The sequence below is a fragment of the Dasypus novemcinctus genome, chromosome 27 (genome assembly GCF_030445035.2).
Source record: "Dasypus novemcinctus isolate mDasNov1 chromosome 27, mDasNov1.1.hap2, whole genome shotgun sequence".
Classification (NCBI taxonomy): Eukaryota; Metazoa; Chordata; class Mammalia; order Cingulata; family Dasypodidae; genus Dasypus; species Dasypus novemcinctus.
Genome location: NC_080699.1, coordinates 19,751,207 through 19,877,663, shown reverse-complemented (window position 1 = coordinate 19,877,663; position 126,457 = coordinate 19,751,207). Strand labels below are relative to the sequence as shown.

Below are 126,457 nucleotides of genomic sequence, written 5' to 3'. Positions count from 1 at the left end.
TTTTGATGTAGTGCCCAGACATTATTCCAGGCCGCAGAGTTTAGAGTACAATTTCATTTTCCTAAAAATATATATGGCTTGTACTACATGTTAAGCATGGTTATTTCTGGTAGTAGGATTATGGGCAGGTTTTATTTCCTTGTTTGTGCTTATCTAGGTACTTTACCTTTTTCCTGAACTACCATGTAGTATTTTTGTAGGCAGGAAAAACCACAAATACTGTTAGTTTTTTTAATTAAAAAATTCCACAATTCAAGGACCCAGGCCCAGAATGTACCAAGAGGGACATGCTCTCTGCAGGCCACTGTGGCTGCTGGGACAGCAGTTATAAATAGATGGTCATCATACCAGCTTCCATTCCGGCTGAATGCTGTTGCCAAGAACTGGATTCTGGCAGGAAAGGAAATGATTTGCATTTACTGAGTGCTGCTAAATGCCAGAATTTGGCTGCTTTATCCCTATTTAATTTTCACAGCACCACCACGAAGTACATGTTGGGTAACCTGCCAAAGTCCCCTAGCTGGTCAGCAACAAATCCATGACCTGATATTTTGTGTTCTTGTGCCCACGCTGCAACCGTGATTCCTCCGAGCCTGCTCCTGCACCCAGGTGATATGCATGAGGATTGTCTTTATGGCAAAACACAGAACACCTGGATTTATTATATTGCTATTCGACCCATATGTTCACCCACTTATATCGTAACCCACTGCCTAGCCGGAGGCAGCCTATGAAGTGAAAACCTCAGAGGCATGAGCCATTCCGCGAGGAGGAAGCATGTGAGAAGAGAAAGAATATCTTGATTTTATCTGAATGATGTCTCAACATCTAAGCAGCCTGGTATACCAGGGATTATCAAATAGTGTCAGGGAGGAGGAAGGCAAGCAGAGTCTTCTGGACTGCTTTTCCCTTTTACTTTTTATTACAGAAAATGTCACGCATTACAAAAGCAGAGCAAATGGTATAAAGAAATCTCATGTCCCATCATCCAGCTTCAAAAACTACCTACTCATACTAATCTTGTTTTAGACTTATCCCCCTCTCCCATCCCTGCTTCAGATTGCTTTGAAGCAAATGGGCTGCTCTTTCAAATTGTAGACTTTGTTTGCTGCTTTTACAATAATCACATGTACTAATCAATTCAACAGCAAATATTATGCATCCTTGGAATTGCTGTCTCCTTGTACTATACACATACAGAATTACGTGTTTGATATTTTGCTTCTTGAAAAAGATGTGAGCCATGATAGGCCAGGAGGAATTCTTTCAGACATCGCTCCTTACTTCTTTGCCTTTTCTTCAGAGCCTTTTCCTGATGATTTGTGAAAAATCCGTGAATTGGGAGACATATGAACCGTTAAGTACGAACTGTGAAGGAGGTGGATTTAGTGAATGAGGGAAAGCAGAACCCATTCCTTTCTAAACTTGTTTTTAGTTATTCAAGTATTTCATTCCAGTACGCCTTGACTGTCTATGCGCAGCAATCCCACCTTCTGTGCGCGCTTTCTTCTTCTGCCTCAGCCTAAAGCTGTCTCTTCTCTGTCTTTTCCCTGGTCCTTGAGGAACTGTCTACACCTTATCCAGTCGTTTTTCTGCCCAGGGAGAGACATCCTGAGGGCCTACACAGCTGTGTTTGTGAGATGTGTGGATCCGTTTCCTGGAGGAAGATCCTAAAGCCTCGGTCTCAAAGTGGCTCCTCCTCTCATTCTCAGTTCAGTTTCCTCTTTACTGTTGATGCTTTCCTGACTCAGTCAGACTTAGTGGTCCTCTTCCAGTGCTTTCTCTTTCCTTTGCAGCTTCCTCGGAGGTACATTAAACTTCAGGGCCCTTCAATGCATGAGTCTCTTCCAAGCCTATTCCTAATTTTGTGTTTGTTATTTTATATTAATTCTCGTAAAAAGTCCCCCAAACTCCTGAACCTTTCAAGCTTTAGGCCCACCTGAATCTGGATCCATCTCTCATCTACCTCCAAAGTAGTAATTATCATATTTTCCTGTGATTATTTATTCACATATTTTGGCTCCCCAGCCTTAGCACAGTATCTGCCATGTAGTAGGTGCTCAGTAAATATGTAGTACAATAGTCAGGAATTTAACCTGCAGGCCTGTCTTTCTCACAGGGTATTGGTTATTAGTGGCATTTAGAAGTCAAATCGGGAAGCGGACTTGGCCCAATGGATAGGGCGTCTGCCTACCACATGGGAGGTCCACGGTTCAAGCCCTAGGCCTCCTTGACCCGTGTGGAGCTGGCCCACGAGCAGTGCTGATGCGCGCAAGGAGTGCCCTGCCACGAAGGGGTGTCCCCGCGTAGGGGAGCCCCACGCGCAAGGAGTGCGCCCTGTAAGGAGAGCCACCCAGCGCAAAAGAAAGTGCAGCCTGCCCAGGAATGGCACTGCACACACGGAGAGCTAACACAAGATGATGCAACAAAAAGAAATAGAGATTCCCGGTGCTGCTGATAAGGATAGAAGCAGTCACAAATGGACACAGAGAGTAGACAACTAGGGGCAGGGAGGGGAGAGAAATAAATAAAAAATAAATCTTAAAAAAATAAAAGAGTCAAAGCGAGGCTGACAGGTCTACCAAAGAGAAGCTGATCTGGTTTCTAGGGAGAGATGTTTCCCAGAAGGTTAAGGCTTACTTAATCTCAGTTTCACTTTCTTTACTCATGCCACAGAAAACTGCGCTGACTTCACTAGAACAAGCAGATTTCCCACAGATACCTAAAATTGGCTGGAAACTTAGGGCCCACTAGGACTTGGGATCAAACTTTACATGATACCTTTTTTTAAAGAAAGAAAGATAATGTTCTTTTTTTTTTTAACAAATCAATTTTATTGATACATATTAATAAAGCATACAATTTATCTAAAGTACAATCAATGGTATTTGGTATAATCACATAGTTATGTGTTCATCACTTCAATCATTATTAAAGCATTTTCGTTATTTCAACAATAATAATAATAAAAAAAAAGACTAACAGATAAACAAGAAAATTCCTTGCCTCTCAATCTCTCTGTTTCTTCTGCAGTACATAGCTGCTACTTCTGGCTATTCTTGCACAATTATTTATTTGTTAATTAAGCAGGTTTATCGAGATATATTCACATACCATATGCTCTATCCAAACTGTATAATCAATGGCGTTTATTTTTAGATGTTAAAAAGTCTCTTATAAAATTGTAAATGAAATAGAAAAATAGATTGAAAGAAATTACAAATTTTAAAAGAAAGTGCAAGGGTAGGTTAGCTTTAATATAATCAGTTATAAAAAATAGCATAGCAACAAACATTTATAAATGTAAATAATTCAAATATAATAGAAATTAATTATAACATAATTCTAATTTTTATATTACTGCTCTAACTATTGCACATAATAATCTCTAAGAATGAAATGAATTATTGGTTTTGTTACTTAATTTCCATTTGGGCCATAATTCTTTCTATATAATCAAATTCCTATTTGGGAATTCTTCACATCTTTTTGGAATGAATTACAGCAGATACCAGTTTGCCAACTCATAATTTTATTAGGCAGAAAAACTCAAAATCTTGTTCAATAGTAGTCATGCTAGCTCATTATATTGATCCCGATAGATTATTTTAATTAAAGAGTATGAATAAGAAAGGGTTAAAGAAAAATGAAGTATCAAAAAATATATCTCTTTTCCAGTCCTCCTCAATTAAAAGCAAGTATTTATTTTGTATGAAAAAAAATTACAAAATACTGATCACAGGAACAATTCACCAGTTGCACTGCATAATTTTTGTTCATATACTATAATGTTGTTATTTTACATTTATGTAGTTTACTACAGTTCTTTTTTGGTTACTTTTTGCATGGAATATCTTTTTCCAACCTTTATTATTTAACTTGGTTGTATCCTTACATCTGAGATGGGTCTCTTGTAGATAATATATAGACAGCTCATATATTTTTTATCCATTCTATCAGAGTATGTCTTTCGATTGGGGAGATCAATCCATTAATATTCAGTGTTATTACTGTAAAGACATTACTTCATCTATTTTGTCTTCAGCTCTCTGTTGCCTGCCATATTCTTTCATTTTCTCTCTTCTTATCCTTTAATTTACCCTTCCTAATAATCTTTATGTCTAAATTCTTCTCCAAATCTCTCAAACTGGTTTTTTCCCTTTCAGGCTGCAGCACCCCCTTTAGTATCTCTTGCAAATCTGGTCTTTTGGTAACATATTCTATCATTTTTTGTTTGTCTGTGAAGACTTTGAACTCACCCTCATTTCTGAAGGACAGCTTTCCCAGATACAGAATTCTTGGCTGGCAGTTTTTCTCTTTCAGTACTTTAAATACATCATACCACTTTCTTCTTTCCTCCATGGTTTCTGATGAGAGGTCAGCATTTAATCTTATCAAATTTCCCTTATATGTGATGGTTTGCTTTTCTCTTGCTGCTTTCAGACTCTTTTCTATCTCTGATAGTTGTCAGTCTGAATAGTAGGTGTCTTGGGGTAGGTCTATTCAGATTAATTCTGTTTGTGGTGCATTGTCTTTCTTGGATATTAATATTTATGTCCTTCATAAGGGTTCTGAACTTTTTGGTCTTTATTTCCTCAAATATATTTTCTTCCCCTTTTCCATTCTCTTCTCCTTCTGGGATACCAATAATGCAAATGTTTGTGTGTTTTGCACTGTCACTCAATTCCCTGAGACTCTATTATTTTTTCTGTTCTTCTCTTTCTGTTCTCCTTTCTTTCCTAGTTCAGATGTTTTGTCTTTGAAATCACTAATTCTGTCTTCAATTATGTGCCCCTAATGTATTTTTAATCTCAACCGTTGTATCTTTCATTCCCGTAAGGTATGTTACTTTTCCTTGCAGGCTTTCAAATTGTTCTTTATGCTCTCCCAGTGTCTTCTTAATGTCTTTTTTGTCTTTAGTCATATTTTCTTTAAATTCTTAGAAATGATTTAGGAGAGTTGTGTGATTATCACTGATTAATTATATTAAATCCTGTATCTCTTCAGGATATCTGGTTTATTCTTTTGGCTGGGCCATCTCTTCCTGTTTCCTAGTATGGCTTGTAATTTGTCACTGATGTCTAGGTATCTGAATATGTTGGTGGATTTACTCTGATGGCTAATTTTTCTCCCTTGCCTATTTTTTTTTTTTCCTCACAGCCCTTCTTTGATATTTGGTTCAACTTATTCTCAGTCTTTGAAATTGCCGAGCTTAAGTTTTCAAAATAAGGCCAGAGACTTACTACTAGGGTGCAGATTTTCTTCCAGGGGTTGGATAGGGAGAGTGCAGTTTTTGTCCATGCAATTTCCAGACCAGCCATCAGATAGCACTAGTCAATGCACTTTTCCATGGAAGTGTTTCAGTCTTGGCTTTCCTGTGTTCCAGTGTTGAATCTCCAGATCAGAGATTCACAGTAGGCTCTGCTGGTGGAATTCACTGAAGAAAAGCACCCCTCCCCCCTCCCCCCCCCTCTCTTTTCCCTTGAAACAGCTGACAGGAAAGAAGATGTCTGTTCCCTTCAGTTGGCTACAATGAGCCAGGGGTTTTACCCCAGCTTAATATCTTGAGGGTGTGGGAGGGGAGCCCTTTCCGGCTGCCATGAGGCCTTGGTAACTCACCTTTAGGCTTCTTGGTCTCTCTGTCCCTGACCCTCCTGGAGTTGTGTAGCATTGTCTTGGTCTGCTGACCCCTGAAGCAGGTCCCTGGGACATTTTTGACTCTTTCTCCATTGTTTTTGTGAAAGCATTCAATTCTGCCTGTTAGTCTGTTGCCATCTTCCCACAATCCAAGATAATGTTTTAATTATTACCCAAGCAAATGCATGTTTATTGCAGAAAAATAGAAAATACAGTTTTGGTAAAGAAAAGAAAATTACCACCACCCAGTGAGATAATTTGGTGTATGTACATCCTTTACCTTTATATGCATCTCTACATCTGTTTAAGAAAAGAAATCATACTATATATAGTATTATATTTTTTCTAAATATGATTAGTAAGCTTATGGAATTGAATTATAGAATATTGGTTTCTAGAGACACAATATTGATTAAGAAGGGAGATGATACTGAATATATATAAAATGGTTGATTGTAAACATGTTTTAGTGAATAGAGTTGACTGTAGCACATTATAGGGAACATAACAAACACTGCTGATTTATAAATGGGATTGTGGTTGAAAGGGGTAGTCTAGGGAGGTTGATGTTAATTGAAAGACAGGATAATCTAGGGGCTGTATAACAGTGATTTTCATGATAGTTGAGGATTGTGGTTAATAACACAAAAATAACACAAGAGTGTTCTAATACAAGGTGTAAGAATATGCTGATACATGGGAAAAATTCAACTAATGTTAGGTATAGACTATCATTACCGGTATACCTAGTATATTGTGAACATCTTTTAGTATGGAATGTATTTAAATAATGAAACGATTTTTAAAAGCACTTAATAAATGATGTGGAGACAGTGGCCACAGGAGTTGCTGAAGGCAGGGAGAGGAAAAGAGAGGTGTGATATGGGGACATTTTTGGGACTTGGCGTTGTCCTGAATGATATTGCAGGGAAAGATGCAGGACATTGTATATCCTGCCATAACCCACTGAATGGACTGGGAGAGAGTGTAAACTACAATGTAAACTATAATCCATGCTGTGTAGCAGTACTCCAAAATATATTCATCAAATGCAATGAATGTACCACACAATGAAAGTTGTTGATGTGGGAGGAGTGGGGGTGTGGGGTATATGGGAACCTCTTCTTTTTTTTTTTTTTTAAGATTTATTTATTCCCCCCCCCCCCGCCGCCCCGTCTGTTCTCTGTGTCTATTTTTTTTTTTTTAGATTTATTTTTATTTATTTAATTCCCCTCTCCAACCCCCGGTTGTCTGTTTTCTGTGTCTTTTTGCTGCATCTCGTTTCTTTGCATCTTGTTTCTTTGTCCGCTTCTGTTGTCGTCAGCGGCACGGGAACTGTGGGCAGCGCCATTCCCTCCTTCGCGATGGGCGGCTCTCCTATGAGTACACTCCTTGCGTGTGGGGCTCCCCTACGCGGGGGACACCCCTGTGTAGCAGGGCACTCCTTGCGCGCATCAGCACTGCGCATGGGCCAGCTCCACACGGGTCAAGGAGGCCCGGGGCTTGAACCGCGGACCTTCCATGTGGTAGACGGACGCCCTAACCACTGGGCCAAGTCCGTTTCCCCTCTGTGTCTATTTTGCTGCATCTTCTTTGTCCACTTCTGTTGCTGTCGGCTGCACGGGAATCTGTGTTTCTTTTTGTTGTGTCATCTTGTGTCAGCTCTCCCTGTGTGCAGCGCCATTCCTGGGCAGGCTGCACTTTCTTTCGCGCTGGGCGGCTCTCCTTACGGGGCGCACTCCTTGCGTGTGGGGCTCCCCTTCGCGGGGGACACGCCTGCGTGGCACTGCACTCCTTGCGTGCATCAGCACTGCGCATGGGCCAGCTCCACACGGGTCAAGGAGGCCCTGGGTCTGAACCACGGACCTCCCATGTGGTAGACGGACGCCCTAACCACTGAGCCAAGTCCACCGTCTCTATTTTTTAATATAACATTTTGTGTGATGTATGTATCTTAAAAATAAAAAATATATTTAAAAAAGCATTTAATAAAATTGATGGGAAGTGCTAAGTAGTTTGTTCTCCTTCACACAGCACTAAAGTTATTTATACCTAGGTAATATAAATAATATAAATAAATATATTTATTACTTAAATACAGGTATATATACGTACATAAATGTAATGCTTATAGGTAATTTCTACATCGATGTAATACATTTATATATGTAATATATAAACATAGGTGTATATTAACTATGTAATACAAAAGGAATGCAATTATAGGCAGCCTTTTATTTTTAATGGGTTGACGCCGCTTCCTGCACAACACAAGAGGGCACCATTCATATAGGCTCTAACGGGCACTGCGGCCCAAAAAGTGGGTGAATATTTAACGAAAAAAGATTAAGTTGGGCTGGTTGGGTCCCTGGTTAGATCGTTTCATAGAGAAACACTTTAAAGTTCAGAACACTTCAGTTAGGACTGATTCTTAGATAAAAACATTTCATTTTTTCTAGGGAAAATGGGCGGGAAGCTACAAGCTACGAAAAATGCGCCTCAGCATAGTTTGCCAACTCAGAGACACCGTATAGGCGCACATTCGGCTCGCGCGATGCCTGCTGGGAGTTGTATGCGACTCTTCCCAATCGTGCGGAGAATCTGGGCCCCGCGAGACTCTGTTTCCCGGCAGGCCGTGCGTCAAGGCCGCCGGCGGGACTGCCACTGCAACGCTGGCTCCGGAGAGCAGCCCTGTCAGCGTTAGTGCCTGTGGTAGCGATGGCCTCGTTTGTGACCGAAGTTTTGGCGCACTCGGGAAGATTGGAAAAGGAGGATCTGGGCACCCGGATCAGCCGCCTGACCCGGCGGGTGGAGGAGATCAAGGTGAGGGCGGGACAGCCGCGGGCTGACTAGAAAGGGACACCGCGTCCGTGTGTTCGGGGACTGGAGAGAGGGCCCCAGCAGAGGCGGGCCTGCCGTGGGGATTCGGGTGTGGGGGTTGATTGAGGAGAACGAGGAGGGAGAGGGCTGGGAAGTGTGGCGAATGAGGCGGGACCTTGGAGTGGGAGCCCAGCCACGGGATGGAGTCTGAGGAGGCGAGGAGGCCTGGTAGAGCGGGGAGGAAGGGGCGCTGGCTGGGCGAGGGATGGAATAGAGGAGGAAGAGAGAGACTGAAGAGTCCACCAAGCAGGGGAGGCGGGATGACTAGCACCGAGGTGTCTAGGGAGTGAGCATAGGAGAGGGATAGAAATGAGCACAGGTAAGGGGTGCGGAGTTTTTCTCTTTGCAGTTATGAAATAATTCTAAAACTTTAGATGATGAATGCACAACATTATGGTTATACAGAAAGCTGTTGATTATACACTTTAGAGAGAGGCTATGGTATGTGAATATAGCTGAATAAAACTGCTTAACAAATAAATAATTGTGCAAGAATAGCCAGAAATAGCAGCTATGGACAGCAGGGGAAACAGATTGAGGGGTGAAGAAGTTTCTCGTTTGTTTTTTTGTTTATTATTAATAGTAGTAGTATTGAAATAATGAAAATGCACTACTAATGATTGAAGTGATGAATGCACAACTATGTGATTACACCAAATACCATTTGTTGTACTCTTTGGATGAATTGTGTAATTTATTAATATGTACTAATAACATGAATTTAGAGAAAAGAAATGAGCACAGGACCCTCTCCTCACATCTGAGTGTTTATCTCCTGCACCCACTCCTCTTTGTCTGTTTCTACTGTTTTGCTGATGAATGTAATAACTCTGGAAGGATTGTGTCTTCTCCTCCTGAAATTTTTGAACTCTCTTCTTCATCCCCAGGCCCTTAAAGCTGTGCTGAGTATTTAAAAAAATGTGAGTGGTACTTACATGGACCCTGCTGTCTTGAGTCTGATTAAAAAAACCAAAAGCACATAGCCACATATAGTTTCACTTTGTACTGATAAATTGATATCTTGCCAGTATTTGGCCATGTCTTAGTTGCGTTCATTTAAAATTATGTGTACCCCCGAAGTCTGGAGTAAACCTGGCACCATACCTGGCACCATACCATAAAAACAAAAATATATCTTTTACTGATAACCCTTGATTTTACAAAAGTGGTTTCCTAATTTTAAGTATTCATGTCACTGTCAACTCTCTATCTTAACAGGGCTTTAAAAATTTTCACCACTTTATAATATGGTGGAAAGAGGATAGTATTAGGTACCTTACTTAGCATGGCACTCATGGACACATGTTCTGGACCTAACCTACCTTTCCTTTCAACATTAGTCTCCAGCTAATTGATACTTACTTCCTGTAATAGGCCCCGCTTTTTTTTTTTTTTTAAACCCTTAATGCCCAGATTTTGCTTATGTTGCTCCCCTTTGCCTGAACTGCCCTTTCTCCATTTGTACCTACAGTATTTTTGCCCCATTTTCAAGTTCCACCTCAGATGATTCCTGCATGAAAGATCTCCCCATTTTTCCTTAGGCAGAGGTGATCTTTTTCTCAGTTGTGCTCCTGGAGAACTTTCTAACTCTGTTGCTGTGTTCCATTCCAGCCCTGTATTCTGATTACAAGTGTTTATTAGAATTCCTACCTAAAAGGAATTTATTTTTGGGCAGACATAATTTATTTTTGTATCTTACCAAAGCAACAAATACACATTAAGTATTCAATAATCTGTTTACTAAATTAAGTTGATTTAAGGGAAATGATGAACCTTACAGATGGGAGAAATGTGTGTGAAATAGAATGAGTGTGGGAAACTGGCAAGAAGGCCCCAGTGTGGAAGGTGGAAGGTGCCTATGGAAGATGAGCTGTATATTTCTAACAAGGCTCCCTACTCATCTCACTATAATTCTTTCTTATAGGGTGAGGTGTGCAGTATGATCAGCAAGAAATACAGTGAATTCCTACCTAGCATGCAGAGTGCACAGGACCTGATTGCCCAGGTGGATAAGCTATCTGAGGACATTGACCAGCTGAAATCCAGAATAGAAAGTGAGGTAAAAATAGTTCGTTTTATTGGATAGGTTTGTAGGAAGGCAGTCCAGCTTCCTAAATCCTAAGACAGTTCAGTCCTGTGTAGCTTTTCAAGATCTCAGTTTCCTTATTGGTAAATGTGGAAGGTTGAACTAGATGCTTTTAGGTTGACTTCCAACTTTAAAATACAACTATTTTACAAAACTAAAGTTTACACAACCTCCTTTTTATGATAAGCTTTATTTTAGTTGTCATAATAATGCCTGCTATATAACTAGTACTTATAATTAATATATAATAATCTCAGGATTTTATTGTCTTCATAATACAATTAAAAAATGAAGCTTAGAACTGGCTTATTTGACCTTTTTGCTTGTCTCCTAATTAAAAATGTGTTTGCTTTCTTAATGGCCAACATTCTCTTAGATCTGTTGCTGACCTTACACATTCATGCTACAGCACAGTTTTCTTTGTATTTTGGCCTTCTTCTGAAAAATTGGTTTGGTTTGCCCACCACAACTACTTTTCTTACTGTCATAAAGTCACTTACCCTTACCCTTCTTAGAATGTGCCACTTTGTGGGGGCTAATGCTTGCTATATTTCTTAGGAAGAGTTTGGTGGATTTTAGCAATGTTTACCGTGTTTTGTGGAGTACTGTCATCACAGAAAGAAAGAAGCCAGTCTGGAAGCAGAAATATCCTGTTTGTAATTTTAAAAAACCATTTTTACATATAATCTCACTAGGATTTTCCTTAGGAAAAATAGGTAGTTGAAACAAAGCAAGCTGATATCAGCAGTCATTTTGATAATCAGTCATTTTGAGAAGAGGTTTTAATGAAAATGAGTCTATTACTCTACTACCCCAGCAGTTCAAATAATATTCCTGAAGTGTATTTGTAATTAGTTGATGGTTTGATCGAGTTGGTAGAGCAATCTTAGACTGCTATTAGAAATGAAGTGTCTGGAACAAGAACAATAATGAATTTTCTCTACCTATGCTGGACAGATTATGGCTGGTGAAATTTATGTAGCTCTGTGTGTTGTATTTTGAGAGATAACTGATTTAGAATAGAAGGTCCAGGCCTAAATGATGTACAGTTGAAGGATAATGAAAGAAATCAATGTGTTTAGTCTTGGAAAGAAACAGCCTCAAGATTTGAAGCCTGTCGTATGGGAGAGAGATTAAAATTTATGGTTCAGGAAGGGAAATTAAATTCAATAGGTGGATGTTATAGAGATTTATTAATTCGTTTGGTTTATTTATTGAGTGCCAACTGTGGTAGTTGCTGAATAAGACACAATTTTTTATTTCAAACGATGACACATGGATGATGTAGGTGAGTAAAATGGTGTGACAAAACACTAAATAGAAGTAATCCATCTGGAGAGAGGAGATATTGCTAAGGATGGCTTCCTGTAGGAAGTAATACCAAACTAAGACTGAATTAATAGATAGTCAAAAGGAGAAGGAAAAGTGTTTTAGGTAGGCATAGGAGACAGCATTGCAGAGACATGGAAGTAATAGAAAGATGTCACTTTTGGGGAATTTGAAGTATTCACAAATGGCTGGCATTTAAGGGGTATGCTGGGAAGGGACATGAGGTGAGACTAGAAAGTTAACAACCTCGTTTATCAGGTTATGTAGTATGGACCTTATCTTGATGGCACCTTGGAAGCAAGGGATTTTATCCAAGGGAGGAATGTTCACATATGAAGTTTAGGAATCTTATTCTGTTTGGAGTTTGAAGAAAGGACACAAGGGAAATGAGTTTGGGAAATGAGAAGGCAGTTAAAGTGTTAGGAGGCAGATAAAGTAACCAAGGCAAGAGAGGCTAGAGACATACTCTAAATTAAGTGGCAATGGGGATGAATCCTACTGACATTTAAGAGGATCTTTGGGGTTTGTTGATGTGGGGAGTAAAAGATGGAAGAATCAAGGATAACTGGGGAAGTAATGTGCCATTCCTTGAAATAGAGAATCTGGAGAAGGGAAGCAGGTTATTGGGCGGGAAAATTAGGAGTTTAAATTTGAGTTACCTGTGGGATATCCAAATTGTTGCATTTGCCTATACAATTTCTACAGGGCAGTGCGCATTGGGTTGCAATAGAGAAGAGGGCTCCTGAACTTAGGGAACCTGAATCTTTTATAATTGGTAGTAAGCATACCTGCTCTTTGCTTTGGAGGGAAATACCATCTCTGTCTTCCAAGGCTTTTTACTACATACACATCCTTGAAAAGATAGTGCAGAACATAAGACAGCTACTGTCTTGCAACACAGTGCAGAAATTTGAGAGACCCTTTGGAGACTTGCCTCCCACCAGTCTATAGGGCAGCAAGATGAGTAAGACATGGAAGCTTCTTAGAAATGCAGGATCTCAGGCTCCATCTGAGACCTACTGATTGAGAATCTGCATTTATCAGGCTTCACCAAATGATATGTATGTACATTAAAGTCTGAGAAGCACTCTTCTGAAGCTGGCTTTTCCCCATGTCTGGTTAATAGCTGGAGGTTAAGGGCAAAGAAAGAGCATGGAGGAGGTATATCTATTTTCTTAAGATCCATACTTGGAAATGGTGTACATCACTTCTCACATTTCCTTGGTGAGATCTTAGACACATGGTCACACCCAACTGTAAAAGAGACTGGAAAATGTAGTCTAGATGGGTAGCCATGTGTCATTATTGTGGATGAAAGGGAGCATGGATTTTAGTGGACAACCAAAAGTGACAGCCAAAAGTGTCTCCATACATTGCCAAATGACCCTAGAGTGAGGTGGGAAAAAATTGCCCCTGATTGAGAACCACTGTTGCAGAATAAGAAGAGGACCAGGGAGAAAGGAATATCAATATGTAAGAGTGATCAAATGGAAAATGGAGCTCCCAAAAGAAAGTAAAAAGGAATGGCCAGATGGGAATGGACGTGGCTCATGTGGTTGAGGTCTGACTTCCCACATACAAGGTCCTGGGTTCAATCCCTGGCCCAGGTACCTCAGAAAAAAAAAAAAAAAAAAAAAAGAAAAAGAAAAAAAAAGAATGGCCAGAGACCTACAAGGAAAATCAGTAGATAATAGTGTCAGGGAGCTAAGGAAAAGAATATTTCAGAAGGAAGGAAAAGTGAACTGTTAAATAGTTAAGTGCTGATAATATCTTTGACTTTAGCAACAAAGAGTTCATTGGTGTTTTTGGCAAGAACAGTTTTGGTGGAATATGGGATCTAGAAAACATCTAGTAACGATTATATATGGCAGGAGAAGGATAGAGGGATTGAAACGTGACTGCTAAGGATAGGGGATTTTCCTTTTTGGAGTACCGAAAATACTCTAATATTGATTGTAGTGATGAATGCATAACTCTGTGATTTTACCAAAAGCCATCAAATATACACTTTAGATGGTTGTGTGGTCTGTGAATGTGTTTCAAAATTGCTTTAAAAAAAAAAGAAAAAGAAAACATCACTGTGAGTTGTAGAGTGAGTGAGAGATGAGAAAGTAAAGACTGAGTATGAATCATTCTTTAAAAGAGGTTTTTTTTGTGAAGGGTAGGAGATAAGTACAGTATTGCCAAGAAATAGGGTGGTTACTGAGGTGGAACAAGTATTGTTTTAAAGATGGGGAAAATTTTAATGTATTTCAATGTTGATGGGAGAAGCCATGTACTAGTAGGTGGTCAATCTACATTTATTTTTTGAATGAAATAATTAGGAAGAAGTTAAAGATACAGGAGAGAGGAAATAAATGATGGTACAAAGTCCCTGAAAAGATGGGATGGAGTAGAAGGTAGATTCTGACTCAACATAAAAAATAACTTTTTAGTAGTTAGAGCTGGGAGATGGAGGTGGCTCATTTGACTGAGTTCCCATCTACCATATGGGTGGCCCTAGGTTTGATTCCCAGAGCCTCCTGGTGAAGGCAAGCTTGCCGATGGCCTGCACCGCCACGGAGGACCAGCTGAGAACAGACAGCAAACACAAAAACAAGGCGGAGGGGCGATAAGTAAATGAAGTAAAATAAAATCTAAAAAAATAGTAAGAGCTGAGTTATCACTTGGCAATGGGGAAAATCTAGTAATCCAGGTGGATGAGCTCTTGATGAAAGATCGCTGCTTAAGTTAGAGTAGATGGTGACACAAGGACGTGTGTTGATGGGAGTGGTTATTATTGTATAGGATAAAGTGTTTGGTTTAGGTCTACCTCTAAGGTCTCTTCTACTATATTCTGTGATTTTTTTTCTAGTTTTAACCAGCACTTAAATGTCAATGTGAATCATATTGACCTAATTAAAGCTTAATTACTAGCTTTAAATGTTTTATTTCTTTGTTTTGGTATAGCTTAAAAGTACTTGTCTTTGATGTGTGAATTAGGTCCGCCGGGATCTTCATGTATCAACTGCAGAATTTACAGAATTGAAGAAACAGCTGGAAAGAGACTCAGTAGTCCTAAGTTTGCTTAAACAGCTACAGGAGGTCAGTAAACTCAGCTCAGACTTTAGGGTTTTGGTGATAAGGAAGTTATTGTTTTTTTTTTCCATCTGGTTTAATTATTTAGTGTGTACTCCCTTACTGTATGCTTTTTTTTCATAATTTAAGAACAACTGGACAGGCTTGAAATAACAGGATGTAAGGATGTATAAAGTAAAATACCTAATAACTTATACTTATCTTTTTAGTTTTCAACGGCTATTGAAGACTATAATTGTACATTAGCAGAGAAGAAGTATGTCACTGCTGCTCAGCGTCTGGAAGAGGTACTAAACGCTTTCTCTAAAGCACGAGCAATTAGTACTATTCTTGCTTTTGGTAAATTATGTGTCTGTGTATTCTTTATCATTATACAAATATATTGTACTTACTTGCCTGAGTCCAAATGGAATGTTTAACAGTGATTCTATTTTATTACCAGGCTCAGAAATGCTTAAAGTTATTAAAATCCAGAAAATGCTTTGATTTAAAAATGTTGAAATCTCTCAGCATGGAGCTCACAATACAGAAACAGAACATACTTTATCACCTTGGAGAAGAGTGGCAGAAACTGATTGTGTGGAAGTTCCCATCATCAAAAGGTGCTGCTGACCTCAGGTGGACTGCTTTGCTTAATCTGCCTGAACCAACTTGACCTCTAAATATATTCTAAATATTTTGTGTTGGTAAATTACAAGGTTCATTTATTAATATCCCAAGTTTATATTGTATTCTGACACTAAACCAATGTTTTGTTAGGTCCAACTCATCTGGGTCCCCAAAGTGCCCTCACAATACTTCCTTATGTCTTAACTTAGTTTGTGTGGAGAGGTTGTGGTGGAGTAGGTGTGGTAGCAGTTTAAAGCCATACTGATTTTCCACTGCATTGTAGGGTATACTTGTTCCCAAGAGCCCCAATCCCAACAATTTATCTTGGCTAGAGAGCTTAAAGAAACTGTCCAGTCATTCTCTCTCCTGAGAAAAGAATATAGTGAGTCTGGCCTCTAGATAGCTTATATATGTATGTGTATATATCTGTATCAGGTACTTTGAAGAACGTAATCTAGAAAATTTTATTTTCTATTCCTAAAAAGACTGTAAGATTAAGAGAGAAGATGTGTGTGTTGGGGGGAAGATGGTGGTTGGGTTGAAATTTTTATTATACTACATTCTATCTGTTACATTTGTTTGGCAGTCTGTTCTTATCACACAGAATTAGAGAACATAGAAGAGGAAGTCTTAAGTGAAACTAAGCCTCACTTTTCATTCCTTGATTTCATTCAGTTATTTAGTAACATTTAACATGCATTTATTCTGGGCACATCATCTAGCCTTTGCATTTAGTTTGATTATTTGAGTATACCAAGAGAAATCATTCCCTATTTTAAAGTGATACCAAGGACATGTAAGTCATAATGAATATTTGGTTGCATTAGAATTGTACTGAAATGAAATCACATATTCAGGAATCTTAGTTGAGAATGGACTGAGGAATAGAAATGGGAACATCTTGTATTGCTGAGACAGTTGATTTTTTTTCCCTTTTTCTTAAGATACCAGTAGCTTGGAATCTTGCCTACAAACAGAACTTCATTTATGCACTGAACTGTCTCAGAAAGAAGAGAAGAATCCTGTACCACCTATTAGTTCTGTTCTCTTAGCATTTTCTATTCTTGGGGAGCTACACACCAAACTTAAATCATTTGGTAAGGCATATGACTTCATTTACATGAAATTTCAGAAGGCCCAATGTTAAAATAAGGGTTGACAAAAGAGATTACAAAATATTCTTTGGAGGGTATTGACAGTGGATTATAGCGTTTGGCTTCATCACTTATCAAATGGAATTGTCATAAATATTACCCTTTTTATTAAAGGCTTTGGTCCCTCTCCCCTTTTTAAACTAGATGCTGCTATTTATATTATTATTTACAATTTAAATAAGATTCTGTAGATAGTCTAGGAAACTTCAGTGGGAAAACCTGCAGTACATAATGTGTTGGTATATAATGTCATATAATTGCCATTAATATCCAAATTTTTTTTTAACATGCTTACTTTTTGAAGTTTCTTGTGATTTTCCATGAGTGTTCATATGATTTTTCAGGTCAGATGCTACTGAAATATATTCTGAGACCTTTGGCATCTTGCCCATCCCTTCATGCTGTGATAGAAAGCCAGCCAAACACAGTCCTCTTTCGTTTTGAATCTGTGATGACTGACTTGGAACATCCATCACCATGTGAAGTTTTTGCAAAGATCAGATTGGTACTGGAAGTGCTCCAGAAACAGCTTTTAGGTATGTATCTCTAAGTACAGTGTTTAAATATTTTGGAAAAGTGAATACTGCTTTTAAAAGTAAATATTGTTTTAAAGTACACAATCTGAGTGGAGGATTAAAGGGGAATAAATTCTGTCATGGGGCAAAGTAGTTACGTTCTTATTTCTTGCTCTATTTTCATTCCTCCTCTGCTCTATATTGACAAGTAAGGTCATCAGTGGTACCCCAGATTGTGTATTTGTAATATTATTTTAGTTGAATTCTAGGATGCACTTCTCTCACTGGACTTCTAGTAACACATTTTGGGACTCGTCCTTTAATTATAAGAGAAACAGAAATGAAGCAGGAGTGAGCTAAGTGCTCTTTTAATTTTTCAGTAGGAAAATACCCATTAACCTGAGATAAAGTAGCTTTAACATAGGAAACAAATTATATTCCAAGTCAACTTATTAGTAAGACTTTATATATTCACATAATAAATTTGTGTTGCCTTAATCTTTTTTCTGATTGTCAAACTATTAAAAGTAAGATTTCTAATGGTGTTTGTTTATTTTGAGGTGGTTTCTTTTTTTTAAATATATTTTTATTTTTTTAATTGTTTACATAAACAGTGTTTTATCTTAGTACTGTTGTTTTTTAGTTCAGCTGACTTACCTTCTTTTTGCTTTTCTCATTTGTCTTATTGAATATTTAATAACTTACATATAAATATAAGGAATTCTTTCTATAGTTTTGATTGGAGCAGTGAAAAAAGTTCAGACTTGCATAAATTGTAGAAATCCAAGGTGGTTTTTCTTGTCCCTAGATCTTCCACTTAGGGGAAAAATATAACTTTATTTATATTTAATAAAAATAAAAGAGTATTTGTTTACAATAAAAATATAAACAAAGTATACAAGGCCTGGAAGGAACCAGAGAGGTAATTCAATTCAATCGCTCTCTAATGCTTAAATCTCCTGTAGGATGTTCCCATCAGTTAGACATATAGCCAACTTGAGTGCCTTTGATAGAGAATTCATTTCCTTTTGAGACTTTCCATCCTACCTTCAGACAACTCTGAGTACTAAGAAGCTTTTTTTTGTTTGGTTACTTCTTAAAAATTGTCTTTATTAACTATATTAAAAACTATTACCAAAATAGCAGTTGTTTAGAATGTTTGCTCAAAGTATACTGCCCTTTTAATGACTACTTATTGATATTAGTTTTACTTTGTGGCGCCATACAGAACAAGTGTAATTCTTATTGAACATGATGGACTTCAGATTTCTTTATGATAGTTGTTATTATTTCCTCTAAATCTTATCACCAATACATATATACACATCCTTAGATTTCTTTGTATTACATTGTTTTGAGTTCCCTTTATCGTTATTGTTCTCTTGTAAATATTTTCCATTCCTTCTATAGTCCTTTTAAAATATGTTCACAATAGAACAAAGTAGTTAGTTATAGTCTGAACCATTTCAGAATTGTATGGGAGCATGCATGTCCTCATTCTTACTTCCATATTTCTGATAGTATAATCTAAGGCAGTTATTCATAATTAATTCATTGAGTTTAGTGTACATGAAAATCCTGTGTCATGCTTTCCCATATTAAATGTGTGCTTGATTTTTTGGAACTGACATTAATCTCTTAAATTTTATTAGATAAAATTTATATCCTATCCTAGAAATTTTATGTTGCATGCAAAATTGATAACCATGTCTTGTACTTTAATCTAAGTCAGTGATGCTGTATCTGTTGCTTGGGATAGGGCCATAGTCAGAAGGTGCTCTGGAGTGATCCAGTGGAAACCTCTTCACAGTTTGACATTATTCTCATTATTCAGTATTCAACCTATTTTTTAAAAAATATACTTAAAAATTGTTTTTTAAAGACACTTAGAGTACATAAATGTTACATTAAAAATGTAGGGGAGGCAGTGGGGCATATGGAAACCCCTAGATTTTTTATGTGACATTTGTGTAATCTAAGTATCTTAAAAAAAAAAAACTTACCATAAAGTCATAGAAACATGGACAGTGTGGAATTGGTATCCGGACAGGCATAAAAATCAATGGAAGACAATAAAATGCTGATGTAAAAACACATGAAATAAGTTCGTGAATACATTCCCATTCATTAAAAACATCATTTTAAGAGAACAAATATCAGGAACATCAACCACAAAAAAATATGTAAGGGATTCCCATATGCCCCACTCCCTGCCCCCTCCCACACTTTCCCACATTAACAACATCCTTTATTAGTGTGGTACATTTGTTAAAATCGATGAACATATATTGGAGCATTGTCACTAAGCATGGATTATAGTTTACATTATAGTTTAAACTCTGTCGTGTACAATTTCATGTTATGACAAGATATAAAATGGCCTGTATCTGTCATTGAAACATCATTCAGGACAGTTCCAGTGTCCTGAAAATGCCCCCATATTACACTATTTTTTCTTCTCCCTTACCTCAGAATCTCTGGTGGCCACTGCCTCCACATCAATGATTAAAGTTCTTCCATTGCTAGAATAACAATAAGTCTATAGTAGAATAATCGTCTCCTGTAGTCCATCGTTTATCCCCCAGTCCTGAAGTTTTTGGGATGGTGTTGCCCACTCTGTCTCAAATTGAGAGGGAGCTTAGATCCCATGGGACAGATGGATGGAACTATCTTGCTTGCAGTTGCAGACTCTCTGTTCCTTCTGATGGTCGTTGTCCATCATCATCTTGTTAGTTGTTCTGGGTGAGTCCAATGAACTAGAGAGTAGATATTGCAAGTTTGTTGAGATTCAGGGCCCAACTGGCACATGGACAGCCCAGATTTAAGTCTCTTTACCAAAACCTATCACCTCTAGTACTAACTCTAGGTTCAAATATAAGGGGCAGAAGAGCCATGTATAGGGAAACCACAACTGAGTTCAGTTCTGTCACACTGGGGAACAAAAATTTGAAAGTAGGACCCACTGGCAGGGGCCTGAGCTCTTAGCCCTGCCTGTAATGTCTGGATGTCTCCAGAGCCTTTAGGAGCCCTGCTATTTGAGACAATATTTACTGTGGCAGTCAGTGAGATACTGCCAAGAATGGCGTAAGCGTAACCTCTGGAATGACCTCCCTACTCACTTTGAAGTCTCTTTAGCCATATAAACTCATTTGTCTTTACCCTTTCCCCTTTTGCTCAAAGTCTTTTTCCAGTACTGAACCTATTTTATTTATGTTTTCTCAGTACCCAGGATATAATAACTTTAGAGCAGAATGCAGCTCATTTAATGTACATAGGTGCTTTTGTAATTTATGCATTTAGTTCCTCTTAAACCATTTATTCTCCCCACTTTGGTTCAGAGATCATTGTCTTTGGCAGAGAAGAGGAAAGAGTCTGGAAGTAGAGCTAAGAATAAATGAGAACTTAGTATTTGATGAAAGTCACATTTCATTTTATTGGGGAAGATAGGTTGTTTTTTTTTTGAAATAATGTGAAGTTGAAATCTAAAATATGTATCCCTTTGACACAGTTATCCCGCTTTTTAATTCCTTAAAGAAGTAATATTAACATATATATGTATATATATATGTTAAATGTGTGAGTAGTGTATGTACATACACACTGAAAACAACGTGAATATGCCGCATCTAAGGAACAATTCTGTAACTTAGAGTTCAGCTGTACTGTGGAATATTAAGGAGCTATTAAAAAGAACTGATGTAAGAGCTAGATATTTTGATCTAGGAGATGGCCATGTTCTATTTTTAAGTCATAAAAAGGTAAGAATAATATCTATGACATAAGCCTATTTTTATAAAAGTGAAAGAAAGAAGCCCCTTGTATGAGTACATGTGTATATATAAATGTAAGGGAAGAAGAATACAAAACACCCATTACGTGGATAAGGGAAGGGATGTGCTTGTGGATATGGAAAGGGAAGAAATTGTCATAAGCATGATTTGCTTTTTGCCATGGATGATTTTCTAGAAGGTATATATTTTTAAAATTTACCAAGAAGCAGAAACTCTGAGCATACAAATAGTTGTAGAAGAAATTTGAAAGGTTGTTGAAGACATCACTGAAAACAGCACCACCAGGCACAGGAGGTTTTTGGCAAAATTCTATCTTCTTTAAATTACACATAATGCCTTTCTTAATTGGACTCTTTTGAGCTACAGAAAGAGATAAAAAAAGGCCCTAATTAATTTTTAATTAGTATGACCTTAATACAAAAGCGTAATAATGATAGCATGCATATACATAAAACATTATGGAACACTTTTACCTATGGCTTAAAAATATAAAATTTTAAAACAATAGTAAATTAAATCTCACAGGAAATTTTTGAAAGGATGCAATATCATCAGGGTTTATTCAGGAGAGCAAAGATGGTTTGATGTAAGAAAGCTATCAGTATTTGACAAAATTCATCATCCTTTCCTAATAAAAAATTAAGTAAAACAGGAATAAACAGTTTTAAAAACTTTTTGTTATATACACAACATAAAAATTACCCATTTTAACCACCTTTAGTTGTACAATTCAGTGGATTTAATTATATTCACTCTGTTGTGCTATCATTACCACCATCCATTACTGAAACTTTTCATCACTCCAAATGGAAACTGCATCCATTAAGAAATAACTCCCCAAGCATGATTTTTTCTGATATGGTGAGATGTTTATGAAACAATCTTAAGAAAGAAAAAAAAAGGATACAAAATGGTTTATATAGTGTGATTATACCTAAGTACTATACCTAGCTTTTCCTTCTCTGGTATTTTTGCATATATCCATTCATAAACCTTTATAGAGCTAGGTACTCTACAATACCTGCTTATACTACTTGACTGCAATGGTACCTGCATTTAGGTATCTGATTTAGATCAGCATTGTCCAATAGAAATTGTACACTTGAATGTATATTTACATAATACAAGTCATATACTTTGAAATTTTCTGGTAGCTGCATTAAAAAATGTAAAAAGAGATAGATGAAATTATTTTTTAATAAATGCTATTAACCCAATATACCTAAAGTATTATTTCAATATATAATCAATATAAAATTAACAAGATATTTTATATAGTTTTATACAAAAAATTGTACTTTAAGTTTGGTGTGTACTTTACACTTAAAGCTCATCTCAATTCGGGTACAGATTTTCCTCAGAAATTCTACATCTTTATTTAGATTCCATAAAATTTACAGTTGAGAAAATAGATTCCATACCCAAATGTTTAAAACATACTTAAAACTTTTAACAGTAACTGAATTGCGTATCAAAAAATCATTTTTACATCTGCATTTACAAATTTCTTTTAGAAGAATTAATTGAACTTTGAAGCAAAAGTGTAACCATTTTGAACTTAGGGCAAGATGGTGGCAGATTAGGGAGCTCCAAGAGTCAGCTTGTCCTACAGTGCAGTTAGTAATCATCCAGAACTGTCTAAATCACCTTTTTGGGGGGCCCAGGAGACGGGAAGAGCATCCTACAACAGCCTTTGAAGAATAGAAGGAGAAGACTTCCTATTTGCGGTGAAGATTCATGAGTAGAGCACACCACACTATGGAGGCTGTTGCCCATCTCTCCACTGGTGGGTCAGGATGCCTCAGGAGCTATTCCCTGCCTTGAATTGGATGCTCCATTTCCCAAAAATAGGGGAGAAAGAAGTGGTCGAGTATTGACCTCAGCTACTACTTAGTAAATTCAACTGGCTAAATTCCAGTCCTAAGAACAGCTTAAGTTTGAACCTGTCCAAGTCAGAAAGAGGCTCTTTTTGACCCTCTATTTAACCCTGGTCCTGGCATGAGGGGAAGCGGAACTGATTGAAAATCACTATGATGATAGGGACCAGCTTCTTTCCACCCAGGCAGATTGCTGTCCTAGCCTGGGCTTCAGCCCTGCCTCGGCAGGGAGCAAGCTGGGGTGACCTGCACCAGCCTCTCTGGGCAACTGTAGTTGCTTGTGTTGCACAGACTAGATTGTTGGGCACTCCTGTGGCTTCATACCCACAGTGCTCTCTCAGCCTCTCTGGGCAACTGCAGCTGCTTTGGGCCTACATGGACTAGACTGTCGGACACATCTGTGGCTCCATCCTCAACCCTGACAGGAGCAGGAGGGGTATGTTCCTTCAGCCTGTCTGGCAACTGCAGGCACTTCCAGACTGCAAGGACTAGATTGTTGGGCACACCAATGGCTCTGTCCCCATCGCTGGCAGGGCAGGAGGAACAGTATTTTGTCAGCCTCTCCAGGCAACTGCAGTCATTTTGGCCTGCACGGACCAGATTGTTGGGCATACCTGCGGCTCCATCCCTGTCCCAAGCAGGGAAGGAGGGGGGCCAGTGCCTTTTCAGTCTATCTGGTCAACTACAGAGTTATGGCCTGGATGGCTTAGATTACTTTATATATCAACAAAAGGGGCAATTCACCTGGAAGAAATAACACTCATAAATGTTATATGCACCTAACCAGGGTGCCCCAAAATACATGAGGCAAATACCGAGAAAACTGAAGGGAGAAGTAGATACCTCTACAATAATTGTTGGAGACTTCAATACAGCTTTCCTCACTGGATAGAGGATCAATAAAGAAACAAAGCTTGAATAATATGATAGATGAGGCGGTGGACTTAGCCCAGTGGTTAGGGCGTCCGTCTACCACATGGGAGGTCCGCGGTTCAAACCCCAGGCCTCCTTGACCCGTGTGGAGCTGGCCCATGCGCAGTGCTGATGCATGCAAGGAGTGCCGTACCACGCAGGGGTGTCTCCCGCATAGGGGAGCCCCACGCGCAAGGAGTGCGCCCTGTAAGGAGAGCCACCCAGCACAAAAGAAAGTGCAGCCTGCCCAGGAATGGTGCCATACACACAGAGAGCTGACACAAAAGATGATGCAACAAAAAGAAACACAGATTCCTGTGCCACTGACAACAACAGAAGTGGACAAAGAAGACGCAGCAAATAGACAGAGAACAGACAACCAGGGTGGGGGAGAAGGGGAGAGAAATAAATAATAAATCTTTAAAAAAATAATTTAATTACTTCAAAATTAAGATGAGTTGTTTCCATTTAACTACAAATTACTATTTATATAGGAATCACCATAATTCATGCTGTGTGTGGAAAGTAGTCAAACACATTACAAGGTTGCATTAGTACTTGGAAAAATCACTCAAATGGAATCAGTCATTTATACCAACTAGACCACTGATATATTTATGTGAAATACCAGAAATGACATACATGCTTTTTTAAAAAAGATTTTATTTATTTATTTATTTATTTATTTCTCTCCCCTCCCCCACCCCGCCCTGGTTCTCTGTGTCTATTTGCTGTGTCTTCTTTGTCCGCTTCTGTTGTTGTCAGTGGCACAGGAATCTGTGTTTCTTTTTGTTGCATCATCTTGTCGTGTCAGCTCTCCATGTGGGCAGCGCCATTCTTAGGCTGCACTTTATTTCACGCTGGGCGGCTCTCCTTACGGGGTGCACTCCTTGCACATGGGACTCCCCTACACGGGGGACACCCCTGTGTGGCATGGCATTCCTTATGCACATCAGCACTGCATATGGGCCAGCTTCACACGGGTCAAGGAGGCCTGGGGTTTGAACCGCGACCTCCCATGTGGTAGATGGACGCCCTAACCACTGGGCCAAGTCCACTTCCTGACATACATGCTTGACATGTACAATACAACGTAACAGTAAATATTTTATGTGATTAAATGGTTAAAGTGAAATGTAGTTCTGCCAAAATAGTGAAGTTGTATTTAAAGGAACAATATTTTACACTGCTTCCTTTTTTCTGTTTTGACTTAAAAATTTCTATTTTGAAATAATTATAGATTCACTTGAACTTACAAAAAGAATGTACATAAAGGTCTTGTGTACCCTTCACTCAGTTTTCCCCAGTGTTAACATCTTGCAAAACTATAGTACTATATCAAAACCAGGGTATTGACATTGGTACAATTCACAGAGCTTATTCAAATTTCATCAGATTTACATGTACCCATTTGTGTGTGTGTGTGTGTGTGTGTGTGTGTAGTTCTGTGCAGTTTTATCACTGTGCAGTTTTATCACATGTAGATTCATGTAACCACTACTACAATCAGGCTACCGAATGGCTCTATCACCGCAAAGCTCCCTTGTTTACCCCTTTATAGCCACAGCCCCCCTCCTTCTTCCATTTTTATTTATTTTTATTTATTTATTTTTAAAGATTTATTTATTTATTTAATCTCCCCTCCCCCGTTTGTCTGTTCTCTGTGTCTATTTGCTGCGTCTTGTTTCTTTGTCCGTCTTGTTTCTTTGTCTGCTTCTGTTGTCAGCAGGACGGGAAGTGTGGGCGGCGCCATTCCTGGGCAGGCTACACTTTCTTTCGCGCTGGGCGGCTCTCCTTACGGGGTGCACTCCTTGCGAATGGGGCTCCCCTACACGGGGACACCCCTGCGTGGCAGGGCACTCCTTGTGCACATCAGCAGTGTGCATGGGCCAGCTCCACACGGGTCAAGGAGGCCCGGGGTTTGAACTGTGGACCTCCCATGTGGTAGACAGACGCCCTAACCACTGGGCGAAGTCCGTTTCCCATCTTCCATTTTTAAATCACACTTTAAATTAATTAAAAATTTTAAAAAATCAGTTTCTTAGTCCCGCTGGCCATATGTCAAGTGCTCAGTAGCCCTTGTGGCAGGTGGTTACCATCCTGGATGATACAGCCCTAAACTTTAGACACTATAAGCTATCTCAAGGTTCTTAGTTAATACAGTCATTTTCTTCTAAAGTTTTTATTCCCTAAGATCTTTCTTAGTGAATCAGAACTAGGTTTAAAGTAGCTGGGCCCTTTTATGACTCCTTTTCCCTTCACATTGGCCATGAGTTCTTAACTATTATTTAATTGACTAATAGTATGTTTTACATATAACTACCCCCAAAATGTGTTGGACAGAACCACCATAAGATAGACTATAGAAGAGATAGGAAAGTAGTCTGTTTGGTAGATTAGATAAACAATTTTATGTAAGATGTTTATTGATATTTTACTTAGGATCTAACAGTCAGAACCTATGCAGAGACGAAAAAAATACATGTTTAGTCATGATTAAAGAACTGGCTTTTATCCTAAACTAGTTTGAACTTGAAATGCAGAATTTCTGAGTACTTGTGATATAATCAGATCAGTAGCTTAACAGTCATTGATTATAATGTAGATGGCGTAATACTTTATTGTTATAGATAGTAATATAGTGTAAACCAATCATGTGCAATGAAAATAAAATAATTGTGTCATGCTTTGTCCCATGCAGTCAGTTGAGATGGCTGTAGAATTATCTGCTCTTTTCTTCCCCATCAACTTAAAAGTAAAGGATTCTAGAAAACTAGGGAACTTCATAATATAGCAGGACTGTGAATGGTTATTTGCTTAAAACTTTTTCTTTTGAATTCAGATTTGCCTCTTGATGCTGGCCTAGAAAATGAAAAAACATCTAAGATAATATTGGCTGAGATGCTTGGTGACATGATCTGGGAGGACTTGTCTGAGTGCCTCATTAAAAACTGTTTGGTTTATTCTATTCCAACCAATAGCAGCAAGTTACAACAGTATGAAGAGGTAAGGATAGAGGTATCACAGAAGGTTTTAAGAGGCTAGATTCTTGCTGATTTCTTTCATTTTTCCTCAGAGATGTTTTGTTCTTTAGTTATGTCTTTAAGAAAATTATCAAGGAGTGGAGGCAAATTTCCCATAACTTCATTTCTTTCCTGGCCTCCTACCTCTAATTAGGAAAGTATGTTTTCTGTTTAAGTATATTTTCTTAAGTAGCATACTTATGAAAAACAATTGTTCTTTTATACTTGTACCAGCTGTAGTAGCTACTATGGGACACTTTCCCTTTTGCTTCTTTTTAGTGTTTCCTAGATAATAAAATAAATATATTTATTGTAAAGATCTTTTTGCCTTTACTAAGTAGAATCAGAAATTTCTGTTGAAGATATTCTTCCTAATAAACTTAAGGCTGGAAAAATGTATACTATTTTTATACTTAGTAATCGAAGGTCTGTCCTGAAAATTAAATGACTAGATGGACCTTGTTTTTTTCTGTTTGTTGAATTTGAAATTTTAACATTGAAATAGAATATGTGTGTATCATTGATAATTTCATTTTCTTTCTCAGATCATACAGTCCACTGAAGAATTTGAAAATGCCCTAAAAGAGATGAGATTTTTAAAAGGAGATACAACCGATTTGTTGAAATATGCCCGTAACATCAATTCTCATTTTGCTAACAAAAAGTGCCAGGATGTGATTGTGGCAGCCAGAAACTTAATGACCTCTGAAATTCACAACACTGTGAAGGTACCAGGGTTATAGTTTACTACATTATGTTTAGGAAGCAGCTCATTTTTGAGTCACTTACAATAGAGTGAAAGAGAGCATTGCCAAGTTCACTGTGATGAGTTATTAATCTTCTAAACTTTAGTTTTTCACCTTTCAAGTGGTCCTAATATCTACCTCTTTCACAGGGTTATTGTGAGGTCCAGATAAGATAATGTACATGAAAACATTATATAAACTCAAAACATCTACGTAAGTGTGGATTACTATTGTTGAAATTTATAATATATCATAGGTTATTCTCTGCTTTATTACTTGAGTTTTTGGTATACAAATTTTGTGACAGTTATACTTGGGCTTTATTATGTGCAGAGATTATTCCCTGTTGTGAAAATGTTGACTTCATCTCCTTGGCTAATATAGGAACTACTTCCAAAGTTAAAAAGCTAAGGTAAATAAACATAAAGATGTGGTCTATGTAGTGTATAAACAATCACCTGCAAAAGCAGTGAACTGATCAATTTGTATTGAGAGTAATTTATTTCTTTGACCTTTGATAATCTTGCCCATTTTTCTTTTTTTTAAAAAATATAATAAATATATAAAATAATATTTGATAAATATAAGGTATTATTTAGATTAAAGTAAAACATAGACTAAGGCAGCCCCTTAATAGTAAGTTCTTCAGCCATTTTTCTGCTATCACAGAGGATTAGGGTCTTTCTCCTTGATCCTTTTTTATGTCATTTACCATTTTCCTTAGTGTATGCTGTTATTAAGTCAAACTATTTTGATAATTCATTTGAGTTGCAAAGATAAAACACATTTTGAGGTAATTTTTGGATTGTTAAAAGAACTGAAATACTTTCAGTCCTAGGAACTGTGCCATTTTTTTTTTTTTACATAAATATCACCTTGCTTATGTGTCACTTATCTGTTCAAAATCCACCAGCTTCCCATCTCATTTAAAGAAAGACCCAAAAGCCTTAACAGTGGCCTACAAGGCCTTATATACGATCTGCCCCATCCTCCACCCCATTACCTCAGACTCCATCCCCTATGCTGCAGCCACCCTGGACTCATTACTGTTCCCTGAATTTGCTAGGCCTATTCGGTTACAGGACCTTTGAACTTCTTGTTCTCTCTGGTTGGAACACTCTTTGCATATACCCACATGACTTGCTCCTTTTCCTGACCACTGTTTAAAATTGTAACTTCCCCTACTTCCTGTACCTGTTCCTTGTTTCATTTTTCTTCTTATCATTTACCATCATTCAACATTCTATATAAATTATTTATTTATTGTTTCTCCCTCTCTAGAAATTAAGCTCCATGAAGGCAGGGATTTTTAACTGTTTTGTTTACTGTTATATTTTCAGCACCAAAAAAGTGACTGGTATATACTATCAATGCTTGGCGCTCAATAGGTATTGGTTAAATTAATTAATATATATCTCACTTATCTCTGTCACAACCCTGTGAAGTAAGTAGAATTATTTCTGGGTTGTTCCATAACTCTGAGCTAAATCTTTTAATCTTGCTGGATTTCATTTTCCTCTTTGATAACATGAGAGAACTGTACTAGATAATCACTGAGTTCCCTACTCAGGTAGTTTCTGACATTCTATAAAATAGTGTTTCTTTCAGGTACTCAGATCCTATTGTTTCCTTTAGAACAGTTTTTTTCAAGGGCAGTACTTACTGTTGCTGTTTTGGGCCAGATAATTCTTTACTTTGGGAGGTTGTCCTGTAGACCGCTTAGCAATATCCTTGACCTCTTCCTACTAGATGCCAGTAACACCCCTCTCAGTTGTAACAACCAAAAATATCTCCAGACATTGCCACATGTTCCCTGGAAAGCAAAATTGTTCCTGGTTGAGAACCACTGCTAGATTCCAGCCTGGTTCTTTCTCTCAGCATTTAAATCCTGGAAGTAAATCTAAAGTGCATAAATACGAAAAACTTCTCTTTTTCTAAAAATAATTTTCACCTTGATTGCCTTTCATGGTCTTCATCTAAATCCTCTCTAAAGCAACCTCCTATGTTGTACCCATTATTTTCCCAGAAGATCTAAGTTGTGTTTTTGTTGTTTGCTTTTCTTACTGTGTTTTCACATTTTGTTCTGATAGATACAATATTTGACACTACGTTCTATCTTTCCTTCACGCTCCTCACAAAGTCCTATGTATTTAGGACCCATTATTTTTCAGACAAATACTGGCATTTTAAAAATCATTTCTATAATTATATTTCTTCATCAGTGTTACAATCTTAGCTATAATTTTTGACTGCCAAGTGTCTGACATTTGTATTCTCATCTAATTTCACAACAGTCATATATGAACTAGATATTATACCATCTTACAGATGAGGAAGCCATGTCTTGTGGCTTAAATATTTTATTAGACTTGGAATCTTTTCTTTCAAAAATATTCCGTAGAGGTCCAATATATACAGAGCTACGCTGCTTTTCTTGGAATGGAAGTGGGGCACCTCCTGCCTCACTTAATTAATCTTTCTTCTTCTTGGCTTGTGAAGCATCTTTGAGAATCATGTTTAGAAAAAATTGTTGTAGTCCAAGTTCTTCCTTTTACAATGAGAAAATTGAGGCCCAGAGAGAATAAATGACTTGGTTAAAAGTTTTTGTTTTTTTTTTAAGGTAAAAAACATCACTCATATGTCCAGATTTGCAGCCTAGTGTTCTTGCATGTACTCCTGATCAAATATGATAATTTTTTCTGTGAATTTTAGGGAGGCTTTTTTGGATTTCATTTTTTTTTAAGGTAGGAATATGTTGGTCTGAATGAGTTATTTCTTAGACTAAGCCCATATATGTGCCTGTTAAGAAATAATTGGTTTAATAACCTGGACTATAAAACACAATATTATACTGGTCTGCAGTAATCTAATAGTCTAATCTGAGGTTTGAGGGTCCTTTCATTTACCTGGAATCTTGGGCCAATTGCACAATTTTACTGTTTTAACAAGATTAAGAGTGCTTAGAAGTGCACAATAAAGGGGACTGTTTATTCCTTAATATTATAGGCTCTCATCTAAGATCGAGTGGTCAAAAAAATACTGCTATGTTGACTCAAATATTTAAATTCCTCTGTGGAGCACAGCTTTATCATCGTAGAAACAACCAGTGTCTTAAACCTTACGGTGTGCCTGAACACAATGCATTCTATGTTTGAATCTCAGATTACTCCTGATTCTAAGATAAGCGTGCCAGACTTACCTGGTCCTGATGAGGATGACAAGCTAGAAGGACAAAAAGTGTCCAAAACTGAGTACAATGAAGTGGTGAATTTAGAGCCTGAAAATACACTGGACCAACATTCCTTTTCTTTGCCAACATGTCACATCAGTGAATCAGTGAAGAAATTAATGGAGCTCGCCTATCAGACTTTACTAGAAGCAACAACCAGTAGTGATCAATGGTATGAATTCTGAACCATCTGAAAATGGCAATGACTTGATTAAATTCATATTTGAAGTAGACATTTGTTAAGAAAATTAGCTAGAATTCTTTGGGTTTTTTTATCCCTTAATTCATATTTTTTCCTAAAGAAACACAGTGTAGTACAAAAACATTTGTTGATCTCTAACATTTATTTACAATAACATAGATGTTAGAATAAGATATAAAAAATAGAATCATATGCATGGATGGACAAATGGGTTTCTTTAACATTAACAATTATTAATCACTTTTTAACAAAAAAAACTCTTTAATTTTGTTAATCTGAATTGAATGTTATTACCTGAGAAAGCACATGTAAAGTACTTGGAATACTGCCTGGAAAATTATTAATACTCAAATGTTTATTTTTATTGGTGGTAGTGGTAGTAATAATTGTCACACCTGCTGCTCCAGTCTGCTCTGGCTCTTTAGCCTAATGTTTTTAACTTTTGAAATTCAGGCTCTAATTAATTTACATTTTAAATGTTTATTTTTAAAGCAGTAACAGTTTGTTGGGCATCCAAAGTAGAGGGAAAAGAATGGAACATACCAAAGATCTGGCTTCATTCTTTCAAGATGTTTTCTAATCTACATTGTATTTGGGGTACCTCAAACTCTATTCCACAGCTGCTGAATCTCATTTTGTTTCTTAAGCTGTTTATTTATTCCCAGACTGAATTGAGAAGAAAATGGCAGGTTGTGGCCCAAGTTGACAGTAAAGTAGGTTTTCGAAAGCTTCTTTAGTTTGCATCTACATGTAGCACTTTTTTACTTCTCATCCTCTTAGAAGAAAGCAATTTCAGTGAGGGCTTGACTTAATCAAGCTACATGTTCAGATAGGCTTCCAGAGTTTTAGTTTTTATCTTCACATGGAAACGGATACCTTGATTTTATTCTGCCCTAGAAAACACTTATCTTCCAGGATACTTATGTGGCTTTAATTAATCATTATAGTCATAAATCCGTCTAGTTTTATCTATCAAAAGGAAGGAAAATACATGTAAAAGAAAGTCTTTATTTCTTTCGCAAAATAAATATAGGAGTGACTTTCTGCACTAGGCATCCTTCTGAAATATGCCAGACCATTCGGATTGAGAATTGAGGGATGTAGGGCAATATTGGTTGAATTTTTTGAGAACATGGAGCACCAAACAATATTGCTATTTTTTTTTTACATTTTTTAAATTAAAGTTAATAGGTCACAAAGAACATTACATTAAAAAACATAAAAAAACATAAAAAACGTGAGGTTCCTGTATACCCCACTCTCTACCCCCCACCCCATCATTTTTGTAAATTGTCTTTATTTGAAGGTATATACATCACAAAAAAAAGTTACATTAAAAAATATAAGTGGTTCCCATATACCCTCACCCCCCCATCCCACTCCTCCCACCTCCTCCATCATTGTGACACTCATTGCACTCGGAGGACACATTTTGGAGCACTGCTGCACCACATAGATAATAGTTTACCCTGTAGTTCACACTCTCCCCCAGTACATTCAGTGGGTTATGGCAGGATGTATAAAGTCCAGCATCTGACCCTGCAGTATCATTAAGGACAACTCCAAGTCCCAAAAATGCTCCCATATCACATCTCTTCTTCCCTCTCCCTGCCCTCAGCAACTACTGTGGCTACTTTCTCCATCTCGATGCTAAAATTTCTTCTATTACTAGTCACAATAGTTTTATAGTAGAATATCAGTAAGGCGACTCTAATCCATATTTTATTCCTCCATTCTGTGGACCCTGGGATGGTGATGTCCACACTACCTCTAGATCAAGAGGGGGCTTAGATTCCACATGGATGATGGGTGCAATTCCTCTGCTTGCAGTTTTTGGCACTCTTGATTCCCCAATGTGGTGTTTGATATTTATTGAATGCCTATGGGCATTCTTTCCACTAAAAGAAATAGTTATTAACAGGACAAACAAAAACAAAAATACCAGTACAGTATAACAACCCCCTTCCCATTATCAAACTACAAACAGCAACATACATAGCAAAAATAAAATGAAAAATTTAATTAGGCATCATAATAATCAAGTAGTAATAATGGTTTTGGGGCATAGTAGCCATGACTTATTTTTCTAAATAGTCGTAGAATTCCTCTGAGTTATCCAAGGTATGTAGTTTGATATTCTTGTATAGAGGTAAGCTATACAAACCTCATATTTAATCTTTTTAAGTGCATTTTAATAATAATCTTTAGGTCTTCTAAGGCCAGAATTAAAGGGCACAAAATATTCTATCCTAGAAATGTTGATTCATTTCCTTTATTAGGGTAAGAAGGAGAAATGGTGAAAATTGAAAGTCAGACTCATTCTAAAAGAACTGAATGAGTGCCTTTATTGATACCTTGCCCTTTGCAGAGTGCATCAGTGAGTAGGTGACATTTGCTTGAGGCTTAGCTCCATTTGTTACTAAAGGGATACTCTGAATTCTGGCAGAACACAAATTGATAAATGAAAAAAAGACTTGGGATTAAATGCCACTGTTCTTAGAATTATTAATGGATCCAGCTTTTAAAACTGCAGTCTAGTTAGTAAATACTGGTTGAGAATATATTTCCATCTAGATTAACAATGTTTTCATGCAGTGACCAAGACAGATATTCTCTGCAACTGTAGTTTTATCTGATGACACTAGCTTGAGGTGCCCTTAGTTTGAATTTTCTCTTATTTTCAATATATCCTTAATGGATCTTTGTTATGTCTGTTTTCCTTTTAGTGCTGTTCAACTCTTCTACTCAGTGAGAAATATCTTCCATTTGTTCCATGATGTTGTACCAACATATCACAGGTAAGTGCTGCTGTATCTGATTTCTGTGTAATAATCGAACATCTAAATGTTTGTAAGTCAAGTTACACCAAAATATTTTGGTTATTAAAATTCACAATAAAATGCAGTAAGCTATGTTAAAGCACATGTCTAAAGAACCTTGATTATTTATTATTAAGTTAATAAAGATACTATAATCTCACAATATAATAGTTGAAACAAATTTAAAAACTCAAAAGAACTTTGCCCTGTTTTGTTTTTTTTTTGTTGTTGTTGTTTTTTTGTTTTGTTTTTGTTCTTTTAAGGAGGCACTGGGGATTGAACCTGGGACCTGGTACATGCAAAGCAGGAGCTCAACCAGTGAGCTATACCTGCTGCCCTTTGCCCTGTTTTTGATGCTAAGTATTTTCAGAACTGTCTCAGTTTACTTTGTTAAGAAACAGAAAGGCCATCACTCCATATGGTATCCAGTAAACATAGTACATTTTCCCTTGGCATTCATAACTCTGCAGATTTAACACAAGAGATTACTCTGTAACTGTCAAGTGTGATCAGCTATTCTTCCTAGCTGTGTTCAGCTGTATGTAATTACCTAATGTCTTGGACTTTTAAAATTTCTTTTAATACCAATATGAAAAGTTATATAAGCTCTAAGTCTCTGGAAGTTCTTTTTGTTATCTTAACTAAGTGCTTTGGATGTTTTCTTTTTTTTAACAAATCAATTTTATTGATACATATTAATAAAGCGTACTTTTCATCCAAAGTGTACAATCAGTGGTATTTGGTATAATCACATAGTTGTGCATTCACCACTTCAATCATTATTAGAGCATTTTCATTATTTCAATAATAATAAACAAAAAACACAAACCTCTCAATCTCTATGGATGCTTTTTATAAATGTTATTAACGATATGCCAATGAAGCTATCCCCTAGCCAAGGACTCTGTTTACAAAGAAAAATCAGTTTAATATTTTTTAAGTATTTTTAATTTCAGAACTTTGAACAATTGAGATGTTTTTTAACTAGGCCTACCTGTTGTTTTTGTTACAAAAGATACCTTATTTATTGTGAACTTTATTATATGTTTTCACTTTGTTGTGGTTTAAAATTCTTACTTCACTTTCTATTTCGTCAAATAAAGGAAAAGAAAATAGCATATTTGGGTTAGCTGACAGCCATGCCCTTGGTAATTTGGTGGCAATTGGTTTAGGAGTTTCCTTGGCTTAGAAACATTTTTCACACTGATGTGGAACTGGATTTGCATCTCTTTCCCCTTTTTTATGATCTTGGAACTTTGTCCTGGACCAAAGCATCACAAACTTTAGTGTGTATCAGAATCACTTGGGACCCTTGTTAAATTACAGATCACTGGACCTCATTCCTAAAATTTCTGATTCCTAGGTATGGAATGAGGCCTGCATTTTTAACAGATTTCTGGATGATGCTAATTTTGCTTGTCAGGAGACAACACTTAGAGAAAAATAGTCCTGGATTATGGTTCTCAGCTTTGGCAGTATATTAGACTCACTTTAAAAATATATATATTTTCCTAGACTCAACTCCTAGAGATTTTGATTTGTAAGTCTGATGTAAGACCAAGGCATCTAATTAACCTCACAAGTGATTCTGATATGTAGACTAGAATGAGGACAGCTGTCTTAGATTGTTGGTTTCTGACTTCATCTATCCTACCCTGGCATTGAATCAGCAAACTAGAAAGTATTAAGTGAATGCTTGCTAGTGGATATATAGCAGAAATATAAGACAAATCTTTTTTGCATGGAAGAATTAGTGCAGTGATTTTTGATCCTCAATGAAAATTAAAATCTTCTTGGGTAGTTTAAAGACTATTAAGGGCCTGGCCTAACTATCAGAAGTTGTTGTCTAGGGCAAACATCTGTATATTTAAAAGTTCTCCAGGTTACTTTAATCTGTAACCAGCTTTGAAGACTAGTGAATTAAAAAATAGTTAAATGCTTTATTACATAAGCGAAATAGGAATTTAGAGAAAAGAGAAGAAAACTTATATTTCCACAGACTTTCAGTACTAAATTTCAAGGGAATTATTATGTACAGCTATTCTAGGTTCCAGTACGAAGAGATGACTCAGGTAAACATCTTGATTCTCTTCCTTTGAATCTTGATCTGGCATTTGTTAATCACTGGGATAGATTTATAGGATAAGATCACATTGAGGTAGAACCACCTCACTCTGAATGAGAGTGGGAGTGATGAGATTCCATCTAGTTATGTACAGCATTTTTTAGTATATATAATTATTAAAGCCTAGAAATGCATTAGAGGAGTAATAACTTTTCATAAACTCCAACTTTAGTAACAGGTGGTTTCTTTTCCTTTCCTACCCTTCTCCTGGCTTAGGGAGAACCTTCAAAAACTTCCCCAGTTGGCTGCCATTCACCATAACAACTGTATGTATATTGCTCACCATTTGCTGACCCTGGGGCATCAGTTCAAGTCACGTTTTGCCCCCATTCTTTGTGACGGAACTACTACTTTTGTGGATCTTGTTCCTGGCCTCCGGAGACTTGGTACCTTATACATTTAATTTAGGAAAACATATTGATTATGCAGCCTGTCGGTCTTCTGTCTTTGTAATTTATTAATGAGGAGGTTAGAAACTAAGTGGTGAACCTGAGCTGTATTGGAATGTGGGAGGGCATTTAATTTGCAAGTGATCCCAGTTACTTAATTTTATAAAGTGAATGCAGTGTTTATGGAACTTTACTTTTTCATGACATGATTTTGTAGTATATTAAAGAGTTCTTTTTTTTTCCTTTTCTTTTTAAAATTTATTTAATTTATTTTTTATTTATTTTCTATGCAATATATTTTTTAATTAAAGTTAATAGATCACAAGGAATGTTACATTGAAAAACAAAAAAAACAAAAAACATAAGAGGTTTCCATATTTTTGTTAATTGTATTTTTTTTAAGATATATACATCACACAAAAAAAGTTACACTAAAAAATATAAGAGGTTCCTGTATACCCCCATCCCCCACCCCACTCCTCCCACATCAACAACCTCCTCCATCATTGTGGCACACTCATCACACTCCGTGAACACATTTTGGGACACTGCTGCACTACACAGATAATAGTTCACTCTGTAGTTCACACTCTCCTCCAGTACGTTCAGTGGGTTATGGCAGGATGTATAAAGTCCAGCATCTGACCTTACATAATCATTAAGGACAACTCAAAATCCCAAGAATGCCCCCACATCACATTTCTTCTATCCTCTCCCTGCCCTCAGCAACTACTGTGGCCACTTTCTCCATCTCGATGCTAAAATTTCTTCTATTACTTGTCACAATGGTTTTGTAGTAGAATATCTAGTCCATATTTTATTCCTCCATTTTGTTTACCCTCGGATGGTGATGTCCTCTCTACCTCTTGATCAAGAGGGGCTTAGATTCCACATGGATGATGGATGCAATTCCTCTGCTTACAGTTGTAGGCACTCTTGATTCCCTGGTGTGGTGGTTGACCATATTAGAGTTCTAAACTACATTGCTGGTGTGTAGTAAATTCACCAAATCAGAATTATGTCAGTGGAATGACACATAATAAGATTTGTATTGTGATATTCTGTTTGCAACTTTGTTAAGAGCTCACTAATATCAATGCTTATTCTTTTGTCAAAACCCAGAATAGCCCCCCTGCCCCTTGCCTTTACTTAGGATTATTAACAGTAAAAAGAAATAAAATGTGTTTACTGCAGTGATAACCTTAGAAAAGCAAAAAATCTATGCTGTTCACTTAGCTTTTCAGTTCCTGACTTTTCCCTTAGGTGGTGTAGTCGTATCAGAGTAAGAAGTAGCTTTTGCTTCTGTTTAAGTAATTTTTCTTAGCTGACTCTAACTCTGGACAAACTATTAGGAAAAACTTATTTATTTTCTTTATTTTTTATTTTTTAAAAAGATTTATTTATTTATTTATCTCCCCTCCCCCCCATGCCGATTGTCTGTTCTCTGTGTCTATTTGTTACGTCTTGTTTTCTTTGCTTCTGTTGTTGTCAGTGGCACGGGAATCTGTGTCTCTTTTTGTTGTGTCATCTTGTGTCAGCTCTCCGTGTGGGTGGCGCCATTCTTAGGCAGGCTGCACTTTCTTTCGTGCTGGGCGGCTCTCCTTACGGGGCTCACTCCTTGCGCGTGGGGCTCCCCTACGCGGGGGATACCCCAGCGTGGCACGGCACTCCTTGCGTGCATCAGCACTGTGCATGGGCCAGCTCCACACGGGTCAAGGAGGCCCGGGGTTTGAACCGCGGACCTCCCATGTGGTAGACGGATGCCCTAACCACTGGGTCAAGTCCATTTCCCTTATTTATTTTCTTGAGGGCAGGATGGAGGAACTGGCTAAATGTATTAGAAGTCATTATTTCTAGTAACCTTAGGGCAGCTTTATGATGTTATCTAGCACTTGTTTTCAAATAGGCAGAACATATGGTTTATGCTTTTCTCTCCTTTTCCACTCTGGTTTTGCAAAGTGTAACTAAACAGCTTTTAGAATTCTTTATTCTGTTTTCCCATCATAGGGACAGAGTGTTTTTTAGCCCAGATGCGAGCACAGAAAGGAGAACTTCTGGAAAGATTATCAAGTGCTAGGAATTTTTCAAACATGGATGATGAAGAGAATTATTCTGCAGCAAGCAAAGCAATCCGGCAGGTGGGAGGCTTTTGTTAGTTCTGAAATTTGTACTCTATCCTTAGGTGCCTTTTTTTTTTTTTTTAAAGCAGCAGAGAATATGTAAAAGGTTGTTTCCCCACACCTTGATTGGCAATCTGGATTCCTTTTACAGTCATGTTTAAGATCTTTCCCATCCTCTGCCCCACCAAGCCAATGGGAAGCTATGATTCCGACTATGCAGCAATGTGACTAGTTTTCTAGTAAGTCTGGCATAGCTAGTTCATGAGTTCATCTTAGTGCCCCTTTCTCTTATGTGATTTGTCTTTTTTACTGCAATTTTCCCATCCTTAGAGTGAGTCTACTTTTCATCTACCAGGGTTATCCCTAAGGTTAAGTGTTTAAAGATCATATATTCTTGATTATTTAACCTTACCTCTATCCTTACACACACACAAATGATAAATGTAAATCTGGAAAATAAGAATTGCATGTAATTCATATTCCGTGTAAATAGCTGTATTCTTCTGGCAGGTACTGCATCAACTTAAGAGACTTGGAATTGTGTGGCAGGATATCCTGCCTGTGAATATATATTGCAAAGCCATGGGGACTTTACTCAATACAGCAATTTCTGAGATCATTGGCAGAATCACGTCCCTGGAGGTAAGAGCCATTGGATATCTCACTAGACTTCACATGCATTTGGCCCAGATTGTCACTTCATTAAGTTAGGTGGAAGTCTCATTTTTCTCATTTTCAGTTTATATAGATAGTAAAAGTTGTGCGTGTTTCCTGTGTAACTCGTTATGTTGTATTTTTTTTTCCTTTTCCCTTTTGTTTTAATTTTGTTGGAGGCTTGGTAATCTCTGTCTTGTATACCTATGTAAGAAAGTGGGTTTGATTGTCCTTCTAAGCCTAACATCTTTATAAATTATGAATGAGAAGTTTGGAAATGAGGCATTTGTCCTGAGATATATTGTATGAAGTTATTTAATTTACAATTTACAAGTGAACTCATTAATTTAATTTAGTAAAGTGAATACACTCTTATGCAGATACTACTTTTCTAACACACTGTTGCATTTGGGAGGGGCATTACTTGAACTCTACCAACTGGTATCTCTAAAACTTAGAGTGCCTAAATCCTTATTTGTAACTTTAGCTCCTGCTTTGCCATATTCCACTGGAGATATGGACTCTTTCATGCAGGCAGACTAAATTACTGACAATCCGTTAAAACTTATTTTGTGTAGGGGAGTGAATGTAACCCATGCAGTTGAGCTTGGTTTCCAGTGCCTCCTAAAAATAAAAAAACAAACAAGCAAAACCAACAGAAAAACCAACTTGGGGAGCTGATGTGGCTCAATAGTTCAGCACTGGCTTCAGCTTCCCACATACGAGGTCCTGGGTTCAGTCCCCAGTCCTGGTACCTCAAAAAATAGCACAACAACAACAAAAAAACATATTTTGTGTCATTCTAGCTTTAGTCAGACAGCTGATAAAATTTAGTGTCTAGTAAGGTGTGCTAAATTGGTTGGACAACATTGCTTTAGCTGACCCTGGACAGCTTACACCAAAGACCTGCCCTTTCCCTATCACTAAACTGACTCATTTCTCTTCTGTTGTGTTCCTTATATGCAAAACCAGGACATCTCTACTGAAGATGGTGATAGATTGTATTCCTTATGCAAAACAGTGATGGATGAAGGACCCCAAGTATTTGCACCTCTATCTGAAGAAAGCAAGAACAAGAAATATCAAGAAGAGGTTCCAGTCTTTGTGCCAAAATGGATGTCTTTCAAAGAACTGATGATGATGCTACAAGCTAGTCTACAAGAAATTGGGGATCGGTGGGTATGACCCATTTATAGAGGCATCTGTCTCTTCACAGTAGCAAAAGACTAATAGCATGACTGGTAGCAGTGCTTTTTTTCTGTTTCCTGTTGTTACTCAGGAAAGAGTTTCCTATAAGTAGCAGTAGTTGGAGACTTTGCAAGATCTGTCATCAGGGGACTCTCATTACCACTTTCTCATATTTGATGACGTAAAAACTTCTTTCATGTTGTTTTGGTCTTCAACATGTTGTTTTGGCATTCTTTACAAATACTCTGAAATTTGTAAAAGGTACGGCCTCTGACAGATGGAAATTGTTGCTCAATTTAATTGAAAGTGGATGGCTTTTAAGAATGGCATTCATATATTAACAGAGAATTGAGTTTTTATGAAATGTTCAGCTTATACCAGTTTGATTGACCAGCTGTTCTTCAGAGAGCGCAACAGTTTTAGATAATTAAATTAAGTACCATATACCTAGGAAGGACTTATCTTTTCTTAAATACACTCTTTGGTGTTTTATCTCAACATCATCAGTTCATGTTTCTGTGTCTATTAAGTGCTATATTTCATCATACATAGTATCCTTATGCTATTGGTACTACACGAAACGGAGTATGAAGCCCGTAAATGTGTGTTAGTTATCCACAGATGCTTATGGTCTTGGTAGATTATTCATGAGTTTTTATAACTTGCATAGGGAACTCCCTCACCAGGGCTCAGTTATATTTAGAGAAAAAATCAATTTTATTTTGCGTAGGCTTAGGGTTCATCTCTATACCTACAGCTACTTGTCTACCTGCTTTTGTTTGATTTGCTACACATGTCCAGATATTTTAGACCAGTCAGCCTAGATGTGTCTGAGTTGTTCTCAGCAAATATTGTCTATTCTAAAACAATATAACTGTGACTTCTACTTGAAAAAAAATTGCATCAAAATAACTATATTTAGAACAATATATTGATTTATTCCTTTGTTATTCACAAGTCCTTAGTAGGTTAGAAAGATGTCTTTAGGTAATAGGCTACAGAAAGCAAAAGGTAAGAATTTTTCTTCTTGCTGTTAAGGGGCCTTATTGGGAGCCCAAGAATGATCATTAATTCCTTGTTAGGAGAAAAATGATAGTACTGGTATGTCCTCAGCATCCTTTTTCTACCTAGGAAGTTTTTTTTTCCTCTCCAACATTTCAGGACATATAAGGCTAATATCTGAAAAAATTTTTTACCAAAAAAACTACCTCTGGCTATATGTACTTTAAACATTTTTAAATTGTGTAATTTACATATGAAAGTATAATGTATATGTAACATACGCACAGTTTAAAGAAAAAAGAATGAAATAAATGTCCATGTACTTATTACCCAGCTTAAGAAAAATATTGCCAGTGTCTTTGAAGACTCTTCTATTAGCTGTGAAAGGGGTGCTGATGCAGAGTACCGGAAAGCTTTTGGCTTTTATAATAGGGATTTATTTGGGGGTAAAATCTTACAGTTCCAAGGCCAAATCAAGGCATCAGCAGAGATGCTTTCTCTTGAAAGTCAGTTATTATTGATCCTGGTGTGTTGCCATGTGATGAAGCAAGATGGCCATTGATCTCTGCGAGGTTTCAGCCTTCCCTTCTGGGCTTCCTCTCTCAGGCTCAGCTGCTCTGCTTTCTTCCCAGTTTCGTCTGCAAGCTGGTACAGGGCTTGTTCCTTAGGGCTTCCTATATCAGTCTTGGCTGTCCCACTTTTTTCCCAAATTCAGCTGTAAGCTATCAGGTAAGTGGTTGATCTCTTCCCAGGGCTCAGCTGCTTGAGTCTTCTGTCACTTGAAAGGATAAAAAATGACAGAGCTCTCTCTTCCTGATGTCTCTCTGAGTGAGTGTCCATTTATATCAGACCCAGCAAGGGAGCAACTTGAGTCACACCTACTGATTTAGAAGAATCAGAAGCCCTAAATCAATCTTAACAGGTAATCTAATCAAAGACCCCTCAACTACATTTAATACAATCAAAGGTCATCACACCCAGAGGAATTGATTAGTTTACAAACATAATTCTTCCATTTTTTGGAATTCATAAAGTGATATCAAACTGCCACAACCCCTTTATGCCACCTCCAAATGCTCCCACAAGAAATAACCACTATCTTGAATTTTGTGTTATTTGTCTTTCTTTATAGTTTTCCATATTTACATGTATCCCTAAACAATATAAAGTTTAGACTTGCCTATTTTTGAACTTTCTACAAATGAAATCTTCTGTAAATTGATTCTCTTTTTCAATATTATGTTTTTAAAATTTATTCATGGTGGTATGTGTAGCTGCAGTTCATTTTCACTACTATATCATATCCCATTGTAAAAATATTTGATAGTTTATTTTTCTTGTTGCTTCATATTCTCACCAGTATTTGGTATTATTAGACTTTAAATTTTTTCTAAGCTAGTTTGTGTGAAATGATAGTTCATTGTCATTTTAATTTATATTTCCCTAAATTCTAATGAGGTTGAGCATCTTTTCATTGGTTATTCAGGTTTCTTTGTTCATATTTGGGGACAGTAAGGTTTGTCTGTGGTTTCATTATTAGTTTGTGAGAGTTCTTTATTTTTTGCTAGTCCTTTGTCAGTTATATGTGTTGCCTGTGGTTCACTTTTTTTTTTAATTTAAAAAAAATTACTGTGGGGAGCAGGCGTAGCTCAGTGGTTTGAGCACCTGCTTCCCATGTATGAGGTCCCAAATTCAATCCCCAGTACCTATTTAAAAAAAATTATTTTGGTAGCATATATAACATAAAATTTCACATTTTAACTGTTAACCATTTTTTAAGTGTACAATTCATTGTTTTTTAAAATAGACTTTTATTTTTTAGAGCAGTTGTCAGTTTACAGAAAAATTATGTAGGAAGTGCAGAGTTCTGTTACAACCTCCCTTGCCCCTCTCCCCCTCCCCCACAGTTTCCCTTATTACTGTCATTTTGCATAAGTATGGTACATTTGTTACAATTGATGAACCAAAATTAATAGTCCATAGTTTAAATTATGGTTCACTCTTTATGGTATATGTTTCTTTTGTGTGTGTGTGTTTACATTGTGGTTTATATTTTAGACTATACATTTTTCTAAATTTTTAGTTATCTTATGTTTGGTATATGTTTCTGATTTTTTGTTTTTGTGGTAATATATATGTATTAGTTAGCCAAAGGGGTGCTGATGCAAAGTACCAGAAATCTTTTTGGCTTTTATAAAGGGTATTTATTTGGGGTTAATGCTTACAGTTATAAGGTCCTAAAGAGTCCAGCTCAAGGTACTCATAAGAGGGGGAAGCGGACTTGGCCCAATGGATAGGGCGTCCGCCTGCCACATGGGAGGTCTGTAGTTCAAACCCTGGGTCTCCTTGACCTGTGTGGAGCTGGCCCATGCGCAGTGCTGAAGCACGCAAGGAGTGCCGTGCCACGCAGGGGTGTCCCCCGTGTAGGGGAGCCCCATGCTCAAGGAGTGCACCCGGTAAGGAGAGCCGCCCAGCGCGAAAGAAAGTGCAGGCTGCCCGGGAATGGCGCCGCACACACAGAGAGCTGACACAGCAGGATGACACAACAAAAAGAAATGCAGATTCCTGGTGCTGCTGATAAGGATAGAAAGTGGTCACAGAAGAACATGCAGTGAATGGACACAGAGAGCAGACAACTGCAGGGGGAGGGGGGGAAGTGTTAAGGGGAGAAAAATAAATAAAAAATAAATCTTAAAAAAAAGAAAGGTACTATAAGAGGTACTTCCTCACCAAATGTCTGTTGCCACATGTTGAAACAAGATGGCAGGTGATCTCTGCACAGGTTCAGCTTTCCTCTTTCCTCTTAAGGCTCTATGATCCTAGTTTCTTCTCATCTCAGCTGTAGGCTGGAGGGCTTATTTCTTTCCAGGCTCTGCTGCTCTGTTCTCTTTACTAGGTCAGCTGTAAACTCTCACGTGAATGGCTCATCTCTCCCTGGACTGCAGGAGCAAAATCATCTTCATGTTTGTGGAGCTCTCTCTCTTTACTTGTGTATCTGCTTCTGTGTGTCTCCTTGATTGAGTGCCCATTTATATAGCCCACAAAGGGGTCATGGGCTCAAACTGAATTGCCCTAATGATGTGATTGAATCAAAGCCCTAATCTTTTTTTTTTTTCCTGTGGGAAAGGGTGATCTTGAGCCTGCGTGGAGCAAGCTGACTCCAGACTTCTCCAAGTTGACATCTCTTTGCCTCCAATTCTTGCATGTCCAAGGACAGGAAACCACCAATATGCCTTTGTAGGAGGGTCAAAGCCCTAACGTAATTTAATCAAAGTCATCTCAGCTAAGTCTAATACAATCAAAGGTTATCATGCTCAGAGGAACAGACCAGATTACAAACATACTCTCTCTTTTTGGAATTCATAAATAATCTCAAACTGCCACAATATATAAAGCATAAAATTTTAACTACTTTCAAATATACAATTCATTGGTATTAATTATATTCACAATGCTGTGCTTCCATCACCATCCATTACCAAAACTTTCCCATTATCTCAAGCAGAAACTCTGTAACTACGAAGCCTTAAGGTCCCATTCCTAATCCCTGCCCACTCTTTAGTAACCTGTAATCTACTTTCTATGAATTTGCATATTCTCATATATAAATGAGATCATTCAATATTTGTCCTTTTATGCCTGGCTTACTTCACTTGCATGTATTCAAGGTTCATTCATATTATATATAGCATGTACCAGAACTTGGTTCCTTTTTACAGCTGAATAATATCCCATTGTGTATACATGCTACATTTTTGTTTATCCATTCATCTGTTGCTGGACATTTTGGTTTTTGTCATCTTTTGGCTATTGTAAGTAATGCTCTTATAAACATTGGTGACAAGTATCTATGTGAGTCCCTGTTTTCATTTATTTTGGATATATACGTAGGACTAGAATTGTTAGGTCATATGGTAATTCCGTGTTTACCTTTTTGAGGGATCGCCAAACTGTTTTTCACTGAGACTAATATATTACATTCCTACCAACAGTATACAAGTGTTCCAATTTTTCCATATCCTCACTAACACTTTCTATTTTCTATTTTGTTTTTTTTTGTAATTAATTGCCATAGCAGGTATGAAGTGGTATTTTGTAGCTCTGATATGCATTTCCCTTATGATTAATGATGTTGAGCATCTTTTCATATCCTTATAGGTCATTTGTTTAAGGGTTTTTGTCCATTTTTAGATTGGGTTGTTTGTCTTTTTTTGTTGAGTTGTAGCAGTACTTTATATATTCTGAATCTTGTACCCTTATTGGATATGTGGTTTCTAAATATTTTTTCCCATTCTATAGATCGTCTTTTAACTTTCTTCATAGTGTCCTTTGATGCACAGAAGCATTACATTTTGATGAAGCCTGTGAGTAGCTTTTTAAAGTAGTTATAGAGCCCAAGTCATGATCACATGATTATAATTATCAAGGTCAGGCAGAGCTTAGTGAGTACGGAATAATAGAAAACAGTTTTATCTTCCTAACTTGGTGTCCTTCCATTTGTGCTGATACTTAATACAGCCAATAAGCAGCAGAGATGAAAGATAAAAAGGGAAAGGTCCATGAGGAAGAGGAAAGATGTCCAGAGTGTTCTATTTCAATTTAAAACAAATAAGCATTTGGGACCAAAAAAACAAATTTTGAATCTTGCTTATACTAGAGACACAATAAGAAATAGACTTTTTTTTTTTTACTTTTGCAGGTGGGCAGATGGAAAAGGACCTCTGGCAGCTGCATTCTCCTCCAGTGAAGTAAAAGCTTTAATTCGTGCCTTGTTCCAGAATACAGAAAGAAGAGCAGCTGCCCTTGCTAAGATTAAATAGCTCTGTCTTCCTGAGAAGCCATGTCTTGACAATGTGGATTCCTGTCTTGGCACAATTACTCCCTTCTTGGAATCACCCACTGGTTTTGGTGAATCAGTATATTATGGAAGTTTGACTTTACATTAGAACACTTACCTCCTGGCCTGTACGATGCTTTGTTGAAGAATTGGATGTCATGATAATATTTAGAGTGAGGAACCTCAGTTAAGACAAATTGTAGGGGAGCATTATTTCATGCTGCTTGAAGAGTCCTCTGGGAACTGTATACCTTGTAAAGGTAGGCCCTGGCCTCAGACCAAGGAATCCAGGAGATTCTGAAAGTCAGGGTAAAGAATTGGTGAGCAAATGGGAGTTATTTGGTGTGGGGGGAGTAGAGGCACCATATTTGGCCTTGCAGGAATCAGTGAGATTTCCTGTAATATTTCTTCCCAATAAATAATGCTTTTCAGAGTTGAATGAGTGCTGTTAATAATAGTGAGAGCTTTGACAGAACAAGCACGTTTTCTTATCTCCTATGCCATTCTTTTTATTGAAGTATATGACCCTGAGAGAGTACTTATTGACTTTTCTTCTCCATTCTTTATGGCACTACCTGATAATTTCTCAATTTCAAAGATGTTAGCCTTTATTTAAGTGAACATTAAAAAAAAAACTTCTTTATTAGAGAAGTTGTAGGTTTACAAACCAATCGTCCATAAAATACAGGATTCCCTACACCATCCCACTGCCAACACCTTCTGTTGGTATGGAACATTTGTTTCAATTGATGATAACACATTTTGTGTAATTGTACTATTTTTTTTTTTCAAACAGTAGTTACCTTTGTCTTACATTGATGAAGGATTATTAAAGTAGTAGTATTCACTATTGTCCATAGTTTACATTAGGTATATTTTTTCATCATATATACCACTCTATTATTAACACCTTGTAACAGTGTACATTTGTTATAATTCACAAAAGAGCATTCTTGTACTATTAGCTGTAGTCCATCATCTACAGTAGGGTTCACTGTGTCATACAGTCCTATATTTTATCTTTTAATTTTTATTCTCATGATATATATGACCTGAAGTTTCCCCTTTTAGCCACATCCACTTATATAATTCCGTGCTGTCACCACCATCCATTTCCAAACCTTTATAATCAACCTAAATAGAAATTCTGTACAAATTAAGCATAACTCCCCATTCTCTACCTCTAATCTATACCCTGGTCACCTGTGTTCTAAATTCTAACTGTGAGTTTGCTATTTGTAATTAGTTCATATGAATGAGATCATACAATATTTTTCCATTTGTCTTTGATTTATTTCATTCAGCCTAATGTCCTCAAGGTTCATCCATGTTGTGGCATCTATCAGGACTGCATTCCATTTTATGGCTGAATAATATTCCATTGTGTATATATATACCATACTTCGTTTATCCGTGCATCTGTTGATGGACACGGGTTGCTTTCGTGCTTTGGCAATTGTGAATAATGCTGCTGTGATCATGTGCAAATATCTGTTTTGAGTCCCTGCTTTCACTTCTTTTGGGCATATACCCAGAAGTGTAATTGCCAGGTCATATGGTAATTATATACTTGCTTCTTGAGGAACTGCCAAACTGTCTTCCACAGTGGCTGCACCATTTTATATGCCCACCAGCAATGAATGAGTGTTCCTATTTCTCCACATCCTCTCCAACACTTGCAGTTTTCTGTTTTTTTAATAGTAGCCATTCTAGTGGGTGTGAAATGATATCTCATTGTTGTGATTTGCATATCCCTAATAGCTAGTGATATTGAGCATTTTGTTCATGTGTTTTTTAGTCATTTGTATATCCTCTTTGGAGAAATGTCTATTCAAATCTTTTGCCCATTTTAAAATTGTGTTGTTTTTCTCTTTATTGTTGAGTTGTAGGATTTCTTTATATGTTCTGGATGTTAAACACTTAGTGGATATGTGATTTCCAAATATTTTCTTCCATTGAGTAGGTAGTCTTCTCACTTTCATGACAGAGTCTTTGATGCACAAAAGTTTTTAATTTTGAGAAGGTCCCATTTATCTGTTATTTCTTTCATTGCTTGTGCTCTGAGTGTAAAGTCTAAGAAACAATTGCCTCACCTAAGATCCTGAAGATGCTTCCCTACATTTTCTTCTAGGAGTTTTATATTCTTGGTTCTTATATTTAAGTTTAGATCCATTTTGAGTTAGTTTTTGTATATGGCATGAGATGGGGTCCTCTTTCATTTTTTGCCTATGGATATCCAGTTTTCCCATAGCACCATTTGTTGAGGAGACTGTTTTTCTCCTGAGAGAACTTGGCAGCCTTGTCAAAAATCTTTTGACCATAGATGTAAAGGTCTGTTTCTGAACTCAGTCTGATTCTATTGGTCTGTATGTCTATATTTGTGCCAGTGCCATGCTCTTTTGACACTGTAGCTAAGTAAGATGCTTTAAAGTCAGGGATAAAACTCACTTGATCATGGTGTATAATTCTTTTAACGTGCTGTTGGATTCGTTTGCAAGTATTTTCTTGAGGACTTTTGCGTTTATATTCATAAGAGATATTGGTCAGTAATTTTCTTTTCTTGTAGTTATCTTTATCTGGCTTTGGTGTTAGGGTGATGACCTCATAAAATTAGGTGTTGTTCATACTTTTTCAGTTTTTTGGAAGGGTTTGAGCAAGAGTGATATTAATTCTTGGAATGATTGGTAGAGTTCATCTGTGAAGCCATCTGGTCTTGGGCTTTTCTTTTTTTGGAGGTTTTTGATGACTGAGTCAATCTCTACTTAAAATTGGTCTGTTCTCTTTTTTTCTTTGTCAGCCTAGATAAGGATTTGTCAATTTTATTGATCTTTTTTTTTTTTTTTTTAGATTTTATTTTTTATGTATTTCTCTCCCATTCTACCTCCCCCCCAGTTGTCTGCTCTCTGTGTCCATTCAATGTGTGCTCTTCTATGTCTGCTTGTATTCTTGTCAGCAGCACTGGGAATCTGTGTCTCTTTTTGTTGTATCATCTTGCTGCATCAGCTCTCCGTGTGTGCGGCACCACTCCTGGGCAGGCTAGACTTCCTTTTGCATGGGGCAGCTCTCCTTAAAAGGCGCACTCCTTGCGTGTAGGGCTCCCCTACGCTGGGGACACCCCTGCGTGCCAGGGCACTCCTTGCATGCATCAGCACTGCGCTTGGGCCAGCTCACCATGTGGGTCAGGAGGCCCTGGGTTTGAACCCTGGACCTCCCATGTGGTAGGCGGCCACCCTATCCATTGAGCCAAGTCTGCTTCCCTTATTGATCTTTTTTAAGAGCCAACTTTTGACTTTGTTAATGTTCTGTATTGATATTTTGGTTCTTAATTTCATTTATTTTTGCTGTAATATTTATTATTTCTTTCCTTCTGCTTGCCTTGGGATTAGTTTGCTGTTCTCTTTCTAGTTGCTCCAGGTGTACAGTTAGATCTGAGGTTAATGCTTCTCCTTTTTTAATGTAAGCATTTGGGGCTATAAATTTCCATCTCAGCACCGCCTTTGCTGCATCCTGTAAAGTTAAAAAAATTTTTTTTTTGTTAGAGGAGTTACAGGTTTACAGAAAAATCATGCAGAAAATATAGAGCTGCCATATACCCCCCTTCCTAATGTTAACACTTGGCATTAGTGTGGTACTTTTTAAACAGTTGATGAAAGAATATTCTTATAACTGTACTGTTAACTGTAGCCCATAGTTTACATTAGGATTTCCTCCTTGTGCTGTACTGTCCTTTGTTTTTTTTTTTATTCTAGTAACATATATACAACCTAAAATTTCCCCTTTTAACTACATTCACCACCCATGAAGTATCATTTCACAAAAATTTTACTTCTAAACAAATGAAATATCCAAGCATTTACGCATTTAAAAAAGCCAATGAACAAAAACCCTAGAACCTCAGAACCAGTTAGGTCAGGCAGGGAACTAGGGGCTTAAAGAGGAAATGTTCCCACAACCAACTTCTAGTCAGTCTCCTTAGTTAATTGGCCATGTGATTCACTGCACCTATTCTTGCTCCCTAAAACTAGGTTTTATGTTTTTCTTATTCCTTGAACACCAAGAACATACTAGGTATATACACTGAATATCATGAACAAACCATGTTAACATCCGCTAACCTGCAGATTTTATAATATAGTAGCTGTAGCTTTTCTCAGAAAAATGATAGTCCCATAACTTTGTTTTGGGTTTGATATATCATGTTACACTAAATAGCAGTGTGTGATTTTTAATAACTTCTTATGAATTCTAAATTAAGCTTACTTTGGTCCTTTTAACAACCCTGTGAGGTAGACAAGCTAGGTGTTACTAACATTTTGCAGGCAGGGTAGAAACATTATTCCCATATTTAGTATAAGACAGATCTGTCTTGGCTTCCATCACAACTGCTTCTTTTCATGATGTGATACATCATTTTAAAGTAATCCGATTTCTTAATACTTTACTATATAAGTAACATCTACAACAAATCTATCCCTGCCAGGTTAACTCTTGAGCCAGTCAACCTAATTAATTATCTCATAACCTAGAACACTTGAAGACATTGTTATACCTCTAATTCAATTTTACAGCTATTTTTGAGGGTCCCATGAGCTAAAGTTGCAACAAAGCTGACCTTAAGTGACCAGGGAACACAATGGTTAAGCATGTTTTCAAGTCTTAATCTGGGCACATTAGGCCCTCAGATGGGAAGTTAAGGCAATTGAGTGATGGAAGCACAAGGAAAGTCCATTTAGAGGTGGACACAAGCAGGATCAAATCCTTTTTCAGTTGGTAATATCCCCAGGAGCCCTGTTGCTAGTTTATAACATCATTAACCACACAACAGAGGGAAATATCTCTGGAGCTCAGAATATTCTAGGAAAAGACAAAAGCACAGAACAGTCCAACTAAATTGCTTGCCTGGGGGTGAAAAGGCCAAGTAGTACTAATTTCATCCATACCAAACTAAGAAAATGGTTCACTCCTTCCCTTCCTGATTTGGTTTTATACAGAGGGCTGACCATCAAGAAATAAGAAAATCCCATCCTGAAGCCCAAGGGAAACAAATGGTGGGCATTTCCCTCGTATTATAGATAGTGCAGTGGCCTTGGCAATCCATCACTGTTTTGTTTTTAATACAAAATTCTATTCCTGAACTATTGTGATTAGTAATTGAAGAAAATGTGGCATTGGTGTGAAGAAAGTGGCCATGGTGGCTGCTGGGGGTAGGGAGTGGGAGGAAGAGATTAGATGTGGAGGCGTTTTCAGGACTTGGAGTTGTCCTGGGTGGTGCTGCAGGGACAGTTACCAGACATTGTATGTCCTCCCATGGCCCACTGGGTGGACTGTGGGAGAGTGTGGACTATGGTGTGGACCATTGACCATGAGGTGTAGCGGTGCTCAGAGATGTATTCACCAAATGCAATGAATGTCTCATGATGATGGAGGAGATTGTTGTTATGGGGGGGGTGGAGTGGGGTGAGGGGAGTGGGGGATATATGGGGACCTCATATTTTTTTAATGTAATATTAAAAAAATAAAGACAAAAATAAAAACAAAAACAAAAAACCCCACCCAATTGGCTTCAAGGGAAAAAGCCTAACTTTAAAAGCAAGACATGGAACCAGAGATTAACAAAGGTAGGGCCTGGGTAACCAATCCCGATAGAGCAGGACTTCCTCTTGTTAGGTGCATAGGTCCTTGAGGGTAAGATCTACAAACACCCTAAATATCCAGGCAAAATTTTGAGTGGATGTATGTTTTCCTGGGGAAGGAGTCTTGCCCTTCTCATAGATTTTCAAAAGGTCTGTAGCCCAAGAATAGGTTAAAATCCTGGGGGAAAGGACTATCAGTTGAAAGCTAGGATAAAGCCACCAGATATACTTTTAGAGCCAGTTGAGTTAGAACTCTTCAAGGTTGTCAATGAAAGGTTGAAACATGGACTCACAGTGGAGTTATCTGAGCATTCATTTTTGTGTTTTCCTAACCTATTTCAAGTTCTTTCTAAAACAAATCCCTAGGAATGAACCCCTGGGTTCATGTATAACCTGGGCTTGGTCCACTACTGCAGGGTGTTAGGGAGGCTTGTATGCATGCTCAGGTGTTTACCAATATTAAACCCTAGGACAGAAGATGTGACAGAATTCCCCCCTCCATGGCACTGAGTCCTTTGTTGATTTCAGAAAAGGACACAGCCGCAAGGAAAACACTGGAACTCTTCCTCAGAACTAGGCTGTGATACGAGAGGTGCCCGTGCACACAACCCACTGTCTTTTACTTGATCCTTCCTCTCCAGTTTCTGAAGATAGAGCAGGAAATAATCTTCTTTGAAGATACTTGATAACTCAGAAAATAAATACATGCCTCTAATGCAATGATCTCTCAGATTTTGGGTCTTATTCCGCTGTCAGATGAGCTGATTGGTGCTTTTGCCTTGATAACTGGGTGAGCCCATCTCCTTAAGAAAGCCCACTTTATTTTTGGTAGTGTAATGGGCCACTAAGAAGTGGAATGGGCACAAGAACTGGGAGATCCTCTCCAAATACTTCCCCAGGAAGCAATTTCATGAATGAGATCTTCCAAGCAAATGACACCCAAATTCCCCAGGTTCTCCTCAATTACTGTGTTGTCTGTCAGTAGGATTATCTTATTCTTGATCTTGGCTTGTTCACATTTCAGGATGAGTTCCTGAACAGACTTCAGATTTGTAAATCCCCAGGTCATATAGGGTTCCACTGTACACAGTATTTTTAGGGGTGGGGTGGGGGGCCACTTGACAAATACACCCCTGGAAATCTTACTCAGGCAAAACCTTTCAAAGGCCCTCCGCATCAGTAAACCTATCCCATTGATCTTTTGGATGCATATTACAAAGTCCAAAGAGTGTTCACCTGGCAATTCCAAGCCATGAGGTTTCACTTCTAGCTGTTTGTGGCATATCCTGTCACATTGCTGCCACTGAGAATCAAATAAAAATGATTCCAGTCACAAACCTGAGCTGGTACCCTTTTCTCTGCTCCATTTCCAAAAGTGCCTGTTCTGCCTGGGTGGCTTTGAGGACCTCATAAGCCTTCCTCTTTTTCAGGAGATTTTCTGGAACCAAAGAGATCTTTTTTTCTTGGCTCTTCCTCTGCTATCTTTCCAACACTGCAGCAACTGCTCATGTGCATCCCATAAATTTTGGTATGTTGTGTTCACGTTTTTATTCATCTCAAGATATTTATTGACTTTCCTTGCAATTTCTTCTTTGACCCACTGATTGTTTAAGAGTGTTATTTAACTTCCATATATTTGTGCATTTTCCAGTTATCCACCTGCTTATTGATTTCCAGCTTCATACCATTACGGTCAGAGAAGTTGGCATTGTATAATTTCAATCTTTTAAATTTTTGAGATTTTTTGGGGGGACCCAGCATGTGGTCTATCCTATAGAATGATTCATGTGCACTTGAGAAGAATATATATCCTGCTGTTTTGGGGTGCAATTTTCTGTTTATGTCTGTTAGGTCTTGTCATTTATCATATTATTCAAGTTCTCTGTTTCCTTATTGATCATCTGTCTAAATGTTCTATTTATGAGAGTGGTGTATTGAGTCTCAGCTATTACTGTAGATGTTCCTATTTCTCCCTTCAGTTTTGCCAGTGTTTGCCTCCTATGTTTTTGGGCACTGTGGTTAGGTGCATAAATATTTATGATTGCTAATTCTTCTTGGTGGATTGCCCCTTTTATTAATATATAGAGTCCTTCTTTGTCTTATAACAGCTTTTGACTAGTCTATTTTGTCCAATATTAGTATAGCTATCCCAGCTCTTTTTTTGGTTACCATTTATATGGAATATCTTTTTCCATCCTTTCACTTTCAACCTATTTTTGTCTTTGGGTCTAAGGTGAGTCTTATGTAAATAACATATAGGTTGAAATCATGCTTTTTCATCCATTCTGCCACTGTGCATTGTTTGATTAGGGAGTTAATCCATTAACATTCAGAGTTATTGCTATAAAGGCAACATTTACTTCAACCATTTTGTCCTTTTTTTATGCCATTCTTTTTTTTCCCTCTCTTCCTTTATTGTAACATCCTCTTCTGTACAGTTGACCTTTTGTGATATATCTGATTCATCCTTTTCTCATTTCTGTTTATGTATAATTTTAAATACTTCTTTGTGGTTCCCCTGAGGTTTATGTTACATAATCTGTGTCTACATCCTACTAATTAGAAAAGATGCCAACTTAGTTTCAATAGCCTACATGTTCTCTGCTTCCATATCCTTCTGTTTCCCCTCTTAATTTTGTTTTGTCCCAGTTTACCACTTAATATTTTGCATATCTATTATCAGGAAATATGTCTTTTTCTTGTTCAATTGTATTCTGACTTTTATAGGAGTTAAAGAGTAGAGTAGTATATTGAGGATACAGTACTATTGGGTTTGGCATTAGCTTTTTTAGTTACCCTTACTAATAATCTTCTTTTCTTCACACCACCTCAAGCCACTCTCTCCTGTGTTTTCCTTTCAAGCTGCAGAATTCCCTTTAGTAATTCTTGTAGGGCAGGTCTTTTGTTGATGAACTCTCAGTTTCTATTTATCTGTTAATATTTTAAACTCCATTTTTTGAAGGACAGTTTTGCCAGATAAAAGTTTTTGATGGGCAGTTTTTCTCTTTCAGTACCTTAAATATATCAGAGCACTGCTTTCTCAGCTCCATGGTTTCTGATGAGAAATTGGCACTTAGTCTTATTGAGACTGCATAGTATATAAGGAATTGCGTTTCTCTTGCTGCTTTGAGAATTCTCTTTTTATCTTTGGCATTTGGCATTCCAGTTAGTATGTGTCTAAGAGTAGGTCTATTAGGATTTTTTTCTGTTTGAAATCAATATGTTATGCTTATTGGACATGTGTATTTATGCCTTTCATAAGAGTTGAGAAATTTTCAGCCGTTATTTCCTCAAATCGTATTTCTGTCCCTTTTCCCTTTTCTGGGACACCCATTATGTGTATATTTGTGTGCTTCATGCTGTCACTCAAATCCCTGAAACGGTGCTCAATTTTCCTATTCTTCTTTCTATCTGTTCTTTTGACTGTATGATTTTGATTATCCTACCTTTTAGTTTGCTGATTCTTTCTTCTACCTGTTCAAATCTGTTGTTGTGAGCCTCTAGTGTATTTTTAATTTCTACTATTGTGCCTTTTATTCCCATGAATTCTGTTATGTTTCTTTTTATACTTTCAATTTTTTCTTTATGTTCACACATTGTCTTCTTAACATCCTTTTTTTCTTTCATCATATTTTCTTTCATCTCCTTGAATTTGTTTGAACTTCTTTGATTAGTTCTTCCAAATTCTTTGCCTCTTGAAGTTTTAATTTGTTCTCTTGACTGAGCCATATCTTCCTGTTTCTTTTATGGCTTGTAATATTTTACTGGTGTCCAGGTATCTGATTATTATCTTGAGTTAACTCTGAAGGTCAGTTTCTCCTTCCCTCTTGTCTAGGGTTTTATTATTGATTGGCTTTATGTTATGGCTCTTTTCACTTGGTCTAACTTATTCTAGACTGTTAGAATACCTGTGTTTAACTGATCAGTTTTTCTCATCTCTTCTTCATCTGATTGTTGCCCTGGATATGTGTCACAATTGTTGTTGTTGTTGTTGTTATTTAGGAGGTACCAGAGATTGAACCCAGTACCTGATACATGGGAAGCCGGTGCTCAGTCACTTAAACTACATCTGCTCCCCTGTGGTACAATTATTAAGATTGCACTTTTTGTATAATTGTTTCGCCTCCAAGAGAAAACTTCCCTTCCTCTGTTCCTTCTCCAAGAATCTTGATCTGTTTTGTTTTCTCTCCAGCTCCTATGATTTGTTTAAATTCTCTTCTTCAGTCAGTGCCCCATTTTCCTTACTCTTTTCAGTTCTTGGAACTTCTTGTTTTATAGCAGTTCACTTTAAACAACATCCTCCCTCCACCCTCCTTTTTTCCCTCTGTGAGGCTTTTCTGCCTCCAGTTTCTTCCCTGTTAAGGCACCCTTTCCTGGGGAGCCAAATGGGGTCAGTTAGGAAACTGGGTCACTCCAGAATAGTCTGTATTGCATTTAGGTGGCCAGCCAACAGAAACTGGATTGAATGAGGGCAGCACCAGCCAGCCTCAGTTCCTCCAAGGTGTCTCCCTACCACCACTGTTGGGGGAACTTTTGTATGTAGCACTATTCAGCAGCTTGTCTTCCACCATGGGTCTCTGTGGACTTGGGTTCCTGTGCCTGATATGTATGGGGTTCTATCACAGCTGTGAGTGTTTTCTAGTCTCTCGTGGGTGGTGGGAAGGATCCAGGCTGCTGCCTCTGAGCAACTCCCAAGCTGTGTGAGACCTAGTGAGAAAGAGGGAAGTAGAACAGTGGGTCCAGGATAGAAGTTTACTACCTTTTCTTATTCTTTTTCTTCACTTCAGTGTTTATGTAGGCCCTCTCCAGTCTCTTCGTCCTCCAGAGTTCTAGGCAAGTGGGATTTGTCCTTTTATTTGCTTAAATCTCTGGGAAGATTTTTTCAGGGGATGTCTTACATTGTCATGCTGATGATGTCACCCTATTTAGATATACTTTTTGACTCTTTTTGCTTTTTCAACTAGAATATTTTCTTGGTTGGATTTTTCCCCTTTTTCAGGCACCACTGTTTTTGTACCTTGTCCAATGGCAAAGGTTTTAAATTGCCAATTGTAGCAATTTTATATTATTCATTAATTCCAAAAATAGGTATGGGATTATGTTTGTGAACTTGTCCATATTTGGGTGTGATTAAATTATGATTAGGGCTTTGATTGGGCCATGTCAGTAGGGTGTTGAGTCCCTCCTTCTTGGTGGGTGGGGACTCACAGATAAAAGACATGGCAAAGGACAGAGTTGGAGTTTTGATGCTGAAATCTTGAGCTGGAGTCCCAAGAAGTAAGCAAACAGAGGAACTTGGTTGTGAGGAAAGAGGAGCAAGCCCTGGGAAAAGAGGGACCTTGAGCCCAGAGAGAAGCAAGCTCTGGGAAGAGAGGAACCCTGAACCCAGAGAGAAACAAGCCCTGGGGAAGAGAGGAACCCTGAGCCCAGAGAGAAGCAAGCCCTGGAAAGAGAGGGACCCATGCCTGAACCATGGCAGACATTGGCAGCCATCTTGCTCTAACACATGGCAAAAGACTGGTGAGGGAAGTAACTTGTGCTTTATCGCCTGGTAACTGTAAGCTTTTACCCCAAATAATTACCCAATATAAAAACCAACCAATTTCTGGTATTTTCCATCAGCATCCCTTTGGCTGACAACAGAATTTGGTACTGGGAGTGGGGTAGTGCTTTTGCAATTACCAAAATGCTGGAATGGTTTTATAAATGGGTAAGGGGTATTTTTTGGAGGAATTGTGAAATGCTTGATGGAAAAGGCTTACATTGCTTTGAAGAGACTTTTGATAGCAATAGGGATGCTAAGGAGACTTTGTAATGCCTTAGAAGTAAATGATGACACTATTATTGGAAACTGGAGGAAAGGCAATCCTTGTTTTAAAGTTGCAGAGAACTTAGCAAGATTAACTTCTGGTGTTTTATGGAAGGCAGAATTTGAAAATGGCGAGCCTGGACCTTTAGCTGAAGAACTTTCTGAAGTGAACCCAGAGGATGCAGCTTGGCTTCTCCTTGCAGCTTACAGCAAAATGCTAGATGAGAGAAATACACTGAGGACAAAACTGTTGGGCACAAAGGAAACAGAAACTGATTCTGAAAATTCCAGGCCTCTGAAAATCAAGCTCCCAGAAGATAGTGCCCCCTTTGAAGACTTAACTAAACTTGGAACTTGTAAATCAGGATTGAAGATGCAGTTATCAAGAAAAGACTTGTTGAAAGCTTATTGTCTGATGGCTTGGAACTCTGCTTCTTGCATGCTAAACTAACAAGCTTTTTGAGAGAGCTGTGTGAACAAAATCACTGTCATCTTGGACTAAAAGGGACATGGAAAGGAGAGACTGAAGGGGAAATGACTTTAAGAGGAAGTCATGGAAGCGGAGATCTGGAATTAAGACATCACCTTGGGCCAAGAGAGGCTCTCCACTCATGTGTACAGAGAGGGTGAGTTTGCCCCAGCAGTTGAAGAGGGTGGATGTTCCTACCCGATGTTCTGGGAGAGTTTTGCTGCCCCAGGGTACAGAGAAGGTGGAGCACATTCCTGCAGGGTTAGAGTTGTTAAGGCCAGCACCCCATAGGTCTGAGAGAGGTGCACCTGCACCCCATGGATTAAGGAAGGCCAGGTGGTCAACTTGTTGCTCTGAGAAGGTTGAACCTGTAAGCCAAAGGTTAGGGAGGGTATTGTCTTCACCTCACTGTACTAGGGGGAGTTAAGTCTCTAACCCAAAGATTAGGTAAGGTGTGGCAATCACCCCAGTGCTCTTGAAGGGTGAGGTCAAGCGCTTGGGTGACACCCAGATGCTTGATGAGGGTGGAACCAAGAAAATGGCCATTGGGCAAGCCTATGGAAAGATGAGTTCCTGTAAGGTCCCAGGAAGAAGAAACCATCATCTTAAGAATGACTCTCAGAGTTTGAAATAGAATGGAGGATACCCTACAGGTTTACTGAACTGTTCTGGGCCCATAACTCATGTTTCCCTCCCAGTTTCTCCTTATTGTAATGAAAATATTTATTCTTTGTCCATTTGTGTACTGGAAGCAGATAAATTGTTTTGTAAATTTCAGAGGTCTATAGCAGACAGGACTTTGCCCCAAGACAAACTGTATTTCTTTAAACTGATTGTGATATGATTCTATACTGGCATTGTTACTGATTTAAGGTTTTTTGAATATTGTAATGTATTTTTGGAATTCAGAGGGTGGAGTGTAGCAGTTTGATTTTATTCATGAATTCCAAAAATAGATATTGAATTATGTTTGTAAACTGGTCTGTACCTGGGCATAATTAAATTATGATTAGGGCTTTGATTGGGCCACGTCAGTAGGGTGTTGAGTCCCCACCCCTCTGGTTGGTGGGGACTCACAGATAAAAGACATGGCAAAGGACAGAGTTGGAGTTTTTTGATGTTGGAATTTTGATGCTGGAGCCTTGAGCTGGAGCCCCAGTAAGTAAGCACACAAGGAGCTTGGGTATGAGGAAAGAGAAGTAAGCCCCAGGAAGAGAGGAACCCAGGAAGCCTGAAACCTGGCAGACATCAGCAGCCATCTTTCTCCAACATGTGGCAACAGACTTTGGCAAGGGAAATAACTTATGCTTTATGATCTGGTAACTGTAAGCTTCTACCCCAAAATAAATACCCTTTATAAAAACCAACTGATTTCTCGTATTTTGCATCAGCACCCCTTTGGCTGACTAATAGACCTTCAGAATGTATCTACCATGAGATACTAACTCTGAGTTCTATAGCCTGACCCTTTATTTGGCAGATTTATCTAAACTTTTTGTGTTTTTAACTCTTTGCAACCATTGGTGATACATATTATGTTAAGGTTATCCTGGACTTATTTAGGACTCTGGGATTCTATGTCTTCATACAAAAAAATGTGGTTTCCTCTCATGAAAAGAGGGTAAGTGGTATAAAATTTATGTGCTTCTTTATGTGCAACTCCAGAGAAAGTTGTAAGTAAACTGGACATGTTTCTTTAGTCCTCAGCCTTCCAATCCTTTACACACATAGAACAAGTTATTTTTCATCCTGCCTTCAAGTGTTCTTCTGCCTTTACCCTCTCCTTAGTTTGGTCTCAGCCACTTTGTTATTTTTTTAAATTAATTAATTATTACATTCAGAAAAAATGAGGTCCCCATATACCCTCCACCCTCCTCACCCCACCCCTCCCCCCACAGCAACAATCTCCTCCATCATCATGAAACATTCATTGCATTTGGTGAATACATCTCTGAGCACCGCTGCACCTCATGGTCAATGGTCCACATCATAGCCCACACTCTCCCATGTTCCATCCAGTGGGCCATGGGAGGACATACAATGTCTGACAATTGTCCCTGCAGCACCACCTGGGACAACTCCAAGTCCCGAAAATGCCCCCACATCTCATCTCTTCCTCCCATTCCCCACACCCAGCAGCCACCATGGCCACTTTCTCCACACCAATGCCACATTTTCTTCGATTACTAATCACAATAGTTCATGAACAGAATATCATTAAGTCTACTCTAATCCATATTCTATTCCTCCATCCTGTGGACCTTGGATTGGTTGTGTCCACTCCACATCTATGTCAAAAGGGGGCTTAGATTCCCCCTGGATGTTGGATGTAATCTTCCTGCTTTCAGTTGTAGCCACTCTTGGCTCCATGGTATGATGGTTGACTTTCTTCAACTCCATGTTGGCTGAGTGAGGTAAGTCCAATAAACCAGAGTGTAGGAGCTGAAGTCTGTTGAGGCTCAGGGCCTGGCTATCATATGGTCAGTCCAGAGATTCAGATCCTCTGGGTATATATTAAACCCCAGCACCAACTACAGTTCTGGTAAAGGTAACAGGAGAGGCTTGTGAAAAAAGATCACATCTGAGTCCAGCTCCATCACACAGATACACAAACTCCAAAGAAGGGCCAACTGACATGGCATTGAACTCCATCTGCCATGACCATAGAACCTGTGGGTCTCTGTAGCCCTCAGAAGAACCAAAACCTGGGGTTGCATCCACCCTATCTATCTCTGGGACTCTGCTGAGGCGTGCATAAGGGCGACCCCTCTGAAAATCTCCTGGCTCCTTTTTGGAGACTCATAGCCATATAAACTCATTTGTCCTTTCCATTTCCCCCTTGATTAAGGTAAAAAAGCATTTTCAACTCCTAGTATTATATGTAGACTGAGATATTCTGCAGGTCCAAGTTGACCCTTGTATTCAAGGTCATTTTCTAGTTACATCATCAGCTGGCACTTGGCAGCAATCCCTTGGTGCCAGGGAGGCTCATCACCGGGAGTCATGTCCCACACTGGGGGGAAGGCAACGCATTTACATGCTAAGTTTGGCTTTGAGACTGTGGTCTCGGCCACTTTAATCAACTCATTCTGGTTGTTTGATTTTTCTTTCCTATTTAGAACTTATAGAAGAACCAGTAAGAAAGAAAAAGACTGGTTTTCCCTTTATAACAGGACTCAATTGTGGTTAATGACAAGGTCTTTGCTTATACTCACCATGTCTTACTATGAGAACTCAGAAGAAAAACGAATTGTCTGAACCAACTTTTGCTTTTTGTTGTTGTTTTGAGAACAAAGAAGTTGTCTTAAGAGAGGAGGAGGAGGAAAGGGCCATTCTCACAGGTGAAAAAAAAATCTGTTTTTGAAAATTCACACAATTTCAGGAAGCATTCTTTTCTCAGTTCTTGAGAGAATGGGAAACCAAGGGCAGAACTGAAATAAATGCATCACAGAGCTATTACATAGAACGGCAGATTTCTTTTGTTCATAGAAGCTATTCCTGTTGTTTGACAGGTACAGCAATTTGGGGGAGGGATCTCTTGTAACTGAAAAGCATCCTCCCCATTTCTTCCCTCCTCCTCATAACAGAAAACTGCATTACTGTTCTAAGGCTGGGTAGACTCAGTCCTTTGGGACTATTTACCCCTAAAGAGTAGTTTGTATACCATGGCACAGAGCAGGCAGACTATGGATCATCTGATTGACCATGTGGGAGCTGGGTTTGGCAACTTTTTTGAGGACCTTGAGGGTATCTGTTCTGATTGGCGACCTGAATTGGAATGGAATAGAACCTTCTTCCTTTAGAAAGAGTGTGTAGATATGGAAGGAAGGGTATTTTAAGAGACTTGACTTACTCAGTGGATTTGTGGATCAACTAGAAGAGACCTCTTCACAAATAGCAATCAGTACTCTAAAAATAATTTGAGAAAGGAAATTCAAGAAAGGTTTCCTAGGATTGTAGTAAAAAAAAGAAGTAAAAGTTTTTGATAAAGAGGCAAGTTTGCAAATAATTTAAATCCTTGAGGTTATTTGATAATGACTTCTATTTTAATGTAGCTCCTGAATTGTTGGTGACCTGTTCCATGGTCAGTTTTGCAAAAGCATTTCTTTCTGAAATGGGGATCCTCCAGATGGCACTCTTTCCTCAGGCCTGGGAGGAATGCAAGCCATGTAAGATGGTCTGTGGGAATGGAAACCAAGTAACGGCTCCATTTTGCCCTGGTCTTATATTCTGGCTTTCCTCAGCCCAGGAAATCTAGACTGAACAGCACCTGTAATATAAAGCTGCAATATGTCACTTAGCAATCTGTGAGTAGGTTAAACCATATTTTTTTGGTTAATAACATTGTTAAAAATGTGAATAATCCCACTCCCACTCTTGCAAGTACTTCTGCTATCACTTCAGGCAATGATCCCCCACCTTTTGTTGGATTTCATTCTATTGTTTATCTAACTTCCTTGGATTTTTTTCTCTCTTCTGAAACTATTAAGTGGTACACACACACAGCCTAGGGTATTTTTGTGGTAATAAGAAAACTTGCCCAAAGAAGGATTTGTCAAAGGTCCATATCTAATTTGTACCATGGATAAATGAATATATGTATGGGAAAACTTCTTAGCAGGGGGAGATAGATGTAAAACAGGAAGGGATAGCCTATTGGAAATTATCTCATGTACAAAAAGACTTGGCACAAAGTAGTCTTTCTAAATAGGATTTTTTTTTTTTTTTTACTTTTTATTTTGAAATACTTTCAAGTGGAGGTACAAACCAAAAATACAGTAGTACTGGCATTTATATTTACCCATGTTGCTATCCTCACCAGAAATCTTTACTTCTTTATGTGACTTTAATCTATTTATTGTCCTTTTTTTTCAACCTTTTTTAGCGTCTCCTGTAGGGCCAGTTTAATGGTAACAAACTCCCTCAGCTTTTGTTTATCTGGGAATGTCTTTTTTTTTTTTTTAAGATTTATTTATTTATTTCTCTCCCCTCCCCCCGCCCCAGTTGTCTGTTCTCTGTGTCTATTTGCTGCGTGTTCTTTGTCCGCTTCTGTCGTTGTCAGCGGTGTGGGAATCTGTGTTTCTTTTTGTTGTGTCACCTTGTTGTGTCAGCTCTCTGTGTGTGCGGCGCCATTCCTGGACAGGCTGCACTTTCTTTTGCGCTGGGCAGCTGTCCTTACGGGGTGCACTCCTTGCGCATGGGGCTCCCTTACGTGGGGGACACCCCTGCGTAGCACAGCACTCCTTGCGCGCATCAGCACCCATGTGGGCCAGCTCCACATGGGTCAAGGAGGCCCAGGTTTTGAACTGCGGACCTCCCATGTGGTAGATGGACGCCCTAACCATGGGCCAAGTCCGCTTCCCTCTGGGAATGTCTTAATCTTGCCCTCATTTTTGAAAGACAGTTTTGCCAGCTATAGAAATCTTGGTTGGCAATTTTCTGCTCTCAGCACTTTAAGTATGTCTTCCTACTGCCCTCCTTCCTCTAAGGTTTCCAGTGAGAAATCATCATTCAGTCTTACTGAGGTTCCCCTGTATGTGACATGTTTCCTCCTCCCATAACCTCCAGAGTTCTCTCTTCATCTTTGGCATTTAATAGTCCAATTACAACTTGGTGTGGTGTGGATCTCACTGGGTCCATCCCATCTGGAGCTTGGTGAGCATCCTGGATGTGCATATTCATGTCCTTCATTAAACCTGAGAAATCTTCAGGCATTATTTCTCCAAATATTTGCTTTGACTTTTCTCTCTTCTTCTGGAACTCCCACAATGCTTATATTGGTATGCCAGATGGTACCCCACAGTTTCCTCAGCTCTGTTCCCTTTTTTTCATTCTTTCTGCTCCTCAGACTGGCTGATTTCAATGGTCTTCTTTTCAAATTTGCTTATTCTTCTGACAGCTCGAATCTGCTATTGAATCCCTCTTGGGAATTTTTAATTTTTGCTTCTCTGATCTTCAGCTTTTTTGGTTCTTTTTTATAATCTCCATCTTTCTGGTGATATTCTCTTTGTGTTCATCTGTTGTTTTCCTGATTTCCTGCAGTTCTTCATCCATGTTTTCCTTTAGCTCTTTGAGCTTTTTTTTTAAAGTCTTTGTCTAGTATATGCCAGGTCTGATCCTCATTGATAGTTTCTTTTCTTTGTTTTAAATATATTTTTAATTTATTTTTAAAAGATACATAGATCACACAAAATGTTGCATTAAAAAATATAGGTTCCCATATGCCGCACTCCCCACACTCCCACTTTTCCCACATCAACAACTTGCATTATGAATGAAATGAATGTGGTACATTCATTGCAATTGATGAATACGTTTTGGAGCACTGCTACACAGCATGGATTATGGTTTACATTGTAGTTTACACCCTCTGCCAGTCCATTCAGTGGGTTATGGGAGGATATATAATGTCCTGTATCTGTCCCAGCAATATCATTCAGGACAACCCCAAGTCCAGAAAATGCCCTCATATTACACCTCCTTTTCCTTCTTCCTGCCTTCAGCAACTCCTGTGACCACTGTCTCCACATCAATGATATAATTTCTTCCATTGCTAGAGTCATAATAATTCTATAGTGGAATACCAGTGAGTCATTCTAATCCATATTTTATTCCTCCATCCTGAGGACCCTGGGGTGGTGATGCCCACTCCACCTCTCAGTTGAGAGGGGGCTTTGATCCCACATGGATGCTGGATGGGACTCTGTACATTGATGGACAGACCATCTATACATTGATGGTTTCTAATGCTTTGGTCCTCTCCTCTGCCTGGGGCATCACCTCCTATTTCTTTGTTTTGTAATCTTTTGTTGAAACCTGGACATTTTAGTATTTCATTATGTTATCCCTGGAATTTAGACTTTGATGCATCTGTCCCTTAAGCTTATATGTAGCTAATATAATGACAGAACTTTCCTTGAGTGCCAGGAGCTAATTAAAAAAAAAAAGGAATCCTTGCTGCATACATCTTTTCTTAGGCATGCACGTTTGACCCTAGGAATTCCTCCTTTACATAGTTTCAAATGTCCCGTCTTCCCTAATTAACAGATTCTTCATGGTCCTGGGCACTGCACTGTATGTCCTACATCCAGCAATCCCTTGCCCCAGGCACCACTTGACTGCTCTCCCACAGCTTTCTATAGGAGATCTCTCTGAGTTGCCTTCTACAGGCAGGGCACTTGCTGGGTCAGTGAGTCCCTCAAGCCACCACCAGACAGCATGGACCAGACCTGCATGCTCCCAGTATATGCATGAGGGTTACTCTGCTCCCTCTGGAACTGTGACCCGGGATCTGCACTGCGAACACATGCAGACTCCACACAGAGCCAGTGAGGGATGGTGAGGAGCCAGTCTGGGTGTGATGAGATTCTCTCACTTGTAAGTAGCTTTTTTCTTGCTTTGAAAGTGCAATTACTGCAGTCCTTTAATGTTTTCTGGAGCTTTGAGAAAGATGTTTCTGCCAGTTCTTGCTGGCTGTTCAAAGCTTCTGTGTGGGGATGAAACCCTGAAGCATCTCGCTCCACCATCTTGATGAACTCAGGGTTTTTTAAAAAATTTTTTTAAGATTTATTTATTTATTTATTTATTTATTTATTTATTTATTTATTTATTTATTCCTCTCCCCTTCCCTCCCCACCCCAGGGTTTTTTTTTTTAATTTAAAAAGATTTATTTATTTATTTATTTATTTATTTCTCTCCCCTTCCCTCCCCACCCCAGTTGTCTGTTCTCTGTGTCTGTTTGCTGCGTCTTCTTTGTCCGCTTCTGTTGTTGTCAGCGGCACGGGAATCTGTGTTTCTTTTTGTTGTGTCATCTTATTGTGTCAGCTCTCCGTGTATGTGGCACCATTCCTGGGCAGGCTGCACTTTCTTTCGCGCTGGGCAGTTCTCCTTACGCGGCACACTCCTTGTGTGTGGGGCTCCCCTACACGGGGAACACCCCTGCGTGGCACAGCACTCTTTTGCGTGCATCAGCACTGCGCATGGGCCACCTCCACATGGATCAAGGAGGCCCGGGGTTTGAACCACGGACCTCCCATGTGGTAGACGGATGCCCTAACCATTGGGCCAAGTTCGCTGCCTGAACTCAGGTTTTGAGGCTAGAAGGCTTGCTTCTTCCTGTCATCAGTATAGCCTTCTGTTGCTGGCTGCTAGTGGTTCTTGGGGTACCTTGGTGTGCATTTCTTCCTCACATCACATGGCAAAGTCCTGTGCTATCTCTTCTGGTCCTAAATTGTGTTTTGATGCCCATATTATTTCTAATCATAGAAGTGATCCTGAACATTTGTTTTGTAAAAGTATATATTTGTGGAAGCCTAAAGTTTCCTACTTTTGAGAATATATTCAATTATCATATGGTTTAGACAGAAAATTTTTCACTTTGTCATGAGGTGTTTGGTTAATAATTTTGTGTAATCACCTGATATACCTGGAGATAGCCTTACGTGTCCCTAAACCAAGTTATGAAATCTCTGCCAGGAGGTTGGGGAGGAAGGCAATAATTCTGATGAGCTATGTATAATTTCTTCACTCCTCCTCAGAAATCTGGTGCCCTAGATTTCTTGTTTAGCGCAAAAGAGTAGGGTGGGAGTAGATGGGTATTAGCTACTCCAGCTATTGAAGAAGAGACTAGTACCAAGACCAAGGACACCTCCCCCCGCTCTTGTCTCAGGCTTAAAAGTAGTTCTAAAACTTCATTCATTCATTCTACTTACACTTATTGGGTGCTTATTGGATGCCAGTCATTGTTCTATTCACTAACAAATAAAACAAACCCCAAACAAAAACTCCCTGCCATTCTGATAATTTAAATTCTAGTGACAAGAGAAAGACAAATAATAGACATAAAATAAGTAAATTATATAGTATGTTTGAAGAAATAACTACTGTGAAAAAAAATTAATGTAGAGTGATGACAACTGGGAACTCCAGAGTTGTAGGAGGAAGAGGGGGCAAGCTGCAATTCTAAGTAAGATGGTCAGAGTATACCTCATTGGGAAGCTGAGTAAGATACGTGGATATCTGGGTGGATACAACTCTAGGCAGAGAGATCAGGTGGGAGGAGTATGTCTGGAGAGAGGGTAGTAGGAAAGGAGATTAGAGAAGTAATGGAGAAGAGGAGGTTAAGATTGTATAATACCTTATAGACCAGTCTAAGGATTTTTTTAAAAATTCCAAGTCAAATAAGAAATGTAGTAGCTTTTAAAAAAACTTTACAAAAATGTAAACATATGAAGTAGAGAGAATAGCATAAAGAGCCCCCATATACCCTTTACTCAGCTTCAACATTATGATCACATGACTAATCTTGTTTCATCTGTACCCCTCCAGTCCCAAACCCCCTCTTCTAAAAACACACTGAATTTTTAAAAATTGATGCCAGATAACCTATCATTCTACCCATAAATACTTTAGTATGTATCTCTAAAGGATAAACGTGCTTCTTCTCATTTTAAATATAACCATAATCACAAGTAGGTTGTTAGCAGAGAAGAGGATAGACCCAATCTGCCTTAATCTTTGTTGAAAATAGTGGGAGCAAATTTGAAAGTAGGGAAAACAGGATCTTTTTAGCAGTATCACAAGTAAAAGATGATGGTGGTTTAGACCAGGTTGGAGGCAGTGGAGCTAGAACCTAGCTTTGAATAGGATTTCTGTTAATTAGAGTAACCCTAACTACTAGACCAGATAAACCCTGAATTCACTTGCTTAAGCTAGTGAAAATTTTCTTCTTCATGTTACAATCCAATCTGTGACTGGTTCCTGGTCCAGCAGCCTGCAACATGGTCACTGGGGACCCAAGTTCCTTCCATCTTATGCCTCCACCTTCCTCTTGGGGCTTGGAATCCTCTCCATTCAGATGGCAGATGGGGAAAGAGAATGGAGTGTCCTGCAAGGAAGGTTTTCAGTCACATAATCACATCTGACTATAAGGGAGCTGGAAAATGTCTCTCTGTACATCTAGAAAGTAGGAGAAAAGAGTTTGGTGAACATCTAGCTAGTCTCTACCTCAGGATTTCCTGATGAATTGGCTCTGGAATATGAAAGAAAAAGAGGTGTCAAGGGTGATTGCAAGGATTTTAGCCTGAAAAAAATGAGAAGACGGATTTGCTTTCAAATTAAATGAGGGGAAGACTGTAAAGGGAGCAGGATTGGAGGGAAAGATCAGTAGTTCAGGAATTTTTGATATGTTAAGGTTGGGATGTCCATTGTATATCCAAGTGGAGATGTTGAGTAGGCATGTGGAGATGTTGAGTCTGGGAAGTCTGGGCTGGAAATTTCAATTTGGGAGTTGTCAACAAACAGATGGTGTTTAAAGCAATGAGACTGGATGAGATCACAAAAGGAATAAGAGTAGATAAATTAGAGAAGAAGGTCCATGGATAGTACTTGGGTAATAGATATCCTGGCAGCAGCAGAGTCATCAGAACAGAGTAGTCCAGTGGGACCAGCTATGTTACCTTTGGAGTAGATGGGCAACATCTTAGCGGTTTCCAACTTTTTTTCTGAGACCCTTAGGAAATGCATTTCCTATCACAAATTAATGCACATGTGCACATGCACACACACACAAAATGACAAAACAAAATGTGTACCTATACCCATACCCCAAACAAAAGTTTTGTGATAAAATACTAACCCTACTAATGTAATAGACTCAGACCTTTTCCATTCTATTTCTTTTTTCTTTTTTTTTTTTAATGCTGGTTGTGAATCATTAAATTGATTTAATAACTCAGTGACTGGTAATCTGTAGTTTGAAAACAGTGATCTACAAGACTTAGGTGTTTCATGAAGAGATTCATAGCCTCCCATACTTGGAAAGCATCATCTACCCAAGGTAAGTTTTTTTTTTTCTTTCTTTCTTTCTTTTTTTTTTAAAAATTATTTATTTATTTTTAAAAATTACATTCGAAAAATATGAGGTCCCATTCACCCCCACCGCCCCCACCCCCCACTCCCCCACAGCAATACTCTCTCCTATCATCGTGACACATCCATTGCACCTGGTAGGTACATCTCTGAGTATCACTGCACCCCAAGGTAAGTTTTTGCTCCACAGCATTTCAGGTGGAATAGTTAAACCATCAAATAGTCTTGTGAGGCAAGACATGGAACTCTTCTGTTTCTAAGATGTATGCTCCATGATCACCAGATTGTGAAAATAGTCTTCTTTAAGACAAAAATGTATTCCCCTGTAATTTCTGCTGATTTGTCCTAGTTCTGACATCTAGAGTGACTCCAAATGTCCTTCTGTTCCTTTTTCCCAGTAAAAGCCCTTCAGATATTTGAAGGTAGATATTAGATTGCTCCTTCAAATCTCTTCTTTTCCAGGCAGTTTCTTCATGGTTTTTTCTTTTCTGGTTAAAGTCATTCAACATATTTAAATCATTGCTACTGAGTACTTATGATGTCCTAGAAACTTTCACTTACCAGCTTTAGCTCTTGCCAATGTCCCTTTTAAAGACATCATCCAGAATTCAACTTTGGTTGCAGCTGTGATAAACAGGGCATCATGGAGGCATGGCCTCCCTAATTTGGAGATGTTTTTCCTCATGTCTGCATATAGTTAACCAAAACACCCAGACCTTTTATTTTTACATGAATTATTGTCATGTCAGAGACCTTAATTTTTTAAAACCCAAATCTGTTACTGTACATGTATCTATGTGACTTTTCATCTTGTTAATTTTAGCACATACTTTTAGTTTTTGAGTTCTTCTTTGAAGTTTTGACTCAGATGCTCTGAGTATTCTTCCAAATTTTGTTTTCTTTGCAAATTAGATGAATCACTGTTCATTCACATTTATTATCAAGATGCTGAAGAGGACAATCTAAAACTGCTGTGGCTAGTTACTGGACGTTTTCCTATGAGTTGACATTGAACTGTTATTCACATAGTTATAGTTTACTTACAAAGTACAGTCATCCAACTATATTTCTCCATTTTATTCTCAAAAACATTTTCAGAAGTTTGTCACATGCCTCTATCAAATGGCCCACAAGGAACTGAATCTTGCCAAAGAACCATGTGGGTGTGCTTGGAAGTGATCCTTCCCCAGATGAGCCTGGAAATGACTGCAGCCCTAGTTGACCCTGTGAGTACAGCCTATGGGAGACCCAGAGAGGAAGGATCCAGTTCAGCCACACCCAAATTCCTGACCTATATAAACTGTGAGCTAATAAGTGTTGTTTTAAACTTCTAGGTTTTGGAGTAATTTGTTTCACAGCTATAGATAGCTAATACATTAAGTAAGCTGCCCTTGATCATTAGATAGAAAGTGTTAGAGTCAGGGTTGACTTCAAATTCCATGCTCTTTCTACTACAACACACTGCCACTCTTGAATGACATGTGAACCTTGCGTTGACCTCTAAAAGGGGACAGAATAACCTGGTCCAAAACAACATTTTGAAGAGATACTAATAATGGACAACATTTATTGAGAATATTCTGTGTGCAAGGTAAAAGCTTTTTTTTTTTTTCACGTGCACTCTAATCTTTCCAACAACATCAGGGGATGGGTATTGTTATCTCTATATTTGAGGAAACTGAGATGCAGAGAAGTTATTTAGCTTAGCCATAGTCAAAGAGCTAGTGAAAGTCAGAGTTAGGATTCAGACCAAGCTTTCATTTCAAGTGTACAGATTTTGTGTATTTTGAAGCTTTCTCTTTATGTATCCTTCTTTCAGTTCTTGTTACTTGTAACCCTCTCTTCTGCCCTCCAGGAGTTGTCCTCTAACTGCCCTTCTGCCTCCCTCTTCCCCACAACCGCCATTCTCCACTCAAGGTTACATTCATTCTCCACTCAGGCTTACCTTATATCCACTCCACTCCCATTCCCCGAATACTGGGCATTAAATAACAAACACAAAAAACACAGCCAACAGCTTACTCATGCTTCCACTTCCCTTTTGACTCTCCTTCCCTACTCCCCAGCTACTTACTCCAGCTAATCCAATTCTATAGTTTCTGGATGCCCAAAACTGCCAGGAAAGACTTTTCCTCTTACAGACTGTTTCATCAGAGAAGACATCCAGGGCCCCCTTAAAATCAGATTCTCCTGTGTCATTTTCACAGGGAATCCCAGAAGACACAGGTACCCAGTTTCAGCTACTGGGCACTAGGACTGGGTGTTGCTGGATTCCTGGAACTAGTTTGATTAAGGGAGGGCAATACCTTTACCTTAAGATCTGTCCCCTTAAAGTCTCCTTAAAATCTGTTCGGTGGCATGGGAACTGTAGCAGCACTGGCTGGCTTCTGTCTCCTGCCATTCCCTGAAATGCTGCTTTAAAAGAATTTTACTTGTCTTCATTTGCATAATGGGCTCCATTTGTGCTTGATTACCATATAGTATGATAAAAATTATGCATAACATTATGCCCGATTAACTTTTTTATAGGTTTCCTATAATTTAAATACTAAGCTCTGTTCCTAAATACAGTCTAAAGAATTTGCCATTTCTGTAGCTATGTTATTACATAAACCTAAAAAACAAGGATTTTTTGCTCACCAACTCTATTTCATATCTATTCTAGGATCTTTTGTAAAATTGACATCAATTACATTGGTCTGAAGTAGCAGTAGCTCCTTTAACCCCTTTTTGAAACTTGAGATACTTGCTCATCTCAAGAACTATGCAAAATGGTTTTGTGATTATACCTGCAGTTTCTTTTCTTTGTAACCCATGGGATATAATTCATCTGGGTCTAGAATTGTGAACTAATTTAAAACCCAGGTTTTCTTTTCCTGTCTTTTCACCTATCTTAAGTTTCATTTCCCCTTCACCTATGTTTGTTCTGTCCTTTCCAGATTAAAGATAATTCTCCTTGATAGGGAATATGGAAGTAAAATAGTATTTGAGCTGTTCAGCTTTCTTTCTCTCTCTCTCTCCCCCCCTCCTTCCCTCCATTCCTTCCTTCGCATCAACTCCAAAACATAACCTTTTTCTTTCTTGTTCCTTTCTTTCATTGACTTGACCTGCCCCCCACCTTCCTACCCCCAATCTTTTTAAATAATGAATAATGTTGTTCCTAAACTTCAGCACATTCTGGACTTTAAACTTCCTGACACTTTTCCCAGATCCAGCCAGTTTTATATTTTAGCTTATGAGGGGCCTCCCCTGTTTGTTTTCCCTGTTGTTGTTGTGTAGAGCTAATTGCTGGCGTTTACTCACAGCCATACTCCTGCTTTATATTTCATCATCATATTTTATTATATGATCCCCTGACTTTCATCCATAGTTTGATGTTTTTTCTATTAAGAATATGGGAATGAGATCATTGCTAGCGTTTTTCTGTGTTCTTTGAAATATGGTTTCCAAAATGCAGGATCTGTGCCTAGGCCAAACATTTCTTATTGTGAACTTTTCAATGGCTCTCTAACTGATATTTTTGTTAAAAAGTTACCCTCTTTTCTTCCATGACTTTCTGAATAGCTATTATTAACAAGGCAATTATAAAACACATCAGACATTCTGATTTTCAGCAGAATGGGCCTTTCAAAAGACTATGGTAGCACTGAAATCCCTTGTATCCCTGTGTCAGCTTTTATTCATTTTAGAAAAACATTGGCCACCTCTTCCATAGACTGGGTGGTTCCATAGTACATATTCATGACAGTATTATTTCTCATTCTTTTTCTGTTTCTCCTTGCCCCAAGTGCTAGGTGTTTAATATTCACTTTCTTGTCATCCTATTAGAATTTAACTTGGGATCCCTGAGAACTCAAAAGAATTTTAACTTTCTGGGTTTTTTGTTTGTCTTTTATTAATTTCTGCCAGCAAAATGTGAGAAGGAAAGAGTAATTCTGTCCAAGGAAAGCAGACCTATATGACAACTGTTTTTAAGACAAAGTCATGGTCTCACTAAAAGGTTATTCTTCCATGAAGCAAAGAGAGTTAACACCTCCTTTTAAAAATTTTCAGTGAAGTATATTTCCCCTCAGAGTTTGCTTCAGAGTAAAAGAACAGGGCTTCCAAGAAGTCCCTATTTTCAGTTCTCTTTTTTGTTACTTTATGGTATCTTGGGAGGAGTGATTGGTAGGAGCTCTGATGGAATACGTGGAGATAAACAAGGAAGAAGAAAAAAGGGTGAAAGGGAACTACTTCTAATCCTTTGCAGAGTCTTTGCTGTGGCCAGCTGGTCTACTGGCCCATGGATAAAAGGGAGGGTGTCCAAAGTAGAGTTGGAGGGGTGGGTGAAGTGCCAGCATAGGGTCTATAGTTGCAAAAATCTGGGTTTGATAGCCAAGTTTACATTTAGTTACCTCTGTGACCTTGGCCAAGTTATTTATCCTCCCTCAGACTCTTCATTTGTAAAATAGAGACAGTAGTATGACCCATCTCATGGAGTTACTGAGAAGATTAAATGAGGTAATTTCTGCAAAATAGGCAATGCAGGGCCTGACACACAGACATTAATGTTCAGCACTTCTATCTCAATGCACCCAACTGAGTTTAATTACCTAGGCAGTTCTCCAACTAAATTGGAGGTAGGAATGGAATGGTATCTAATGTTTCTCTTGTTATGGAGCTGAGCAGAGTAAACTTAAGAAATACTCAGGACTGATTTGAGGTCAGCCCCAGATAAAATGTAGCAAGGTGGTCCAAATAAAGAGAAAAGGTAACATGGCAGCTTGAGCTGAAGTATCCTTGTAAGTAACACATAAGACCTCCAACATGGGAGGGATTTTTTGGGTCCCAGGAGAGCATCTTTCTTTGGCTGTGTATGGATAATTGTGTCTAAAGAATTGTATAAAACCTATTCATTTAGAATTTATACCATCTTGAGTTTTTTTTTTTCCATTGGTTCTCTTCAGCAAAAACTTAAACCCTGGCATTGTTGCTGAAACACTGCCAAATCCTACAAGGCTTTTGATCCAGTAAAGATCAAATCATCCTGGTGCACCTGGAGTTTGGCATGTTTGATATACATTCTAATTCTTTGAGAATTGGTCTTCAGTTTTGATAGGGTAACTTTTCAAAAATATATTTTTATTAGAGAAATCCTGAACTTTTGTACAAAACAGTCATGCACATGTGTGGAATTCCCATAAAACACCACTCCACCAACACATTGTACTGTGGAACATTTGTTAAATAATATGAAATTATATCATCAGACTATTACTCTAAATATGGTCTATAGCATATATTTGGTATATTTTTTCCATCTCCCTATTATTAACACAGTATTCCTAACTGTAGTCCATAGATTACATTAATTGTAATTTTCCCATGCTTCTCCATATTCTTACCGCCTTGCGATAGTGATGTACATTTGTTCTAGTTCATAGCGGGACATTCTTATAGTTGTATCATTAATCACAATTCTCATCTACCTCTGGGTTCACTGTGTTATTCAGTCCTAGATTATTCTCTTGCTTTCTTTCAATTGACATTTACATCCTTGGTCTACCCTTTTCCACCCCAATCCCATTTATAAACCAGTTGCATTAGTTCTACTCACTATAATGTGTAACCACCCACTCTATCCATTTCCACACTTTAAGTCAAGTTAATTAAAACTTCTACATACATTAAGCATCAGTACCCTTCTCAGGCCTCCTCTAATCTCCTAATAACCTGTACTCTGAATTTTAACTCCATGTGTTTATTCTTTGTATTTAGTCCATCTTAGCAAGACCATGCAGTATTTGTCCTTTTATGTTTGGCTTATTTTCACTTAGTATAATGTCTTCAAGTTTCATCCATGTTATCATATGTGTCCCAATTTCATTTCTTCTTACAGCAGCATAGTATTCCACTATATATATATATATATATATATATATATATATACACACCATATTTTGTTTATCCATTCATCAGTTGAGGGACACCTGGGTTGCTTCCATCTTTTGGCAATTGTGAAAAACATCGTTAAAAACATTGGTGTACACTGTTTGCCACAATTTTCAGTTCTTCTGGATATATTCCTAGTAGAAAAATTGCTGGATCATATGGCAGTTCTATATTTAGCTTCCTGAGGAACTGCCAAACTGACTTCCAGAGAGGTTGTACCATTTTGTATTCCCACCAACTGAAGGAATGTTCCTATTTCTCCACATCTTCTTCAGCACTTAAGTTTTCTGTTTTTTAATAATGGCCATTTTATGTGGTGTGAGATGATATCTCTTGTTTTGAGTTGCATTTCCCTAATAGCTAGTGATATTGGACATTTTTTCATGTGTTTTTTGGTTATTTGTATTTCTTCTTTGGAGAAATATTTATTTAAGTCCTTTGCCCATTTTTAAATTGGACTGCTTGCTCTTTTTTTGTTGAGTTATATGATCTCTTTATATAGTATGGAAACCAGACTTTTATTGGAAATGTGGTTTCTGAATATTTTCTTCCATTGAGTGGGTTGCCTTTTTACCTTCTTGATGAAGTCCTTTGAATCACAAAGTGTTTAAGTTTGAGGAGGTTCCATTTATCCAGGTTTTCTTTTGTTGCTTGTGTTTTTGGTTTAAGATTTAAGAATCCACCACCTACCACCAGGTCTTTGATAGGGTAATTTTTTTTTTTAAAGATTTGTTTATTTATTTATTTCTCTCCCCTTCCCCCCACCCCCACTGCGGTTGTTTGTTCTCTGTGTCTATTTGCTGCGTCTTCTTTGTCCACTTCTGTCGTTGTGAGCGGCATGGGAATCTGTGTTTCTTTTTGTTGCGTCATCTTGTTGTGTCAGCTCTCTGTGTGTGCGGCGCCATTCCTGGACAGGCTGCACTTTCTTTCGCACTGGGTGGCTCTCCTTACGGGGCACACTCCTTGTGCGTGGGGCTCCCCTACGCGGGGGACACCCCGTGTGGCATGGCACTCCTTGTGTGCATCAGCATTGCGCATGGACCAGCTCCACACAGGTCAAGGAGGCCCGCGATTTGAACCGTGGACCTCCCATGTGGTAGACGGACGCCCTAACCACTGGGCCAAGTCCGCCGCCCTGATAGGGTAATTTTTAAATAGAATGGACAGTTAACTGAAACAATCAATTCCCAAGAATTTTAGACAAATAGGGCTTTATTATATTTCTTTATGATTATTATGTCTTTATTATTATTATTACTGAAGGTGATTTTACATTTTGTTTTATTATTCCGATTATAATTTTTGGGTGGAAATGGGAGGATTTGGTGCAGTAGGAAAGAATTATCTAACAAGCATCTTTTACCATGCAACAAAAAGGCAAAAAAGGTATATTTTTTCCCTCAGAATCTGTATGGTGTGGGTTTTCTTCAAAATCCATATGGAGTGAGCATGTACATGAGGTGGTGAGATTCACGCCCTGGGGGCTGCTGAACAAACCCTATCATCATGCCCCATATCTGGCAAGCAAAATGAAGGAGAGGGACTTCTAACCATAGAGTTGAGATCTCCAATCAAGTGGAGAGATAGAGAGAAAGAGCAAGTATGTGGTAAATTCAATGGAGCAGAAAGAATTCAGAATGAAAGCATTATTAAAACATTCACAGAATCCCAGAAAGGGTGTGGCACTATTGGCTAATGTGCATTTCGTAGTTATTTTATGAAAGTGACTCCAGCTCATTATCATCAGTATTTGCTGGGTTGTCAGAGTTTACATTGGCAGCTTGTGAGCGTGGTTGCTAAGGGACCATGTGAGAGCTGGAACTACATAAGCTTAAGACTGTATGTTTTCATATTTGATCCTAAAACCATCCCCATGAGGAGGATATTATCCCCATTTTACAGATGAGTAGTTGCAGCATGGAAAGGTTAAATATCTTGCACAAGGACATACGTGGTTAATAGCAAAGCTAGGGTCCCAATTCAGGTTTATTTGATTCCAGAACTCCTTTCATTATTCCCATGCAAAGTCCTCCCTATCTATGAGTCTTTCTGCCTCTCTCAGTTGTCCAGGCAAATCTCCTTCAGGTCATGCACCCAAGCAGCTGTGTTTTAGACACTTTGTTTACCTTGATGGAACTTTTCCTAGTGTCACTGTTGCTTTCGTCCATTTTATATAATTGGTTAGCTACAGCCATAAACAGTCACCTTCAAAGTGGGCCTGCTCACTGGAGTGAGCTTCAGGTCAATAAAGCATTCAGCAGGCTCTAATTTAATTAGCCAAGTTCCTGCAACAGCTGCTTAGTAACTGGTTCACAGAGTGTGGCAGAGAATAGAGATGAGATGGCAGAGTTCATCATTAATTCCGGGCATCCCTAATGCAGCCCCAGGTCCTAGGAACCTTGCTCTTGTTTTGTCAGGAAATGAGAAGGATGAGACTTTTGGGATTTTCTACCCTGGGTGTGTCTTTTGAAATTTAATGAGAACCGGAGTAAAAGTCAAGGCCCTTTAGCTTCATTCCTATTTTTCTTTATCTTGCCACATATTAAATTCAGTTCTCTCTCATCATTGAAAAGATTCTTGAAAACACCCTTTACTACAAAGCCCCTATGAACTGATTATTGGATTTGTCAGCTGCTTCCATCCCACCCATCCAAACTGACCACAGTTCCTCAAACCTTCCTTGTCCCTGCCCCCCAATTCAATAATATACCCACTTCTCATCTCAAGGAGCACTGACCTTGTATATCTCTCACTAGTCTTCCCAACTCTATGGGAGCCAGCTATGGAGAGAGGAAGAAAGCTCTAGGCTTGCAGTTAGAAGACCTGGATTGAATTTCATTTTTGCCTCTGACTCTGACCAGTGTGCACTTGGGCAAATCATTTAGCCCCTCTCCTCTTAGTGTGGTCATTCATTAAATGGAAGTAGAAATCCCTGCCTTGCTTATCTCTCTGGATGGTTGTGAAGACAAAATAAACTTCAAAGGAGCTGTAGCTGTACAAGATGGTGTAAAATGAAAATTATGATTTTTTATTTCTTATATTTACCACAAGACACATTACTCAGATTGTTTCATTGTCCCTACTTTCTGCATGTGTGTGTGTGTCTGAGTTGGATTGTCATTTCCAGGGGATCAGAGAATAGGTTTCCATACTTCTCTTAGTACAATGCCCAGCCCTGTACCATATGCAATTAGGCATTTAGACATATGCAATATGCAATTAGGCTCTGGATGATTGATAAAAGCCAGTTTTGGAGAATAAATAAAAGACCAGTAGATTAAAAAGTGGGAATCAAAGAAGGTTGTATATGGGGAGAGTGAATTAATTTCTCTGAATCACAAAGGTTTTATACTCATGTCAGTCATTAAATATTGATTTAAAGTTAGACAGCTCTTACTGACCTACAGGAGATGTTTAGGAAGTTATTTTTAATCTACCACATGATTGACATTTTTTTTTATTACTCCATTATGTCTTAATTAAAGCAGATGACAAATGCTCTTGACATGCAATATTGATGCCATGACTCACCAGGTGAAGAATTGTTCTTACAGTCCATCCTCAGCTGAGTGTTTCCTACATTTAAGTCTTTAGATATAAATTAGAATGACTCCAAAAAGTAAATAACTTTTAAACAATGTAACAAACTGCTTAACAAAATAAACAATTTTGTTGGGCACTTTAGTATGTAAAGTTTTTACATACTATTTTATGTCTGAGTTGAGAAATAGTCCAGTAAAAATGGATGGTTCTTTGTAGGTTTAGAAATAATTTCCTAGAATACAGCTTGGGTCCTTTGTAGTCTGAATACTTGAACAAGGAAGACCTTATGTTTCCTATTCTCCTGGGAATGCATGTGCCCACGTGGGAAGGAGAGAGCTGCGTTTCCCTTCCCTTGTACTCTGCATTGCTGCCTTCCTGGCTGGTGCAGAGAGAATGCAGGCGAGAACAGAGTGTGGCTGATTTTTTAAATTGAGGACCATTATGTGCCAGGAACTGAGAAGGTGCTAGGAATAAATATATCTATATAAAAAGCAGTCATTAATTCTGGAATTTAGGGGTTAGGGGAGAAGTTTTGGGATGCGTTGACAGTTGAGCTGTATCTTGAAGCACCAGTCATTTTGTAATTAAGAAAACACAAGGGCAGAACATTCTAGCTGAAAGCATAGCCTAGGTAAAGGCATAGAGGTGGGGGTAGATAGTCTGTTTGTAGAATATTCTAGGACTTTGATTGTAGTTGAACAGGGAAGAAAGGATGCAATGAAACATGAGCCAAAACTAGTAGTTTGAGACTGGATTTTGAAATGCATTGAATATTGGCCAGAAGAGTTTGAATTTGATCCTGCTGACCATGGGCAATCAGTAAATGTTTATGTAAGGAGCAGAGTCGCCTCACCTGACATTTGTTTAGGAAGGAACTCTAGTACCCCACTGAGGACTGATTGTGTCGAGGGAGAGATTGTTTAGAAGACAGATGAGAAGCTGAATTATGGCAGTGCAGTGGAGTTTTCCTAACTCAGCAAGATGGCAGAGGGGAGAAAATAAAATAGACTGGCAGCAGCATATGTTAATTGATTGACTCACTGAGTCAACCAACCTTTGCTGAGTGCTTACTACATGATAGACACTATGTGCTGCTGTGACTACAAAGCTGAAGAGCACAGCTACCACCGAGTGAAAAGACTCACCACCTACCATGACGTGGTGCCTGCTCCACTAGAGGAGGCCATTAGTGCCAGAGCTGCCTGCGGTGTTGGAGAAGGCAGCCGGACGTTTAACCTGGTCCTTAAGGCATGTTGGCAAGCTGATTGTGACCCTGGGCTGCTTTTAAAAATTAGTTGCCATTGATCACTCTGGAGATATGGACCAATCTTTAACATGGCTGTAAAGGCTCTGCCTAATTTGGCCTACTCACTGCTCCAGATCATCGTGAGCCCCTTCTGACATCTCCTCTTCACTGTCCCCCTCCGGCCTCACTGTTTTCTTTCAGTGCCTTGGAGGCACCAGGCTCTCTTCTGCCACAGGGATTTGTCTATTGCCTCTGCCTGGATTGCTCGTGCACCTCTCAAATCCCAGCTAAATTGTCTCTTCCTTGGGAGTCTTCAGACTCAGTAATACTTCCCTGTCACATGCTCTTAGCACCTTGTACCTCTCTTTCATAGCACTTTTATAAGGCTTATAAATATGAATTCTTTATGCGGTCCTTTGATACATGTATGACTCCTCTCACTAGAAAGAAAGCCTTTTAGGGCAGGGATGGTGTCTGGATTTGCTCACCAATATATCTTCAGTGTTGGCTCAGTGCCCGGCACCTAGGGCCTCAATAAATCAATATAGACTGACGAATGGACTAAAATAATTATTTAAAGGGGGAAAGGCATTTCTGGAATAGGGAACAACAAGAGCAAAGTTGTAGTGGTATACTCAGGGGATAGTCTAGGAACAAGTGGCTGGTTTATGGGAGAGGGAGCAAAGGGAAGGGCAAAAGATGAGGTGAGAGAAATATGTTGAGCACACTTGTGTAGCTGAGTGTGAGGGTTTCGTCCTCGCTCAGGCCCAAGAGTCGGGGGGGCTTGCTCCTGCCAGGCAGCCGGCGGGGGGTGCTCCAAGATGGAGCACCGGTTCTCCAGGCGTGGGGGACGCGCGGTTGAGGAAAAACCACGGAGACCGCTTGAGCGCAAGAACAGGTCTGCTTTATTGCGGAAGTACACTTGGTTATATAGGCAGGGAAGGGGGTGGAGTATGAAGGGGAGAGCAGGGCGGAGGGGTGGCTGCGGATTGGCTAAAACTGGGGGGGCAGACCTCTGGTAATATGCCGTAAGCAGTTACTGGGGAAGAGGGCAGACTGTAGGTTGGTAATATGGGCGGGACTGGCGGGAAGGGTGGTGGGGGCTGGAAGGGGAGGAGGGGCGGAGAAAGGCGGCAACAATTGTTCCTTTTGTTTTAAAAAGAAATTGAAGCAACAAGTTTTGGTGCGCACGGTGGGTGTGAATGGCTCGGCGTGCGCAGCAACAAAAGACAAGGATTAGGAGGAAGAGTAGGAGGAAAAGGAGGTTATAGGGACGGGCACGGGGATAAGACGAGGGGTGGGGGGAGACCACGAGGACCGGCCGGTCGTGAGCGGACAACATAGCATCTGGCCAGGATGCATGTGCCCGTCATTAGGGTCGGCGCACGCCGGCGCCTGGCGCGCGCCGAGCCTTGCCAGCGAAACGGGCCTGTGATGCCCCTGTACCCCTCGCCCGAGGGGGAGGAGTAGTTGGGGAGAAGTAAGGAGAGGAAGACAAGAAGCTATAGGCGAGTGGTCTGGAGTAGGTGGCTTTTGATGAGGTTGGGGTGAGAGGAGTTTAGAGAAGTGTACGAAGCTCTGATCAGATTAATGAGGAGGCTGGGGTACAGAGTAGGGAGTAAGCGAGGCTTGGGGTTGTGGGAGCTGAGGGAGGCAGTGGCGAGGGGGGTGCCGGGCGAAGGAGCGGGCGAGGTGGAGCCGGGCAGGGAAGGGGGCTGTGCCTTTGGAGGATTGAAAATCTGATTTGGGCCCACTGGGGTGGAACGTGTGGGAATTGGCTCCTTTTTTATAGTGATAATGGCACCGTAATTGTAGCCTACTGCATACAGGCAGGCTCCCCACATGCGGCCTCGTAACCAGAGGTCGGAGTTGGGGTCTTTGACTGTGAGTGTGATGGTGTTCCATCGAGTAGCATTACGCTGGAGAGTGAGGTATGGGTCTTTGTTAGGGGCGCTGGACCATCCGTGGGCGATGGTTTCGCACCCCCAGGAAGGACAGTAATAGTGTGTTGGGTCATGGCATCCTCTGGCGGAGGATGGGCACATGTAGAAACCTGTGGCAGCGGGGTTGTGTCCCCCCCACTCATAAGACGGAAGGTTCGTGCGTCCAGTGAGGTTGGCGACATCAGTAGTGAAAGAGGGGGCGGAGGCGGTTACGTTCGAGGCGAGGAGCCTTTTTTGTTGCCAGAGGGAGAGGGTCCAATTGAAGGGCTGGTGACTCGGGTTGGCAGCGGCTGGGAGAGTGAGGGAAGCCAGGACGAAGAGAACGGCTGCGAGGCTGTGTAGAGGCATCATCTGACGGTGCGGCATCTTGATGATGGCTGGTGCTGGATCCGGGTGAACGGGGCGACCTCTGGGCCGTATCCACTGTCAATGTTATCTCTCACCGAAGGCATAGGGTGCTGATCGTTCGGTGGAACTAATGGGTCAGTGGCAGGCCGAATGCAACGCCCAGGAACCCAGAGCGGCTGCGGCTCAGAATCTGGAAAGACACAAGCAAAGCCCCTCCCCTGTGCTAGGAGGGGAGCTGGATCTTGCCAACGATTTGTGGCAGGGTCTTTCCAATGGACGAGGGGAACTTGCGAGGGCTGCCACATGGGTCCCCAGTGTTTATGGGTGGGGGAGAGTCCATGGTTATCGAAGGTTAGGAGATTGTGATGAATGAGGCAGGCAGTCACGACGTCGGCGGGGGCCTTGTGGGGAGAGGAGGCCCTTTCTTTTTGAATGAGTAGCTTGAGCTGTTGGTGAGTGCGCTCAACGATTCCTTGCCCCTGTGGATTGTATGGAATGCCAAAATGATGCGTGATGTGATACATCTGCACGAAGCTGGCGAAGGCGGCACTGCGATACGCTGGTCCGTTGTCTGTTTTGAGATCCCATGGAATTCCCATGAACAAAATAGCTTGGCGAAGCGCCTGGATGCAGTGTTTAGCACTTTCTCCCGCAAGAGGGACTGCATAGCACAGATGCGAAAAGGTGTCAATTGCCACATGAAGATATTTGAGGCGGCCGAATGCACTGACATGAGTGACATCTAATTGCCACCTTGAGTTCGGGTGGAGGCCTCGGGGGTTAACACCTTGAGGCTGCAAAGGTCCAAGTGGCAGCAAGGGCGCGCAAGTTCGGCACGCGCGCACAAGGTGCTTGCAAGTCTCAATGGGTATGTCTGGAAAGAGCTTTCGGATGGACCGCGCAGAGAAATGAAATTGGGAATGTAAGAGCTTAGCTTGATTGACAAAGTCCCCAAGCCGCGGCCCGTCGGCAGGGCTTTCATGGAGGAGGACTGGGTTTACCTGGCGGCTTGACACAGAAGCATCAGCGAGGTCATTCCCTAGAGCCAGCGGTCCTGGTAGGCCAGAGTGGCTTCTGATATGAGCAATGAACCAGGGCTGCTGCCTCGCCTCAAGCAGTCGCTGTACGAAGGCGAGCACCCGATCGATGTTTGAGTCACCTGGTAGGAAAGTAGCAAGCGGGAGGCTGCAACACACCTGAAGAGTGTATAGGCTGTCAGTAAAGATGTTGAGAGGCTGGTCTGGGTGGAGATTGAGGACTGCAGCGACAGCTAGAAGCTCACCCACTTGAACAGAAAAGTCATTTGCGAACAGCAGTTGCCGTGGCTCAGGATTCCCAGGAGTGTATATGATGGCAGCAAACGCCGTTTTTGAGGCATCTGTGAAGGCAGTGATGGCTGAAGGGATCGGGTTCCGTGCGGGCAATGGACAGAACGGGTTGGAAAACGCCAATTGAGACATTCCCTGCAGCAATCGGTGATGAGGATAGTGGTTGCCAAAGGAGCCGCGAAAGAGCTCTACCAGGCTCTGCATTTGGGCATTGTTCATGATGAGGGAGGTAACTTCTTTGGCATCTAAAGGCCAGACAATGGTGTGTGGCGGGATACCATACGTCTGTATGGAGAGAAGTACTAAGTCAGTGGCCAGCGCGATCCAGGCCCTTAAGAAAGGGCAGATTTTTGGGAGCTTGCTTTTTGACGTATGAAGAAAGAGGAGGGGGCCATCTTGCCATAAGAGACCCGTGGGAGTGACCGGCGTTGGCAGAACTAAAGCCAAAATTGGAAGGTCAGGGGAGAACCGCTCCAGGCGGCACTGCTGCAGAGCGGCGCTGACCTGTTGGACGGCTTCTCGGGCGGCGGGGTTGATGGTGATGCTGCGAGTGGCTGCAGTTGGTGGGCTATCCTTGGTCTGCAAGAGCTCAAAGAGGGGCTGCATTTGCGCTGTTGTGATGGGAAGCGCCGAGCGAAGCCAGTTGATTTGCCTGCAAAGTTGCTGGAGCTTGGTTAGCGTCATCCTATCAGAAAGGTGGATTTTTGGGCTTGCGGGTTGGATGAACCGATGAAAATGAAAGCCTAGGAATTGAAAAGGAGGCTGGAGGTTTATTTTGTCAGGCTGCACGGTAAGCCCGAGGCTGGAGAGGTTTGTTATTATTGCCAAGAGCAGATTATTGAGGAGCGCACTGGAGCTCGCTGCTAAAAGGAGGTCGTCCATGTAGTGGAGGATGTATGTGTGCTCCGGATTGAACTTGGAGCACAGCGGCTCAACAGCATGGTTGACATACAGTTGGCACATAGTCGGGCTGTTGCACATGCCTTGAGGCAATACTCGCCACTGAAATCGCTGAGCTGCGCCTTGGTTGTTGATGCGCGGAACTGTGAACGCGAATCGTGGACAGTCCCGGGGGTGAAGAGGAATAGAGAAAAAGCAGTCCTTAATGTCAATGGTTGCCGCGTGAAAATGCTGGGGGACTGCGGTGGGATGCGGGCATCCTGGCTGAGGTGATCCCATAGGCTTAATATGTTTGTTGATCTCACGGAGGTCGTGGAGAAGGCGGTATTTGCCGGTGTTCTTTTTGCTAATGACAAAGACTGGTGAATTGTAGGGACTAGTGGATGACTCTATATGCCCTGCTTGTAGCTGCTCTTCAACGAGGGCAGAGAGAGCTTGCAGCTTGTGAGCTGGCAAGGGCCACTGCTCGACCCAGATGGGCTCCTCTGTGTCCCATTCCAGAGGGATAGGGTCAGGTTTTGAGATGGGAGCAGTGGCCCCTAGAAGGGGGGGGGGGCAGCGCAGCTGAGAAGGCTTCTGTGGTGATTTGGGCCTTTAGCTGGCTGAGGACATCTCTCCCCCATAAGATGGTTTGGACAGACGAAAGGACGAGTGGGCGAATTTGGCCTTCGTGGCCTTCTCGGTCGCTCCAATGCAGAGGTTGGGATGTTTTCCAGGAGGTAGCAGCTCCCGTGGCGCTGATGACTTGAGGGCCGGTCTCTAGGGGCCAGTGATTGAACGCAGTGACTTCGAAGGGAACACAGGAGACTTCAGCGCCAGAATCTAGAAGTCCATCGAGCCATTGCCCATTGATTTTGAGCTCCAGTGAAGATTTCTGGCGGCGTGTGATGGGCATTGTCCACATTATGGCTTGGGAATTTTCCTGAGGGCCTCTTGGGGGTGGGGCTGAGGCCTGCCCCGCTGGGAGTTTAAAGGCTGCTGGGAACTTTGGGTGGAGCTGCAGTCGCGGGCCCAGTGATATCCTTTCCCACAACGCGGACATGGTGTAGAAGGGCCCCTTGGCCGCCACAACGGCGGGTCTGAGCGAGGCGCTGGGCTTGGTTGGGAGCACTCGCGGACTAAGTGGCCGGGCTGGCCGCACCGAAAGCAGACAGAAGTGGGGCTGGATGAAACAGCCATGGCAGAGGCAAAGGCAGCAGTGAGTGTTTTGACTTGTGGGTTGACGTCACGGCAAGCAAGGACCCATTCGTGCAGAGCTTTGTCGCGTATGGGAAGGACTACGGCCCAGAACGGCGCAAGGCACCCATCAATGACTAACTCTTTGGCTAACACAAATTGGGCATCCTCGCTGGAAATTTTCCGTTGACAAGCTTCCAGGACGCGGGTGACAAATGCTGGGAAGGTCTCATTGGATTCCTGAAGCAGCTGCGCGAGCTTGGTGGGCTGCTTGGTGGAAACTAGAGAGAATGACTGCTGGACGAGGACTTTTACCCGGTGCCAAAACCCTGGGTCAATTTTGAGATAAGAACGAGGGTTTGCATAATTGTTGGTGCCCGTGTATGCATCGGAGGGATCGAGGATGCCGGCTTGGGCATTCTCCACGATTTGCCGGTCAACAGCCGCTTGGTAATGGGCGCGCCATTCAATAAATTGACCCGGCGTCAGGATGGCACGGGCTAGCAATCCAGTCATATGGGAGAACGAGTTGGGTCCCCAACTCCTCAAGTAGTTGCTGCGCATAAGGGCTGCCAATTCCGTCTTCCTTTACAGCTTTGCGGAGGGTCCTGACCTCTTTCGCTGTAAAGGGTAGCCAAGTTTGGGGTTGCTGCGGCGTGGGCTGCGGATTTAGTGGATATAGCTGGGGGGTTTGAGAAGACGTGGCACCGGGGACTGATGGAGCAGCCAAGGCAGGTGAAGGGCTATTGCCGTACGGCGGCGGCAAGGGATAAGCGGAACACGGGTGAGAAAATGGCGGCCTAGCGGCTTCCGGCCAACAACAAAATGGCGGCGGGACCCTTTCGGGCGCCGGCCAAGATGGCGGAGCAGCCACATCCGGCAGCGGGCAAAATGGCGTGAGGGGCGCTTCCGGTTTAGCGGAAGATGGCTACCATGCAGTTTCCGTGCCCGAACTGGATGCTGACTGGGCAGGAAGAGGCGGGTAGAGGCGGGAGGAGGAGGACACCGGCGGAGAAGAAGCCGGATGGGCGCCATCTTGGGCAGAAGACAAAGGCGCTGGCGGAGAAGAAGGCGGAAGTCCACCATCTTGGGGAGCGGCAGGAGTGGTTTCTGTCTGCTGCGGGGAGCTCGGGCGGGGAGGTTCGCGCTCGAGAGCAGCAGCAAGTTGGTCAGACAGAGAGTCAGTGTCGGCGGGCTCATCGGGATCACAGTCTAGAGGCCGTTTGGGAGAAGCTTCATAAACAGCCTCGGTCAGAGCGCCAAGGAGACAAGTGCAAATGGCAACGAGAACGGGTAAGAGGCCTGCTGGGAAGGTGCGTTTCTCGTGCTCCATGGCGGAGGTGACTCGATCTATGAGTCGCGAGTATGTGTCCGGGCTCCAGAGTTGGCAGGTGGCGAGCCACGGATTAAAAGGGAGCAAGAGATCCCAGTACTTTTGGAGCTGCCGCAAGGAGACACGGACTCCATTGGCATCGAGCAGGGCAGCGAGGGCTCTGACTTGCGGCGCCTGACGCAATGACAAAGAGGCGCCCATGACGGGATAGGGACGGGACGATGGCGAGGGGTCCCTTGGGGCTCGTCCGGGCGAGGGGTCCCTACCTGGAGAGGAGGATGATCACAGCAGCAGCAGCAGCAGAGAGGGGCCGGGGGAGGAGCTGCCACGTTGGGCGCCAGTTGTAGCTGAGCATGAGGGTTTCATCCTCGCTCAGGCCCAAGAGTCGGGGGGGCTTGCTCCTGCCAGGCAGCCGGCGGGGGGTGCTCCAAGATGGAGCACCGGTTCTCCAGGCGTGGGGGACGCGCGGTTGAGGAAAAACCACGGAGACCGCTTGAGCGCAAGAACAGGTCTGCTTTATTGCGGAAGTACACTTGGTTATATAGGCAGGGAAGGGGGTGGAGTATGAAGGGGAGAGCAGGGCGGAGGGGTGGCTGCAGATTGGCTAAAACTGGGGGGGCAGACCTCTGGTAATACGCCGTAAGCAGTTACTGGGGAAGAGGGCAGACTGTAGGTTGGTAATATGGGCGGGACTGGCGGGAAGGGTGGCGGGGGCTGGAAGGGGAGGAGGGGTGGAGAAAGGCGGCAACACACTTGGAAAAAACCTTATGTACTATCCTAAGGACCCCCTTCAGTCCAAGTTAACTGCTTCCATCACACCTTGTTTTTCCCCTGTCAGAGACTGTAGTCTGTCTGCTTGACTGAGCTAGACTATAAACTCCTTGAGGGTAGAGGCTCTGCCTGCCTTGTTTATTACTCCAGAGTCTAGTTACTCCGGAATCTATAACAGTGTCTGGCACTTCGTAGGAACTAATAAGCACTTGCTGAATGAATGAATGAATGCTTTTATCCTGGAGGCTATGGGGAGCCATGAAGGCTTTTTAATATATTTAAGTTTGCTCTTGGAAACTTTACTTTGGCAGCAGGATGGAAAAGAGAAGGGTCCATTTCCATTTATTTTATCCTTCCTTATTGTGATGGGTGAACTTTGGATTTCCTGAAAAGGGAGTATAGGTACAGACTGATTAGAATGAAATAGATTAGAGACAGGGGATCAGTCAGGTGGCTGTTGCAGTAATTCTGTGGAAGACGCTGGTGGATGGTTAGGATGGTGACCTTAAAGCCAGAAGAGAAGGGGTAGAACTGAGAGAGATCTAATTTGAATGACTGCATGGAAGGTGAGGATTGGGAGCAGGCAAGGATACCCCCAAGTCTTAATGATTTCTATTTGACAAAGAAGAGTCAAATTTCCTACCAGTGGGTCTTGTTAGGGAGAGGCAGGAGCAGTAAGGGAAGGTGGCTGAGTGGGAGCCACTTCTAGGTCCTTCAGGATGCCTTCTGAGGAGGCTGCCCTCCATGGTTGTTTGGGTGTCCCCTATTCTAGATATTTGTCAGATAACAAGGCAGAAAAGAAAGCTCAGAATGCAGTATGCTGATGAGTAGGCTACTGACCACAATATGGGACTGCACAGCTTTTCTTTCCCTTTTAAATACACTTTTATCCATTTCTTTGCTTTCGAAGCAAGTAAAACGGCAACAGTCACTTAGGGTTTTTTCACTGCCTATTGATATAAGTAATAGCCTGGGATAAGTTAACTGGATCTAAGATTTTCCCAGTTTTTACTCATTAAAGCTTCTGTCTTATTAGACTTAAGAATCATTCATATCTTTACTGAGGAAACCACTTTCCAGATGGCTGAATAAAAGGCATGTGGTTTGGACTCATAAGGCTGTGGGATGGCCTGGAACAGTAGAGGGTCTGGAGGCTTGTGCTTACCCCAGTGGAATGACCCACACCCAACTTGGATGGGGTGGCAGCCTGTTTGAGTGCACCTGGGGTATTGTAGACACAGGTGGACCATGCTGCAGAGTCTAGATGAGAATGAGGGACACATGGCTGATAGAGAATGAGGCCAAAGAGGGGAATGGGATGGAACTGTGACGGAGGCACAGAGCTATCAGATTCTTGATCCTACTTCTCCCTACACCCATGCTCTAATCACCTCCACCTGGATCATCAACCATTCCCTCTACTTTATTAACATTAGTCAGGGTTCACCCCCAAATGCAGAACCAGTCAGAGAACATAAGCATATATATGTACATGTATACATATGTGTGTGTGTATGAAGAGAGAGAGAGAGGAAAGATTGATTTATTACAAGGAATTGGTTTATGTGATTATGGGAGCTGTCCAAACCCATAAGGTAGGCTTGAAACCACAGGCAAGGGCTGAAGCTGCTGTCCACTGTCATATGGAAAGGGAAGATCATGAGCAGGATAGAATTCCACTGGAGCTGTTGTCCACAGGCAATTTCTTCCTTTTGAGCCTGCCTTTGCAGGGAATACATGCCTCATGTAGCATGTGTGTGTGGGATGGGAGTGGGCAAGACCTGGGACCAGATGTCAGGAGATGTGGGCTTGGGTTGCCCCCAACTTCCTGTGGGATGTTCACTTTTTAGAACCTCAGTATTTGCCTCTAATAGGAGAGGTGGTGGGTTCAATGGTATCTTTCAACTCTAAAGTTTTAAGTATAAGATGTGGTATGAACTATAACTTGAGTATTTTCATTTGGGTGGAAGGGAAAGACATTAGTAGGATCTTTCTAAAGGTGCCAAGGCCCATCTGAAGGACAGTTGAGAGAGGCTCTTGATGTTTTTGACAGTTGTTAAACAAGAGGCCAGGAAGCAAGAATTTCAAGGCCCCCATGTTGAGACTCTTGCACAGATGTGGGCATGGAGAGTTAGGAAGTTATTGGTGAAGAGAAGGCAGGAGAGTAGGGCCAGGACTAGGGGGAGGCCAGCAAGACACCAGGGCACAAAACTTAAAACATCCCTCTCAGGGTGTGCAAATAATGATGCTACACTTACTGGTGAGTGCCTCCTTAAATTTTGCACCTAGGCTCTTGCTTGCCCCACCCTAGAGGTAGGTGATTTGTCTGAACCAAGAATATGGCCAGAGCAACCCAGAAAAATTCATGTGGGATGGAAGGAAGCAGCAGATAAAAAGAAAAGAAAGAATTCTTGGGTAACTAAGCAGAGAAGGACAGCCAGAAAGAGGCCCACACAACTTTAATCCAGAATCTGCCTCTAAGGAGAGCAGAGTTGGTTTCAGCTGTAATTGCCATCTCTCCACTATCACACTACCAAAGCCATGTCTTGTACTTCCAGAACAAGATTTAGAGGGAACTCAGGGCAACTAGACTGACTTTCTCAAGAAGTGGGACTCTTGGAGAGAAGAGAGGTGACGGGAATCCCTAAGGACTGTGCCAACCGGAGTGACAGAGAAGGCAGAGAACTGAGTGCTTAGTCATTTATCCTTGCTTTCACTTGCCATCTTCTCACTGCAGGATAAAACATGTCAATGGAAGATAAAGGTAGGCTTTAATGATCCTATCTTGCCAGGGGGTTTCCACCCATCCATTATTTTATTTTACAAATACAAACCGAATACCTACTGTAGTGGTGATTAGTGCTGTTCAGCAGGTGTTTCTGGCTCTGTGCTTCTGAGAACACTGTAGGATTGCATTTTTGTGGTCTCCTTATGTTTGGAGGGAGCCATGTGAGTATTTTGGGCCGAAGAATTGGGAGTAGCCAGAGTATTTAATTGCCAGTGTGAGGCCTTCTAGAACTCTCCCTCTCTGCCATTATGCCAGCAACATTTTAGATGGAGGCTTTCCTAAAGCTTCTGGCTGGCCTTCTATGCATCTGAAGCATAAGCAAGAAATAAACCTTTGTTGTTTTAAACCACAAAGACTTGGGATTTGCTTCTTAATGCAACATAACTTGGTCTATCCTGACTAATAAGCCTACTATGTACCAGACACTATGCTAGCCACTGGAGGCACAATGCCTCCCTCACTTTAACACAATGGGTCTTTTATGGTGGAATGTTGGTTATGTAGCTGCTGATGGAGAAGTATAGCTTTCTTTGAGAAGATGATGTGGTTCTATTCAAGGTAAATACCCATACCTGAAAGGGAATGCTCGGGAACTTGTAAGTGAATAAAAGAATAGATCTTTTGTGGCACACATTTCTCCCCCCTATTTTCTGCTGCAGCTGCACTGGCCTAAAGAAGACTAAGAAGTTTATGTGAGACAGGGCTCTTCATCCGATGGATGTTAGGTTGCCTACATCAGAACTACCAGGTAAAAATACAGACTTCAAGGCCGCCACTGAGAGATGTTAGGCTTCCAGAGGTTTCAGATAGGGCTGGGGAATGAGTGTTTTAAACAAGCTCCTCAGGGAATTCAAGTGTACAGCCAGGGTTGTACTTAAATATGTCATCCCACAGCCTTCTGACCTCCATGGTTTCTGATGAAAACTTAGCAGTTAATCTTATTAAAATCCCCTGTAAGTGAAATGTTGCTTCTCTCTTGCTGCTTCCCTCCCCCACTGCCCTCCCCCCACCCCTCCCCACACAAACAAATGTCCTCAAGAAAAAGGTTGTTTATACTGGGTGAGCTCCAATCAGGTCAAATAAAGACAGTCTTGTGAATGGTATCTTCCAGGGAACCACAGGCAGTTCAAAGAATAATCCTCTGGGAATGAGGCTTTGAAGGAGCTCCAGCACTGTTCTCTCCCCTCTCATGGCTGCCAGGCTTTTAGTTTTCGTTGTGATTGCGGGGTGTTGGTTATCAAGGCTACTGTGGGGCTAGAGAGAAGAGGTTAGGAATAGGGCAAGGTAAAATGTCACAAAAATCACTGTTTTTACTGAGATTCAATTCTTTTTCTTGGAAAAAAAAACACAAAACCAAACCACTTCCCATATTGCTGTAAGCCTTTGATTAAATTCCAGAGTTCTGCAAAAGTTGATTCTGATCATTTCCCCCCCAGTTTTCTTGTTGCTTTTATGGAGGAGAGAACTTTTGAAGGTCCTTACGCTGTCATTTTTTGCTGACTTCACCTGCAATCTGTTTGAAAGACCATGCTCTGTGAGTTCCTTCTAGCTTCTCAAAACTCAGCTCAAAATTCTCTCCATTGTGAAGCCCTCTCTGTGTCCTCTGGGCAAAGTACTCAGCCATTCCTCTATTCTTCTGTTTTTGTATTTCTACCTCAGTTATTTCACTTTTCACAAATAACAGTTACATATCTGTCTTTGTTTTTCCTCCCAGCCTGTAAATTCCTAGCCTGTGACTTTTTCATCCCCATGCCCAGGCTAGTTCCTGACATACAGTAGATATTCATATTTGTAGGCTGAAGAATATTTTCCTAATGAGAACTCAGAGCCTAGCCAGGGGATTCTCCGCTCCAGCCAGCGCTTCTCTCCTCCTGCTTCTCTAGTTCATAGCTGACCTCTATCACTTTATTATATTGTATGTGGAGAGTTCTGTATGATAACCATAACCTCAGAGTCAACACATTGAGTGTATGAGTTACATAGGGGGCAAAAAGTAAAAATAAGGCCCATGTGGGTCAGATTCAACAGTAATAATAATAATAATAATAAGAGCTACTATTTACTGAATATACTATGAGCTAGACACTGGGATAAGAGCATTACATTCAATATCTCATTTAATCCTAATATCAAGCCTATGAGATAGGTACTTTTAGCCTCATTTTACAGATGAGCTAAGTAAGGTGAGTGCCAGAGCTCAGGTTGAATCAAGGCTTGTCTGACTCCAAAGCCCATATGCTTAACTGTACCATCTGAGGAATTTATGAGAGGCAGACTGGATGTTTTAGTTTACTAAAGGACCGCCAGTGCAAAGTACCAGAAATGGGTTGGATTTTCCAATGGAAATTTCATTTGGGGTAAAAACTTACAGTTCTAAGGCTGTGAAATGTCCAAATCAAGGCACCAACAGAAATACAGAAATGTTTTCTCACTAGAGTCAGCTACTGGTAATCCTGGTATCTGGTCACATGGCAAAGATGGCTGTTGATCTCTGCTTAGGCGACTGCCTTCCCCTCCAGAATGTATCATCTCCCAGAGCTTAGCTGTGGGCATCCAGACATGGGGCTTGTCTCTTTCTGGGCCTCCTCCCTCAGTCTCTCAGGGCTTCCCTGACTTTCTGCAACTGTGAGCAAACCTAGAGTCCTTTCTCTCACATGGCCAGATCAAATATGGCAGAGCTCCCTTTTCCTATGTCTCTCTCTCTGTGTCTCCATTTATATCTGTCCCAGCAAGAAGGTGGACACTCATCCTGAATCATGACTCAGAGACATACTCCAATCAAAAGGGTCTCAAATCCACAGACATGGAATAGTTAAAAAACATAATCTTTCTCTTTTTTGGGGATTTATAAAAACAAACTGTCACACTGGAGAAGGAAAAGTCATACTAGCCTTTCCCTCCCTTGGGACCTATTCTCCTTTCTTGACTAAAGAGAAATGGTTGCCAAGTATGTTCAGCCCAGCTTGGGCTCACATGAGTCAGTTTGTGTTCTGAAGCAAAATGGCAGTGAGGGTTCCTATAGAAACTGACCTCCAGGATGGCATGGCCGTGAGGCCCCATTCCCCAGGACTGGGAAGAGAGATTCAGCCCTGGGGAGAAAGGTGACATAAATTCTTCATCTTCACCCCGACAACTCCAACTGTTAACAGCCTCTAGACTGTTGGGAAAGGCAACCCGCATAGAGGTGAGATGAAATCCAGAGGGCTCAGAAACCTTTTCAACAAATGCTATTATCAGTCTCTCCAACACAGCCCTGTCAGCAAAAAGAAGAATTGTGCTAGCATGCATGGAACACACTTTTTGGCACAAGGGAACTTGTTCCTAGGGAACAGCAGCTGGCCTCCCCTCCTCCCTATAACCTTTTACTCTGTTTCTAAGCTTTCAGTTAGCATATGGGACGGGCTTGGACTGCCTAGCCCAGCCTCTCCCTTGGCCCCCTTTCCTGTAACAAGAGACCTATTCATGGGTCCTGAGCAGACTTCATTGTCTCTCTGGGGCATGTCTGTGTCTGTGTGTGGAGGGAGGACAAAAGGAGGGGCCATACACGAGCCAGGGAGGCCTTACCCGCCAAGAGAGCAGTCTGAGCTATTTAATCATTGCTGACCCCAAGAACAGGAGAAGAACTCTGTCCAGCAGACCTTGTGATTTACATCAATTGCCACTGACCCATATGGTAAGTCTACCTACCCATCTGGACCATCTCTGCTCTATCCTCTTGCTCTCTGTCTTCCCTGCTTTTAAGACTTTAGGCTGGTGAAGTAAGGCTCTTTGGGTGACACTAATGTGTGGGCTGGATCCTATAGGGGGCCCTTTTTGGTCACCCCCCTGTTTTCTCCCCAGAGACTGCCTTTTACTCTCCTCTCTTACCCCCCTATGCATAGCCAAATGCTATGCACGTAGGCGATGCTTAGCACATCATTGTTACATCAAATTCCTTCTCACAAGAAGGACCAAGAAGTCCTCTACCATTAAAGGCCATTTTTTTTTCCTCTAAGCTACTGCATGAGCCTGGTGGGCACGTGGATTTTGATGGTGGGGAAGTGATGTTTAAGCTGAATCATCTAAGTGAGGAAGGGGAGCAGCAAGTGCGAAGACCCTGTGATGTGAGAATGCGTAAGGCATTGAGGAATGGCACGTGGGCTAGTGTGACCCTGAGTTCAGCTGTGGACAGACTTAGCTGGCAGCTGACTTTGGAGAGGTGGGCAAGGGTGAGATCTTGAAGGGCTGTGTGAGCCATGTCTCAGAGCTTTGGAAATGTCCTGAAAACTGTGAAGATTCATTGGATACTTTTAAGATGGGTTAACTTAAATTTACATTTTGGAAACATTACTCTGATTTGATAGCATGGAATAAGAATGAAGGGAGATAAGGCACTAGAGAAGGGAGATTACTCATTGAGAAGCAGGGATTGCCGCTTATTCATGAGAAAATTGAAGTTTGAAGAAATGGCTCTGAGTTGTCCATATTCACATAGTCGGTTGTAGACCTGGCTTTGAACCGCTAGTCCAGTGTTGTTTCCAAGATCTCATTTTTCATTACTCTTCTTCATGACACATAAACTTCAGGCAAAATGTAAGACTTACACTGCTCTATGCTTTCTTAGCCCCATGCCTTTGCCCAGTCTATCCCCTTTGCCTAGAATCCCCAATGTCCATACATGTAAGCGCAAACCGTCTTCACTCACGAAAGCCCATCTCAGAGGCTGCCTCACCTAGGAAGACTTCTTCCACCTCCCCAGCAAGAAGTAGGCTCTCCTTTTGAATGCCAATGGTAGTTTAGCTGTACTTTTCTTCTGGCAATTAACATGCTCTGCTTTGTTGACATGCCTTACCTTCAGAATTAGTAAATTAGCTAATTCTTTGAGGCATGAAGGGGCTGGGGGATGTTGATTCTCTTGAACTCCTTACAGTGTCCCCCACAGAGACTTGTGCACTTGGGCTAAGTAGTATTTACTGAATGAATGAATGGGTGGGTGGATGCATGAGGGAGGGGGGCTCTTCCTCTTCTGAGATAGAGGGAATGGAGAAGGGTGGGGTCTTGAGGCCTGAGGAGAGGTGTAAATGGAGTTAAGCAGATATTCTTGATGCTCACAGGAGGCAGGATGAGGGGATTGAGTGTAGACTTCAGAATCGGCCCAGTATGGATTCAAGTTCTTGCTCTGAAACTTGTTGACTTAAAGTAAGGTGGGTGGGGTTAGGGGCTCCAGGTGAGCAGAGAGAGCATGGAGAAAAGTCTATGGGAACGCACAAGGAATCCCCAAGGTGAATAAAGGTTTGCAAGTGGCAGTTAGGGCTCTGCTGAGGTTAGTGAGTGGGGACTTGTAGTGGGCCAGGATACAGTTTTGTGATTTCTTTTAGCCAATCTGCAACGTGGGGATGGCAGGGATCCTGGATGTCTGACAACTATTTCCCCAGAGCCTGATGATGGATGACCAAGCCTCTAAGGAAGCTCAGTACGCAGAGGGAAGCCCAGCACTGGAGATCTTCAGAGCAGAGCTGGAAGCCCAGTTACAGACACCCAAGACTCAGCAGCAACCCAGTAGGCCAGACTGGGCCATAGGGGAGTGATGGGGTAGAGGGGGGGAGGGGAAGGCGCAGTGAAAGTATAATCTTCCTACCTCCCCCAGCTTCTCTTCTTTCCCCTGGAGCCTCCTGCGGACTGATTGTGGGAGGCTGTCTCACTATTTATCCCCAGTCCATGCCTTTGCTCCCTGTTTCCCATTTTGGGGATTGATAGGGTTCTGTTGGCTTCCATGACTAGGGCCCTGTTGCCCACCTATGCCAGGACCATGGGGCAGGGGATGTGGGCGGGGTGCAGCAGGGGCATGCTGCTGTAACTAAGTGGGTACTGAGCCCATGGTGGAGCCTCAGTGTAAAGTAAGGCAACCCAGATGCTCCTTGCCCTTCCCCACAGTCTCTTGGACAGGGTGCTGGTGCTCTGTGCGGCGTGGCTGTGTGGTGTTGGGAGCCCTGGGACTGCTGGCTGGTGTGGGTGTCGGCTCGTGGCTTCTAGGTCAGTGTGGGAGAGCCTTCAGTGGGCTGGGGAGGGACAAAGAACAGAGCTGGGGTGTATTGGAAGAGAGGAGCAGGTGCTGGGCAGACAATAAAGGTAGATGGGGTGAACATTCTTCTTCATCTACTCATAGCAACAATAAGGGGAGCAGGAGAATTTAGGCTCCACGTAAAGAAGAACTTTCTAGTCCTAAGTTACTTGAATGGATGACCCAGAAAGGCTTTAGCCATGTTTTCTGGCAATCTTTCCCAACGAGGGAAAGAGGAAGGAAGGAGGGAGAGAGGGAGAGAGGCAAAGAAGGAGAAAGGGAGAAGAAGAGGGAACAAGGGGGTGGGGAGGAGAAAGGAGGGGGGAGAGAGAGAGAGCACGAGAGCAAGAGAGGGGGCGAACACTGTGCTTCACCTCAGCAGGTTAGTTGGGGACCTGCCAAAAGGCAGGGTGTTTGATGAGGAGGCCCAGGTGTTGTCCTGCACCTTGGCCCCTCCTTTGGGAATCCCTTCTCTTGCCCTAACATCTTTTCTGTGTCCCTCTCTTTGTCTTCTCCTCTGAAGTGCTGTATCTGTGGCCACCTGCCTCTCAGCCCATTTCTGGGATCTTACAGGATGAGGAAACGACTTCAAGCTGCTCAGGGGCCAGGAGTGAGGAAGCCCTGCTCCCACCTCCTCCCAAAACAGGTGGGCCACACCCCCAAGGCTTTGAGCCTCCCTCCTCTGCCAAGGGGCCCTTCACAGTCCTGGGTCCCTCCTGGCTGGGGGCAAGAGGACCAAAATGAAGGGCCATCAACTTGCTGCCACCCACCATCTCGCCTCCTTCTGGTGTGAGAGTTGATTTTGGATTTGGTGTCTTTGGCACTCCCTCAGGACTGTCCTGACCTCTAGCAGGGGCATGGCCAGGAAGACAGTTTGGAAGAAGTTATAGACTTGCCATTTGGGGCAGAGTGAGCCCACAGCTGAGGGGCAAGAGGAGCCAGGTGTGTGTGTGTGTGGGAGGGGGGACAGGGTCTGACCAGTAGGAATCTTCATCCCACAGCCACATAGAGGGTGGTGAACATCACTCCACATCCTCCCTCCGGCTGAGAGTGGGGACCAGAGGGTACGATGCTGCCTGCCCAAGGCTGGGGGATAGATAGGTTAGATAGGATAGCAGTTAAGAGCACAGCTTTTGGAGTCAAGCTGTGTGACCTTGGGCACATTACTTCTTCAAGCTTCCATTTCCTTCTCTTTAAAATGGAAATAAAAATATTTATGCCATAAAGCTGTTATAGGTATAAAATAAGTTACTCTTTTTTTTTTAGATTTTTAAATTTATTTTTTGTTTATTTCTCTCCCCTTCCCCCTCCAACCCCCCTCCCCCCATTGTCTGTTCTCTGTGTCCATTCTCTGCGTGTTCTTCTCTGTCTGCTTCTGTTGTTGTCAGCGGCACGGGAATCTGTGTTTCTTTTTGTTGTGTCATCTTGTATGTCAGCTCTCCATGTGGGCGGTGCCATTCCTGGGCAGGCTGCACTTTCTTTCACACTGGGCGGCTTTCCTTACGGGGCTCACTCCCTGCGCGTGGGGCTCCCCTACGTGGGGGACACCCCTGTGTGGCAGGGCACTCCTTGCACGCATCAGCACTGCACATGGGCCAGCTCCACACGGGCCAAGGAGGTCTGGGGCCTGAACTGCGGACCTCTCATGTGGTAGACGGATGCCCCATCCACTGGGCCAAGTCTGCTTCCCAAAAATGAGTTACTCTTTTGAAAAAGCTTAGCACAGAGCCTAGAAAAAAGCAGACACTCAATAAATGGGAGCTATTACTATGACAAGATTTGAAAGCAGAAGACCTGGACTTAAGACCCGGACCTAGCACTTACTGACCCTGTGATCATGGGGAAGTCGCTTACCCTCTGTGCCTTAGCTTTCTCTCTGCAGAATGGGGAGAATAGTAAGACCCATCTCACAGGGCTGCCTGAAGACTGTGATGGAGCACACTTCAAAGCACCTGAGGCCCTCGGTGTGTGTGTGTATGTGTATCTCAAATCTGAATGGCCCCAGACTTAAGGACACAAGACAGTGGAAGAACCAAGTGAGGTGATGATTAAATGAAAGTCAGCATATTAAATTTTATTAGTGGGTTACAGGAGATATATCATGCAATACAATTCGATTTATTGATTCAATCATGAAAATTCTCTAGGTCAGGTAGCAATAGAAAAGCGTTTTCTTAATTTATTAATTTTAGCTACCAGAAAATTGCTGTCATATGTCATTTAAGAAGTGAAATATTGGAATCACCTCCATTTAAGTAAAGAGATAAGAGAAAGGTACTTTTCCCCTTTATAACCAGCCTAATTTTAGAAGCCTCAGTCAGAGCAAAAATAATAAAAATTGTAAAAAAAAGTTTATAATAGGAAATAAAACTCTCAATTTGCTGACGGTATGGCTGTTTACCTATACAGTTTCTGAATATCAAAGAAGTATTGTTTTAACTAGTATAAGAATTCAGTAACTTGGAAAATAGAAAAATAATATATAAGAATTAATGACTTTCCTATTTATCAGTAATAATTAAGTAGAAAATGCCCTGGGGAAAAAATATGATAAAAGTAACATAAACTATAAAGTACCCTAGAAATAATCCTAGCAAGAGGTGTTAAATACTTTATTGAATGTCAAAAAAAATGACTGGAGAGAAAAAGATCATGTTCTTAAATGGACAGAATCAATATACAAGAGGTCATTCCCCCCCCCCTTTTTTTAAAGTACTTGGTTAAAAAACAAAACCGAAGCACTCCATGGATAGGGGTTGTTTTGTTCTCAGAATCAACGGAAGAGTGTGACACAGAGAGGGGCCGTGTCAGGAAGACTTTGGGTGACCCAGATGTGATCCTGAAGGCCTCTTCAGGGCCCATAGCACCCAGCTCCAGTTTGCCCTGCGCCCCGCCCCCTGCAGCTGGTGGTGGTTTCCATGCCCCGCCCCCAACAGCAGGTGGACATGGTTTCCATGCCTTCCGCCCTGCAGCGGGTGGACGTGGTTTCCATGCTATGGTTTCAGTGTCTTTCAGGATAAGCACCGAGGACTTCTTGTTGGAAGTGCAGATAGGGGGCCGACCGACCTGGCTCCTGGTTTGCCACGAGGGCTGGAGCTCTGCCTTTGGGATGCAGATCTGCTGGAGCCTTGGGCACCTCAGGTAGCTGGAGCCAGACCTGGGAACTGAGGAGGGCAGAGGCCTGGGGTGGGGGTGGGGGGGGGGATGGAGAAGGTGGAGGGAGTTGGACTCCTCTGTCTGTCTATCCATCACCAACAAAGTGCTCAGGAAATGGTCTTCCCCTGGCCTCTCAGCCTGACCTGTTTCTCTCCTTTGAGTATCCCTGCATTTTAACAAAGATGAACCCCAGAAGAAATTGTTTTCTCAGTCTTTCTCTGTCTCTATTCTGGTGTGTTCCATGCACTTTCCAGGTAGGATTAAGCACCATCTCTCAGGCTGCAGTTTAAAGCCAGTTTCCTCCTGCTTTATTCCTTTCTTCTGCCAAGACTTGCTCACCACAAGGGAGTGAACCTGTCTGACATCAAGTTCAACAGCTCCCAGGGGTTTGCTCAGCTCTCTCCTAGACTGGAAAGCCTTCAGGAGGAGGTGTGGCAGCGCAGGTAGGGCTTCTGATGAGGATAGGTGAGTGGGGCCCTTCACTTTCTGGTGGGCAGTCCAGTAAATATCTTCCTTTCATGGGAGCATTGTGGTGGGAACTTTGGCGGTATAAAGATAGGACAAAGAGGACCATTTCCCAGTCAGAAATGACAAACTAGGTTCACAGGTGCCCTGCCCATTACAGCTTCATATGTATTACCTTTTTTTGCCCATCATAAGGAATATAGGGTTGGCTATTATTGCCACAGGATTTGTATTCCCATTTTACAGGTAGGAAAACTGAGGCTTCAGGTAGATAAAGGGTCTTGTCTAGGGTCATGTAACTAATTAGCAGCTAAACCCCATTTGAAGCCAGGCTCCTGTCTCCAAACTAAATGCTCTTGCAAACCTGCCACTCAATCTGCATAATTCTTGTGTCTTTGGAGAGGGAAGTATGAGTCAGCTTAAGGCTAAGAGATGCATGGTACCTGGAGAACCTCCCAGAGATGAGGACTCAGAGATGGAGAAGGTTCTTCCCCAAATGCTAGGGGTGAGATGGAGTGACTCAGGCATAAGCTGAGAGGGTCTTTGCTCCTGCCTGGGCCTCCTCAAGCTGCCCAGCAGCCTCTTGACCTGGGTGGGGGAGCATTCCAATCGGCTCTCTAAAGCCTTCCCATCCTTGTACAATTTTTCCAACCTGAGCCATTCCCTTGGGTCTCTAAAGCCTTCCCATCCTTGTAGAGCTTTTCTGATCTGTGCTATTCCCTCAGGTTCATTTGCAAAGTCCCCATCCTCTGGGTTCATCCATGGGAACATGGGCAGAGGTGGGGGCAACCCTGAATGCTTTCCTTTCTTAGATGCCTGAATGGGCAAATGGAGGCGGGGGTGGAACTGACTCCTCCAGGAGAGCCCTGAGAGGTGTGGGTTTGTGAAACTAGAAGAATCTAAGAGGACCCAGGCATTGAGGCTGTTGGGGACCAGGGATGAGAAAAGAAAAGTTTGGGTCAAAAAGGAATTGAGTCTCCTAAGCAAGTGGAGAGTAAAGAGGAGAACAAGAAAATGAATACACAGGGCCCAGGAAAGGACAGAGGATAGAGTTAAGTGTAGGAAGAAGCATGAGATGAAGAGCCTGATTCATTTATTCACTCACTTATTCATTCATCCATTTGAACACATATTTATTCAGGGACACTTAGTGAAAACAGCTGGGCTTTCCCATTTCTAAATACTCCATTTATACATTTGGGCCCTGCCCAAATCGATCCTCAAGGACCATGAAGTCCTGCTGTTGCCCTCTGGGACATGGGGCAGAGTCAGTGTCGTTGTTGTTAGGAGGAGGTAGGGAGAAGGCCGTGGCTACATGAAAAGGCTTGGTCTGACTCCACCTCCACCAGTCTCTCATTCTACATGCCCTTGGGTGGGTGTATGCAACCTTAGGGTGGGCCCCTGTCCAGCTTTCTGCTGACGCCTCTGTTTTGCAGGGACAGCTGCACTTCTGGCCGAATTGTTTCCCTCAAATGCTCTGGTGAGTGATGTCTTGAACCCAGGGAGGTGGTGGTGCAAGGAAGGAGAACCTTCCCCCCCCCCCCACCCCAGCTCTCCCATTGTGAAAGAGCCCTGTGGAGGCTCAGCTGGGTCTGGGGTAGGGTTCCCAGCCCTACTCATTTGTCTGCTGACAGAGTTGTGCCAAAACAAAGCCCTGCCTAAGTCTCTGCCATGTCCACTGCCCAGACACTGGGCTGATGGTCTTCTTGCTTCACTACCTGACCCCCTCGGCCTTGGCCTCTGATTCCCTCTTCCTTCTGGAAAGCCCCAGTCAAAGGTGAAATTCTTAGTGTGTATTGAGCGACCTGTTAGCATCTTCAGAAGACCAAGGGAGGGTGCTGACTTAGGGGCCAAACAGGAGACAGCCTGTGGAGTCCCTATCAACTGTCTTGCCATTCACCTATCCATCAGTCCATCCATGCATCTGTGTATCCATCCACACAAAACATTTATGATGTCTGCTCTGAGCTGGGCATTGCGTTAGGCCTTGGGCCTACCTAGATAATGCAGGCACAGAGCCTGCTCTTGGCAAGCTCTGGGTCTGATGGGAAGAGAGATGTGCCATCAACATTTCTACCCCTCAGGCCCCCAAACTTAGAAGACCAGGAATAATAAATGAGAGCTGTCCACACTGGCTACCTGGGGCTTGGAATGGGCCACACTCCCTGCAAGACAGAACCAGGCTGATATCCATCTCTCTTTCCTTCTTTCTAACCTTTCTGTTTGCAGAGTGTGGGGCAAGGCCCCTGGCTTCCAGGATAGTTGGTGGGCAGGCCGCGGTTCCTGGGCGCTGGCCATGGCAGGCCAGCGTGGCCCTGGGCTCCCGGCACATGTGTGGGGGCTCTGTGCTAGCGCCACACTGGGTGGTGACCGCTGCACACTGCATGCTCAGGTACGTCCCAGGGGCTGCTGGGGGGCGGCGGAATGCCTTACCACCCTTTCTGTCTTGCTGTTGGAACAACCTGTATAAAATGTCCACAGCTAACTCTCTGCTTCCAGATGTCTTCCCAAATGGGCTTGAGTCCTATTTGGGAAGTTCTCTCTTTTCAATGTCAAGAACCACTCTGCATGAATAGTAATAATAATACAAAGATTGGTTCTTCATATTTGTTCAGTTTTTAAATTTTTAAAATGCGTTCATGTTCATAGCTCCCTGTACTTCTTAATGTTTATCACTGTAATGAAATAATTTCCATGTAATTATTTGTTTAATATCATTCTTCTCCTTTAGACCGGAAACTCTCAGTCTTGTTTGCCAATTTTTCCACTGCTGTGTTCTCAGGGCCTAGAATAGTCTCTGGAATATAGTAGGTTCTTCAAAGACACTTGTTAGAGGAATGAATGGATGAATGAATGACTGAGCACTTTCGTCCTTTTCTCTGGGTGACAAGCAGGGCAGATAGTGTTATTCCTATTGTACAATGAGGAAACTGAGGGCAGAAGAGGTGAAGAGACTCCCCCAGTATCACACATAGTAATAGAGAAACAGAACTGGTTCAAGTTTTTCTAATAGCTTAGGGTTAAGATACCACACAATGCCCATTGTAAAACTTGGAGGGGCTAATGCAGGAAATAGGGGGTGGTTATTGCAGGGGACCCAAAGTGTCTTCGCCTTTCCATCTGTCAATCCTTCAGCATTTATTAAACACCTGTTGCTTGCCTGGCATCTTGCTAGTTGCTGGGAGGATGCTAAGTGGCATGGTCTCTGGGAAGTTGCAGCCTGGGAATAGAGAACCCTGCTAACAGCCTCTTCACCAGCTTCCTCCACCTGCCAGCTCAGGTTATGTCAACCTCTTCTGCTCCGTGCTTTCCGAGTTTGGCATGGATCCTGTATGCAGTTTCAGGCTGTCCCGTCTGTCCAGCTGGCGGGTTTACACGGGGCTGCTCAGCCTCAGCGCCGCCAGGCCACATCAGGGCGCTGTAGTGGAAAGGATCATCCCCCACCCGCTCTACAGCGCCCAGACTCATGACTACGACGTTGCCCTCCTGCGGCTCCGGATGCCGCTCAACTTCTCAGGTGAGAAGAGCAGGCCAGAACTGTGGGGGCAGAGGAGCAGAGATGGGGTGGGAGGAGAGGCAGGCTGGTTTCTACGGTTTCCTCCTAGCTCTACAAACATGAAAACGGTCCATTCATTTGGGAGACTGTAGTGCATTTTGGTGTAATCTGGACTTGATGTTGCTACAAGGCTCTTTTGCTACCAGGGTTCAGGCCATTTGCATGAAGGGATTTGCCTCATGGCCCCAAGCAGAGCTTCACAGATGCTCCAACTCCCAAAGGCTGTTCCACCCCACTCCCCAGGCTGGTCCCAGTTCCCAGACATTTTTTGTGACACGTTACACCTGCCAATGTCATTTCATTGAATCATCCTAAAAACCCTGACAGGTAGATAAAGCGGTTACATACAGATAAGGACACTGACGTTTAGGGAGGGAAGTGACTCTCTTCAAGATCATGCAGCAAAGAGTGTCTGAGCCTGGTGTTCTGACCCCAGGGCCAGACTCCTGCTGCCGTAGCACCTGCTCAGGGGAGCAGCCCCTCGACATGCAAGTGCACACACTCACTCACTCTCACACATGCATATACTCAAACACATTCAGACTCACACCCTCACTCACAAAACACAAAATGCGTACACATACATACATTCACTGCACACACACATGCACATCTACTCACATGCATGCACCAGATGCACACGGACCATATACACACATTCACATTCACTCTCATGTCCACACACACTACTACTGACACACACGTCTACGTTTTCACACACATGCTCACATACATACTCATTCTTGTGTTTACACACGTGTACTCATGAATGCACACACCCTTGTGTACAGTTTCGCACACACACAGTCATGTACTCAGCACTACTCCCCCCCATCCCCACCAGTACCCTTGAGTTTCCCAAACATCAGTCATTTCCATACTCTTTTCACAAATTTTATCATATATGTGCACTCTATTGTTCAACAAGTATTCTTTTTGAATCGAGTCATTTAGCTTAAATAAACATACTCAAAAGAGAAACCTTTTATTACTGCCTAACTGGAAAACAAATTAAAAGACGATAACCAAAAAAATACATAGAGTGAAAATAAAATCATTTTTTAAGCTCTCTATAGGTATTATCCTCTGCTGAAGGAGCTAGCCTGGGGCCTGCTCTGTCCTTGTTGGAATGGGAGGCCTGACAGGCATTAGAGAAGAACAGAGTAGTACCAAATGGAGCTTTTCTCCTTGATGTACTTAGAGGGACTGAAAGAGACTTGGAAAGGAAACCACTTTCTCCCATGAGAATCAGTGGTTAATGGTGTGCCATGTGCTACATGAAATCATGTTCAGGCTCCACCTCTGTGGACCACACACCCTGGGGAGAATCCAAAATGGGTCCTCATTAAAGGAGTTGTCCGCCCGTGACCAGAAGGAATTTCCACCCCCCCTGCCCCAGGCCCTGTTCCCTGGGGGGTGTTGAACTGGCTGTATTTCCACTTGTCCTCTGTCTGCGCTGACCAAGGGGTCAGTGCACGCCATGTGCAGGGCATACGAGCCCTGGCTGATGGAGGCCTGGAAGCCAGGACTCTTTGGGAAGAGGGGCAAGGGTCTACCAGCCCTGGTCCTTCCTGAGCAGGGACCAGAACTACGTGCCTCTCCACAGACACCGTGGGTGCCGTATGCCTGCCAGCCCAGGGGCAGGACTTCCCGAGGGGCTCGCCGTGCTGGGTGTCGGGCTGGGGCCACACCGACCCCAGCCACTGTGCGTAAGCTCCCTGGGCCCTGCTCCCCGGGCCCTCGGGTAAAAGGAGCGTGGGGAGGGGCTCCTTCCCCAAGATGAGGCTCCCTCTTCCCCCTTCCACCTCCCTCTCTCTCCTGGCATCACTGGGCACCCCGTCTCATCTGCCAGGTCTTTCTGGCAAGAACAACCCTGGAGCTTCCCCTAAACCCAGGCCCTTTTTCTCTTCCCTCCCTCCACCGGGTTTGAATGCCCTGGACATTGGTGGGTGTGTGAATCCCATTCTTCCTCCCCCGAGCCCTGAAGTCAGACCGGCCCCTGCCTCTTCACCCAGGGGCTACAGCTCCTACCCTGGACCGCTCTCTTTGGGTCTCTGAGCCCTGGTTCCTCTAGCCACCTCCCCTTTTTTTGCTCTGCCTTTTGGCCCTTGCTTTCTGCCCTGCTGCCTCTGCCTCCCTCCTTGTTGGTGTCTCCCGCAGCCCACAGCTCGGCCACCCTCCAGGACACGGTGGTGCCCTTGCTCAGCAGCCAGCTCTGCAACAGCTCTTGCGTGTATGGCGGAGCCCTCACCCCCCGCATGCTGTGTGCCGGCTACCTGGATGGGAGGGCTGACGCGTGCCAGGTGCGGCCCTCAGGGCCCTGGTGGTGGCAGGGGGGAGATAGAAAGGTCTGCCACGGCTTGACAGCCCGATCTGGGCATGGGGGCACCAACAAGCCTCTCATGGAGGAAAGGCCGCCAGCGGGGCGTGCTCAGGGTTTATAGGAGTGTGGCGAGTGGAATCAAAGCAGGGAGCAGGAGGGGCCGGAGAGGGAGTCCAGGTGCTCCCGAGGGAAAGGACTAACCGGCAGTTTCTCCGTGTCCCTTGCCTGGGCCCCACAGGGGGATAGTGGGGGCCCCCTGGTGTGCCCAGATGGGGCCAAGTGGCACCTGGTGGGAGTGGTCAGCTGGGGCCACGGCTGCGCAGAGCCCAATCAGCCTGGAGTCTACGCCAAGGTAGCGGAGTTCCTGGACTGGATCCACGACACCACCAGGTGAGTGTGGGGGCGGGGGCGCAGCGGAAACTGTGACCTCACCCCTTAGGCCTGAGCCCTCTTGGGGGCTGGGGAGAGGCAGTCCCCCGAGTGGCAGGAGGAAAGGCGGTGCTTATAAAATGGAAGCCATTGGATTTCTATCAATTTAGGCATTTAGCTGGGTAAGAGAAGAGGTGAGTATAGCCCAGATCTAACACTGACTGTGTGGCCTTCGGCAAGTTCTTAACTTGGTTAAACCTCAGTTTCCCTAGAATTACCACATTGCTAGTTTATATGCAGTTGTGATGATTGAAGCAGTACCTGTAAATTGCTTGGCACAGTACTAGGCTTATAGGAAGTGATCAATGAGCGTCATTTTTGTATGTGTTTGTTACCGTCCTTCACCCCTGGTCTCTAAGGCCACTAGTGACCAGTGCCTGAACTCCCTGCACAATGGACAGAGCTCAGCAGATCCTAGTCAGGGTTCTGCCACTGCTTCATTCTTGTGGCTCTGGGCAAGTCAGTGGACCTCACCTGTTCAAAGGAAGGGTCAAATGAGATAATGTCTATAAAAACACTTTATATGTATATAGTACTTTTCAAATACAGGGTATGATCATGAAAATTACCTTTCTCCAAGGTTGGTCATGGGGTGGTATATGAACTTTAGCATTTACAAGGGAGGTATATATCATCTTCTCATTCAAATAATACAGAAAACCTAGAGAAATTTTTAGCCTCATTTGATAGATGGGGAAATCAAGATCCTGGACTGTTATAAGTGATTTATTAAAATGAAAGTTACTCTGCTAGTACATGGTGGATGCAGGCTGTGAATCCAGCCCCTTTATCTTTTTTAATTTTACTTTTTCTAATTTTTAAACTGCTTTATTGAGATATAATTTGCATACCATAGTTTACCTTTTAAACTTTATTTTATTGTGATAACATGTGTAACATAAAAATTATCATTTTAACCATGTTTAAGTGTGCAGTTCAGTGGCATTATTTCTTTTACAATGTTGTGCTACCTTCACTACCCTCTGTTACTAAAATGTTTTTATCACCCCAAACAGAAATCCTTCGCCCTTTAAGCATTAACTCCCCAGTGTCCCCTCTCTCCAGCCCCTAGTAATCTCTGATCTACTTTCTGTCTCTATGAGTTTGCTTTTTCTAGGTATTTGACATAAATGGAACCATACAATATTTGTCCTTTTGTGTCTGGTTTCCTTCTCTTAGCATAATGTTTTCAAGGTTTATCCATGTGGTGTTTTGTATCAGAACTTCACTCCTTTTTAAGACTGAATAGTATTCCACCGTATGGATATACCACATTTTGTTTGTCCATTCATCTGCTGATGGACACTTGGGTTGTTTCCACCTTTTAGCTGTTGTGAATAATGCTACTGTGAATATCATTGTGCAAGTATCTGTCTGAGTCTCTGCTTTCAGTTCTTCAGAGTATATACCAGTTCCTTCATCTTTACATCCAGGGTTCTTCCCCTATGTCCCCTGTTTCCTTCAAACTCACTGAGTACCCACCTCGTGTTTCTTGGCACCTCTAGTGGGTCCATTAGATGAAGCAGCAGCTGCCACCCAGATGCAGAAGGCCTGGATCACTGACCACTCCACGACAGAGACAGTCACCACCCACACGCGCCGTAGGATGCAGCCTCTCCTCTCGGGCCGAGAAGTTGAGCCCCCTCCTCCCCAGAGAGGTTCCCTGACAGGGCAGAAGCTGGTGTGGGTTGGGAGGTGGGAGAGCTGAGGGATGTGGGGGAGGAAGAGAGAGACAGGAGCTGGAGAGGAGCAGGTGGCAGGAAGTGGCTGGTAGCCCGCCCTCCTGCACCACCCTCTCATCAGCCCCTGGACACCTCTTTTGGGAGGATACCCATGGTCCTGCCTTCTCCCTATGCCCTCAGGTAGGCTAGGTACCTCCCTAGAAGAGCCCCGGCTGCAAGCCAAAGGGGGTCAACGCGGGCTAGCCCACAGGAGCCCGGATCCTCATGGTCTCACCCACTTCCTCCTCTCCCCGCTGGGCTCTGCTTGGCCCTGCACCAGGCAGGGGCACAGTAAAACAAAGAGGACGGGGTCAGAATAGGGTGTTGGTATTAAAATTACAGTTCTATGAACTGAACCAAGGGGTTCTGTTATTAAAGGGAAATGATGTATGGCCCATTTCTTGTGTTTTCTCTCTCACACATACACACAGAAGTTAAGGAATCAAATTACAATTTTCCTCTCATACATGTTTGTTAAAGCTTTGGTGCATACTCCAGTTCGTCTACTCTAGAATCTGGAGATGTATTTATTTATTTATTTCCCTAAAGTTGGTAAATCTACAGACAATGATAAGCAAAGAAAAGCCCCAGCTGCCCAGGTGCTCCAGTGCTGTAAGTCTGAAAACCACTTGTGTACATGTTCTCTTAGGGAAGAGAGTAAGACCTATTTCTTATTCTTAGCTCTTGTTTTGAAAATGGGCCTTTTGGCTTGGGGAGATTTCTTTCTTAGTTTATGCCTAGTCAGCATTTTCTTGCTTAAGCCGTTCCCCAACTCTCTCCTCTCTAGCAATTAAAATGCAATAAGCATCCTGTTTCTAAAACCCGCAATGATTTTTTTATGGTGCTTACCCAAGGAAATGCAATCAGCGTTTAGCAATAAGAAAACTTTGTTAGTTTATCAGCATATTTGTTTTGAGGGGTAGTATAATGAATATTCATTCCTAGATGATACACTCTAAAAAATAAGGACATCAATTTAGTGTCAGTTTATTACCTGGGAAAGAGATTGCTGGGACTTTGCTGTCAAATTGTAGAAGACCTTGGCCCTGGTGATCTAGTGAGGCAAAGAGCCTCCTTCTGTGTTCTTAGAGGCCAGATCTCTGGCCTTGACCTTAAGATTAGCGGTTACTTCTAGGCTCCCTCAGGTACCCTGTTGGGGCAACAAAATCTGGGCAAAAGAATTAATGGCAAATCCATCAACTATGATCATTTTTGTGTTTCTGATGTTAACCATAAACATTTACTAGTTTTTAAAGTATTTACTACAGTCATTATGACCTGTTAATGATCAATAGCATTTGAAAAATATAGTTTTTAAAACTTGCTCCCATATTGGTAACTCATTTAAATCTCACAGTATCTATATGGTGAAGGTGTTATTATTGTCCCCATTTTACAGACCTGAGAATGATCTCAGATATTAAATGAACCAACCAACTTGCAAATGTCAAAGCCAGGATGTGAATCCAGAGTCTTTTTATTCCAAATTCACATCACTGCCTTCCATGTGGATGAATAAGATGGTTCACTATCGCACAGAAATATAGAATTAGAAGCACCTTTATAAGATCATGTGGTCAGGTCACCTGCCTATGTAATGCACTGCCATCCTTTCTTTTTATAGGTGAGGTGTCTGAAACCCATGGTAGTTAAGTGGCTCCTGCCAAAGACCTTTCTCAGGCAACATTCTTACAGGCTTTCTGTTTTCACTGAGATTCATAGTCTAACTTAAATGTTACAAATGAATATCTTCCACCAGAGAACAATAAAGAGTACCCTAATTAGAGAATTTGCTAATAGCTATTCCCTGTTTACCCATAGATGCTCAGGAGCTCTCACCTGCTCATCTTTTGATAGCATCTACCAGTCCCTTTAGGAAACCCAGAGCCTCAGTAGTCTTGGCCAGGCCCATTCCCCTGGGCCAGCTGCTGGGATGTGGGGGTGGGGGCAAGAAGGATGGGGAGATTCAGGTCTCAAGGATTTTAATGAGGACCAGCTGGTGCCCAGCTGTGTTATGCTCTGTAGGGAATTGGGAGGTAGAGAAGCTGATTGTCTTATTGGCATGTTGAGACTTATTTACAATAAATTATTAGTGACCTGCCAGGCATGAATGGTGGGGCAGGAACTGCTCTCGGAGATCCAAGCGATTCTTGTTGAGTACGTCAGGGCATCTCTGTGTGCAGGAAACCTGTGCCCTTCACAGCAAGGATACAGCATGCCCCCTTGCCTGGGCAGAGCTTTCAAGCTTCCTGAGGCTCCCTGAGAAGGTTGCTCCTTACTGCCCTTGCCTTGCTAGTCCTAATTACTGATAGGGGCTGTGGTGGGGTGCAGGCTCTTTCTCCCTATATACCTCTGTGGAGGAGTCCTGCTCTTCCTAGAAGGGCCGCCCGCAGCAAAGGGGTAGCCCTGCCATCCCTTGGGAAACATTCTTCAGGCTCTTTTCCTGAATTTTATTTTTGGAGGTGCTGGAAATTGTATAAATAATAAAAAGTGGTAAGTAGCTGTCATGAGGTGGCTTTCTGGAGTCCCTCCATTGTCCCTGTCACTCTACTCTTCCCTCTTTCTGGCCATACCTGTGGGATCCCCCTTGCTGCCCTATAGCTACCCTAAGGGTAACCCACCTGCCTCTGCCCCACCTGAACCTCCCAGAGCATCCTGGATCTGGATTCTCCCCGCCCTCCTACTCAGACACACCAACATATGTCTTTGGGTTTGCCCCATCCTCAGGACTCTGCTTCCTGCTTAGTGGATTGGAGCCAGTGTTGCCTGTGGCCCTTTAAAGCTTGTCTTGAGGACTTCCACATCTAGAAACATTCAGGAAGTGGGTAGGGAGTAGCTTCTTACTCTTGAAGGGCAAGGCAGGAAAGGGAGAGGTGGAGCAGGCGGACATCCTCCGAGGAATGCCAGCTGCCCCTGGAGACAGCAGGCTAGAACACTCCAGGGGAACCTCCTGGAATGGGTGCTGGAGTGGATGAAGTTGGGAATCCAAGAGGTCACAGCGAAAAGTCCTGGCTCAGAAAGGGTGTCATGTGCGTCTCCCAAATGTGGTAGAGGACTTAGCATGTGTTGTGGAAAGAGGCTGAGTCCTCTCAGGAGGAGGAGAAAGGGTGAAGGGGGCTGCCACACTCGTGGGAGCGGGGTAAGCCCCTTCTCCTGGCCCCTGCCTTCTGGAGGTGATCACAGAATAGCAGGTGGGCTTGAAAGAGGCAGAGAGACTTTCACAGGGTTGAGTTTACCTTCTGAACTGCAGACTCTTTCTCCCTTCCAAGGAACACCTGTTTGGGGTTTCTGATGATGGGAAACAATGTTCCAGCTGCAGAATCCCACCTAAGTCTCTAACCATGGTGGCCAGTTGTCCCGGGAATGTGCCTTTCCTGAACTAGTGCCTCAGCCTCTCTGGGTTTAGGTTTCTCCCTTGTCAAATAAGGGGTCTGGGCAAGGTGGTATCCATGGGATCTGCCCTGTTAGACTGGCCTTGCCTCAAACCTCCATTGCCTCTTCAAACACCTGCCCCACAACTTCCAGTGTGGACAGCTTTGGGGAGGACCCTGTCCCCTGGATCAGGTCTAGAGGAACAAATCTGCATGTGGCTTCTCAGGCTTCATGCCAGGACGGCGCTGAAATGCAGGTCTCCTTGAGGCCTGCCCTCTCGGTCCAAGGGAGGAGTAGGGACCAGGGCAACAGATTAAAAACATCTTTTCCCACCTTCTTCTTCTTCCCAGCATCTGTATCCTGGGAAAGCTACTGCCTGAGGCCCCAGGTTTCAAGGATGGTGTGAGCCCTTGACCTGGCAGTTTTCTGGGTGTTCCCTGGCTCACTTCCTGACAGCCCTCGCTCCCAGCAGCCCACTGGGGAACCTCCTCTACCAGAGCCACACCATTAAGACCTGAACCATTTCCTTCTTTCCTCTTTTCCCCTGACAGATTTTTCTCTGCACCCAGCCATGTTCCAGGTTCCTGGAGGGAGAAAGAATCCTCAGGGTGACCCACGCTCCCCGTTTTCCCAGGAATGTCCAGACTAAAAGTCCCACGAAGGAATCCCCTTAGTCCTGGGCAAACAGGGACCATGGGTCACCCTAAGTGCTGGCACCTCTCTTCTGTATAAAAGGAGTTTTGCCATTTCCCGTGTCCCTCAGCCTCCTCCCCTCTGCCTTTGGTCTGACTGAGCTTTATTGAAGCTTTCTCTGGGGACCCCGAGTTGGAGGAGAGAAGGTTTCTGGGAATTCTCAAAGACTGGACTGTTTTTCAAAGGCTGCAATGCCTGCAGACACTGCAGCCCCAAGCCCCTCAGAGCGAGGGTCACGGCTCCAGCGAGACCTGTGGCTGCCCCAGCTGCCCCCTCTTTCCCACAGTGGCACCTCAGACAGCCAGTGAAGCTGTGCTTTCTCCCTAATATTTTTAGGAAATAGCCTGGCCCTCCCAGGCCCAGAAACTCCCTGGCAATTTGGGGAGGCTAGGAAGTGAGGGCAGGGCTGCTACTGGAAGCCATGGATATTTTTCCTCCCAATTTCCCCAGGTCTCATTGATTTCTGGTCCCCAGAGTCTGACACAGGGCTCAGCGTGTGGCAGGTGTTAGCAGAAAGTAGGTGAGTCCTGCTCAGCAGGAGGAAAGAGGTCAAGGGGGCTGCTGCACCCATGGAGGTGGGTGAGCCCCTTCTCCTGGCCCCTGCCTTCTGGAGGTGATCACAGAGGGGCAGAGAAGAGTCTGCTAGACTGCTAGAGCCCACAGGGATTTCGTGGGTTTTGTTTTTCCTTAGCACTGTCTGCAGAGGTGAGGGCATGAATAAAAGAATATGAGATTTACTGTTCCCGCGACTTGGCAGTGAGCCCCGTATTTGTACAGCAGAGCAGGGAGAGGAGGGGCTAGAGCAGGGGGGGAGAGGGTCAAGCCCTTGCACCGTTTCTCCAGCAGGGGCCCTGAGTAGAACAGCAGGTGAGGCTGGAGGGGTATATGTAGGCCAACTCGCCAAACACTCAGGGGGTCAGAGTGCCTCCTCCGCCCTGAGGCCTTTCCGCACGGGACGTGGGATAGTGAGGAGGGTTTGAGGCGAGCAGAGACATTAGCAGTGTGGGTCTGAGAACCTCTATGCTCAGGGACATCTGGGGACCCAACATGGTGTGCTGCCAGTGGGCATGTCTGTCACGCCTGCTCCTGACAATGGACACAATTTAGAAATGAGTTTTATCATGGCCTGGTCTGGCTTGGGCCTGGCTGGGCCTGGGCAGGAGCTCGGATCTTGTCACTAAAAGTGACCTTAGAGACCGTCTAGTGTTACCTCCTCATGAGTGTCCAAGGCTATACAGCCCAAGTCTTGGGGATGTTGTGCTTCTCCCGGGGGCTCCAAAGATGGGCCACTTTTTGTGCAAAGTCAATCCAAATAAGTCAAAACTCGTGGTGAGAGGTGGCAAAAGAAAAGTGGAAAGCCTGAGCGGGCTGGCAGAAGGCCCCTGGGAGACGACGTGGTCCATGTTGTGTGTGTGTGTGTTGTGTGCTCTGTGGGAAGCCTGAAGGGTCCGAGGGAAGGGCTGCAGTGTGATGAAACTTGAGGAGTCTGGAGTAAGGCTCTATGGAATTTCTCCCCTAACCCTGGAGAGGCACATCTGATATTGGCCAGTTTCCAGGTACAGCCTCCCACCCCCCTTAGCTGCCCCCTTCATGGACAATGTCAGGGAAATCCACAGGCAGAGTTTCATACTTCTTCCCCACCAAAAAAGTCCTAATCCTTCAGGGGTGACCATGCTAATTGCCCTTCTCCCACCCCTCACACACCACCATAATGCTTTATCCTGCAGGCACAATCCTAAATTGAAAAGAATTGATTGCGATGGTCATAAATAAATACACGTCTACAGGAGCAGGTGTGTGGGAAGGTGGAAGTTTGTTTCCCCACAGAAGTTTCTGAATCTTAAATCGTCCTCTCAAGACTGTCTTCCCCAGGCTCACCTTTAATGTTTGTGGGGGCTGGGGCAAGAGAATATATGGAGGCCCAAATACCATTTGTCTAAATAGTCACAAGGTATAAATCAAGCTAACAAATAGTTACATAAAAATGTTCTATCCTTTTGCTATGACAAACATACCTTCTTAAGGATGTGGAAGGTCAGGTTCACTTGGTATTCTTGAATTCTTGAATTTCTGTCCTGAAAGGATGAAGAGAGCCACTTTGTAACCGCCTTGTCTTCCCGTCCTCAGATCCTTTCACTCCTCAGATCCACGCAAAGGGTCTTGTGTACAGGCATGTGGACATGGCGTTCTGCCTAGGCTATGCCCATCAGAGGCTCTGCCCCTAGGCAAGAGGGTTGGGCTCTGGGAGCAGGTGCTGGGCCATTTGAGTTCCAGGGTCCAGACGACGGGCTCTGTTTGGGCAGGTCCCCTCAGCCCTGTGAACTTCTCATCCTTTTGGCAGGATCTGGTCAAAGAAGGGGCAGGACAGCAGGAAGCAAGTACAGGGGATTGACTCATGTCCCCCACGAGACGTGCTCAAGTCCTAACCCCAGTCCTGTGAGAATGAACTCATTGGTAAAATCTGGCAAAACAGAATAAGAGTGTGCCTTCATCCAGTGTGACTGGAGCCCTTATAAGGAGAGGAATGTTTGGACACAGAAGCAGAAGCCAGAGGGGGAGACCAATGGAAGACAAATGGCCATGTGACAGAGGCAGAGGTTGAGCCACCGCCAGAAAGCTACAGATGTCAGAGAAAGCATGGCCGGCTGATACCTTGATTTGAACTCTAGCCTCCAAAACTAGGAGACCATAAATTCCTATTGTGTAAGCCAACTAGTCTGTGGTTTGCCCTGGCAAAGTGAAGCATCAGGTGCCAAATGTAAGGAGGCCTTCAAAGGCAAGATATACCTGCCTCGTTCGTGGCCTTGCAGGATGGGTCCCTGTAAAGCAAGGGCCAGAGCAGGCTTCTCTTGCTTGGATTGAACCGTGGTTCTGGTCTCCAGAGGGGTTAAATTTTCTTCTGCCCATGAAAGGGAGACAGAAGGTAAAATAACAGAAAAATGTCCTCTCTCCCGTGAACCCCCACTTGCCTAGGGTACTGTAAACATCCCCTGGCAACATTTCAGGTATCTCTACTTCCACAAGAGCTCTGTGGGCTGAACCTGGGCTTATTCTCGGTGGAAAAATACCCAGAATGATTCATTCTGATTCCCAACTCACAGGGCCTCCCAGAAATTAATTGAGGTAAACACTGAGAAAAACTCTATTGTTTCAATAGATTGCACTCCAGAACACTTAACTCACAGAATACATGAAAGCACCAAGTAAAATTAAATCATGAAAAGGATTTGGAGATGGCATGGAGCCAGGCAAATATAGGTTATTGTTTGTAACCTGCACCGGCAAAACTGCCAGTTGTCCTGTTTATCCAATCAAACCCCATTTATGGAATGTCTCCTCCGTGCTAGGCTTACCTAAGCCCTGGGCACACAGACCTCAATAAAACAGCACTGCCTTCAGGGGCTCACCGTGCACTTGGGAGTAGACTCTGAAAACGGGCCAAATAAATTACTTGCTTTAAGAGCACTGTAAAGGTTAGTTTAATGGGGCCCCTTGGCTCGGTTGTGGTATCCATTTGTTTGTACAAACATGAGCCTAATTGTTACTGGGGAGGTATGCCATAGATCTACCATCAGCATCTACTCAATCGTGTGAGTGGGCCTCACCTAATCAGCTGGAGTTCTTAACAGCAAGAACTGAAGGTTCCAGGGATCAGAAGGAATTCTGCCTCGAGATTACACCCTTCAGTCCTTCTGAGTTTCCAGCCGAAGGAATTTGGACTCAAAAATTCACCATCACACTCTCTGGAATTTCCAGCCTCTGGCCTGCTCTACAAATTCAGATTTGCCAGCCCCCACAAGTGCATGAGCCAATTCCATATAATAAATCTCTTTAAATATGTATTATTATACATAAATGTACTTTATATATAAATTATATAAAGCTCTTCATACAACTATATTCTGTTGGTTCTGTTTCTCTGGAGAACCCTGACACAAGCAAAAATATGGGATATTTTGAAAGGTTTTTCTATAATTACTTTACAGCCATTTACAGATGCTTGTTGACATAAAAGAATTGATGTTGTAAAGTGGAGAAATTTCCTACCTATTAGCATGTAAGGTTTTAAGAAAACCAATAGAGGCAAATGATGTTTTAATCATAATTTCAAAAGTGTGGTTTCCATACCAACATATTTATGTGGAATAAAAAGCCTAAGACAAAATGCTGCCTCTAATTCACAATAAGGCTGGCCTTGGCCGAATCATTATTTAGTAGACTAAGTCCTCCACCCTCCATGGTGCCCTGCTGAAGCATGCACCCTCCCATACACAGACAGTGGGGGGTAGATTGGGCCTTAGAGGGGTCTGATCAGGTCCTCCCTGGAATCCTGGATTCGAATCTGGGTCCGTCACTCTAAATCTCACGGTCTCAGTTTCTTCATCTGTAGGATGGGAGTAATACTGCCTCATAAGTTTTTTGCTGTGGAGATGAAATGAGATAAAAAGTATTATTTTCTTGGCAGGGTAAGAAGAGAAGAGTCTCCCAGGCAGCCCAGGAACTCAGCTTAATTGGGGAGGGTCACGTCCGTGCTTCCGGGAGGGAACAGGGGTGCTGGGAAGCTGCTGGGCTCCGTGCTTGCCTCTGCCTCGTCGGCGGGGAGAGCACGGAGGGCCCCGTCCTCCCAGCCTCTGACGTCCGGGGTCAGTTTCTAAGGTTGCACTAACAAATTACCACAAACTTATTTACAGAAATGTGTTCTTTCACAGTTGTGGAGGCCAGATTTCTGAAAAAGTATCTGCTAGACCGCCCTTGCTCCGGAGGCTCGAGGGGAGGACTGTTCCTTGCCACCGGCTTCTGGTGGCTGCCGGCGTTGCTTGGCTTGTGCGCGCCTCCCTCCAGTCTTCAAGGCGGCATCTGCAGAGCGCTGAGCTCTGTCTCCCGGCGCCCACTCCTCTGAGTGTGTCTGCTCTCCTGGCTTCCCTCTCGTAAGGAAAGTGATTGCATTTAGCACCCACCCCGATGATTCAGGCTGATTTCCTTATCTCAGGATCCTGAATCACATCTGCAAAGACCCTTTTGTCCCCCCAAATAAGGTCACATTTGCAGGTTCTAGGAATGAGGACCTGAGGTCTTTGGGGGACCATTTTCAACCTCCCACACTTCCCTCTGCACCTTCCTCTATCCTTCCTTCCCTCCTGTCCTCCTCCCTTTCCTTCCATGTTATTGCGCACCTATTGTGTGCCAGGATTTAAAGATGAACATCTTAGTCCACTATCAGGTGAGGAATTGGAATCTACACCAATGATTTCTGCACAGGACCAGGGATAAGGTTCTTTAGGAGATGAATGAGGCCTGGGGCGGGTTAGGGAGATTCTGCTTGAGTTGGGCCTTGACTGGTCAAGGTCAGAACTAAGTGGGGAGGTTTGGCTGGAAGCAGAAGGAAAAAAGAAGGCATTGTGGGCCAAGTGAATAATATAAAAATACCCAACATATCCTGGAAAATAGTAGTTCCATCAGCTGGAGCAGGGTCTGAGCAGTCAATGAGACGACAGGGAACCATGTGTGGGAGCAGGACAGCCATGGCCCTTGTCTGCCAAGCCAGGGAGCCTCACTTTGTCTTATGGAAAATGGAGAGAAGCCACTGAAAATTTAGTCAAGAGAGTCACAGCATATAATGAAATGATTACTCTGGGAGAGGCATGAAGGAGGGCTTAGGGCATACTGGTATACCACCATCGTATGTACAGTGGAGTTTCAAAGTTGTTTTTTTCCTTTAAGATTTATTTTATTTCTTTCTCCCCACCCCCTTGTTGTTTTTCACTTGCTGTGTCTGTTCATTTTCCTTGTTTCTTTAGGAGGCACCAGGAGCAAAACTCGGGACCTTTGATGTGGGAGGTAGGTGCCCAATTGCTTGAGCTACCTCTGCTCTCTGCTTTGTTGTATCTCTCATTAGGGTTTTCCCTCCCCATGTCTCTTGTTGCATCATCTTGTTGTGTCAGCTCACTGTGCCAACCTGTCACGTTAGCTCACTGTCTTCTTTAAGGAGGCTCTAGGAACTTCTGCTCCCTGATTTGTTGGGTCTCTCATTATGTTTTTTCTTCTTGTGTTTCTTGTCATGTCAGCTTGCCAAGCCTGCCCATTGCGCCAACTCTCTGTCTTCTTTAGGAGGCATCAGAATTTGAACCAGCCACCTCCCATGTGGTAGGCAGGAGTTCAGTTGCCTGAGCCATGTCTGCTTCCCTCAAAGTTTTGTAAAAATAAAAACAAGGTCTTTGTATTAGTCAGCCTAAAGGGTGCTGATGCAAAGTACCAGAAATCTGTTGGCTTTTATAAAAGCTTTTATTTAATTGGGGTAAAAGTTTACAGTTAACAAAGCCCTAAAGGAGTCCAACTCAAATCTGCTTTCCCACCAAAATGTTGCCATGTGCTGATGCAAAATGGTCACTGATCTCTGCCTTGTCTCTCAGGCCTCCTCAGCTGCTCAGCTGCTCTGTTCTCTTCAGCTGCAAGCTCTCAGGCAAATGGCTCATCTCTCTTCCCAGGGCTTTAGCTGTTTGAGCCTTTTCCTTTCTGTCACACAGCAGGACTGAAATGATCAAGTTCTCTCTTTCTTCTGTGTGTCTTCTTGAGTGAGTGTCCATTTATATCAGCCCACCAAGGAGTGGAGACTCAATCTAAGTCATGCCCTACTGCCATAGTCGAATCAAAGCCCTAACCTTAACAGTTAATTTAATCAAGACATGTCAGCTGAATCTAATGCATTCAAAGGGTATTACAGTTAGAGCAATTGATTAGTTTGCAAACATAATCTTTCTCTTTTTTGGGCGATTCATAAATAATCTCAAACTGCCACAGTCTTTATGTGAAACCCTTAAACATAGAAGAGATAAAAGCAATATTTTGTTACTATGTATTTATTTTATAACTCCAAATTGGCAATACGTACTTATTATACAATCAATCAATGTAAATGATGGCATTGTGTTTTTTTGTTTTTACAAATAAATTTTATTGATACATATTAATAAAGCATAAATCCACCCAAAATGTACAATCAATGGTATTTGGTATAATCACATAGTTGTGCATTTATCACTTCAATCATTTTTAGAGCAGTTTCATTATTCCAGTAATAATAATAATACTAAAAATACAAAAACCAACCAACCAAACAAAAACTCATCACCTCTCAATCTCTCTATGCTTCTCCTGCCATACATAACTGGTATTCTGTTTCCTTCTCTCTAGTTTATTTGTATTTATATATTGTAAAAATGGTCTTATATATACAATATCACCCATATTTGTATTTTACATGAAGTTTCACTATGTTATATAGTGCATGTTACATTTTTTAGTTTTCTTTCTAATAGTATACATGTTCTTAGAGTTTCCTTTTCAACCAGTCATACCCATCTAATAGCTCTACTAGTCACACACACCATGATGTGCTCTCACCATTTCCATTCATTTCCAAAGATTTACAAACAACCTTTTAACCAATTCTGCACAGATTAACCATCAGCTTTCCTTCTCTACTCTTGTTCTATTTTCTGGTGACCTATATTCTAATTATTAATTCCATGAATTTACATATTTACTACATAATAGCACTGTCAGACAGTATTTGTCTTTTTGTGTCTGGCTCACTTCACTCAACATAATGTCCTTCAGGTTCATTCACATTGCCATATGCTTTACAACTTCATTTCTTCTTACCACTGCATAATATTACATTGTGTGTATACACCACAATTTGTTTTTCCATTCATGGGTTGATGGACACCTGGGTTGTTTCCAACTTTTGGCAGTTGTGCATAGCACCGCTATGAACATCAGGGTGCAGATGTCTATTCATGTCACTGCTCTCAGTTCTTCTGGGTATATACCTAGCAATGGTATTGCCAGGTCACATGGCAAGTCTATATTCAGCTTCCTCAGGAACTGTCAAACAGTCCTCCGCAGTGACTGTACCATTCTACATTCCCACCAATAGTGAATAAACATTTCTGTCTCTCCAAATCCTCTCTGACATTTACAGTTTCCAACTTTTTAATAGTGGTCATTTAATAGGTGTGAAATGATATCTCATTATAGTTTTTAATTGCATTTCCCTAATCACTAGCGATGTTGAACATCTTTTCATGATTTCCTTCACAATTTGTATTTCTTCTTTGGACAATTGTTTTTTGCCCATTTTTTAATGGAGGAGTTTGTCTTTCTGTTGTTGAGTTGTATGATCTCTTTATATATCATGGATAGTAAGTCCTTATCAGAGATGTGATTGTCAAATATTTTCTTCCATTGAGTCAGCTGCTTTTCCACCATTTTAACAAAGTTCTTTGAGGTGCAAAAGTTTTTAATTTTGAGGAGGTCCCATTTATCTATTTTTTTGTTGTTGTTGCTCCTGCTTTGGGTGTAAGGTTTAAGAAACTACTGCCTACCACAAGATCTTGAGATATATATATATAAATTTTTAATTTTTAAGAAATATATAGATCACACAAAATGTTATATTAAAAAAATATAGGGGATTCCCATATGCCCCACTCCCCAGAACCCCCACTCTTCCCACATCAACAACTTCTTTCATTAGTGCTATAAGATCTTTTTTTTTTTTTAAGATTTATTTATTTATTTAATTCCCCCCCCTCCCCTGGTTGTCTGTTCTCTGTGTCTATTTGCTGTGTCTTGTTTCTTTGTCTGCTTCTGTTGTCATCAGCGGCACGGGTAGTGTGGACGGCGCCATTCTTGGGCAGGCCGCACTTTCTTTTCACGCTGGGCTGCTCTCCTTACGGGGCGCACTCCTTCTGCAAGGGGCTCCCCTACGCGGGGGACACCCCTACGTGGCAGGGCACTCTGCGCACATCAGCAATGCGCATGGGCCAGCTCCACATGGGTCAAGGAGGCCCGGGGTTTGAACTGCGGACCTCCCATGTGGTAGACGGACACCCTAACCACTGGGCCAAGTCCGTTTCCCAGTGCTATAAGATCTTGAAGATGTTTTCCTACATTTTCTTCTAGGAGTTCTATGATTATCACTTTTATACTTAGGTCCTTGATCCATTTTAAACTAATTTTTGTGTAAGGTGTGAAATAGGGGTCCTCTTTCTTTTTTTTGGATATGGATATCTGGTTCTCCCAGCACCATTTGTTGAATAGACTGTTCTGGCCCATCTGGGTGGGCTTAGCAGTCTTGTCAAAAATCACTTGACCATAGGTTTGAGGGGCTATTTTTGAGTTCTTGATTGGGTTCCACTGGTCAATCTGTCTGTCTTTATGGATGGCATTGTTTTTTGTGTTTTTTATTTCCACCCCCCACCCCCCACCCCATTCCCCCTGTTGTGTGCTCTCTGTGTCCATTCACTGTGTGTTCCTCTGTGTCTGCTTGTTTTCTCATTAGGCGGCTTCAGGAACCGATCCTGGGACCTTCCAGAGTGGGAGAGAGGTGATTATTCTCTTGTGCCAGCTCAACTTCCTGTTCTGCTATGTCTTCTTAGTTTCTCTTCTGTCTCTTGTTGCGTTGTCTTGCTGCACCAGCTCTCTGTGTCTGCCGGCACTCCTGCACAGTGTAACACGGCCAGCACTCCATGTGGGCCAGCTTGCCACGTGGGCCAGCTTGCCTTCACCAGAAGGCCCTGGGCATTGAACCCTGGACCTCCTATATGGCAGATGGGAACCCAATTGGTTGAGCCACATCTGTTTCCCTGGATGGTACTGTTTTGATGAGCATTGGAAATTGAAATCAGGGATTATGCCTGAAGTTACAAGAGTTATATCAATCTCAGCACTCAGTTTATGTCTAGATTTTGTTTTTGGCTTCATAGCACCAAGAAATCCTGACCTATACAAGTAATTACTTACAAATAGTAATGGGTTTTTCACAACTTGATGTTTAGTCTCAGGACATTCGTTAACTAAAAAGGGAAAACTTTATTCAGAGGCCTGCATAAAAATGAGTTAATTTGGCATCCTAACTTAATGGGTTGGTGGTCATGTGTCTACACTATTTTCATTGTGGTTTACATTGTGAAAATACATTTTAAATTAAATTTAAATCAAATATTTGAAAAACCTCCAGGCATATATGGAAACTGAAGATATACAAGATTATTCCTACTTGAAAGTGAAGGGTATTATGTGACTTATTTTTGTTGGTTATTCCCTGGGAGACAGAAATTGGTCCTAACTATGGCTGAAATTGGGCTGTTAGGTTGCATTAATACAGAGTTCCCCAGTGTGGGTGCTGAGTGGCATGTTTCTCAAAACTGGTGGGACTTGGGGAGGGTGGTCGCAATATAGGGCTCACCTTTCCTAGAGACAACATGTGACTTTTATATAATCTTGGCACTTGTCTGATCTATGCCAGTGGAACACAGGGAGAAGTCAAGCAAATATCCCTGATGTCAGGATACAATGGATCCTGCATCCATATGGAACTTAGATCTCCTGTCTGAGTACTCTCAAGGTACTCCACAAAGTACAAAGGCCCACTGAGAGGAGACAGGGAGAGGCCCTCAGACTGAACACTTCATGTGGTGCACTGTTTCAGGTACTTTATACACCTTACATTTTCACAACACTACCCTTTGAGATGGTTGCTATAATTATCCCCATTTTACAGATAAAGAAAGAGAGGCAGAAAGAGCCTAAGTGTCTTGCCCGGAGTCACCCAGCTGTTCAATGGTAGAGCTGGGATTTGAGTCCAGCAGTCTGGCTCTAGAGCCTGCAGGCCTGATCCCTATACTTGATCATGCGTCTTCGAGGTAAGAACTCATGTTTGGGGAAACGGACTTGGCCCAGTGGTTAGGGCGTCCGTCTACCACATGGGAGGTCCGCGGTTCAAACCCCAGGCCTCCTTGACCCGTGTGGAGCTGGTGCATGCACAGTGCTGATGCGCGCAAGGAGCGCATAGGGGTGCCCCATGCCCAAGAGTGCGCCCTGTAAGGAGAGCCGCCCAGTGTGAAAGAAAGTGTAGTCTGCCTAAGAATGGTGCCAACACACGGAGAGCTGACACAACAAGATGACGCAACAAAAAGAAACACAGATTCCCATGCCGCTGACAACAACCAAAGCGGACAAAGAAACAAGACGCAGCAAATAGACACAGAGAACAGACAACCAGGGTGGGGTAGGAGGGGAGAGAAATAAATAAATAAATAAATCTTAAAAAAAAAAATTCATGTTTGACTTCTGAGGTCAAATATTTCTTAAATTGGGAATTAACATAGCATTTGTCCTTCCATTTCTTCCCAGTGATGCCTCCAGTACTGGTCATAGGATGTAGATTGTTATGGTGATGTTCAGGATGGGGATTTCAGTAGACATTAGGCAATATGTAATGCAGGTGGCAGGGTGGAGTTGGGGTGTGGACTCATGAACTCTTTTGAAATGCACTCTTTGGAACTGGGCTTGAACCATCCATGTCTGACATCACGATGCTATCACATATCATGAAGTCAATAAGTTCTTCAAGTCTGGAAGCCAGGCAGTCTCTGTTTTCTCTTTTAATTAAAGGATCCAAGGCACAAAGAGGGAGCACACACTTGGAACTGAAAGAGCGTGAAACACTTGAGCTCTCTGAATGTTGTGGTCTTGCCTCCTGAATCTTCCCCAAATCCTCCTGAATCCTCTCCTTTCTCGGCATTGGTCCTTCAAACAAAGAGAAGCAGCCCATTAAGGCTCTACTCTAGGCTGAAAAGCCCAAGAGGAGACCGAATGAAAGTAAACCAGCAAAGCAGGGAAATTGACAAGAAACAGCAGGATGGGGCAGCCATTGAAAAACCAGTGTATTAGTCAGCCAAAGGGGTGCTGATGCAAAATACCAGAAATCAATTGGTTTTTATAAAGGGTATTTATTTGGGGTAGGAGCTTGCAGATACTAGGCCGTAAAGCATAAGTTACTTCCCTCACCAAAGTCGATTTTCACATGTTGAAGCAAGATGGCTGCCAATGTCTGTGAGGGTTCAGACTTCCTGGGTTCCTCTCTTTCCAGGGCTCCAGCTTAAGGCTTCAGCATCAAACTACAACATCAAAACTCCACATCAAAAACCCCTAACTCCGTCCTTTGCCATGCCTTTTATCTGTGATTCCCACCCTCCAAAGTGTGGGGACTCAATGCCCTGCTGGCACAAGAGGTTTACATAATTAATCAAGTAGACCTATGAATCCAATATAATCTAATATGCCCAAAGGAAAAGATCAGTTTACAAACATAATCCAATATTTCTTTTTGGAATTCATCAGTAATATCAAACTGCTACAACCAATATATTAACAGAGGGCCCAAGAGGTCAGGCTGGACCTTCTCCAGGATGAACACTAAGCCAAGCAGTCTGAGTAAATGAAGACCTGTTAGTCAGGGGCATACTGATTGGCAGGGAGCAACATGTTCTAGAATCAGGTCGTGGTTGGGATGGAAACAGACATATTTGTAGAGTCTCAGAGTGGCCACTTCAACCCTTGAAGTTAGAAAGAGTTTATTTCAGGATTAGTAAAAGAAATCTCCTGCTGGGAGCAATTTATGGAGCTTGATACCTCTGTGTTCAAACCACAGAATGAAAATAGCATCATGAAAGGATTTAATGAGTTCTTGGAAAGTGGAGAGAGAAGGGCTATTAGGGGAAGTCTGGGAGGTTTGGGAAATTGCCTGTGTGGGAATGCTATGATGACATTCAGCACATCTCCCCCCTGATGCCCTGGTGCCACTACCTACCCAGCATTCTTGAGTCATGATTTCCAAGTGACCTTCAAGGGCTTCTGCTGAGGTTCCAGGGTGCTATAGCACCCCCAACCCATGCCGGGATTCGGTCAGAGCATCCTGCCCAGAACTCTTGCACATCTTCCTCCATCAACCTTAAGTCATTGGTCCCTGCAAATCCTTCCCTGCTCAGGCTCTCCACAAGCTGGTTCTGACATGACGACAGCTCTGTGAGTGAGTATGTGGCTTCTTTCTGTGTTTCCAAACCATTGCCCCTAGCAGAGAGAAGCAGAGAGGGAACCAGTGCCCTGCTGGCACCTGCTTAGTGTCAGGCACTGAGCCATTTATGCTACCTGACCACCACATTGGTTCACAGCATCTTTACTAAACTCCTGCTAGGTGTAGTCTTTCTCCTTTGTGCAAAAGAGGAAACTGTGGCTCAGAGTGCTCAGTGTGAACACTGAAGTTCACACAACTAGTAAGGGACACCAACAAGATGTTGATTTAAGTCCATATTTTTCTGGCTCCAAAATCTGTGCTCTTTCCAGTACTCCTGCCTCCTGAATGGAAGACAAGAAGCTTGACTCTTGCCCCTAAGACCAGAGGGATGAGGCCAAAATGATCCCCATGGGAGATAGAAGCTCCCAGTTCTGGCCCTCATCTTGGGTGAGTTGTTTGACCCTTCTGAGCCTGTTCCCAACAAGGATAAAATGGGAACAATATCTTTCAGGGCCGTGAATATAAAATTAAAGTGAGGGAAGTGGCTGTGGCTCAAGCGATTGAGCTCCCACCTACCACATGGGAAATCCCGGGTTCAGTTCCTGGTGCCCTACAGAAGACAAGCAAGACAGTGAGCTGGCATGGTGGGCTGATACAACAAGGAGATACAAAGAGGAAACACAATGAAAGATGCAACAAAGCAGGGAGCGGTGGTGGCTCTAGCAATTGAGCTCCTCTCTCGCGCATGGGCGGTCATAGGTTCAGTTCCCAGTGCCTCCTAAAGAGAAGATGAGGAGACACAGAGAGCACACTGTGAATAGACACAGAGAGCAGACAGAGAGCACAAGCAATGGGGGGAGGGGTGATAAGTAAATACAATAAATCTAAAAAAAATTAAAGCGCATGTGTAGAAGCACTTTGCAGCTGCCAAGTGCATGCTTGGTGTAGAATAAGCAGCTTTAAACTGCTCAGCTCTAAACTCTCCTCTTCCGCATTATGGTCCCATGGGGCTTGTTGATCCCGAAACCTTCTGGGCTTGAGCTGATAAAGATCTCTCTATTCAGCCCAGAGGAAAGTGATTTACAAGAGTCTGGCCATTTGTGGAGAAAAATTTCCTTTGTGCCAACACAAGAAAGCTAATTATTTTTTGATTCAAGACCTGGGCAGGTAGCCAAGCCCCAGCAGCAATGGCAACTGCCCAGGCTGGAGGTAGACGTATAAGGGATTTTCTGTACTGCTGTGTTTTGCCTTTTCTGCAAGGCTCCCCTGAGTCATGTGCCAGGCATCGTTTTGGAGGCTGGAGAAAATGGAAAAATGAATGGGCTCTGAAACTCTTCCCACCCTCCAGGCATAAACAACATGGGTTCTGTTGGCTTTTTATCAGCAAAATGCTCTGGGATCATAGTGGAAGAAATGATTCACTCTGCAAGGCCAGAGTCTGGGAGGGCTGGGCAAGAATGGAATAGTTATCAGGGAGATGAAGGATTTCACCAGGCAAAGAAAAATGGCATTCCCAGCAGAGGGAACAACATGCACAAGGGCTCAGAAGT

The 126,457-nt window shown here is 42.1% G+C and overlaps 2 protein-coding genes, 1 non-coding gene and 1 pseudogene across 7 annotated transcripts; 2 read left to right on the top strand and 2 right to left on the bottom strand.

The window, feature by feature from the left end:
* The first annotated feature begins 8,269 nt into the window (after window positions 1-8,269).
* ZW10 (zw10 kinetochore protein) lies at window positions 8,270-59,480 on the top strand. 2 transcript variants are annotated; one of them, XR_011647621.1, is made up of 17 exons: window positions 8,270-8,460; window positions 10,442-10,576; window positions 14,915-15,016; window positions 15,220-15,297; window positions 15,453-15,612; window positions 16,564-16,716; window positions 17,118-17,309; window positions 26,711-26,874; window positions 27,437-27,619; window positions 30,800-31,038; window positions 33,795-33,866; window positions 36,229-36,398; window positions 38,409-38,539; window positions 39,032-39,163; window positions 40,148-40,350; window positions 46,065-46,462; window positions 57,760-59,480. XR_011647621.1 is itself a non-coding variant. In XM_004465950.4 (16 exons), the coding sequence occupies exons 1-16, from the start codon at window positions 8,356-8,358 to the stop codon at window positions 46,183-46,185; spliced, it is 2,340 nt and encodes a 779-aa protein (XP_004466007.2). In that variant the 5' UTR covers window positions 8,270-8,355; the 3' UTR covers window positions 46,186-46,641. The 2 variants fall into 2 exon arrangements, 1 of the variants encoding a protein (XP_004466007.2); XM_004465950.4 differs by lacking the exon at window positions 57,760-59,480 and having other exon boundaries at window positions 46,065-46,641.
* On the bottom strand, window positions 44,482-44,611 carry LOC111765958 (small nucleolar RNA SNORA38). The gene has a single exon (XR_002798150.1). It is a non-coding gene; the product is annotated as a small nucleolar RNA SNORA38 (small nucleolar RNA).
* On the bottom strand, window positions 52,588-83,928 carry LOC101434487 (large ribosomal subunit protein uL30-like 1 pseudogene; annotated as a pseudogene).
* TMPRSS5 (transmembrane serine protease 5) lies at window positions 76,319-108,377 on the top strand. 4 transcript variants are annotated; one of them, XM_058289362.1, is made up of 15 exons: window positions 76,319-76,514; window positions 90,061-90,266; window positions 90,950-91,038; window positions 95,705-95,828; window positions 96,204-96,302; window positions 96,854-96,976; window positions 99,336-99,471; window positions 99,816-99,929; window positions 101,388-101,431; window positions 102,181-102,343; window positions 103,290-103,468; window positions 105,114-105,212; window positions 105,668-105,810; window positions 106,069-106,220; window positions 107,765-108,377. In XM_058289362.1, the coding sequence occupies exons 3-15, from the start codon at window positions 91,009-91,011 to the stop codon at window positions 107,778-107,780; spliced, it is 1,422 nt and encodes a 473-aa protein (XP_058145345.1). In that variant the 5' UTR covers window positions 76,319-76,514; window positions 90,061-90,266; window positions 90,950-91,008; the 3' UTR covers window positions 107,781-108,377. The 4 variants fall into 4 exon arrangements, with proteins under 4 accessions (XP_058145345.1, XP_058145346.1, XP_071068433.1 ...); XM_058289363.2 differs by lacking the exons at window positions 76,319-76,514; window positions 90,061-90,266; window positions 90,950-91,038 and adding an exon at window positions 93,875-93,963 and having other exon boundaries at window positions 95,648-95,828; XM_071212332.1 differs by lacking the exons at window positions 76,319-76,514; window positions 90,061-90,266; window positions 90,950-91,038 and adding an exon at window positions 93,877-93,963 and having other exon boundaries at window positions 95,648-95,828; window positions 97,719-99,471.
* Window positions 108,378-126,457: the final 18,080 nt, after the last annotated feature.

Bases quoted from the DNA above. Each gene is read 5' to 3' on its own strand.
- ZW10 (XM_004465950.4), top strand. From the start codon at position 8,356: ATGGCCTCGTTTGTGACCGAAGTTTTGGCGCACTCGGGAAGATTGGAA. The intron at 15,017-15,219 runs GTCAGTAAACTC...TTATCTTTTTAG, and splicing joins TGCTTAAACAGCTACAGGAG to TTTTCAACGGCTATTGAAGA. The intron at 33,867-36,228 runs GTAAGTGCTGCT...CTCCTGGCTTAG, and splicing joins GTTGTACCAACATATCACAG to GGAGAACCTTCAAAAACTTC.
- TMPRSS5 (XM_058289362.1), top strand. From the start codon at position 91,009: ATGTTAGGTTGCCTACATCAGAACTACCAG. The intron at 96,977-99,335 runs GTGGGCCACACC...CTATGGTTTCAG, and splicing joins CCCACCTCCTCCCAAAACAG to TGTCTTTCAGGATAAGCACC. The intron at 99,472-99,815 runs GTAGCTGGAGCC...TCTTCTGCCAAG, and splicing joins TGGAGCCTTGGGCACCTCAG to ACTTGCTCACCACAAGGGAG.